The following is a 113,761-nucleotide window of genomic DNA, read 5'->3' as shown; positions in this document are numbered from 1 at the left end:
AAAGCCACTCGTGTGACCCCTGATGCAACCTCTCACTACAACTGGTCAGATCTTCATGTAGTAGAGGCCATCGAAAGTATATAGATCTGATTGGGTATCAACATACTGCTGAATTAATGAATTGGGAGCTTTTCCATTTGAGAGAGAGAGAAATGGGGTTTAACGTCCACTCGACATAAACTAGGTCATTCGGGACTAACATATGGTTCAATTTTATTTCCATAATTCACTTGCGCGTAGGGGTCTTTAGCAGTGGGAGGAAACCGGAGGACCCGGAATAAACCCACGAGGTTGGACAGACGACCCTACCCTTTGTCACGTACAACCGGGGAATCGAAACCACGCCAGTTGACTCAATGACAGACTTTATGATACAGCGCGCACATGCTAACCATTCAGCCATCCAACCTCCCTTTCCATTTGAGACACCTGATAGTGTTAGAGTCCTTAATAGGACACCGGAAAAGCTTCGTAATTGTTTTAAATAATGCAGGTAATTATGTCAAAATATCATTTCCATAAGTATGACATGATCCTGAATGTCACTGTTACCTGCCAAAGGTAAATTTCAACATTAGAGATTTCTGTCGTTCTAGTAGTCGTAATTTTCCGCCGAGAAACAAGCTTTGACGTAATTTTAGTCCGTCTGCTCATAGACTAGAATATGAGCAGTAGGACTAAAATTACGTCACGGCTGGTTACTGGCAGATACACCACCATGCAGGCCAAATTTCCCTCACAGCATACTGTATGGCAGGCCCTCAGTTTATATACTGTAACCCCGGTATCATTTAATCTTGTGTATTTAGCACTAATTTCTTTCACATTTATTCGATATGAAATCTTTGTCTAAAAATTCGTAAAAATCGTTTAAAATCACCAAAAATCATTTAATTTAGTTTAATGCTGACCATTCAATTTTGATAATGAGTGTCCAATTTACAAGTGTTTAATTTCTCGATCACTGTTAAGAAATAAACAACCCAATTGATTATTGATGTATAATGAAATTAAATACTTTTAAATTAATCAGTCAGCTTTAAATTGGACATAAGTACAAATTAGATGATTTTGGGTGATTTTTACGAATTTTTAAACAAAGATTTGATATTAAATGAATGTGAAAAAAATTAGTTAAAAACACAAGATTAAATGATACCCGGGTTTCAGTGAAAGCAGTAGGACATAGAACAGCATTTCCTACAATTTTTCCAGCTGCACATATTGTACAGATAATATTGTGCTAAGACTAAAGCTCGTTTTTGTATGGCTGATTTGAATATATTTTCGTTACAAATTATAAAATATTAAGAGTCATTCCATGAGAAAATCGTGCAGAATCGGGAAGATGGGGGGTCGGCAGATCGAGTTCATCTCCGGGGGATTTTATGGACTCCCACTGACTACTTCACAGCCAGAAGGGCCGATTTCAAAATTTCACCGTTATTGAGAAAGAGCCTCTGGGTGATTTTTGGCCAATTTTGCCATTTTTCAGGTCATTTTGGGTCAATTTTCAGCCACCTATTGTGGCGAGTCTAGGGTTTGGATGAAAATGGTGGTGATTGGTGATGTTAGTGGGGGTCTTCCTGTGCCCCAGTGTGAAGACCATGAAGTCGCATCTATTCTCTGGGAGCAATGATCAGCAAAATTGTAAGATATGGTGAATAAAACAGAAAATATACACCTGTGAAGATAAGCTTTATTTTCTATGATGCGGGGGTAGGTCAAAATATCGAAATGGTTTTGTGCACAGCTCGACTCCCTCTATCGATATAAGAAATAAAATCTCTGCCACCTCTCTTCAATCAATGCGAAATAATCAGTCGAAGTTGGTGAATTTTCAAGCTGCTACCAGTGCTCGCGGGCGAATGATTTGGTGAAGAAACGGAGAGAGCTGGCTTACCCTGAATGAAAGTAGTTGGCCATTTCACAGAGAATGAGAGATTACAATTGGGAAAATTCACCAACTTCGACTGATTATTTCGCATTGATTGAAGAGAGGTGACAGAGATTTTATTTTTTATATCGATAGAGTGTGTCGAGCTGTGCATAAAACCATTTCGATATTTTGACCTACCCCCGCATCATAGAAAATAGAGCTAATTCTCGCAGGTGTATATTTTTGGTTTCAGTCGCCATATGTTACAATTTTGCTGATCATTACTCCCAGATAATAGATGCGACTTCATGGTCTTCACAATGGGGCACAGGAAGAGTCCCACTAACATCACCAATCACCACCATTTCCATCCAACCCTAGACTCGCTACAATATGTGGCTGAAAATTGACCAAAAATGACCTGAAAAATGGCAAAATTGGCCAAAAATCACCCAGAGGCTCTTTCTCAATATCGGTGAAATTTTGAGATCGGCCCTCCTGGCTGTGAAGTAGTCTTGATGAGTCCATAAAATCCCCCCCGAGATGAACTCGATCTGCCGACCCCCACCTTCCCACCTTCTGCATGGTTTTCTCGTGGAATGACTCTTAATAGTTGTCTGACAGAATGAATGCAAGAGTTATTTCCCTTTAAGCATATTGACACTTCTTGTGCATAATATTAACCGTGCGAGAGAAGAATGGGGTTTATCATCCACTCAATGCTAGCTAGTTCATTGTGGAACTAACATAATTATGATACAACATGTTTATTTCAATAATTAGCAGTGGTACTTAACAGGAGAACAGCCACGAGAGAGAGAGAAATGGAGTTTAACGTCCACTTGACACAGACTAGGTCATTTCGGGACTAACATGTGGTTTTTAAGTTCATTTCATGTGGTTTTTAATTTGCTTGCCCGTAGGGGTCTTTAACAGTGGGAGGACCCGGAGAAAACCCACAAGGTTGGACAGGCGACTCTACTCCTTGTCACGTCCAACCGGGGAATCGAAACCCCGCCAGTTGACTCAATGACAGGCCATGTGACACAGTGTGCACATGCTAACGATTCGGCCATCCAACCCCCCACACTTGGATCAAACTGCCAGAACTCCTTTTAAGAGATCGAATGGCCACAGTGGTTCCTAAGGAATAGAGACATAAATGGGTTGTAATTATATTTTTACAATATTATTTTGGGTTGAAATATTTCACTGCAAATAACGCTCAGAAACTAAATATGGAGCAGGGAAACCTCAAGCAGCAGATATGCACGCAACCCCATGCCCATTCCTCATTATAAAGGGGCATAACTCTTGACTATAATTATCAGAAATCATTGAAAATCAACAGGATCCTTTGCTCCATGCACGTAATCAATTTCACATTAATCGAAAACGGGCAACAACAACATAAGGCCACATTTTAATGTGAGTATAAAAAAACAACATATTCCTGAAGTAATGGCCCGAAAAATCCCTCTCTGGCCATTGCTGGATTTGACTTCTGATACTTGAGCTTTTGAGGGGAGTGGGTCTATTCTTCCCTTCAATCAAATCTATCCCAAGTACAGCAACATGACAGCCCTTGTTTAATCTGGGGTCTTAAAAACTGCAAAATTGTGGTTCGTCTCCAAGCAGTATTGTTTACATTGTAGCCTCGTTTGTCACGGAATTAGTTTTTCTGCAATATTCTGCTATGCACTGGTTAATTGAGTGTAATAAATTTCATGAGTCATGACATAACGTTATGTAAACATATCTGGGCCTCTGTTTAAACCCGAATGATACTGTTAAGTAGTTAGGTATTGGTTGTTAATCAGACTATTGACCAGTCATAATTTGGAACAGAAATATGCTTTTGTTACAGCAGTGTTTGAGTGGGATTATGTCTAATCAACAAAACTCTGCAAGGGGTATGAAAAAAAAGCGACAGCGATAATTTAGAGATTAAATCAGATGTTTTATTACAAGATAACTACCAGATATAATATACACACAAACATATATAACAACAATTCTCATTGGCTCACATTAAGGCATTCAACAGAAATATAGCACAAATAACTAAAAAATCTGGACTACTGTATAATATATAATACATACATGTAGATAGGATAATCCAGACCCAAAAAAAACAGAACTTAATTCCAGATTTACCTGGTTTTCTAAAAACAATGAAATTCAGATTTTGACTAAGGAAATTTCATGCCAGTTTCCAGAAAATTCTTAACTTTCTGAATATCCTTGACACATAAGCAGATGGCTGCAAAATTCAAAATCTGCTTTCGTTTTCAGTGAAAATCATAAATGCGTCTAAAACTGAAAAATTACATGTGGACTAAAGTTTTAAAAGGGAGATAAAGTGACTGATAAACCTAACCAACACACTATTAATAAATCCTCTGCGATTCGAAGAAAATTGTTAGGATATAAATAAAAGACGTCCTAGTGTATATACAGGCCAGTTGTGGAGGTCAGACATTCCCACTCACTGATTTAGATACCACAAGTGGTTATGTAAATTAATTCCAGAATTCCCAATGACCCCTCAAAACTGACCTAAAAATACATAATATGAGCAGTAGAAGACGACAACTCTGGTAAAGTAGGTCTGAAATGGCTGGAGACTAGTAGCCAGAGGACATCTAAACTGGGATCTCAGCGATACACTGGGTTGTCTTTCTTCATTAAAGCTTAATGAAGAAGGACAACCCAGTCCAAAACGTCTACCAATAAATTTGTTTAACACTACCTAGGAGTCGTTATAGGGGTTGCTTGTCTACTTAAAATACATAATAGTTAGGATTTTTCTGGCAACAGGTCAACAATCAACAAGTTGCATTTTTTTTGTTATACATAAATTAAAGTTAAACATTCTATTTAGTTGTTTATTTTACAATGCATATATATACAATACAAAATGTCAATATCATAAACCCCTCGTAAACAAAGGTGTGGTCATTAATATACAGGAAGGGGTTACTTAGGGGTCAGATACAAAATACTTTTAAATCGGCTTCCAAGATTTTTAACAAACTTTTTGTATTTTTTTTTTATATCAAATCTTCACATTGTAATTGATTACAAAATTACGATCAGAAAAGTTATCGCCCCTAAATTGACCCTTTTTTTTTTCAGGGATAACAGATGGAAAATAAATAAATATCAAATGAATTATTACTTCTATAATTGCAAATTTTTACAAAATGACAAATCGCGTCATATATTCAATAAATTTCATGATTTTTCCATGTTTGAGTTCAAGCACAGTTTTTTACACTTGTAAAAGCTGTTTTTGCCCACCAGTACTCTGATATTGACTTAATTTTTTTACAAGATGGTCACTACTACTTAAAGGACAACGTTGAGGTTCACTGATTTTTACAAATGTAATAGAAATGGTTAAAGAGACACCAATTCCAAAATATTCTGGAAATTGGTTTCCGACTGAATAAAGAACCGTAACCAATGTGTCCAATCACATATGTAACAATATACGACCACATTTCAATGTGGGCGTATAAAAATCAGTGGACCAACCAACATTGTCCTTTAAGTTGAACATAGCAAACAGAATTAAAATAAGATTTTTTTTTATCTTAATAATAAAATTAAAAGCATCAAAAATAATTAAAACTATTTATAAGCTTATTATCCTTATTAAGCATCAATATGTCGTCGTTTTGGAGATAAAATTAAGTATTGAAACACCTCAAACAGCACTTTTTTATCCAGTAGCTCATCGTTAGAGGCAAAAAATGCTCTCCATATAACTGATGTATGGTACCTCCTAAACGCCTTATTAGAGGCAAAAATTGCTCTCCATATAGTTGATGTATGGTTCCAATAAAAAAAAATTCACCTCCAAAACGCCTGATTAATTGTCTCTACATTTACTAAGCATTAAAAACATCAGGTCCCGACTTCACAAAGCATTCTCAGACTTAAGTTAAGAATTTACTCAAAATTGTTCGCCTTATATTAACTAAAATATAGCCCTTTATAAAACTTTTGCTGTTTTAATGTATCAAAAACATCAATAAGAAACTATGTGCAAAGTTTTGTGTTTCTGGATCAAAGATATTTCACATAAACAGTGATTGAAAGTTGAGTACATTCTTAACTTAGTCTGAGAATGTTTTGTGAACTCGGGCCTGTTCCCCCAAAATGAAAATAAATGCGAGGGACAGATGCGAAAATCAGTGGATTTCTAACAGTTTGCCTACACGTACTACTACAATATTAACAAAAAGCGCTTTTCAAAATATCCAACACCCCAAGTAGACGATTATGAAGTTTATGATGAATATGGCCGCCTTTTTAAATGGTGAAACATGAGGAATATGATTGTTTTATTTGACTAGTGACTAGTAGTCCAATGAAAATAATAAGGGGATTGGAGAATCGAGAATGACAATGACGGGGGGAAAGGAAATAGATCGACACATTTTACAGGGGGAATACTATAAAATTAATGCGATACGAACAAGGTCAACATAAATGTACATTGTAATTAAACATACATTATGCAAGAGTTAAATCTGCTTATTGTAGGTCCATCTTTAAGCCTTAAATGTTATATAAATTATTAATCAACTCTCGATGCCTTTTATGTGTTCGATTTTCACTGGATTTGAATCCGATCTGCTGCTCAACACAAATTGATGATTAAATGCAAAAATACCGACTTTAGTAATGATGATCGAGGCTAGGCCTAAATTTCAATCATTCATATCTCGGTTCAGAGTGGAGCAATTTGACTGAAATTTTCAGCATATTCCCTTTACATTATCTAGTTCATCCCTTTCTACCCCTATAAAGACCTACATGTTCTAGTCTATGATCAACTACCATGAGAGATATAAGACGGTGGATATATATATATATACGGACAAAGATATAATTAAAATAATAATAATAATTATAGTTAAATATATACAATTAATCATACTCTGCACCATATGTAAACTATACGCACAAAATTTTTTTTTTACAATTACTTAAAATGGCTACCACCTCTTGATTCAGGTCCAAAAAAAATTGTTTATTTCATTGGATTTTAGATATTGCTTTGTTTTTTACGTTTCTAGGTAAAGGCATTGATTTTGTCGATAAAGCCAAAAAGCACCCTAATCGTTTGAAAGATAAATTTAATTGAATGGAGCTTGCCCCAATATTTAACAACACATCACTCTTATCTTGAGCCCAATTCAATAGCAATCTGATTAGAACACAGATCCTATTTCGTTTCGTTTTTTTATAGTTCAAAATTTTGTTTTGCTTGTCTTCACTACACTGGGATCTGGAAGAGTTATGTAACCCGCTTTCTGGTTGATGTGAGGGATCAGCCAATGAAACGGCAAGTTTTTGGCGTGAGTTGCACGGAACTGTGGGTAACCCACTCGAAACATCAATGCTGATTGTTTAATCAAATGTCTAACGTCATAGGGTCAAAAGCCACTCGTATGACGTCTGACTCGACCTCCCACTACAACTGGTCACATCTCCATGTAGTGTAGGCTATCGAAAGTATAAAACACAAAACGAAATATAGATCTGTATTTTAATCAGACTGGGCACATTAATTTTATTTGAACCTAAATCAAAAAGGTCTAGCTCCTTTTAAAGAAATTTCAAAACTCATAAAAATTAGAGTTTTAAATATTTTGACAATTCCTTGAATGGCCGATCAATTTCAAACAACTCCAGCATCCAATAGAAACAGACAACACATTCTGTCAACCAATCATAACATTCCTTCTATAAATAATATCTCAGGTGGCTTATGAAAGGTAAGATGTTAGTCTCAACAATATCTTGTGAACAGAAAGAACAAGTGTTATAAAGTGTTACGTGTAAAATATATTAACAAGTTTAGATTATAAAAATAGACTGGGATATACAGAAAATGTAATGGTATTTAAATTAGGGAATTCTACTCTAAATGATTTTTACATAAACAAAGTGAAACATTTATATTAAAATTGAAATCTGGAGTAATCTCCCCTTTTACAATTTCTTTACTTCGAACTCAAGCACAATAATGCCACATGCTTTGTTTTAGTCCTAAGCAAAATCCTTTTTCATATTACTTCATCCTCTCTTCTTTTTCTTTTTTTTTTATACTTATTGGAGTTATCTCCCCTATATAAAATCTTACACATTTGAGATAAACTCGAACAATGCCCACACCTTCAGTACCTGTTTTTACTTCTCCTTGGCAATCACGTTCCTTTAACCAAATAGTCTCTAAAAGTTAAATTATTTGTAAAGTTTTTCTTTTTCCTAAATGATTTCCTGCAACACTCTCATTGGCTGAGTATTATGCAAGTCACCTGAGTTCATCCAATCAAATAGAAGCTAATATCGTAATTTTTCATCAATGCTGTACCGTATACGTTAAATATATCACAATGTAAAATCCAAAACACAATGATTTTAAAATATGGATTCCTTGTCGAAACTGAAAGTAGATACTGTCACGCGACCCACAAGGTTAGAAAAGAAACTTTCACATGACTACCAAATAAGGCAATTTACATGCATTAATAACTTATGATGAATAGATTGTGTTCTTTGCAGACACGGCGATGACAAAAAAAGAAGAAAAGCGTTTCGCATATCGCCACAGTATGAAAAACACCTTTGCATAGTTTCATAAAAGGTCAACAGTTCAATTTATTTTAATGCACTATTTACTGCGGTGAGGTGGAGGACATCTTACGGGGGAACGTAGGTAGTGGGTTTGTAAGATGGCTGCACGTATGGGCGTGGCTGTCGATTGCCACCGGAGGATTGGACTGGGGGTGGAGGTTGATAAAGAGGCGATAGAACTTCCATGTTATATTGATCGTCAGCCATAACATTACGATGATTGGCAGGTGGCGTTGATGCTTCACTAGACCCGGCACGATATTCAGGGGAGGTAATTGGTGGTTTCTCTTCTGGCATTATTAAGGGTTTACAGGATTCACTCTGTTTTTCGTTTTCTTCCAATTCATCAGGTAATATAACTGGAACTCCTTTATTGACAAATGTGTGTTTGTCCTCCAGGGACATCTTACCCTTTCGTTTCTTTCTGTAGAGGATACAAGCAACAAGGAGCGCAATTAACAAAATGGCGACAATAACAACAGCAGGTACGACAGTGGTGATCCAGATATCGTCCCCTGTTTTGGCACTTCCTGTAAGAACATTTTCAGAGCTTGTATCGTCAGCTGGTTTGGTTGTATCTTCAGCATCACCACCAGTAGGTTTAGGAGCATCAGTTTGATCTGGAGCTGGTTCTCCAATAGGCGATGACCTTCTAGGGAATGCATCCACTCTTTCACACGCTCCTTGAGGGGCTAATCCTGCTTGGGTTAGTTTGTAAGGTCTCAGAGCACGGGCTGCCTCCTCTTTTATAGTGCCATCTTCGTTCATCAATTTATCTGCCATGGCTTTCAGGTCATCTACAGGACAATCTGAACCACTCATCGACGTGTTGGTCCAACTGATGACAACAGAACCGCGTTCTAGTTTCGTTAATTGTATGGAATCAGCATTCTTATCACCAAACAATTTGGATAACTTATTAACAAATTCGATCCTATTGTCAACATTTGACATGAATTCATCATAGTCCATATCTAAAGTAATGCTCATTTCATGATTAATTTTTTCGAGTTCTTTAGCTTTACCTCCCGTAACTTTGATCTTGAAGGAATGGGTCACAAGAAGACTTCCTGATCCTTTTCTAGCCAAAAGGGTGAATTTATGAACGCCTTGGTCGCTAAGTGATGGGAAGGCTTTAATCACCTGCTTCTTCCTTTCAAATGAAAGCCAATAACCACTGGGTATTTGAACTGTATGGTTGATCAGCATGTCCAATTTCAAGTCGCGTGTGTTTCCAACTTCACAATCATAAAAGGTATCGGCAGGGATTTTAAACTTGGTAAATTCTCCAGCTTTAAATTCAAGACGTCCGAGAGGTGAGCTGACCTCTGGTGGTTGGTCAGTAATGCATCCAGGAACTGCTGGTCGATCCGTGGGTTTTCCATGTGTATCAGTCTTCGTTGGATGGATGTGGATAGTTTCCTCGGGAAGAGGAACCGTCTTGTCCATGTCAGTTGGTTCTGGAACTGGTATGGATGGCTGGAGACCTTCTGTTGGTTTGACAGGAATTGGTTTTGTTGGTTTACCATCTGGAGAAGTTGTTTTCATCATGGGGGTGGTCTCTGTTGGTTGGATGCTGAAAGTAGGTGAAGCCATACTTAATACTGGTCGTGTCATGTCATCACCAGGTTTCGTCATGATGATGGTTTCTTTTGGTGGTGGTACAGGGATGGTTGGTTGGACTCCTACGGTTGCAAGAGGTGTAGCTCTGATGGCTCTCTTGCGTCGTTTGTGTTCCTGGAAACGACTGTTAGTTACATGCCATCCAACAATCGGGTGTTTTAGAGCTTCAGCTAGCTTTCCACTTTGAGCTTCAGTTTCAATTTGTTGAAGAATGGGCATGTGATCAGCTTCAACCTTTCCGCAGCCAACTCTCCATGACACAAAAGCACCAGGTTCCTTGGGATCATTTGTGTTTCCTGGACCGGCAACAAGAGCAGAAGCATCATTAAGAGATTTCCCTGCGACAGGAACCATTTTTAACATTTCTTCTGCCAAATTTAAGTAACCAGAAAATCGGTTCATTACATTTAATCTTTCGTGAGCAGATAATTTATCCAAATTTGAATCCAACATAATGGTTACTACTGTTTCCGACTGTTCTCGCTTACATCGTACTGTTTGCGGGCCTTCTCGTTGAAAGGTCAAGGTTGTAGATGGCTGGCTCATTCGTTCACCTTGTACCTCAATGGAGAAAATATCTTTAGCTTGTGCGTTATTTTTATCGGTAGCAACCACCTCGATGTAGTGTTGTCCAATTTCAGACGGCAAGGGTACACCCTGTAATAATTGTTTCTTTGGGTCAAAGGTTAACCATGAAGGAAGAACATCTTTACCAGCCTCTGTTATCTGAAAAATACAAAAGAAAAAACGAATTTAATTAGGTAAATATGGGTTGAGTGTTTTATTTCGTGCAGAGATAAAAAAAAAAAAGATTTCAAATGTATGTCAGCTATGTAAGGAGTCCACATTGTTTTCATCAAGCCTTGTTTACACAGTAGATATTTTTGAGTGAGAGAGCGAGAGAGAGAGATAGAGAGAGATGGGGGTTGACGTCCAAGCAACACAAACTAGGTCATTTCGGGACTAACTAATGTTCAATTTTATTTCAATAATTTGCTTGCGCGTCGTGGGAGGAAACCAGAGGACCCGTAGACAACCCACGAGGTTGGACAGGTGATTCTACTTCTTGTCCCATACAACCAGTGAATCGAAACCACGACAGTTGACTCAATGACAGACCTTATGATAGAACATGCACTCTTTGACCATTCAACCCGCCAAGCCCCCAATATTTTTTAGACTAACAACAATAAAAGGGTCTTTAGCTGGTGAAGGACCCAGAAAAAACCCTTGAGGTTGGGCCGACGTCACTTCTTATTGTCATGTGCAAGCTTGGGGTCGAAACGCAATCCATTTGACCATGCATTTTTTATAATCTATTGTATATATTATTTTATATCTGTTTGGCTGATATTTTAATTATTTATATACATGTACATAATACCATCTGAAGACAATGAATTAAGGGTCGATGGCTAGCTGATAATTTGATATATATCAGAATGAAGAAGGTGGTTGATTCTTATTTTTACTGTCGAACCGTCTGACTTGTTTCCGCTAGACTTTCCCCATTGAAACTGGGATTATATTAAAACACTTTAAGTTGTTCACAGCTGGGGAATAAAATTACCCTCACATATACAGCTCAGGTTTATATTTATATTGCCTCATTCTATTATTTAAAGAACCATGTCAGAGCAAAATATCACTCGGTATGAAAAGAGAGAGAGAGAGAAATGAGGTTTAACGTTCACTCGACACAAACTAGGTCATTTCGGGACTAACATATGGTTCAATTAAAATTTCACTAATTAAACTAGGTCATTTTGGGACTAACACATGGTTCAATTTTATTTCACTAATTCGCTTGCGCATAGGGGTCTTTAGCAGTAGGAGGACCTGGAGAAAACCCACTAGGTTGGACAGGCGACCCTACTCCTTGTCACATACAACCCGGGAATCGAAACCCCGCCAGTTGACTCAGAGACAGACCGTATGTATGAAGAGAGAGAAACCGGGTTAAACATCCACTTGACGCAAATTAGGTTATTTCGGGGTTCAATTTTATTTCAATAATTCACTTGCGTGTAGCAGTCTAACCCTAACCCTGGCAGTGGGAGGAACAGGAAAAAACCCACAAAGTTGGACAGGTGACCAGGGAATCGAAACCACGCCAATTGACTCAATGACAGAGCTTGTGATCTAACGTGCTGAAATGAAATTTAATGTCCAAATTTTCTGCTCCCACTGGGCTAATGAAGACATACGCCATACTGTGGGTTACGAGGGGAATTTTGCCCGGACAGCTGTGCTACTGTTATGTCGAACTCAAACTGCCAAGGCATCTTCTACGTGCACGCCAATGTGTACATAGGACCTCAGTTTTTCATGCCATTCGAACGACTATACATTGTCCCTTGCCAGGCCCTCAATCTTGCACCACTGACACAGAGAATCCATGCTGGAAAATCCCAATGATCTTTCTTGGCCAACTCAGGGATGGAACATGGGACCTCCAGGTTAGTGAGCAAACATCTTACTCATTGAGCCACCATGTCTCCCCAACACATTAACCCATTCGACCATCCAACCCCCCCACTGTATGGAGTAAACCGATTTTCATTACTTCGATTGCAGCAGACATGAAGGGCATTAAACCCCATTTCATTTCATTTCATTTCTTGTTAAAAAATTCTACAGAAACCCATTTTAAATCAGTAATTCGTATTTTAAATTTCTTGCTAAAAAATTCTACAGAAACCCACTTTAAATTTAGTAATTCGTATTTTAAATTTGCTAGGAGTCAAATTTCGCTGACATGCATTTAAAACTAAATTGGGTGGAACCATGACACCATGTCACGGCAGATAGTTTGTTTATTCTTCTCGTTGTTTTAAAGAAATGAGTGGAATTACACATCCATTATATCACGCCCATTTGCCATGATTTTATCCAAATCATTTTAATAACTTTCATAACATTCCTGTTATTAGCCGATGTCTGGCATTCTGTGTGCAAGCAGATGTTTATCTGATTTGGGATGAAATATCACGGTCACATGGCCATGGTGAACCTCCACATGCCTACATGTTTTTTATTCATTTAAAATTTTAATTCAACTATTAGTTGAGTACAGGGGTCTAGAGATAAACTCAAGTTCTGCCAAAAATTCAGAGAGAAATGGGGTTTAACGTCCACTCAACACAAACTAGGTCATTTCGGGACTAACATATGGTTTAATTTTATTTCAATAATTCGCTTGCGTGTCGGGGTCTTTAGCAGAGGGAAGAAATCAGAGGACCCTTAAGAAAACCCACGAGGTTGGGCAGGCGACTCGACTCCCTGTCATGTACAACCAGGGAATAGAAACAAGGCCAGTTGACTTAATGACAAACCTTATGATGCAGCGTTCACACACTAACAATTCGGCCAACCAATCCCCCGGGCTGTAGAGGCAAGTATCGTTTGGCTAGGAGGGAGCTACATATCTACCAATTATGGAATCCCTCATTTCTAGATGTAAAACAGAGATGAAATTGCCTGGCAACCTACCTTATATTGTAGAGATTGGCCTTTAAATGCATCACTGGGTATGGTATAGTTAAAAAAGTGTCCAACATATGCTGTTGCATCAGGTATTCCCCACATTAACGAAACATCGCCTGTTAATTTCCCAGAATTCACAGCTACATCCACTATTTTGAGTAAATTATCGTTGCCAAGCGAATATCCTGGACAAACGAATAACAACACTAAAAATCCTATAATTGGTTTAAATAAATTGCACAAACGACACTTTTCCTGAGTGGCGACCATTTTGTCTTTTTTTTGGCGGGGTTACCAAGGCGTCTGTTTTGTAGAAACCTGGTATGATGCTCGATGGAATGAATGAAATAATTCACTGGAATGTTAGTCCATTACTTGTTGACTACTCCTGTTTAAACACTGCTTGTATACATCCTAAATTCTATAAGCCGAATTCTGAAATGAAAAAAAATAAATAAAAAAAATCAATAAACGATTGTTACTAATAGGTAAATCATGAACAAGAAGACATTTTGACGTCGGAATCAATCGATGGTTGAATAAAAAGACATTAGCAACAAATTACTTGTAGACAGTACGCTTCACTAAATGCTGATCCACTCATACTGCCTAATCTACTTTCGGTCCAAAGATCAGGTTGGTTTATTGCAACATTCCTCTCCATCCCAAAAAACTTTCAGACATTTCGCAACTTCTTACCCACTCCATTATTGATTAATTCAATTGAATACCAAAAGTTCGAAATGAACAAAGTTTCCATTTAGTTTTTGTAACGGAATCGATTAGTGCCCAATATAGTGCCATAATTATGATTTTTTCGTCTTCACAGGTTCACACTACCATCTATAATTCTCTTCTACGCTATTCACAGCTTTTATTACACAAAACAGGAGAACGGAATAACAAAACCGAGACATAACAATACACAAAGAATTGTCACTAAAACCATAATTAAAATCCAAAATGAAATGAAATGGGGTTTAACGTCCTACTGTTCTGCTCCTAACCTGGGCTAATGAAGACGGGCATACGCCATACAGTGTGCTATGAGGGAAATTTTGCCCAGGCAGCGGCATTATCGCCTACTCTTATATCGAATTCCAACTGCCAAGGGATCTTTTACGTGCATTCCAATGTATACACAGGAACTCAGTTTTTCGTCTCATTCGAAGGACTAGACAGCTGTCCTTGTCAGGCCTAATTAAAATCCAAGTCAATTTGCACTTTTGAAATCATGCGAGGTAGCGACCATTCCAGAGGATAGTTTTATGAAATAGACTTAAACATTCACAGGCTATAGTGAAGAGGGGCATATTATGTTCTTAGTGCATTTCTTTCTTTTTGGACAGCAGTCTTCCCAAGTACTTGTGGAATTCCAACTGCCAAGGAATCTTTTTTACTGCAGAAGATGTATAGGATATAGTAAACAGCGCCACCTAGGATTTTCGCTAAAATCTTTTTATGAGCCACTATATAATCCCATTGATTCTTCTGTTGACATTTTGAACTTGTTATCTTAATTAAATACCAAATAAGCAATTTGTGTATATAGTAAGCTTTGAGAAATGCATAGTTTAAGACATAAAAAATTCATCACTAATATTTGGGAGCTAGAAATTGACACAAAATGGGTCGCAACGTATATAATAATGTAATATGAATGTATATAAACTGATTTACATTCAATCGTTTCCGTTTTTACTCCAATTTCAAATCAGTTATGTTCGGCGAAATACACCAGAAATCTGAATAGAATGGCAATCTCTAGCGTCTGTTTATTCCAGCCAATTGTATTTACTGCACATGCTCTGCAGATAAGAATATGGCGTCACCATTTGACATGACTTGTGGAATATGTCTAGACTCGTTCTTTAAGTCCCTTGTTACAAATGGCGCTGAAACACATTATGGTACACAATTCGTATACCAATAGTAAAATGTTTATTTTGTCTTAAATATTAGATATCAGAAGTCCATATTTTCCCGGTAAGATCACAACATCAATGTTGATTTAAATAGACAAATAATTTGTGTTTTCAATGTGAAAGACTTTAGATGATATTGAGTTAGAAACTTAGCTACTTTAAAGCCTGTTGGAGTAGGCCTTAAGCATCATCAAACTTACCAACTATTTCATTTCTATATTAAATGTTTAAAACTAAATTCTTCATTATGATCTGTTTAATCAAACTGAGGAAGTTTAAAATAAATCTGGTTTTAAAAGGTTAATGTGAGTACGTGTTGACAAGCAGGTAAAGGTTGGCTTACATCATCTTAATTACAGGTGTGAAATCTTTCTAACGAGCATTTCTCACTCATTATATAACACTGTTCAAACACACCTTGATAGAATCAGTTAACAAGCACCACTCACTCATTCCATACATAAATTCTGTTAATAACAAGCAGCACTAGACAACAACGTTCATAGATCCTACAGGTAATTATTTTAACAGGGATAATTTCCTCATAACAGTGTTCAGAGATCCAACAGGTAATTTTTATAACAAGCATTTACATAACAAAGATTCATAGTGATACCTGTTGCCCACAAATAAAATATGTTAACGAGCACCACTCCCTTTTAACAGATCCTTAACAGACAAGTATGGCTCAAGTACAATAGTTCACCTCTTATATAATCCAATTAAAAGAAATAAATCAATAAGCTCATTATGCACTAACTCCTTCAAATATAAATCAACCGGTCCATAATATCATAACCATGTAATATACAACTTGTCAACCTGTCCATAATATCATAACCATTTAATATTCAACTTGTCAAACTGGAATTAATATTTTTAACTGTACCAAGTCCTTCTTCACGTTTATTAAAGTGCACTTTTGCTCCGGCTCCTCTCTGCTTTTTTTCACAGGAGTCATTAAAGACTCTTGCAAATTAGCTGAATCGCTCTCCTAAATATTGAGATTAATAAACTACTTTCAGTTTTTGTTTATTTTAAAACTACATGCATGTAAGGCAGTATCATCCATAAGAGAATATTAAACAAGACTAAAGCATAATTACAATTTGGCTCTTGCAATATAATGATAAGAGTTTATAACAGGAGCTTTTTGCTCCCGCACGATTTCATAAACGCAAAGGACTGTTGTACCTATCAGTTTTAACTTTGTGTTGAACACTTATCTCTTTACAATAGAAACACAGAAAAAAAGATAAATCTGTTCCTTCCAAATTGACAGTCATTCGGATGAAATTATGCAGTGCCTGACAAATCCCGAGTTTGTTCCTGAAGATGTCTGTGACTAGTGCCTTACTTCCACGCTACGTTATAAGAGATGTTATGAGTATAAGTGGTATGAAATTTTCCAAAAGAGATAAAAAGAACACCCTACCTAATAAAACACAATGTTCGTTCACCTATTACAAATCATACTTTTCTGCTTTCAAAAACTTCCGTCAATTCAATCACACTAGACACAAAAAACTTATAATTTGTAAAAATTCTTTAAACTCTTTCATAACCATAAGCTTAATCCATTACACGCTTGGATTTCTCCAGAATTACTAAAACACATACCTTGTTTCAAATCCATCAAATGACTCATCACATTGCATAAACATATTTTCAAATAAAAAAAAATATCGAGAGTCTAGTCAAACTGCGCCTGTAGGCATCTTCACTATACTTGCTGATATATATATTAACGTCATTATCTTTAAATTAGACGGTCTGTTTTATTTCATATCACATCTAATAATATAAACGCAATAATCGTCGCAATAATCGACGTTTGTATTTTTTCAAATATTATCTAAATTTTTTTACAGCTTAAAGATGCATTATGTAAGAGCTAAATTTGCCATTTGCAAAGTTTTTATTTGGGTTTCTAATCGTATGAACTATTATTTAGACATTTATTCACATGAGAAGCCCATAATCAACTCTCTAGACCATTGGATGGCAGGGATTTAAATCAATTAGGTTTAATTATTCAACAATAAAACAAATAATTAAGACTAATTGTTAATGTTGCCGATGACCCTCCATTAAAGTGCTACACTTAGTAATGTTGCCGATGCTCTTATTACATGACCCTCCATTAAAGTGCTACACTTGGTAATCAATCAGATTAAAAAGAGACCCATCAACAGGACATCCTGAGGTCTCATAAAACAGGGTTTCCCCCAAGACATCCTGAGGTCCCTAAACAGGGTTTCCCCAAGACACACTGAGGTCTCATAAAACAGGGTTTCCTCAAGAAACATAACGGTCTCACAAAACAGTATTTCCTTGAGAAACACTGAGGTCTCACAAAAACAGGGTTCCCTCGAAAAACACTGGTCCCACAAAACAGTATTTCCTTGAGAAACACTGAGGTCTCACAAAAACAGGGTTCCCTCGAGATACCCTGAAGTCTCACAAAACAGGGTTTCCTCGAAAAACACTGGTCCCACAAAACAGGGTTTCCTCAAGAAACACTGAGGTCTCATAAACCAGGGTTTCTCCACGATACCCTGAGGTCTCATAAAACAGGGTTTCACCCTCAGGTAATGTGACTTTATATCAAAGATTGTGTTCCAGTGATCAATCAACGCAGGTGTCAAATATACCCAGATACAATCAATCTACACTAACAAATTTCCATGAGTAGCTTCAAATCTTTTAACAGTTATAATCAATCTACTACACCCAAAGACAGATCCTGGAGGATATGGTTGTAGTGCTCCACTGTGACAATTATCCTCTTCTCACAAGACAGGTATAATCAATCAACTACACCCAACATAATCAATTTTTAACATTTCCTCATGTGACAAAGAACAGATAAGTTAAATGAAATGGGTTTTAACATCATACTTTTCTGCCTGCACGAATGAACCGTGATAATGAAGACAGGCCGATAAGTTAAACCCATCATAGATCTTACTGAAGTTCAAAAATCACCATACTAGCTAGTTTAATGCAAATACATCAAATGGATAATTTGGAGAGAGAGAGAGAGAGAGAGAGAGAGTCTAACGCAAATACATCAAATGGATAATTTGGAGAAAGAGAGAGAGAGAGAGAGAGTCTAACGCAAATACATCAAATTGATAATTTGGAGGGAGGGAGAGAGAGAGATTAAGGTCCACTTCACACAAACTAGGTCATTTCGGGACGAATGGATAATTTGGAAGCTCAATTCTGATCATAATTGAATGTTGTTAGCATGGCAGACGACTTTTGATAGATGTTACCTCCACACACCTGACAGACTTGAGTGATCAATCGGGCGTCATCAATAAACTTTAAAATAAAATATGCAATTTACAATATATTCCCTGTAACGACTTTACCTGCCCTAAAGATACAAGTAGACCTAGAAGATCAACTTTTAACACTTTTTTATCTTTTCATTTCTTTAACGCTATTTTTTTTTTATCTTTTTAAGTCAGAGATGTATAAATGTTTCACCCATTCATATTTAATTTTAAATATTTAATTTCAATTGATTGATTTGTAGAACTCAAAACTAACAATGATAAATTTTCTTACTGTTTCTTTTTATTAAAAAAAAGTCGAATTCTGAAAAATATTTGGAACGTAACTTTGGTAGAGTTAATGTCTAGCGCATTTTGCAAAGAGAACTTTCTACTTCGAGACTATATCTCTGCTCTAAATGGCTGCCATATCCATGAATTAGTACACTGTTTTGTAATGCGGTCTTACTCCGGTTCATATCTGTTATACACAAAAAGACTAATCAAACCTTTTCAATTTTATTAAATGAAAGCAGAGTGTTTTCGACTAAAAAATCGTTGATTTAGGACTTAAACTGTCAGTCAACTAGCTAAGTGTCTGTTCTCAAGTTGAACTAATTGTAGACGACAGCGTACGTTTAGTATGTGTGTTGCGCAGATGAGAAGTGGTCTACTACTCATGTGTAATATTGTAGTTAATCAGTAGCAATTATTGTAAGTTGTGAACCATTCCTATAATCATGTATAATCATGTTGGATACAACTTTATATTAATGATATCTGGGAACCAGACTTAGGCAGATTCAATGTGTGTAGTGCTATCAATATAAATTATGCCAAGAGTAAGTTATATAGTATTCATCCTAATACTAATTCAATGTTAATGATATGTAAATGATATGTAAATTAGGAGTGTATATGCAGTGATAATTATAGATGACTATAAGTATATGAACTTTACAATACAGTTCTATGTCTATATTGGGTTGACGAATGGTTAGCATGTGCATGCTGTATCATAAGGTCTGTCAATGAGTCAACTGGTGTGGTTTCGATTCCCTGGTTGTACGTGACAAGGAGTAGAGTCCTTCGGTTTCCTCCCACTACTAAAAAACCCTAAGCGCAAGTGAATTATTGAAATAAAATAGAACCATACGGTAGTCCCGAAATGACCAAGTTTGTGTCGAGTGGACGTTAAACCCCATTTCTCTCTCTATATATATTATCCATACTTTTATTTTAGTTTTGGTTTATGTTTTTATTTAATATTATGGTAAGGACTATATCTCTTGCACAGTGAACCATTTACCGTCTAGATCTGGTCGAAATTATGTCATTGGTGGAATTTATATCATTGTTGTTGCAATAGTTCTAATATCGAAGAAACTTGTAAAAATCATATTGTCATGTTTCATGCTAATATATTTATCGTAAATGTATCCAACATTTATAGGCCTCAAATGAAAATCAAATTATTAAATGACTGAACTATTAAAATCTTGAGCATCCAATGGCATCTAGAGTTGATCATGGTCTTGTCATATTAATAAATGTTTAATTAATAATTTAGATAACATTTCAGGTCTAAAGAAAGACCTGCAATAGGCAGATTTAGCTCTTGAATAATGTCTCTTTAATACATACATATATCTGTACTGGTATATATATAGCAGGTTTAAGTAAGATGAAATCAATAATACACAGCGGCATGGAATCTGACAGCACATGTAATACAGCAGTCTTATTTTACTGATAACACACTCACTCAACATAACTAGAATATTCCTCTATCTATATATACAGGTCTAAAAATACTTTTACTACACAATATTAACCAGTACAATATATATACCATACTTTCTGGATATATGTACAATCTACTACAGCATTCAAATGAAAAGGGGGTTTAACGTCCTACTGTTATGCTCCAACTGGGTTAATGAAGACGGCATATGTCATAGGGAGAGAGAGAGAGAAATGGGGTTTAACGTCCACTCGACACAAACTAGGTCATTTCGGGACTAACATATGGTTTAATTTTTTATTTCAATAATTCTCTTGCAAGTAGAAGTCTTTAGCAGTGGGCGGAAACCGGAGGACCCGGAGAAAACCCACGAGGTTGGACAGGCATAGGTCATAGGGGCTTAACGTTCTAATGTTCTTCTCCAATTGGGCTAATAAAGACGGGCATACGCCATACAGTGTAAATTTTGCCTGGACAGCAGCGCTATGGCCTACTCTTATATGTAATTCCACCTGCCAAGGGATCTTTTATGTGCACGCCAATGTGTACACAGGACCTCAGTTTTTTGTCCCATCTGAACGACTAGGCAGCTGTTCTTCTCAGGCCCTCCTACTACAGTATTGAAATAAAGACTGGAAATAATGCACAGTTCCTCTGGTGTCTTGTCAATTCGTTAGCACCTGGTAATAATGCACAAATTCAGGCTGTCAGACACAGTTACTTAGCATATTCGAAAAGTAATATGGGTATTCGATGTAAATACTAATAAAACCTGTATCTTGAACTGTGTAATTACACTCAACAATGGTCCATTCCAATGATTCCTGATACAACTAATCAACTTTTACAAATACCAGTACATCTTTTATTCACTGTCTCTCTAAGCATCAACGCTACTAAAGAACTGTAGATTTGTATTTTCAGGAAGATGATTTTAATCCGTCATGAAGCTCAATATGTCTTAATTCCCTACTTACACAGTACTCAGTGTATGAACTGAAAATGAAACCCTGTCCGCTACATCAATGATTTCAGGAAGATGATTTTAATCCATCATGAAGCTCAGTTAGTCTTAATTTCTTACTTACTCATGAATACTCACTGTATGAACTGAAAATAAAACCCCATGCTCTACACATACACAGAGAGCTTGGCTTAAAAAGCAACAAATCCTGGTAGAATTACGGTACCGATACTTTAAATTCCTGCAAATCTGTGATAAAACATGAAAGCCTACTTAAATCACATGGAACATAATGTTTTCTGGTTTTCTTCTCTACAAGATTTGTGAGTACAAATACATGTTTGGCGCAGATTTTTACCTTAGATAATAAAACAATCATTACTCCCCTGATTCACATCTCTATAATGATTACTCTAGAAACTCTCTAACCTTTAGAAACAATAAACAGTCTACAATAGAGGGTGGAACAATTTTGGCATCTTAAGCGTTTCTCACATCCAACGCGTATCAGGCATGACGTCCGTTAGCAGTTGTTTTACCAGCAATAAAAAGAAAAGAGAACGATTTGTCATGGTAACCTGCGCAGGGAATTATGGGTTAAATGCCTGCCATTCTATAGAATCTGATTAGTGGTGAACAGATGAAAGGGATGAAGTCAGACTGATTCTATAAAATCATTTTGCCCATAGGCCAATACATATATAATGTATGTGGTTTCTACTTGCTGACAGCCATAGGCAAATTGCAGTAAAAATAAATTTTTGTTAGTTCCATTTAAGTTTCTGATCAATGTTAACATCCCCAAAACTACAATTTCGTTAAGCTTGTTGTTAGAAATCTTTTGGGTTTCTGCTTGCTTATAGCCATAGGCAAGTCGCATAAAAAAACACAATTTTTGGTTAGTTTCATTTAAGTTTCTGATCCCCAAAACTACTATAATGGAAACAAAATATGCTGAAAATTTCAGTCAAATTGCTTTACATTATACAATCCATTCAATTTTAGGCTAGTCTCAGTCGTCATTGACATATTATTATGATAACAAAAAAAGTCTCAATTATCCATTTTTACGTTAAATTATCCATCACAAAATGTATTCAAATCCACTAAATATTGCAGGCTAACTATGGCATCAGCAGTTGATTATAGTCTGGATAAGTTAATTAATGACAAATTAATAATTTAGATAACAATTCAGGCAGCTTTGACCCTTGCCTGTTTAAAGATGTCCAAAAGCACGCAAATATCCAATTTTAGTTTAGTCGTAGTTTGAAGGACCATTAAGCCAATATGAGAAATATTGTTTAAGGGTTGTTTTTGTCTGGTTGAAAGATGAAAGGGAAATCGTGAGGAGATAGTACTATGAAATAACCCAACCAACCTACAACCAAATATCACATCCAGATGTTTTTTACTCTGATTATTTGGTTTAGTGGGAGGTGTAACAAGATACATGTAATGAGAATATTTCTATTTATAAACCGTAAGATATGAAAATATGACTTAGATGATCTGGTATTTCATATGCCCCCCCCCCCCACCACCCCCATCCCAACAAGTAAGCTGAGAAATAGTGAGGGGAGAGAAAGAGAAATGTGTTTTAAAATCCACTTGACATAAACTAGGTCATTTCGGGACTAACACATGGTTCAATTTTATTTCAATAATTAGCTTGCCCGTAGGGCTCTATAGTAGTGGGAATCGAAACCATGCCAGGTGACTAACCATGCGGCCATCCAACCCCTCTGAAAAATGGTGAGGAGTCTTTTAAAAGGTCATCTCTGGTAGTCAATTATCCTCTAAAAAGTAGAGGGGAGTGATATAATGCGTGCCCTTTACACAAGTGACGTAGTTTCAACCCAAAGCTTGTGGGGTTGCCTGCCTAACTCTGTGCCTTTTCTCTGGGTGCTTCAGTTTACTCCCACTGCTAAAGACCCCTACGCACCAATGATTTTTTGAAATAAAATTATATGTTAGTTCTGAAATAATGATCTAGTTTTTGTCGCCCCTTTCTAAAAAAAAACACAGCACATCTGGAATGATCTTCCATGACACAGCTGTGTAAATGGAAGGTTCACTGGTTTTTAATAGAAGGTTCACAGGTTTTTAAAACATTGAAAACCCATCTTTCCACCAAATATTTGTGCTAAAACAAGATAAACATTTTTTAACGCACTTAAAAATTACTTCTGGTAAGTTTATACCATAGAGTGTTAGAACAAACTGGTAACCGATCCTAAAATCTTTTCCAAAAATTTGTTGAAATCAGTCACAATTCCAATATGAGTTCTTGACATTTGAAGTTTATGTTAGTTTCTATGCGGCCATATTTATGCATAAAAGTTCATAAGAATAAGAAATCGGATTACAAGCAAGTCACAATTCAGTTTAACAGTTATTTTTCTCGATTAGAGGAGAGAGATAGAGAGAGAAATGGGATGCGCTTAGAAACACTTCACGTGTAATGAAGCGCTATATAAATCGAACAATAATAATAATAATTTAACATCCACTCGACACAAACTAGGTCATTTTGGCACTAACACATAGACCTGGTTCACTTTTATTTCAATAATTCACTTGCGCATAGGGGTCTTTAGCAGTGGGTGGAATCCAGAGGACCCGGAGAAAACCCACGAGGTTGACTCAATGACAGACCTTATGATACAGCGTGCATATGCTAACCATTCGGCTATCCAACACCCTCTTTTCCTGACTAGAATGTAATAAGAAACTTATGCACTGTTTTTCTGGGGTCCTATCACTGTAACCCAGGTATTATTTAATCTTGTATATCTAGCACTAAATTCTTTCACATTCGTTTAATATCAAATCTTTGTTTAAAAATTTTGCCCGGGCAGCGGCGCTACGGCCTACTCTTATATCGAATTCCAACTGCCAAGGGATCTTTTACGTGCACGTCAATGTGTACACGGGACCTCGGTTTTTCGTCCCATCCGAACAACTAGACAGCTGTCCTTGTCAGGCCCTCCGTCCTGCATCACTGACAAGGGGAAACCACGCCGGAAAATCGTGATGAACTTTCTCGGCCAATGAGGGATCGAACACCCGACCTCCAGGCTAGCGAGCCAGCGTCTTACCCACTTAGCCACGTGATCCCCGGCCAATGAACAAGCTACATCCTTAAAATAATACTGTTTAACTTTTCTCGTATAAGGCCGCTAGTTTAAAGTGGTAGCCCTTTAAACATGTGATCTACTTCTAGGGTTAATTATGGTTTATTTCTTTATGTATGTTTTCAAATTTAATTAAAATTCTGTTTCATGCCATTAAAATTTAATTTGCTATAGATGTTGTGTAACTATGTTGTCATGGAAACAATGAAACTAGTGTGATATCGTTCAGCGTTTCCATGGCTAAGTGAAAATTAATAATAAGCCATTTGTATTTAAAGGATAAGAAATCACAAGAACTTATTTCACATTTCCCATAAGATGATAATGTGAAGAACAATAAGTTGTTTGTTTCAATAGACTGTTAGAAAATGGGACAAAATATCGTTCAGTTTAAAACAATCAAAAACGTATTAAAATGCTTGTTAATGGCAACCATAAAATATGCATTAACTTAGAGCTAAATCTGTCTACTGCAGGTCTGTCTTTTGGCTTCAAATGTTACATAAATTATTATTTAGACATATTTTATATTCACATGCCTACGAGTGTATAGGACCTTGGTCAATCTGATTAAAACACAGATCCTATTTCGTTTGGTTTTTTATAGTTCAAAATTTCGTTTTACTTGTATTTACTACACTAGGATCTGGAAGAGTTGTTATATAACCATATAACCCACTAGAAACATCAACGCTGATTGGTTCATCAAATGTCTTATGTCACAAGGTCAAAAGCCGTTCGTATGACCCCTGACGCAACCTCCCACTAAAACCAGTCAGATCTTCACGTAGTAGACGCCATCGAATTATAAAAATAAGAAACGAAATATAGATCTGTATTTTAATCAGACTGGACCTTGGTTTTTATCCCATTTAAACAACTAGACCCAATTTCTTGTCAGACACACCGGTTCAGCAGCCTTGACAAGGGAAAACCATGATAAAATATCCTGAGCTTCAGCTAACACTGAGATCAAACCCAGAACCTCCTAGTTAGCGTGCCAGCCCCATACTCCCTGTGCCACAAGACAGGACTAACATATGGTTCAATTTTATTTTAATAATTAACTTGCACGTATTGGTCTTTATCAGTGGGAGGAAACTGGAGGACCCGGAGAAATCCCATGAAGTTGAACGGGCGATCCTACTCCTTGTCACATACAAGCGGGGAATCGAAACCGCACCCGTTGACCCAATGACATAATACAACACAAACTAACCATCAAGCCATCCAACCCACCATAGAGCCGGATAAAGGCATTGGTATCACATATTGCAGTCTAGCAGCATGGATCAGCCGAACACCCTCCACCCCACACCCATATAGGTAATGAGGATACAGGGATACATTCAAGTGTATATACGGAAGATACGAATAAAATGATTTTGTTAAAGATTTTTATGTGTATTAAAATCAGGAAGCACCAAGTAATTATAACTTTAGTTTGGGTGGATCATGGTTGTAATTCTCTTTTTATTTCTCTAAACAATTATAATCTAAAGTATAATTATAATCTATTTTCAAGTGTTCTATTATTTTGAGTTTTTTTAAATGCAGATGTTTTAGTGGATGATAAGTACTACGATGGGTATAGGATAAGGGCGGATATATTCATTAATACAAAGTTAGATTCTTCATACAAAGTATAGGTTCTTTATTGTTTTTTTTAAATACGGAAGATGTTTTAGTGGATGATAAGTACTACGATGGATATGGGGTGAGAGGGCGGATATATTCATTTATACAAAGTTAGGTAATTAAAGAGATCTTCCTGTGTGATTTGATGATATATTTGTACTAAAAACATATTCAAATTAATTAATCTATAAAAAATTTGCTTCAAATCCCTCTCAAAATCCCAAGATATAAAAAAATCAATTTTTTGATGGAGGGAGGACATATTTTCAGAATATATTTGTTGTTACTTACTATGTCCATTTGCCATACATATTGAAGGGTCTTTTGTACATTTAAAACCCTCAATGTTCCCCATCTAACCATTTGATCAAGTTAAGCTGGCGGACAATAAGCTGTTGGGTTGCCAGTTAGTGATACCGTGATATTTTTGCCCAGTGCTTTCCTCATGGATGTTTTTCTAGTAAGATTGGGCGTCTCTACTCTCCATTTATACCAAATTTGCCATTCTTTTATTGGAAATAACCACCCGATAAATACTTTCATAAGAATGTATCTTTAATACAATGAAATGAAATGAAATGGGGTTTAACGTCCTACTGTTCTGCTCCTATACTGGGCTAAAGAAGACGGGCATACACCATACAGTGTGATATGAGGGAAATTTTGCCCGGGCAGCGGCACTATCGCCTACACTTATATCGAATTCCAACTGCCAGGGGATCTTTTACATGCATTCCAATATATAAACGGGACCTCGGTTTTTCGTATCAACCGAAGAACTAGACAGCTGTCCTTGTCAGTTATCTTTAATACAAAGTTAGATCATTAAAAAAAAGATTTTGCAATTTTTGACACGTTGGTTGATTTTGCACATATTGTTAAATAAATTTAATATAATCCATTTGCATATCATGAATTTCATACAAATATTTCATTGATCCGGTTCGTAATAGATTTGTTTAAATGATGCAAGTTTTAAAATGGTGGGTGTCTTGTCCATTGTCAGATTCAAACTTTTATATACAACATGGACCCCCTCCCCCCCCTCCCAAACCCCACCCCCCAAAAAAACATGAACTTATCAAGCTAAAGATATCTAAACTAAACTATATGCACAATAAGATTAATTTTAAAAATCACAAATCCTTCTGCAATCCTTAACGACCTATTTGAGGATTTACGTCAATAATTTTAAGGTAATCTAAATTGAGAAAAGTTGCAGACCTTTTGAAATAAAGCTTGTATCATTAAAATCCACCCCGACTTCTTTTATCCTAAGACACAAGAACAACTACAGATTGGATTTGTCAGTAAAACTGGAGATCGAGTTAAAAAGCCAGCTCACACTTCGTCCAATAATAATATAGTGATCAAGTCTGCAGCTGTTACCGTGGCGCTGCGTCTAACATTATTTCTAATACATCATATAAACTGATGATGACTCACTTTGTACTTTTCATTCAAACATCCAAATTACTGGCATAACACAAGTTGTGATTACCGTATGGCTCGGCAGGAGCTGATGTGTCGTCGTAATACTCTATTCCATTTTGTTTAATATTACTTTGGAAACACAGTGAGAATAAAAGAACTCAACAATACGCCATCAGGAATTAGTTCTCAGTGGATCCTACTCCCTTGTCGTCGGGGACCACAGTGGATCCTGCTCTATTGTCGACAGGGGCCACAGTGGAATCTACTATATTGTCGACAGGGGCCACAGTGGATCCTACTCCATTGTCAGCGGGGGCCACAGTGGATCCTACTCCATTGTCGACGGGAGTCACAGTGGCTAAGGGAATAAGGCGCTGGATAGCTAATCAGACAGACTTGTGTTCGCGCCCAGTGTTGGCTCAAGAAAGTTGTACTTACAGTGTTCGCCTTGTCTGTGGTGCAGGACCTAGGCAATATGTCCCTCACAGCACACTGTATGGCGTAAGCCAATCTTCATTAGCCCAGTCGTTGCAGAAAAGTAGTATATTAAACACCATTTCATTTCATTTTCTATTGTTTGTTCTGTCTGGTTAATAGTGTGCAGTTATCCGACAGTGGCTATTAACTAACCAATAACATTTTCTTTACATTACAAGATCACTTACAAATTTGTTCTCTTGTTTGTTAAAATTCTGACTTGACCTCGACTTGTACAAACTATTCGTACCCGTTTCTATAAATATATACCGTCTTCATGCTTCAATGATTTTATATATTATATAGGTATTAATAGTATTGAGTAGATATTATAGCTGTATATGTATATATAATAGTTTTATTATTAACTGTAAAGGTTTTAAATACATCAGATATCTATCAAATATATACTGATGTGGCACATACATCTGAGAGAGAGAAATGGGGTTTAACGTCCACTCGACACAAACTAGGTAATTTTATTTCAATAATTCGCTGGCAAGTAGGGGTCTTTAGCAGTGGGAGGAGACTGGAGGACCCGGAGAAAACCCACGAGGTTGGACAGGCGACCCTACTCCTTGTCATGTACAACCGAGGAATCGAACCACGCCAGTTGACTCAATGACAGGCCTTATGATACAGCGCGCACCTGCTAACCATTTGGCCATCCAACCCCCCAAGAGAGAGAGAGAGGAGAGAGAGAGAGATTTAACCTTCACTCACACAAACTAGGTCATTTCAGGACTAACATATTTTTCAATCTTATTTAAAAGTAGTGTGGTAAACTTCTATTTCATTACACTTTCATATCTAATAACTATGTGACACAGGATCTGTTTTGTCTACACTAATAGTAAGTGAAGGAGGACTGCACCACACACAATTACACAAAACAAAACTACGGACAAGACACAGTACGCAGAAATCACAAACAAAGATACATATCAGATTAAGTGAATGGATCCGGGGACTATAAGCGTCCACTGCGTTGTACCGGGCCTGTAGTGATACAGACTTCACTCAAATTTGAAAACGATCAGGAAATAAAACCCAGAGAAACCATTGTGTAATGCCAGCATGAGTCATGATCTGCTATATGTTACAAGAAATATGAATGTAAGCATACTGAAGTAACAAATTACCTAACAAGTTACCATATCGGTATGGTCTATGTTATAGTGAGAAACATTTTAAAGATACGTATGGGAGATTCGATAAAGAGTTGGCAGTTCTCACTACTAGATAATGCAAAGGCAATTTCTTTCAAATTGACCCACTATGAACCGAGAACTAAAGTCAGTTCAATAAACAGCATAGTCTCGATTATCCATTTAATCGTTAAATCGTGAAGGAATGTTATGCAGTAAATCGGCTCATAATCCAGTAAAGATCGCAGGCTAGCGATGCCATCAAGAGTTGATTATGGTCTGGATAGGTTAATTAATGTCTAATTAATAATTTAGATAACATTTCAGGCCTAAAGAAAGGCCTGCAATAGACGGATTTAGCTCTTGCATAATGAATGTTTAAAACATTATTGTATAAAAATGACTTGTTCTAATGAGAGCTCTTACATCAGGATGATTATGTACTAAAACCTACGAGGAAAGAAGATAAACTAGTAATACGTGTGATGTAGAAGGTTAAATAAAGTCTAACATAGGTTTAATATATTCTGTAGACGGATAAAAACAAGTTGTCAACAAATAAACAAACAAAACAACTAACCATTACACTGTTGTATCATCTAGACTAGTCTTAGGTTGTATGTCTACACTGTCACTCAATACATACATATACTCATTGAGAGAAGAGAAGAGAGAGAGAGAGAGAGAGAGAGAGAGAGAGAGTTTAACCTCAACTAGACACAAGCTAGGTCATTTTGGGACTAACATATGATTTAATTTTATTTCAATAATTCGCTTGCACTAGATCATTTTGTGACTAACATATATGAAGGAGAGGTATTAATTCCAACTAGATCATTTTGTGACTAACATATGAGGGAGAGGTATTAATTCCAACTAGGTCATTTTGTGACTAACATATGAGGGAAAGGTATTAATACCAATTAGGTCATATTGGGACTAACATATGGTGTTTTATTGTGGGTGAACACAAGAAGATCAAGAGAAAACCCATGAGATTAGACAGCCACATATAACAAGCTTACGATCTACAGTGTCCTAATTGGTGTAATACTAGTCAGTGTATTAACAATCAGGCATAGATATATTTTATTTCCACTGATTACCTTCAGTGCTTTGATGTTGATAATAAAACTGTTTTGTAACTAAGCCCTTCGATTTATTGTTATCTGGTCCAATGATTAGATATAATTTAGATAAATCGGCCACAATACTAAGAATCAATTTATCTTTTATACATGAAAGGGAGTTTAACGGCCTACTATTCTATTCCAACTGGGTTAATGAAGACGGGCAAACGCCATACAGTGTGCTATGAGGGAAATTTGACTACAGCCTACTCTTATAATCAAATTTTGGTGGGTGATTGGATGTCTGAATGGTTAGCATGTGCGTTTTGTATCATAAGGCCTGTCATTGAGTCAACTGGCATGGTTTCGATTCCCTGGTTGTACGTGACAAGGAGAAGGGTCGCCTGTCCAACCTCGTGGATTTTATCTGGGTCCTACAACTGCTAAAGACCCCTGAGGTCCTGTGTACACATTGATGTTTCTGTAAAACAACCCTTGGTGTTTGGAATTAGAAAACGAATAGGCGTAAATGAGGCTGAACAGGCATTCCACACTGCATGGCTGGCATATACCTGTATTCATTAGCCCAGTTGATACACAAACGTAGGACATTAAACCTTCATGTTATTTCCGTCATAAGTATGGAAGACATCTGTACCAAGATAAAATAGGTTATAAAACACTCAACCTTCAAAAACAACAAAGTAAGAGAAATTATTTCTAGAGAGGAAATAAAACTATGAATTAAATCAACAGTGGACAACATGTGATATCTAGCATGTAGGATTTTATACCCGCATGTGCTTGACATGTCTACAATAACAACCTCCATACTGGTTAAATAACATATACCACATCTACAGATGCTGTGCATTCAATGGATTATTCCAACCAGAATCTTTACTAGACAAAACTGATACGAAATGAAATGGGGTTCAACATCCTATTGTTCTCCTGGAAGCCATGGTGGCTAAGAGGGTAGGACGCTGGCTCGCTAGCCTGGAGGTCGCAGGTTTGCTCGCGGTGATGGTCGGAATTTTTTGATGTGGCTTCCCATTCTAGTCATTTGGATGGGACAAAAAACCAAAGTCCTGTGTACTTATTGGTGTGCACCTAAAAGATCCATTGGCAGTTGGAATTCGATATAAGAGTAGGTCTTAGCGCTGTGGTCAGGTCAAAATTTCCCTTATAGCACACTGTATGGCTTAATGATAGACCTTGTGATTAAACGCGCATGCGTTTACCATTCGGTCACCCAACCCCCACAAGAAATCTCACCACCATAACAGAAATAGTACCGTATGTATTCAACCAGAGAATATGAACGTGCATGTGTGCTTGCTATAAACATATATAAACACATGAGTATATAAACACATGAGTATACTACCAGTACCTATATAAACACATGAGTATACTACCAGTACCTATATGTGTTTTATGTTAAATCTCTAGAATTAGTCTACCATAAGAAATTTCATCAATGTTTCATTGCTAGACAAACAATATTTGACCCTGGAATGAACGTGCATGTGTGCTTTAAATATAAACATATATAAACACATGAGTATAGTACCGGTACCGTTACATGGTTTGTGTTAAATCTCAGGGATTAGTCTACCATAAGAGAGAGAGAGAGAAATGGGGTTTAACGTCCACTCGACACAAACTAGGTCATTTCGGGACTAACACATGGTTATAATTTTATTTCAATAATTTGCTTGCGCGTAGGGGTCTTTAGCAGTGGGAGGAAACCGGAGGACCCGGAGAAAACCCACGAGGTTGGATAGGCGACCCTACTCCTTGTCACATACAACCGGGGATTCGAAACCACGCCAATTGACTCAATGACAGGCCTTATGATACAGCACGTGCGTGCTAACCATTCGGCCATCCAACCCCCCTCTACCATAAGAAATCTCACCAATGTTTTATATATTATTAGACAGACCGTGGAATGAACGTGCATATGTGCTTTCAATAAACATACCTACCTTTATCATGCTATATATACCTGTTAAACAACTCCAGGTTGTACTATAGACAGTAATCTGGGATCAATATCAAGGTGATGTACCTAATGAACTGATGTACTAACAGATCTACTATAGACAAGAGATAGACCCAGCAGGATATAACATGTTTTACCAACTGACCATAACACTCATCTACTATATCAACAACACATTCACTACCTTAACATCTTTAAATAAACAAAGAGGGGGGAGTAACGTCCACTCGACACAATCTAGTTAATTTTGGGACTAACATATGGTTCAATTTTATTTTAGTAATTCGCGTGCAGTGGAAGGAAACTGGAGGACCCGGAGAAAACCCACGAGGTTGGACAGGCTGTATCACCTTTTTAACAAATAAATATAACCAACAAGGTTTAATGGATTCTTGGTCTCAATACTTCCATTATTCCGAGACTTTCATCTAGGAATATTTTTGAAGCATACACTCTATGATGTTATAACAATGAAACTTTGTAAGAACATTTCAGGACTAATATTATTTTCATTAACCGCTTGCGCATATTGATTTTTAGCAGTGGGAGGAAACCGGAGGACACAGAGAAAACCCACTACGTTGGACAGGCGACCCTACTCCTTGTCATGAATCGAAACCACGCCAGTTGACTCAATGACGGACGTACAAGCAGGGAATCGAAACCACTCAATGACGCCTTCATGATGCAACGCCATTTGGCCACCCAACCCCGCCTTCGAGCAGTAAGTTACTGGACTTTCAGTCTAACCCATTCCAGGACCTGTATTGAACGATTTATATTAAACCATCCCATAGGTCACATACACTTGGTGAAGAGACACCCTGTGATGTGATTAGAACCATCAATAAACATCATTAACGTCAATTAAAGTAAAACAATGGCTAAACACAAACAAGAGAAAGTTAAACACTTCCTATCTGGCACCACCAGGAGGGACTGTGATTAAAGACACCGGTATAACCTGTATTTACAGACCACCAGGATAGACAAGATTAAAAGTGATAATAATAGAGACCGGATCAACCAGACTATAGTTATCTATAATGACTAGAGATATAATGCTGATAATGACACCCAGATCTTTTTCTGTACTCTGTTATTGTTGGACATATTATTATCATTTACTCCTCTCTATCTCTCACCCTCATATATCCAGGGGGGATTGGATGGCTGAATGGTTAGCGTGTGGGCGGGTTGTAGCATAAGGTCTGTCATTAAGTCAACTGGCATGGTTTCGATTCCCCGGTTGTATAGGGTCAATTTCCAAACGGTTTTCTCCTGGTCCTCTGGTTTCCTTCCACTGATAAAGACCCCTACGCGCAAGCGAATTATTGAAATAAAATTGAACCATATGTTAGTCACGAAATGACCTAGTTTGTGTGTCTCTCTCCCATGTACCCAGTCATTCTGCACATAGAGACCTATCTACCCTACTTCGAGAATAGATCTCTGCCCTAAATGGCCACCATATCCTCCAATTAGTATACTGTTTTGTAATGTGGTTCTGCTCCAGTTCACATTTGTAATGTGGTTCTGCTCCGGTTCACATTTGTAATGTGGTCCCACTCCGGTTCACATTTGTAATGTGGTTCTGCTCCGGTTCACATTTGTAATGTGGTTCTGCTCCGGTTCACATTTGTAATGTGGTTCTGCTCCGGTTCACATTTGTAATGTGGTTCTGCTCCGGTTCACATTTGTAATGTTGTTCTGCTCCGGTTCACATTTGTAATGTGGTTCTGCTCCGGTTCACATTTGTAATGTGGTCCCTGCTCCGGTTCACATTTGTAATGTGGTTCTGCTCCGGTTCACATTTGTAATGTGGTTCTGCTCCGGTTCAAATTTGTAATGTGGTTCTGCTCCGGTTCACATTTGTAATGTGGTTCTGCTCCGGTTCACATTTGTAATGTGGTTCTGCTCCGGTTCACATTTGTAATGTGGTTCTGCTCCGGTTCACATTTGTAATGTGGTCCCACTCCGGTTCACATTTGTAATGTGGTTCTGCTCCGGTTCACATTTGTAATGTGGTTCTGCTCCGGTTCACATTTGTAATGTGGTTCTGCTCCAGTTCACATTTGTAATGTGGTTCTGCTCCAGTTCACATCTAACCTCCCAATTTTATTAAATGAAAGCAGAATATATACTTCTCAAAATACTCAAAATATACTTGGGTTTTTCCACTAAAATCATTGCTTTAGGACTTATAAAAATGTCAGTCAACTAACTTAGTGTCTGTTCTCAAGCTGAGCTAATGTTAGACAGACAGTTAAAGTTTAGTATGGTACCCAGTCTCAAACCTTTCTTATAACCACATATCCATTCACCTGGCCCCGAGTTCACAAAGCATTCTCAGACTTAAGTTGAGAATTTACTCAAACTTGTTCACCTTATTTTAACTAAAATATAGCCCTTTCTAAAACTTTTGTTGTTTTAAGGTATCAAATACATCGATATGAAACTATGTGCAAAGTTTTGTGTTTCTGCATCAAAGATCTTTATCATAAACAGTGATTGAAAGTTGAGCAAATTCTCAACTTAAGTCTGAGAATGCTTTGTGAACTCGGGGCTTGATTTGATATCTGTTTATTTTTTACAATGTCTATATTCTGTCTTGTCCACAGGTTTATCTTTTAGATTTTTGTCTTGTGTGTAGTGTGGTCCTCCTGCGCTTATTATATAAGTTACATTATACACTGTTTTATTGTGTCCAATTAATGTCAAGCAGTCTATCGGTATTTTGATTCCCTGTTATTTATTGAATATTAAATAAATAATTTGAGTAAATTTTATTGTTGATTAAAATCGTGAAAAATTAGACATTAGATCTAATATTGCCTTTTCCTCATTTCCTGTCTTCTAAACAACATTTCCTTAACCACCATCCTTCCTGTTTTCTGAACAACCTTCCCTTAACAATCATCCATCCTGTTTTCTAAACAACCTTCCCTTAACAATCATCCTTTCTATCTTCTAAACAACATTCCCTTAACAATTAACCAACTGAATACCAACATGAATTCCAGTCCCATTGCCAGGTATTAAAACCTACTTTCTCTCTCACAGATGATTTAAACAAAATACCTTCAACCACTAAATCATGATAATAAATAAACCGTTATCCTGATTCCAACTACCACCATGGGTCCTTTACTTTACCAGAAATAAATAAAATATTGGATTGGTCTGGGCTACCTGGGGATTCCAACACGATTTAAATAGTTTTTATCTTAGAATAATAGACATTAGGAATGTCTAATGGTCTGTTCGGTCCAGGCGTTAGACCAAGTGTGGTATTGAAGTTTGTTTGTATGTGTATATAATCCCAAGTTCTCTGGCTAAAATGTCGGAACTATTAAAATGCTTACGAGCTTTTGTATATAATTGATTTATGTTTTTGTATATATATAAATCACTCCTGTATTTGCAACTATATCTGTTTGATTGTTACAAAATGAGCCTACCATATATATATGTAGCCAGATCCTTGGTATCTCCAGTGATATCGTTCCATTCTACTCCCCTAACCACTGGGTCCATTCAAGGAGGTGACATGTACCGGTAGTCAAATGTGGTCTATAGAGTGTTCACAAGAAAGTGTGCATGAAGAACACACAGACGACGGCAATATACGACCACATTTCCATGTGGGGGTATGATAAAATGCATCACAGCCGAGTCTCTTCCATCACCTTGTGGGACATTAGTTTTAAAAATCCTGGATCAAGCTATTTTATCAAATTTTCTATATATTCCAATAAAATACTTAAAAAACTTCTTTATTAAAATGTTCTGCATTTTCCAATAAATTCATAGAAAAAACTTTATATCCAATTTTTGATATTTTCAAATAAAATTTTTCAAAAAACATATCTAATTTTCGATATTTTCAAATAAAATCTTTGAAAAAAAACTTCTACATTTCAAACCATTTAAATATTGACTGAGGCCAAGAGAAGGAAAGTAAAAGTTTAAGTCCGAGACCTTGAATTAAAGATACTTTCAACCGTCCATCAAGTAAACATCTCCTGATACAATTAATGTTGACAGACCAAATAAATTGACCATGGATATAAAAGTGTTAATAACATTAAACTAATGGTCAGTTTCGACTGACCAGGACCCTGTAGTGACCACCTGGGGAGTAAATGGTATGGTTATCTTATTGGGAGAGGAGGTAATTTGTCAGGAGTGATTAAAATCAGATAAAATATTTTCGTATCTAATCTGATAAATGTTTGGATTATTTAAACAAGTAAATGATAATATTAGGAGATGTTTTATCATCCTGGGGTTTTACGGGATATAAATAACATAAATAATTCCTTATTATTTTGAGGGGTTGGATGGTCGAATGGTTAGTGTGTGAGCGCTGTATCATAAGGTCTGTCATTGAGTCAACTGGTGTGGTTTTGATTCCCCGGTTGTACGTGACAAGGAGTAGGGTCACCTGTCTAACCTCGTGGGTTTTCTCCAGGTCCTCCGGTTTCCTCCCACTGCTTGAAATAAAATTGAACCACATGTTAGTCCCGAATTGACCTAGTTTGTGTCAGGTGGATGTTAAACCCCATTTCTCTCTCTCTTTTTCCCTTATTATTTTATGTAATACAAGAGAGAAGGAGAGATAGTAGGGAAGGGAGGGGATGAATGCAGAAGGGAGAGCCAGAGGAGGAGAGAGGAAACAAAATGCTAACCCATCTCCTCAAGAGTACCAGCTATGTGCATCCCTAATAATAGATACCATGTGTTCTAAAAAACAGTAATGAATTCTCTGCCATAAACACAACTCCTGTCACCAATAATAGCTAAATAAGTCAATAAACAAGAAATGATATTCACAAAATTCTATCATTTAATATATGACAAAATTAATTTATGGCCTGGTATTTCATATCCTTCAAGCAATAATCTTTAATCACCTGATGGAACAAGAAATGATATTCACAAAATTCTATTATTTAATACATGATAAAATTAATATATGGTCTGGTATTTCATATTCATACAAGTCGTAATCTACAAACTCTTGATGAAACAATAGAAAAACATGAAACCATGTAAATATACCACATTCTTTACTTAATTCAATTATAATCCTCACCTTCTAATTCAACATCCTCGTATTATTATCATAAACTTAATCTTTATATCCCAAAGAACTAAATAAATATTTATAGCGCTCAATTTACACAAACTTCAACTAAAAATCAACACAAAAACTTTTAACATCTTTTCTTTTTTATTATTTGTATGAATGATTCATCTGTTGTGTTTTTCACACTGAAAACTGATCGTTACCACTTCAAAAGTTATAAAATAACGACATCAAGTGTCTCGCCCTGTTCAAATAAAACAGCTGACCTAACAAGAATTTAAGCAAGAAGGCTAGAATTACCTTTTACACCCTCATTCATAGTCAATTCCTCCAGTGGTTATCATTGAAACACAAAACCACTGAAGAATGTTCACAAATATTTCAACCTCTATTCACGGGAGGATGCCACAAGATGTTGAAATTTATTCATGTTTCTTGAAAAGGTCAAGTGAACGTATGAATTATATGCTGCTAGCCTAGAAAGATGAATCTATGGCATACCACAGAATTAGGGGTTTTTTTTCAACAGACAGGACGGGAAAAGATTTGAACATCAAAAATGACTTGACTTTAACATCGTCAGTAATCCGTGATGCTAATGCTTCACATTGCAACATGATCAGACCTTGTTATAAAATTAACACTGGTCACATTTATAACCCGCTCAGATGCTTAAAAACCCTGGGGATCGTTAAACATTTTTAACTTTATCGTATGAACCGTATGATCTAAAGTGTAGTCATTAGACGACTCAACCACCTAATTCCCTGATTAATTTGTCAAATGAAGGTGTAAATCTTGCTGAAAGCAATAAGACCTTCGCACGATAAACAAAACAAAACTCATTCCTATTAAATACCAAAGTTGATGAATTTATTGCTTGTGTGGCCAAAATTCTTGTTGTTTGCTTTTAAATTCAGGAAAATATCTGCCCCAAGAGAGAGAGAGGGAAAGAGAGAGAGGGAATATTCCTGTCTTTACTAACCAGGTTGGTGAAGACAACTAGGACATTAAACCCCATTTATTTCATTTAAAATCTTAATCCCCTTGTCACTCTTTGTGATAAGCAAGAGTATAAGAGAGAGAGAGAGAAATGGGGTTTAACGTCCACTCAACACAAACTAGGTCATTTCGGGACTAACATATGGTTTAATTTTATTTCAATAATTCGCTTGCGCGTAGGGGTCTTTAGCAGAGGAAGGAAACGATGGACGGACAGACGGAAAGGGGCAACGACAATATACAACCACATTTCATTGTGGGCGTACAACAAAATTCATTCCTATTAAATATCTGTCCCAAACATCCAATTGGTATCACATTCTTATCTAGAACAACAACTCGCCCTTCTGGCTTTTCTTGACCTAACTATTTTCTCTCTGCATTGAAAGCTGTCCTACTCGACAATTTGTACGGAGATTGAATGAAATGACAAGTTCTTTTAATTCTTTTGTATGACCTAATTTAATTCTTAATAATAATGGTCATTTTGATAACTAATTTTGATCTGCTTTTATAATTTTTCTATGGTCAGCATGACTCCATAGCAACAGGTCAAACTAACTGTTATTTGTATTTGGGTTCCTATTCAGTTAGAACAACAGTGGTCTTCATCCAAGGGTGAAATAACTGAGATTACTAAATTCAATCATCCTTACAAGATAATCAGCATGTTGCCACTTGTCACAAACTTGGTCAAATAAACAGCATTGTTAAAATATTTTATTCAAATTAGAAATGCCTATAATTTTACAATTAAGACTACTTATGGGGTTTCAGACATTTTTTTCTTTACATGTTGACATTTTAAATGGTCATACAGTCTTGTAACTTTCTCCACTAAATGTCAAGCCCCTGATATAAAACTACAATGAATAGGAGCGAGGGGGGGTTGAATGGTTAGCACGTGCGCTGTATCATAAGGTCTGTTATTGGTTTCGATTCCCCAGTTGTACGTGACAAGGAGAACGGTTGCTTGTCCAACTTCATGGGTTTTCTCCGGGTCCTCCGGTTTCCTCCCACTGCTAAAGACCCCTACGCGCAAGCAAATTATTGAAATAAAATTGAACCATGTTAGTCCCGAAATGATCTAGTTTGTGTTGAGTGAATATTAAACCCCATATCTCTCTCTCATCATAAATCTGACTGACAAACCATTTCAAGATTACTCAAATACCTGATAATAAACAGCCGAGATTAAAACATCAAATGAGCTATTTTGAAAGAGTCAGCTTGACTTCTGCTTAATAATACCTTACCACATGTAGGCTAAACAAACAGAAACTTATCGGCTTTCATTTTTTTTCTATAAGACCTAATAACTAGGGCATACTGGACCTTTATTTAGGTTAATTATATGCTTGGTCTACTAATCTCTTATCTATATACTTATTTAACAGTTCATGACTTTTCTATGGAATTTTACAAAAAATATTTTAAGAATTTGTCAACAAATTATGTGAAACATAATAATGAAAAAAACTAATATGGAATGCTATATTTTTTGAGTGAAAGCAGACATTGAAAACACATACCAGACATTTCATTGATTGTAAGGGCCATAATTCGGTACAAAATTTATGAAATTCTATGGAACTTGATTTGTGTTAATGCTAGCACGGTATATCGTTGAATCCGTGCAACAAGATTGGCGTATTCACGTGACGCTGAACCGATGTATCACGATTCTTTTTTAATATATTTATTTTTTGCTTCAATAAGTAACCTTTCACTCTTAATTATCCATGTCACACATTATCCATCTGTACACTGACACTCTTAAATTGTTTGCTCCTTATCGTGTTATAAGACAGTTTTATTTCTTTAACATTGGCAGGACTAAAAATATCAATTATTCATTTATCCTTTTGTTTTCTTTCCTGAATATTGACCTGGTTATGAATTGCAATACAAATCGCCACGTAGCACCAGGGGGGTGGTTTCACAAAATTTTAACTCAGATAAAATCCAAATTTTAGTAAATTTGATTGGATAATATTAGATTGATTTTAGTGCTTAGCCAATCAAAATTTGGATTTTATCTTTAGCCAAGATTTCGAGAAACTGGGTCCTGAATCGCAATACGTATTGTATCGTGCCTGTAGTGGCAATATCCAGCACCAATTTGTGGCCATGCTATTATACACAGCAGTGTCACTTATTTCAATTGAATATCTGAAAGTTTAATTGAAAAAAAACTTCGGCAAACACAATAGACTGACAGAAGGATGGCCAGCAAGCAAACTTCTAATCCTCTCTGATTTCACTAAAAAGACTAGGAATGCTATGATTTTTTGGTCTGTGACCTTAAATAGAAACGAGTCGGTCTGTCACGATTTTCTTGTCTATAATCTTCACTACTATGGACTGGAAGCAACTCATCAATCAGTCATGATTTTTTAGTTTAAAATTCAGACCAGTTGTCAATAAATTTTCCGGGTCTCTTCAGCTAACATTTCAAAAAGAATTCAAAATCAACTAAGTGGAAAACCTGAAATGCTCATCAATTTCAGATTGCGCTTATGGAATATGTATCATACAATCTGACAAATGATCTGTCTAAAAGTCTGCCAAGGATCCTTCAGGGAAATTAAAGTTCTTCCATTTTAATCAGATCATATCTTCTAGACATATTAATATCATCAAACATAATCTTAATATTTACTGTATTTACCAATAAACCACTGTCATTCCATATAAATGAAATGGGGTTTAACATCTTATGTACTATGAGGGAAATTTTCCTGGACTATGACCTACTGTCAAGGGTTTTGTATGTGCATACCAATCGGTGCAGGGGATCAAAACCATGCAACTTGACTTAATGACAGATATTATGAGAGAGAGAGAGAGAGAGAGAGAGAGAGAGAAAGAGAGAGAGAGATGGGGTTTAACATCCACTCGGCACAAACTAGGTCATTTCGGGACTAACATATGGTTCAATTTTATTTCCATAATTCGCTTGCACGTAGGGGTTTTTAGCAGTGGGAGGAAACCGGAGGACCCGGAGTAAATCCACGAGGCTGGATAGGCGACCCTATTCTTTGTCACCTACAACCGGTCATTCGAAACCACGCCAGTCGATTCAATTACAGACTTGATGATACAGCACACGCAAGCTAATCATTCAGCCATCCAAACCCCCAGAGAGAGAGATGGGGTTTAAGGTCCACACAACACAAACTATAGGTCATTTCGGTCTTACATATGCTTCAATTTTATTTTTAATAATTCGTAGGGGTCTTTAGCAGTGGGAGGAAACTTAATTTAAACCGAATTTAATGAATTTTATTTACAGAGCCAAATTCCAACAGAATTCAACAAATTTTATTAAAGCAGGAAAAGTGAAATAACTGTATGTCATATCATATTGTTAATGTCTGTCTTCCATTGATGTTTTTGTCTGACCTTCTGGAGGTTATTATTCATGATTGACAGCTGGTGCCAGAATGATTGACACATTGACCAAATTCTCATTATATTGTATAAATAATATAATTATTCATCTATGATCTCTGTCTTATTCTACTCAAAATATCAGCCATTTTATTTGATTATATAACCTGTGTATTTAAACTTTTGGTCTGGTTCATTTATAGTCAAATTATGAAATGATATTAAAGGAAATGGGGTTTAACGTCCTACTGTTCTGCTCCGACTGAGCTAATAAAGACGGGCATACGCCATACAATGTGTTATGAAGGAACTTTTGCCAGGGCAAGGGACCTTTTACGTGCATATGTGCATGCCAATGTATACACGGGACCTTGTTTTTTTTGTCCCATCCGAATGACTAGACAGCTGTCCTTGTCCTTAAAACCTATATATCTCTCTCTCTAGTAACTGGTAAGTTATGGTTCCTCTAGAAACGATACTTGTCAAGCTAAATTGATTTCTTGTAAGATCTAGGTACAACTCATGTAACGATATGTTACAGGTATGGCAGACGGAATATTAAAATACAGGTATTAATTACACCTGGCAGACAGAATATTAATGTGGTTTAAAATCACTAACTATATTCATGAAAACTCAAAACTAAAATAATTAAAGGTTGAGGGGTCAAATTTCTACAGCTGGTACAAATTTTAGATATAAGTCAATTAAAATGCTGCATACTTAAAATATTTGTTTTAAGTTTTTGTGAATAAGTCATCTGAATATGGATCAAATTTCAGAATATTGGAAGACGTCAACATTTTCTGGTCTGTAATTTGATAATACGATAAGTTTTTTTTTATGTAATTTCCTTACCTGTGATGGTATTCTGAGATTATCTTTAGCACGTAGAATAGTTTAAAACTGGTGATGAATTACAAAATAAATCCACTCAAATCTCAAAATATTAATATTGAAGTCGGCAGAGACTGATGTTGACTGACTGACCTTTTTAAGGTTGTTTAATCCATTCTGTTCCTGACCCCTATTTCTTACCCCAAATATAGCCAATAGGGGATTAATGACAAGCTCTTAATCCATTAATTTAATTACCTTCGACTCAGTTGGAGACAATAATGACAGTATTTCTAGTCAGGTATAGGAATCACACCCAGTTTCTTTATAAGTACCTGACTCAGGTATAAAACTTTAATTAGGTCTACCTTAATCCATTATCAATCTCCAATCATGTCTACTTTCTTACAATAACATTATTTAATTATTATTATAACACCGACAGCCCACTTGTATGGAGTAAATCAAAATAATAGACACCCATCTAATAAAAACACAGAATCCTAGTCAGCTTGTACTCTAATCAATGTAATTATTGGTGCCTGTGTCATCATTGAAATAATGAATTAAGCTGAGGTTAAAATTAACTTATTGGGGGAGTGATCCTTATTTGAATGATCTTATGGTACCTTTGCAAACTTGCGTCTGCTGTATCTTTACTGTGGAAGGAGATGCTAAACCAGCTCTTACCAGCTACTATTTACAAACTACCATACAGTGAAAGTTGAACTAGATCTAAAAAGACTTTCAGGGGTCGCAGTAGCTAAGTAAGACGCTGGCTCACTAGCCTGGAGGTCGGGTGTTCGATCCCTGCATTGGCCGAGAAAGTTCATCCAGATTTTCCGGCGTGGTTCCCTCTTGTCAGCTGTCTAGTCATTTGGATGGGACGAAAAACCGAGGCCCCAGTGTGCACGTAAAAGATCCCTTGACAGTTGGAATTTGATATAAGAGTAGGCCGTAGTGCAGCTGTCTGGGCAAAATTTCCCTCATAGCACACTGTATGGCGTATGCCCGTCTTCATTAGCCCAACTTGGACCAAAACAGTAGGACGTTAAACCCCATTTCATTTCATTTCATTTTCTAAAAGGACTTTCAGTCAAAATATGTTTTAATTCCTTTCAGTATCAACAGGGGCTGGTTTTTGACACATTTGACCTATTTCCCCAAATTGGGCCCCGCGCTAGAAAGGGGCCTACGCAGCTCATGTATTAATCAATTACTAATAGTGAAGTAAACCATAGTTGACCTTAAAGGTCACCGGAAAAGCATCAATTTTTTTTTTAAATAATGCAAGTAATTATGTCAACATATCCTTTCCATAAATATAACCCGAGCCCGAATGTCAAAATTACCTGCAACAGTTAAATTTCAACATTAGTAATTTCCGCCGTTCTCCGTCGGTAGTCGGAACTTTCCGTCAATAAGCAATCCGTGACGTCATTTTAGTCCTTCTGCACATAGAAATATAGACTAGAATATGAGCAGAGGGACTAAAATGACGTCACATTTACAGAAAGTTACGACTACCCACGGAGAATGGCGGAAATTGCTAACGTTGAAATTTACCTGTTGCAGGTAATATTGACGTTTGGGTTCGTGTTATACCTATGGAAAGGATATGTTGACATAATTACTTGCATTATTTAAAAAATTTATTAACCTTTTCCGGTGACCTTTAAATATAAATGAATATAGGTCTAGTTAAAGTTATTCATATCCTACAATGTATAGAAAACCTGTAACTTCGGGCCTCCCAAATTGGGCCCTGCATCTTCTACAACCGACCCTAGACATAGATATGATGGATGGAAAATTTATCAACATACAGCATCCTTGTTAAACGGTTTCAAAATCTCTGAAAAGCCATTAAGTGACTTTAACCAGACAAGTGACATGCATGACGAGCATGATATTTATTTATTTGAGAGACGGATGCGTAATTGAACACAAATATCTGACAAATAAAAAAAAATAAAATCGTTTCAAAATAGAAAGGAGTCATTAAGTTCAATATAACTGGTTAATCTTATCTAAAACTAATTATAGTCTTGATCAATAATTAACGGGTACCAAGTTACCCAGTTTTCCATTAATCAATGCATAAACAACACATCAATAGCGCTCGTGTGACAAAAACAACCGTCCACACGCAAACGTTCAAACAACACACTCCTGTGTAGAAGGACGGAAATAAATAGTCAATAATAACATCAATAATCGATAGTGAAGCGGGAAAGGAAATGAAATGGGGGTTTAATGTCCAACTTTTCTGCACAGAAACGACTAATGAAGATGGGCACACGCTATACGGGATGTTTTGTGCAAGCAGCGCTATTATGGCCTAGAAAGGAGAATTTTTATACCATTCCCCCACCCCTTTGCCTAATTGCTACTTGGTGACTGTATCAAAGAAAATCTGAATATGTTAAAGGTCTAAGACCAAGTGTTGCAATAGCAAGGACAGTCTTATTACATTAACCCGCGCAATGATCTTTATGACACACCACTCCAGTAACATTCCCACCCTGGAAGTAGGAATACACTGAAAATATCAAGGTCCAACTGATATTCAGACAAAACCGAGCCAAAAGGTATCAATCCTGAATTACGATGTTCACCTGTGATGATTGCTCTGCTGACAATGATTGACATGTAAAACAATTATTCCGTATTTTACTCTCTAAAGCTGACTCAATCTGATAAACTGTGATGGAATAAAACAACCCAGCCAGACAGATCAGTCCTATTATCAACTAGCAGATGGGGATCAATGGTATTAATTACAGAGTACTCGCCCCCTCCTCCTCGCACCCACGCGATGCTTTAAAATTAGGTTTAACCAGGGGTAATGAAGATGGGCATAATCCATGCAGTGTGCCATGAGAGACATTTTGTCCAGGCAGCAACTTTTCTGTCAAATTCCAACTGACAAACACAGAGAGAGAGAGAGAGAGAGAAAGAGAGAGAGAGAGAGAGAAATGGGGTTTAATGTCCATTTGACACAAACTAGGTCATTTCGGGAATAACATATGTTTCAGCTTTATTTCAATAATTCGATTGCACGTAGGGGTCTTTAGCAGTGGGAGGAAACCAGAGGACCCAGAGAAAACCTGTGAGGTTGGACAGGCAACCCAACTCCTTGTCACGTACAACCGGGGAATCAAAACCACGCCAGTCGACTCAATGACAGACTTTATGATACAATGTGCACGCACTAACCATTCGGCCATCCAACCCCCCTAATTTTTTTCAGTCTCAACTCATTGACTAGGTACTTTTTTCATTGCAGGGGAAATCAGGCTAACATTTTTTAATTCTTAAATTCTAAAACAGCATATATCCCAATCAAACAACCTTGTAAAGTTTTATTTTGAAACTGCAGAAATCTAGCCCTCTAAAAGAAAAATATGAAATTTACTCGAAATAGTTGAATCCAACAGCCTATAGATTTTTAAATTCTAAATTGACAATATATTCTGACCACCTAGGAATATGAAATGTATGTTACATAGTCAAATCCAATGGATAGCCATTTTTTAATTGGCACAAATCTAGTCTTTAAAATATGAAATTTACCATAAAATTATATAACGTCCTGTGGAAGTATTGTTATTAAATTGAAGTTAAATATGGCAGATATCCAGGCCTTGCGTCTAGCTATCACACTTGCTCCAGGTAAAAAAATAAAATATATTAGAGTACACCAGTAACACGTGTCTAGTAGGATTTAGAGAGAAGTAGTCCCAATGTCTAGCATTAGTTGTGGTATATCATACTTGTTCTAATGTCAATGGTATTTATTGATCACATCATGACTAACCTAAATTGATAAACCATGGAACATAAAACATATACTCTACACACAGTCATCGTACAGGCCTTAAGTAAAATATATTAATATAATACCATCAGATAAAGGGTGGGCGGGGTCTGATTGAACAAGTACACTGTTCAGCTACATGTACATCAGGCAGGCAATGGGGGATGGCGGGTGGAGAGATGGAGGGGGAGGGGATGGAAGAGTACACTGTTCAGCTATATGTACATCAGGCAGACATGGGGGGTGGAAAGATGAAGGGGGGTGGGGGTGGAGAGATGAAAGGGGGGGGGAAGAGATGAAGGGGGAGGGGATGGAAGAGTACACTGTTCAGCTACATGTACATCAGTCAGGCAATGGGGGATTGGGAGAGATGAAGGGGTGGGGGGAAGAGATGAAGGGGGAGGGGATGGAAAAGTACACTGTTCAGCTACATGTACATCAGGCAGGCAATGGGGGATTGGGAGAGATGAAGGGGGGGAGGGGGAGATGAAGGGGGAGACAATGGACAAGTACACTGTTCAGCTACATGTACTATGGTACAAATATATCTATATGTATAAAACACAACAGACATGAGATGGGGGAGGGGATTTTAATAAGAAAACCAAATCAATATATTTACAGTGGGAAATCTGAACCCAGAGGCCCATCAAGAGAGAGAGAGAGAGAGAGAGAGAGAGTGAGAGAGGGAGAGAGAGTGAGAGATGGGGTTTAACACCCACTCGACACAAACAAGGTCATTTCGGGACTAACATATGGTTCAATTTTATTTCAATAATTTGCTTGCGAGTAGGGGTCATTAGATTTGGGAGAAAACCTACGAGATTGGACAGGCGACCTTACTCCTTGTCATGTACAACCTGGGAATGGAAACCACGCCAGTTGACTCAATGACAGACTTAATGATACAACGTGCACACGCTAACCATTCAGCCATCCACCCCCCCCTCCCCTCTCATCAAACGATCTACAGAGGATGAGAATATCCCAGGACAATTTTCAATTCATCATATCGGACATATAGTTATAACAGAATTGAACATTTATGACCTGATATTCCTTTAAGAAATTCAACAATATTGTAATTTGCAAAGAATTCAAAATCATTCCAACTGCAATCAGTGTGCAATCAGTTTTTTTTTTACATGTATGGCATGTTTATCAAAACTAAAAATAATGTAAACCGGTACTGGAATTTAAAATACTTTAAATTGCTACTAGAATTTAAGGAGTTAAGAGTTCAGGTAAACAACACAGGTAAATGTTAATTACAGGTAACAGGTTATAAACAATGTCGTGTCAGTATCTGCATCCTCAAGGCCAGTCATCAATCTTAATATACTGACCGAGACTGTCCACTGTATGCTACAGGTTCATATCATATTCTAATAATACAATGACCAAGACTGTCCGCTGTATGCTACGGGTTCATATCATATTCTAATAATACAATGACCAAGACTGTCTGCTGTATGCTACAGGTTCATATCATATTCTAATAATACAATGACCAAGACTGTCCGCTGTATGCTACAGGTTCATATCATATTCTAATAATACAATGACCAAGACTGTCCGCTGTATGCTACAGGTTTATATCATATTCTAATAATACAATGACCAAGACTGTCCGCTGTATGCTACAGGTTTATATCATATTCTAATAATATACCCCCAAAACTGATTGAAATGAAACAGGGTTTAACTTTTCACTTTTTCGTCACAAACTTGACTAATTGAGACTCTCCACGATGTGTTACAGGTAATAGCAGGTTTCCACCGTCGTGCGATGCGTTACGATAGGATTGTCCCGATTGAATCCACGATCTGCTACGTGCAGAAACGGTCGGATGCGGGCTTAAAGCCGGGCATACGCCATACAGTGTAATACACATTGAGCCAACCCGGCTCCCAGAGGGGTAAAGCAAGTAGATGTAAAAGCCAGATAAATGGCCATCAGTCAGTCAATGAGTGTAAGCAGTATATAAGTACAACTGACAGTAACAGATACCCTCTACTTAAACTCACTGGCATAGCAACTATTCTACCCCGTTGTTATTACAACAAATTATATTCAAACAAAGAATGTCAATTTGTCTTAAAATAACTGACACACCAGAGTTGAAGAGAAATTTATTGTCTGTATTATGTGAATACAATATGTCACAGTATTTTTCTTAATCAGTTTACCTGATGAGAGAAAATCGTCTTAATTAAAAATCTACTGAAAACTTATCATCATTAACTCGGGTCTCTTTTCGAAATGAAATAAAATAAGGTTTAACGTTCTACTTCTCTGCATCAAGTAAGAGAAAGAAATGGGTCTTTAGCAATAGGAAGAAATCGTTGGGCTGGAAGAAAATAAAATGAAATGGGATTTAACATCCTACTATTCTGCTCCGACTGGGCTAAAGAAGACGGGGACCGGAAGAAAACCCACGAGGTTGGGCAGGCGACCCTACTCCTTGTCACGTACAACCGGGGAATCGAAACCACACCAGTTGACTCAATGACAGACCGTATGACACAGCATGCACACGTTAACCATTCGACCATCTACCCCACCCTACCCTACCCCAGTGGCCTTAAGCAAATTTTTTATGGTAGTAAATTCAATAAACTGTTCATTCGTTTCTTGCGGTTTAATGTCCACTTCCATCTTGGGAGATATCACAGACAATAGTAAACTGACATTGATAACAATGAAAAATACAAGCAATCCTTTTCCTCTAGAAGTGTAAAATAATGAAAGATTGTTTAGTGAATTTTTCTTTTTTTTTGTCGAAAATTCAGTAAACTGTGACCAATAAGAAGTAAATACAACCGGACATTTTCCTACAATAACAAAAGTGTAAAATAACGAAAGATTTGTTCACAAAGAATTTTTCGCAGGTTTGAAACATTAAGGTGGGTGGGGTGCGGGAGAATGGGTACATAATGACCACAAAGGCTTGCATTTACATCCCATAAGAGAAAAATGGGGCTTAACGTCCACTCAACACAAACTAGGTCATAATTCACTAGCGCCTAGGGGTCTTCACGTATAACAGGGGAATCGAAACCACGCCAGTTGACTCGATGACAGACCTCATGATACAATGTGTACACGCTAACCATTCAGCTCACAGATTTGAAACATTAATGTTTACTTGATCTATAGAGAGAGAGACAGAGAAATGGGGTTTAACGTCCACTCAACACAAACTAGGTCATTTCGGGACTAACATATGGTTTAATCTTATTTACATAATTTGTTTGCGCGTAGGGGTCTTTAGCAGTGAAACCGGAGGACCCGGAGAAAACCCATGAGGTTGGACAGGCGACCCTACTCCTTGTCACGTACAACCGGGGATTCGAAACCACGCCAGTCGACTCAATGACAGACTTTATGATACAGCGCGCGCACGCACGCTAATCATTCAGCCATCCACCCCCCCTGATCTATAGAGAATATAAAAGAAGAATTTTATCAGCTAGTCATTAATGGACATCAAGAGGTACATTAGGTGGCATGGAGTTGAAGTGTTGGACTATACTCCTACTTATCATCTGTCACATTCATAAACACGTTTCTTTAACACTTCAAGGTTTCCTCCTGAATACATTAACAGTTCTATGGTGTCTCTGATAACACAAAGAGGTGACTGGAATCACGTTTAACATAGTAGTATTGGACTAATGACAACGGGCATATGCCATACAGTGTACTATGAAGGAAATTTTGCCCAGGCAGCGGCACTATGGCTAAGGATCTTTTACATGCACGCCAATGTATATACGGAACCTTGGTTTTTCATCCAATCCAAACTACTAGACAGCTGTCCTTGTCAGCCCCTCCTTTCTGCACCACTGACAAGGGGAAACCATGCCTGCCAGAAAATCCAAATGAACTTTCTCCACCAATGATAACACAAAGAGGTGAGTGGAATGAGGTTTAAGATAGTACTGGGCTAATGATGAAATTTTGCCTGAACAGTGGAGAGAGAGAAAGAGAGAAATGGGGTTAACATCCACTCGATACAAACTAGGTCATTTCGGGACTAACATATGGTTTGCCTGTAGGGATCTTTAGCAGTAGGAGAAAACCAAAGGACCCAGTGAAAACCCATGAGGCTGAACTGGCGACCCTACTCCTTGTCACCTACAACCAGGGAATCAAAACCACGCCAGTTTAATTGACTCATTGACAGACCTTCTGATACAGTGCCATCCAAACCCCCTCTTTTTAAGGGAAACTGCATAACAAAATAAAGACAAAAAGCATAAAAATCCTCTAAATTAGAGGGACAACAAAACTTAGTAGTTTAAGTGAACTTACCGCAAGAGATCTGCTGAATATTTATTTTATAAATCTTTCGCAACAATGTAATAATCTTTTAAACAACGAATGATCTTCTTTTTCCTCTCTTAGTCTTAACATTTAATTTTCACTGACCTCACAAATCCTATAACACAACTGAACAAATCTTGTTTTTTTTTTAAAAATCAAGTCCATGTACTTCGACAGTCTCAAACAGAACAAGTTTACAAATCCTTCACTCGAGACCCATAAAAAACCAGAATCTCTATTTTCCATCAATAAAAATTCACATCAAGTTGTATTCTTTTATTCTTTTCCGTTCACAACAATAGCTATCAGAATCTCATTGATCAAATAATACATGTGTATGTAGTCTGTTATTATCGGAATATAAAAATACCAAACATATCAAATATCGAGTCCGTTTTATACACCCTGTTCACAATTACCTCAACCACGACTTCATATCACCCCCACACACACTCAGAGATATAATATCATTTAGAAATCTCCAACCAGGCAGCGAAAGCCATTCATAGTTCACAGGAAACTTCACAAAGGTGTCCAGCAGAGTTGAAACTGAGAGGCCACTGACCAACTGGACAATGGAAAAGAAATGCCCAACGACCAATCAAACAATGGCCTAATCCCCACAGATTTAAGAGTGGACTGATCAACCCCTTGTTGTAAAGCCGATGAGTAAGACTGCCGAGTTTTTCCGCTGGCGACTGGACGACCGTCTGCTGTTGTTGGTCAATGTTTACCATGTGTGTAGAGATATACGGGACCATGTGTTCGATAATTTTACCATGTGTTACTATATTTAAACATTTCCCTTGACCCTCGTATATTAATATGCTATGATTTATTTCATATCGTACCCGTGTCACATGCTAATTTAAACATTTCCCATGACCCTAATTGTTAATTATGCTATGATTTAATTAAATTCATACTCGTGTCACAATGTGTCACATGCAGATTAACAGATTCTCTTTTTTAAAATTTTTTATGAATATCACATGTTAATAACTGATTTTACACACAACTTTAAAAGAAATCTAAAAAAACTTGCAATAATTTTCTTTTATAACATTTTTAATTTGGATTTGATTTACATATCATGCAATATTTGTATTTTTACGAAAAAAGTTAATCACTATATCAGAAATGAGAGAGAGAGAGAGAGAGAGAGAGAGAGAGATGGGGTTTAACCTCCACTTGACACAAATTAGGTCATTTTGGGACTAACATATGGTTTAACAGGGGTCTGTAGCCGTGGGAGGAAACCGGAGGACCCGAAGAAAACCCACGCGGTTGGACACGCGACCCTACTCCTTGTCACGTACAACCGGGGATTCGAAACCACACTAGTTGACTCAATGACAGACTTTATGATACAGCACGCACATGCTAATCATTCAGCCGTCCCCCACCCCTTTTATGAAAAAAGTTTATCACTAAATAAGAAGTGATATCAGGTACTCTTGTTAAAAAGAGTAAAAATATGTTCCACCTTATGCATAACATCCTTTAACGATAAGAGAGGTTTTGGGGAAAGAGGGGGTCAAGGTGGCTAAGTGGGTAAGACACTGACTGGCTAGCCTGGAGGTCGGGTGTTTGATCCCTGCATTGGCCGAGAAAGTTCACCCAGATTTTTCGCCGCGGTTCCCCTGTGTCAGTAATACAGGACAGCTGTCTAGTCATTTGGATGAGACGAAAAACCGAGGTCATGTGTACACATTGGCGTGCACGTAAAAGATCCCTTGACAGTTGGAATTTGATATAAGAGTAAGCCGTAGTGCCGCTGTCCGGACAAAATTTCCCTCATAGAACACTGTATGGCGTAGGCCCATCTTTTCATTAGCCCAGTTTGGAGCAAAACAATAGGACGCTAAACCCCATTTCATTTTATTTCATTTTGGGGAAAGTGTAAAAACTTTAGATCATAAGGTCTGTTAAGGTATGATTTCAATCCCAGCCTTGTACATAACAAGAGTCGCTTGTCTAAACTCATTGATTTTCTCCGGGTCCCGCGGTCCACCCCACTATCAATGCTAATGACGTCTACACAAAAGCAAGTTTTCGAATGAAAATTTTCCACTTTACTTTGTATGAGGAAGAGAGGTATGGGGTTTAACGTCAACTTGACACAAACTAGGTCATTTCGGGACTAATCATTTTATACCACTTGACTCATTCCCACTAAAGAGAGAGAGATGGGGTTTAACATCCACTTGACACAAACTAGACTGACTCATCCCCACTAGAGAGAGAGAGGGGGGGGGGAGAGAGAAATAGATGGGGTTTAACATCCACTTGACACAAACCAGATCATTTCAGGACTACACATGTTACCACCAAAGTGAGCGAAATGGGGTTTAACTAAGGTAAGCTATAAGGAATAAGCTCCATCAGTAACCTATTCACTAGGTTTCAAGTCTGTTGAGTCAATGCTTGTAGTAGAAAATGGTCAAGTGTGTATAATTGATTGTCTTTTAATACAGTAGAAAATTGTTCAATGTCCAGTTGGCTGGAGCTGTCGGTCAATATATGTCCAGTTATGACTTGCCGGGGATCAATATTTACTCTCTCAACTCTGGGTCAGGCCAAAACATATCACATTCCTACTTCAGTCATATCTCCGCTTACTATTATAGGAAGTGATAGAGGGGTGGAAGGAGTGGAGGGGGTGGAGGGGCACCATAACTACACTGGAGTAGAGATCTTTAGAAGTGGAAGGAAGCCAGAGAAATAAAATGAGGTTTAACATCCTACTTTTCTGCTAGTGTTACTCCACTATCCTCCCTCCCTCCCTCTTAAGCTGAACGAGAAGAGTCCTATTGAGGGGGTGGATGGCCGAATGGTTAGCGCATGCACAGCAGTTGCACTATAAGTTATAGGTGTGTGTGTGCTGTATCATAAGGTCTGTCATTGAGTCAACTGGTGTGGTTTCGATTCCCTGGTTGTACGTCACAAGCAGTACAGTAGCCTGTTCAACCTCATGGGTTTCTTTTCTCGGTTTCTTTTCCCCCCCCCTCTCCCTCTCTGACATGAAGTGCATATAGTACACTGCATAGGGAATATTCCTGCCTTTACTAGCCAGGTTGGTGAAGACAAGTAGGACATTAAACCCCATTTTATTTCATTTAAGATCTTAACCCCCTTGTCACTCTTTGTGATAAGCAAGGGTAAAAAGGTCCTGACAAATGACCTCACTAACAATGCTTACTCAAGCACCACTCTCCAATAGGGGAGAGGTGAAATCTCAAAATGACCTTATCTAGACCTCTTTTTGACTTTCGCCTTTCTATTACACATTGTCTTTTATATGACTGACTGACCATGCATGCTAATAACATTAAACGATACCTTAACATGACACACAATCTATCATCAATCGGCCAGTCCGAGCAGAACAGTAGGACATTAAACCCAATTTCATTTCATTTCCATCATCAACCAAATAAATTTACATTGGCCTCAACATTCATTGACTAATTATGGTTTAATGCATGCTGAGTAATAACGGTTAACAATACCCTAATTTGACACTCAATCCATCATCAACTGAATAAATTTACACTGGCCTTAACATTTATTGACTAATGGCCTAGTGCCCATTACATGTATATATAATAGTAGATGCTTGAGGCAGTGTTTGTTTAAATAATTGATTCATCAAAAGGGCGTATAAGAGACAGATGGGATGCTGGAGAACTGCCTCCTTGATGTTCCCACCCATCTCAGTTTACTAGTCCTATCACAAAACATTTCAACTGGTGATATCATGTTTAATTAATTATCCAACATCGTTAACGAGATTCGTCTTAATTAACAGATTAGAACCTAAACTCTGAGTCGTCTTCAATGACATCATCTCTTCCTCGACATCTGTTTATAGCGCATCAACAAGTTGAGTCATGCGTATATGACAAACAGGAGAGTATTTATAGTGCTGCCTTGGCTAAAATGTGGAATTTTGGGTCGTTTCTGTTTAGTCACAATGAACCGTTGTTGCCAGAAGTGTTTAACATCCACTACCAGAAAGAGAGAGAGAGAGAGAGAGAGAGAGAGAGGGTTTAACATCCACTAGACACAAACTAGGTCATTTCGGGACTAACACATGGTTCAATTTTATTTCAATAATTCACTTGCACGTAGGGGTCTTTAACAGTGGGAGGAAACCAGAGGACCCGGAGCAAACCCATGAGATTGGACAGACCTTATGATACAGCACGCACGTGCTAACCATTCGGCCATCTAACTTACCATCTAAAACAGAGGGTGATATTGCAGACAAGTTTATCGCAATCTTATTTCAGTGTATCCAGTGTATGCACAAGGGATTATTCTTGTGGCAGAAAACCCCTTTCAAATCTATTTTTTTTGTAAACAATATTTTATTTCATTTGAAAATGGATTGGAGAACAGGCGGGGCCTATGTTGACTCCTCTCCAGTTTTTGTATTTGATTTGATATAAATGTTTCGAAAAGTTACACATTTTTGTGTAGGTCTACTTTCCATTTCCCCAGTGACTCAGCAACATGTCAGCATTAATCTAAAATTCACAATAGGTGACTAATTATCTGCTGATCTATGTTTCAAATCATCTGTTTCAGACCACATCATTGAGAAAACAAATACTTTACACCCTATAATCAAATCCATTCTCTATTATTAGACCAATGAAATCACATCTGTCAGTACTCAGCAGTAAATGATAATAATACTCTCTAATTGGTGCAAATTACACATCTTGATTAAGGCTGTCTTGCCTCGCCCCCAAGGATGTTGCTTTTGTCTCCCCTGTGTGAAAGATTTTGTTCATTTCTATGTCTGTACATCTGGCTAATCTGTTGCATATCAAAACATGTCTGCATCATTTCACTTAGAGCATCCGTGTACCCAATGGCCATTTACAATTTTCTTTTTACATTTAATAAAAATAAGGATTAGAAAACTATTCATGAGCGAAAGAGAGAGAGGAATGGGGTTTAACGTTCACTCAACCAGTTCATTTCGGGACTAACATATGGTTCAATTGTGTTTCAATAATTGGGTAATGTTGCCACAGACTCTTTTCCCACACCCTCCATCCTGACAAGCTGAAACCAAATAGGATGAGGAGCCACGGTGGCTCAGTAAGATGTTGGCTCGCTATCCTAGAGGTCCTGGTATATAGTATGTATGGAATGAATATTATCAATCTGAATAAAACACAGCTCCTATTTCGTTTTGTTTTTATTGTTCAAAATTTCGTTTTACTTGTCTTTACTACACTAGGATCTGGAAAAGTTGTTATCATTGACGTGTTCTGATTAGTGTGAGGTATTAGCCATTGAAACGGTCTGTTACGGCGAGCTTTAGGCATGTTTTGCACGGAACTTCTAGGTAATCCACTAGTAACATCAATGCTGATTGATTAATCAAATGTCTGATGTCATAAGGTCAAAAGCTGTTCGTATGACCTCTGACGTGACCTATCGCAACAACCAGTCAGATCTTCATGTAGTGTAGGCCATCGAAAGTTTAAAAAAACGCAACGAAATATAGATCTGTATGACAATCAGATTGGAATATTATCTTTGGCGGTAGGGCTTATCAATTATTTGATAACTGCATTATATTTTCTAAGTTTTAAATTTCAGCATGGACCACTCTACATCAATTATTTACCCTTCAGTGGATTTTTGAAAAGTAGAGATTTTACCATATCCTTGGATCTCATATCAAGTGTAGGAGCAAATAAATTATATACAGTGGTCTGATCACGTCAATCTGTCGTTATACATAACCAAACAAAATGGCATTGAATGGGCAGGTCGTTATACATAACCTAACAACATGGCAATGAATGGGCAGCTCTGTATAATTTGGTCACTAGAGTCCCCCCCAGGCCACAGATATATTGAATGATGCCTAGTATAATTATTTTGAGAGAGAGAGAGAGAGAGAGAGAGAGAGAGAGAGAGTAAATTATCATGGTGTTAGTTTGTTGTTACCCTAATCATTTGTCATCCCTGTATAATTTGGTCATGGAGGTCCCCCCAGGCTAGAGATCTATTGATTGCTGCCTAATATAATTATATTGTTTAAAGTCTATCATGTGCTTGTCCATTCCTAAGTTCCTGCAGGGAGATTCATACATTGTCTGTACTTGCATGTGATATGGCAGTCTGTCCCCTTGGGGCTACCGCTGACAAATAATAGAACTAATTAAGAAGAAATCCCTGAAGAATGTAGATAAACACAGAAATATTACCGCAATAGGCCCCTATACCTGGCATTAATTCTAGGAGATCCCTGAAGGCTGTAGATAAATATTATCGTAATGTACTTGACATTAATTCTACTGTGAATATCTCATTAAGTCTCATCAAAATATTGTATATTGTATAATACAACATATTTCTATGCCAAAATCTGTGAGAAAACCTGGCTCACTGGGGGAGGGGGGAGGAGGAGAGAGAGAGAGAGAGATTTATCATCCACTTGACACAAACCAGATCATTTCAGGACTAACACATGGTATCATTTTAGACTACTCGACTAGAGATTTATCATCCACTTGACACAAACCAGATCATTTCAGGACTAACACATGGTATCATTTTAGACTACTCGACTAGAGATTTATCATCCACTTGACACAAACCAGATCATTTCAGGACTAACACATGGTATCATTTTAGACTACTCGACTAGAGATTTATCATCCACTTGACACAAACCAGATCATTTCAGGACTAACACATGGTATCATTTTAGACTACACGACTAGAGAGAGAGGTAGAGAGAGAGAGATGGGGTTTAACATCAGCTGGACACAAACTAGATCATTTCGGGACTAACATATGGTTCAATTTTATATCAATAATTGGCTTGCCCATGGGGGTCTTTAGCAGTAGAAGGAAGCCGGAGGACCCAGAGAAAACCCTTGAGATTGGACAGGCGATCCTACTCCTTGTCTCGTACAACAAGGCAATCGAAACCACGCCAGTTGACTCAAATGGAGAGAGAGAGAGAGAGAGATGGGGTTTAATGGCCCCCTTTTCTGCACCTACTGGACTAATAAAGAAACTGGCTAAAATGAAGACTGGAGGGAGAGAGAGACAAAGATGAGTTATGACCCACGCTCAAATCAGCTAATTGTCTTACCACAGCCCTATTGTAAATATTATAAGTGAAATACCAAGATGGCTGGAGGCCCACGACACAGGAAGAAGCCACTTATTGTAATAATTTAATCTATTGAACATTTCAAGAGGCCAGACCTCATTCAGGATTTGTCCACTTCACTCCCTTGGATGTCTCTTCAATTTACAGATTGAATATTTTTACCATGTGTTTCAATCTCAGTCTTTGTTTCTTTAATTGTGTTGGTTTCATCCTCCTACCAATATTTATTTGGTTGATGGTTTGATCTGCTTCAAGTTATTACCTAATATTAATGGCGGATTTGTCTGTCCTGTGTACACAGATTTTGAAACTTGACTTTTCGGACTCATACTTTGTAACAATATGGGGGGGGGGGGGGGGGGGATAGCCAAATGGTTAGCACATGTACGCTATATCATAAGGTATGTCACTGAGTCAACTGGCATGGTTTCAAATCCCCGGTTGTACGCGACAAGGAGTAGGGTCGCCTGTCCAACCTCGTGGGTTTTCTCCCACTGCTAAAGACCTCTACGCGCAAGCAAATTATTGAAATAAAATTGAGAGAGAGAGAGTAAATTATCATGGTGTCAGTTTGTTGCGACCCTAATAATTTGTCATCCCTGTATAATTTGGTCATGGAGGTCCCCCCAGGCAAGCAAATTATTAAAATAAAATTGAACCATGTTAGCCCCGAAATGACCTAGTTAGTGTCGAGTGGATGTTAAACTCTGTCTCTCTCTCTCCCTCTCGAAACAATAAGTACACTGTAGTAGATAATATATTATGGTCTATTAGAAGTTCGATTCATTTTACGTTATTACCTAATATATAAATGTCTGATTTTCTGACTCTGAGGACGTCCTTGTCTTGTGTAGACACTGTATTACACAGATTAGTTTTAAAACTTGATTTGACACCTTAGGACCCTTTCCTGGAAGGATATTGAGTATCTGTCTGGTAGCGTTTGCTTCGTTTCAATTCATTACCTAATACTAATGGCGGATTCTCTGTTTTAAAGGACGACCCAGTCCTGCGTACACAGATTAGTTTATAAACTTGTGTCTGCAGATTTCACATTTTTCGAAAGGTTTGATTGGTTTCAGTTATTACCAAATACTAATGGCGGATTCTCTGTTTCAAAGGACGACCCAGTCCTGCGTACACAGACTAGTTTATGAAGCTTGATTCGACATATTTCACATTTTCCTGAAGGAGGTTGGGTGGACGTCTGATGGATTTGGAATATGGTACACTGATTGCCTGTTAGAGGTTTGATTGGTTTCACTTATTACCTAATATAAATGGTGGATTTTATGTCTCAAAGGATGTTCTTGTCGTGTCTACATAGATTAGGAAACTTTTATAATCTTTCCTTGAAGAAAGTGGGCGTGTGACTGTGTTTTGTGATAGGTACACTGTAGATCATAAGGTCTGTTATCTGTGCATGGGATCATGGATTAGATCCAAGGTTTGTACATAACACGAAGTAGGGGTTGCCTCTCTCTCTCTCTCTCTCTCTCATTTCTTTCCTCTTTCTTTATATGCAGGGGGGTTGGATGGCCGAATTGGTTAGCGTGTCTATCATTGAGCCAATTAGCGTGGTTTCAATTCCTCTGTATTACGTACGTGACAAGGAGTAGGGTCGCCTGTCCAACCTTCTTGTTTCCTCCCACTGCTAAAGACCCATACATGCATGCAAATTATTGAAATAGAATTGAACCATATGTTAGTTCCGAAATGACCTAGTTTATGTTGAGTGGATGTTAAACCTCATTCTCTCTCTCTTTACATGCAAAGAGCCAGTGGCAAGAGACAACATATTTGAGATTTAGAACAATTGAGGAGTCAATAGTGATTTCGTGGTGCATATCTGAACCAGAATAAAACATTCAATATCATTATAATAGCCAGTCGTTTTATTTCTTTGTACAACTGCACGAACACAACCAAGTGTCAATACAAGTTGAAGCCTACAGTGTTTCGATTGCTGTTCCTTTCTATAATTATTCAAGTTGAGTTATTTATGTAATTGATTAGCACTTGACCGAAGACAATACCCTGCGTGATGACAGACAACAATAGCTCATAATGCCTAAAAACAGTTAAATACCAGAGTTTAAACAAGATAGTCTGCATGTAAAACGAACAGCAGATGGCTTAACAAGCAATATTTAAAAAAATAATCTGAAACCCAACGGAAAATAATTTTGTTATGCCTTGTCGGTGTGTTGATTTTAGTTTTGAAGAGATACAATAGTTAATAATGTCTAAATCTAAGTTAAATGCCAGAGTTTATGCAGACAGTCTGCATTTAAAACGAACAGCAGATGGCCTAACATACAATCTTTAAATCTGCGACCTTCATTCGTGCTTACGACTTTATCAGATATAACTAAAACCATTATTTCCTGGCTTCGTGGTCTAAAAGTACTGTGTTGATGAGACACGACAAATTTCATTCATATACAATTTCTAGAAACTTTGATTTACTTTTTATAAGATTAGTTGGTCAGAAAATGATATTTTTATCCCTGTTCAAACACTGAACCAGACATCAAATATTTAAATTCAACTTACCGATATTGTCGATACTGGTAGATAAATTTCCAATTACTTCAAACCTGAAAGAAATAAACAGGAATCGTTAAAAGATGTTCGACAATAAACAGACTTCATTTTTTGGACAATATCTAACTTTCACAGCTTAATCCACGCTAAATTATAATCAAATCTAATATTGGGTTGCAGTCAATCGTCTGAAGTGGATGTGGAATGTCGACAAATATTCAATTCATTACTTATCTTTGTAAATAATGTGGGGTTGGATAAGGAGTAGGGTCGTCTGAACAACCTCGTGGGTTTTCTCCAGGTCCTCCGGTTTCCTCCCACTGCTATAGATTCCTACGCGCAAGTAAATTATTGAAATAAAATTGAATCATATGTTAGTCCCAAAATGACCTAGTTTGTGTCGAATGGTCGTTAAACCCCAACACCCATCTCTCTCTCTCTCCTTCGAAATCCCTCGAATGACAATCAGTGTACAAGATTGTATCTTTTAGAAACACAGAAACACATTGAAACACACAGCTATACTCAAATAAAAGAAGCCTTCCTATGTCATCAATAAAATACATGTATCTAAAACAGACTGATACATGTACCTCCAATAACCTCAACAATTTAAAAATTCTAAAAAATATATTCAAAAGTCACTAACATAATACGTACGATAACCTCGACACATGAAGAGTAAATTAATTTTAAAATTCAAAATAATGACAAGAGAGGAAACAGACAGGAAATGTGATCATTCATGCACCCTCCTCACAATGACCAGATTAAACAACTTTGTCTTGTTTTATGACAATTGGTGGAAATAAAGTCGGGAAAGTGAAAGTATATATTGAAATAGATTAAAAGCCCACCCATTAATATTACTCACAAAATTATGCAATCTCATATTAGTTATTGCATGATATATGCACATTCGAGATCAGCTGATATTAATGATGAAAATAATCAACAAGTCAACAATGAGGCTGTTGTTTGTTTCTTGTCTCAAACCCAAAAGAAATAGATGACTCTCATTAATTACTTGTACATTGATTTTTTTCACAAAGCCTCTTGGAGACATTGCTCATTATCAAACTTCATCAGCAGAGTCCAACCTTGTGGGTTTTCACTGGGTCCTCTGGTTTCCTCCCACTGCTAAAGACCCCTACGCGCAAGCGAATTATTGAAATAAAATTAAACCATATGTTAGTCCCGAATTGACCTAGTTTGTGTCGAGTGGACGTTAAACCCCATTTCTCTCCCTCTCATCAGCAGAGTTATCACCTCCCAAATTGTTCATTTAAAAGCACAGTTATTGAGTTCCAAAAAGTGTAACACTGACAGACAGACAAACCCATTTAATATTCCCAGTTTTCTTTGAAAGGCGGGGTACAAAAAAAAGAAGAAATTTCAAACAAAAAGTTGATAAATCTAATTTTACAAATTTGGACACATTAAATCTCAACCAATGAGTGATAGAATAAATTTGATTATCTTTCTGATTCTTATCAATTTCAAAACATGACACATCTTCCTGTAGGGTGTCCCCGGAAACCACAAAACATGTTTTATATCCAATTTCATCGCCTCTTATAACAATGAATCATCAGTTAAATAATTGAAGCATTTTCCACATATGGTTTTCAATTTACGATCAGAGATCAAACTTGGGTCATTTCTAGAAGCAATTTAATTTATAGTTCTTCAAGGCCTGAATAAATAAATAGTGAAAAGTGTTTTGTTTAAAATCTGAAAACTTAAAAATTTTAATATTTGCTCCAGAAGAAAAAAAATTTGAATTTGGTGTAAAACATGAAAAAACAGACAAAACTCTATTCACATCAGCTAACTGGACCAAAATTGCTTAGTAACTTTGATATATACCATACTGTTTATGTTGTGCTCCTGCAGCATTTGAATGAAATGTCTGTGTTTTCTTGTGCAGTTATTCTGCATTAACTATTATAACAAAACATCTCTGTTAGTCTGTTTGCTATCACATGAGTCTCAATAACTTGATGTGTGTGTGTGTGGTATATTTCTAAAGTCACAAGTGGGTGAGAAATATGCCAAAATTATCATCCTCAAAATTCCCTGTTTATATCATCTAATTTCTATTAGTTAAACTTCTAAGAGAATTTAAAAACCCCGGGGATCGTTAAACCAGTTTAATTTAAGCGTCTGAACGCATATGTGGGGCAAATAAACCAGTTTAAAAACCCCAGCTCGCGACCTGTCTTCGAGAAGGCTTTTTATTTTAAACTGGTTCATCTTAGCCGTCTGAACAGGTTGGTTTAAAAACCCCGGCTCCAGCTTGCTTTGAGCATGCGCAGTACGCAGTAAGTTACATTCCTGTGAAAATATCGGGGTCAGACAGTGCCAATGTTATCGAAAGCGTGCGAGAACCGAATAAAGAATATGAAGCTACCCATGCGTAGTTAACTCTAACCTCCGACCGAAGAGGTCAGAATAGTTAAACTGGTTTGGCTTATAGTACGTGTGAACGCAACACGATGCTGTCTTAAAAACCCCAGCGATTATGAACTGGTTTAAAAATAAGCGTCTGAACAGGCTATTAGTTCCCACTCACTTCAAATTGAAATAGGCATATACAAAAATTTCCCCGAAGATCTAAGAATATGCCGACAATGCTCTATGTACAAATTTAAAGATGAAGCCCATGGTATACTAGAATGTCCTCTGTATCAAGAATTACATGCCGTTCATATATACCCAACATTTACAGATAATTATCTACTCAATTCTCTAGAAAATCTATTTAACACACCCAAACAGTCGCAAATTCAGTTAGTAATTTTGTTATTCCTGCTATGAACCTAAATGTATAAATTGTGTAGAGCTATCTCTACTTTTCTGTTCCAAAATTATTATCAAGATTTCCAATAATTTCCATGTATCAATACATCTCATTACTTATATACCTGATTTATATAATGCTTCTGGCATTCCTATATGTTTATATAATATTTCCATGTAAATATCTATACTATGTATTCGTATTATTTATAATATTTATACTCATGCATTATACAGGTATGTATATAACTACTCGCTTGATTTATTTATTTATAATATTTATACTCGTGCATTATATGTATATAACTATTCGCATGATTTATTTATTTATAATATTTATACTCATGCATTATATGTATATAACTATTCGCATGATTTATTTATTTATAATATTTATACTCATGCATTATATGTATATAAGTATTCACGTTATTTATTTATTTATAATATTTATACTCATGCATTATATGTACATAAGTATTTGCGTTTGATGTTTTGGTACAAAAAAAATCTTATCATATCCTATTTTATCATTGTATGAAATTAAAACTAACTATTAGGAAGCCTGGGGATAAAAAGGCAGCTGTCATAATGTGCCTTTCCTCTTGTCTGGCACCGATTTATAGCTTTATCTGTGATATCATTGATATCGGTAATACATATTCAGCACAAAGTTTTAAATATCAGGTACCAAGCCCAGTATCAAAGACATAAATTGGGCAAGGGGGTATGTTAATGTCCATTCAAAAATGAATGTGGTAACGTCACTTTAGCCAATTAAAGTGAGTGGGAACTAAGTCGGAGTGCAGTTATGTTTTGAGAGTGTGGGGAATGCCCTAATCCAAGTAAATTTGTACCTTTGGTTATTCAGAACAGAATTTCCTTTAGTGAATTCCAGTATTCTTAAAATATTCTACACTAGTTGAAAGTTTTCAGGAGAAGGGGGAAAGATCTTTAGATAGTTTCTAAGAGTATTACATGAAAAATTAACTCAATTTGAACCAATAAAATATATATGCAATATCCTTTTAGTGTAAGTAATGCATGTAACAAATACTACACAGACGGACCCACTATTTCAAGCATTTAATGAAGAAAAAAATGTTTACGCGTCATCGTCAACAGATTATAATCTCACTTTACAACTTAAGCCTACATATTATGCAATACTCGATGAAACTCATTTTGGAAATATTCCAAGAATTAAGTCAGCACGAAAAACAAGTAAATGGATTTGACATTACAAGTGTTTGGATGATGGTGATGGGAGTCAGACCACTATTGCTGAATCACATCTGACTAGACTAGTATATTGTTGTCTTGTGATGTTACATAAACAATTTATTTTTACTTCTGATGAAACACAACTTTTAATTTACATTTCAAGAGTTTAAATCAAGAGGAAACTTTTAATTATATGGTTTAACATCCTACTTTTCTGCACCAGCCAGTAATGCTGGGTCACACTACAATATGTACCAGCACTACTAACCAGGATAATGAAGACATTCCATATTCTTTTTCACTAGGGTAAGAATTACAACACACCCACCCATACCCAAATGACATTAGGACAGACAGTATCTAGGGTAAGAATTACAACACACTCATCCATACGCAAATGACATTAGGACAGACAGTATCTAGGGTAAGAATTACAACACACTCATCCATACGCAAATGACATTAGGACAGACAGTATCTAGGGTAAGAATTACAACACACCCATCCATACCCAAATGACATTAGGAGAGCCAGTATCTAGGGCTAGAATTACACAATACACACCCATCCATACCCAAATGACATTAGGAGAGCCAGTATTTAGGGCTAGAATTACACAATACACACCCATCCATACCCAAATGACATTAGGAGAGCCAGTATCTAGGGCTAGAATTACACAATACACACCCATCCATACCCAAATGACATTAGGAGAGCCAGTATCTAGGGCTAGAATTACACAATACACACCCAAATGACATTAGGACAGACAGTTTCTAGGGTATGAATTACAACACACCCACCCATACCCAAATGACATTAGCAGAGACAGTATCTAGGGCTAGAATTACACAATACACACCCAAATGACATTAGCAGAGACAGTATCTAGGGTAAGAATTACAATTACAATACACACACACACCCAAATGACAATGGCAGAGTGAGTTCCACAGGACTTTCAAGTGCAGGATGACAGCCTGGCAAAAGAAAGTATGTTGCCTTATAGACTGCACTACAAAACAAGAGAGAGAGAGAGAGAGAGAGAGAGAGAAAGAGAGAGCACGCAGGTGTTTAATAATAACCTGTTAAAATGATGAATCTGACATGAAACAGGATACCTCTTCCTACAGGTAAGTGACCAGGGTAATAACACAAAACACTGGCCACATGAAGAAACAATAAATGTCAAACATTATATGTTACAATAAATAAATCTACAAGAATAAATCTTCAGTATTTCTACACTTGGTCAGTAACATTACAGGTGGACTATACGCTTTTAACACAATCCAGAATTTGACAAAATCCAGGTCGATAGGCACCATCTTTTGTTAACTGTCAACAACTATCAAAAATGATAATTAGAAACAACTGTCATCAACAGTTATTAATAATTACTAGAAAATGTTGTTCTGTTATTAATGATTACTAGCAACAACTGTTATTACTAGAAACAACTGTCATCAACTGTTATTAATGATAACTAGAAACAACTGTCATCAACGGTCATTAATAATTACTAGAAACTGGCATCAACTGCTATCAATTATCACTAGAAATAACTGTCATCAACAGTTATTAATAATAACTAGAAACAACTGTCATCAACTGTTATTAATGATAACTAGAAACAACTGTCATCAACGGTCATTAATAATTACTAGAAACTGGCATCAACTGCTATCAATTATCACTAGAAATAACTGTCATCAACATTTATTAATAATAACTAGAAACAACTGTCATCAACTGCTATTAATGACCACTAGAAACAACTGTCATCAACATTTATTAATAATAACTAGAAACAACTGTCATCAACTGCTATTAATGACAATTAAAAAGACCTTTTATTACTAGAAACCACCATTTAACTTCCATATTTGATACCATTCCACCCACTTATATTTACACAAACTTCTAAGTTCAACTTTGTGACCTTACCAAAGAACATCGTGATTTTGATAAAGAAAAGATATTTGACCATGTTTTAAATAATAATATATACAATACAGGGACATGGTTGGGTTGTCAGGAGTAGAGACGTCTAAAACCCACCTGACGTAACTTGTTCTATGACACTTCGGCACCCACCGAGCTATGTTGTGCCAACTTGTGCGTAGGAGTGTGTAAGATATATCCAGTATTGTAATTATCACAGAGGAGTGGAGGTGTAAGCATTTCATATTTCAGGGCACATTGCCAAAAAAAATTTAATTTTAGGTTTACAAACAAATCATCAAATAGATACCTTTCTGTGACCCGCTTAACATGATGTCTGACATTTTCTGATATTTTAGTATAAAAATTCCTAAATGTTTTTCCTTTTAGTCCATCCTTTATCAGATTTCACATTCCACCCTCTCTATGATTTCATTTCAGTCAATGTAATTCTATGAAATGAAATGGGGTTTAACGTCCTACTGTTCTGCTCCTATGCTGGGCTAATGAAGACGGGCCTACGCCATACAGTGTGCTATGAGGGAAATTTTGCCCGGGCAGCGGCACTATCGTCTACTCTTATATCGAATTCCAACTGCCAAGGGATCTTTTACGTGCATTCCAATGTATACACGGGACCTCGGTTTTTCATATCATCAGGCCCTCCGTTCTGCACCACTGACAAGGGGAAACCACGTCGGAAAATCCAGATGAACTTTCTCGGCCAATGCAGGGATCGAACACCCGACCTCCAGGCTAGCAAGCCAGCGTCTTAACCACCTAGCCACAGTGGCTCTGTGATTCTATGGAATCCTAGAAATCAGGCACCTGTCACAGACAATGTAAGGCACAGATTTAGGCTTTGTCAGGCACAAACCTCAGGTGCCTGTCATTATGTCCGGCACTGATTTGTCTTGTTAATTGATATTACGATGAAAATGTCAGGTACTATTTCATTAGTGCCTGACATTTTGTCAGGTACATCATCTAAAACCGTTATTTCCAGGTCTGCTTAAATGTTATATAAATTATTAATTAGACATTTGTCAACGTGACAAGACCATAATCAAATCTTGATGCCATCAGATTGCTACGGTTTTAAGTAGATTAGAACGGTTCAGTCATACAACGATTAATTTAAAAATGGATAATCAAGACTTTGTTTATTATCTTAACAACGGTAACAATGACAATCGAGGTTACATTGTTCTTCTATCGCTGATAACTCGGCTCAGAATAAAAAGTAATTTGACTGACATTTTCAATTTTTAACATATTCCCTATTCATTATCTATTTCTGAACTATCATAGCGTGAACTGTCAGCTCTTTGGTATAGATAACAAGAATTCATTAAGATATGATAAAAATCTATTTATAGTTTGATGTGATACACTTTCTATTTTGTATATCTATTTAATAGGGGTCATCCTAGAGATTTAATAAAAGGTGAGATATTTTGTTAATGGCTGGTGTAATATCAGGCCCCAAAGGGGTTTAATGACTCATGACTAACTGATAAAAATACCATCTTATACAATATTATCTCTCTAGCATCTCTCGCCTTTCTAAAACTTATAACATCTGTATTGATCAAACTGACTTTAATATTTAACAGGTCACATGAACCACCCATATCACAAGCACCTGTTTCAATCTACACCCTTCATCAAATTTCAACTGCCAAGGGTTCTATTACATGCACATCAATGTGTGAATAGGTATTCCATCCAAACAACCAAACATTACCCCTGACAAATAGGAATTTGGCTTAAAAAATAACATGGTTCTTCTCTACCCATGTAAGGATTTGATCGCTGTGTCCCACTTCCCTTACAGAGGAGGGGGTTTGGATGGCCGAATGGTTAGCGTGTGCGTGTTGTATGATAAGGTCTGTCATTGAGTCAAATGGCATGGTTTCGATTCCGTGGTTATATGTGACAAGGAGTAGGGTCGCCTGTCCAACCTTGTATGTTTTCTCCGGGTCCTGCGGTTACATCCCACTGCTAAATACCCCTAATGCGCAAGCAAATTATTGAAATAAAATTGAACAATATGGGCGTTAAACCCCATTTCTCTCTCTCTCTCTCTCTCTCTCCCTTAAAAAGGAATAGAAAACTTTTTGCTTGCCTATCGTCTGTTTGCCAAACTGCCCCCATGCCTCAGACAGCAGTGCCACATTGACAATATTTCCAACACAGATCCCAAGCCTCTCTTTGAGTCATATAAGTAATGGAATACAAGTCAACAACACTTAAGACTAGGTAATCTAATCAAACCGTAGCCCAGATCAATATTGATTTTTGTGATAAAAGGCTTGTGAGGGTTACAACTGTAGCTAATAACCATAACTTCTAGCTCGGCCTGTTGCCAGGTTATTCATGCTAGAGGGATAAAAATCAGCGAATCCACCTTCCTTCACAATGTATACCATACCATCACATGTTATCATAGTTTACGATAATCCCGCTCAGCTTCCAGACTCATATAGCCAATAAAATTGATTTTCATTTCATACTTCGTTAACTTACGCGGCTATAATAAATAAACCCGAACATAAACGCAGCCAATAAAATCATCCCAAATCCGGTCAATACATCATATCTATTGTTTGTTTTCACTGGTCAGTATCAGAAAGTCAATATGGTCAGAGATGAAACAAAAGAACGCTCAACGAATAACGGAAGCCATAAACTATGGAACATAATCTGGAATCATCTAAAAAAATCTATTCTACAAACTTATCGATTCATACAAATGAACAGATGAATTAATGATTTTTTTGAGGGGTGCAGACATATCAGATCCAAGCGTTCTTCATGTAACCATCCACATTGATAACTCGACGTCTAACGCTGAAAATTATGAAAGGAGAAGCCAGCAATATCTAACTGGAGACTATTGGTATAAGCCTGAACTTTATTCATGACGCTATTTACATAGAATATTGTAAAATATCGACACAGATATTGTGATTATTGTGATTGTTTCTTCAATCCTTGTTTCTAACTGAAGAGTCCAGGGGAAGAACGATCTAAGTCACTTTTTCCACGAACCCCAGTTAATGGCGCCATCTGGTAGCAAATTGTATAAGCTTTCTGTGGAACAATCAATTTCAGGTAAAAACGATCGGAGCCACATCGAACCAAGGCCCTTCTGAAATGGCTTCCCGGACAAATACAAGTCCATCATACCCTTTATTTAACCTTAATTTGCCTGAAAAGTTGAGTCAGTTGTACTGGTAATTATGATTCGTAATAAACATCATTTTGAAGTTGTAATTAAACCCACTCGTTATTCGCGTCAAACATTCTCATCCAAAAGTCTGGTTTGCGTTTTACGCGAAAAAAAAACAAAAATGTAACTTAGATCTTCTCCCCCTGGACTCTTCAACTGTAAGATAGGGCGTTCGGTGGTCTGTAAGATTGGGGGTTGGGTGGCCGAAATATTTAACGTGTGTGCTTTAGATCAGTAGGTCTGTCATTTAGTTGCCTGCTCAACCTTATGGGTTTTCTCCCGTTTTTTTCCTCTCTCACAGATAAAGACCCCCACGCACAAGTGAATAACTGAAATAAAATTGTACCATGTTAGTCCCGAAATGATCTGGTTTATCTTAAGTGAATGCTAAACCCCATCTCTCTCTGTCTAATTGTAAGGAGTACCTGACAAGGACAGCTGTCTAGTCGTTCATATGGGACAAAAAACTGAGGTCCCGTGTTGGCAGTTGGAATTCGATATATAAGTAGGCCATAGTGCCGCTGCTCAGTCAAAATTTCCCTCATAGCACACTGTATGGCGTATGCCCGTCTTCATTTGCCCAGTATAGGAGCAGAACAAGAGAACGTTAAACCCCATTTCATTTCTCTTATTGTAAGATATCTATTGTGTATTTTAGAGTAATATTAACCACCATGACCACACCTATCTCTATTTGTTTATACAGCTAGTCAGATAAATCATGTTTAGAAAAACAAATCATTAATAGTAGAATTTATTTATTAAAGATACTTATGTTCTGTTTGTCATTTTATTCTCTATTTTTGAAATATAATCTTCACTCAGACACTGACTGACACTGATCAGCAGTGAATATTTGCTAAGCAGCTACAATCACTGATAGGGATAACATCGGTGCTGGTTAATTAGCTCAAAATATTAACTTTTTTCCTTCTGCAAATTAAATTCTAAAACATTTTTAAGCATTAGAAAAATAAACAAGCCAACAGTGAGGCTGATGTCCCCCGCCGAAATAGGAAAATAATTAGAGGACACATATAAATTTATCACAAATTATCTTTTACAAAGTATTGAACAATCAAACAGTATATCTTTACTTATAGTCTAAGCATACAATGTTTTTGATGGAATAATTATAGCATATTAAGGGGAAAACATGCTCTATGCCTACAGATCTAGAGTTTGGTTGTATCAACGGGTCTATTTTCCATCTTGCTGCAAGTTGTGCAAAGTTCACTGTTTTCTTTCTGTCATTAAATGTCAATTCATTATTGCATACTACATATTTAATTAATTTATAATAGTTTCTTTTTCAATTTGTTTTTTCTGCTTACCATAAGCGGAACGGACAGACAGACAAACAGACAGACGGACGAACCCATTTTAATAGTTCCCTGCTTTCTTCGAAAGGCGGGGGACAATCAAAGTAGGAGAGTTATTGTTTTCCAAAGTCTCGACCAATCAAATTGCGTATCGCTCTGCTTACCCTGAGCAGAAAATGCTCATTATCAAACTTAGTCAAGGTATTACTGTAATGAAACTATACACCAAGTTTCATCAATCTCACTTAATTAGAACTAAAGTTATCGTGTCCCAAAGCATCAACCAATCAAATTGCTTATCTCTGCTTACCCTAAGCGGAAAATGCTCATCTTCAAACTCCATCAAGACATTGACCTAATCAACACATAAACCAAGTTTGAACATTCTAGCTCAATTAGGAAGAGAGTTATCGTGCCCCAAAGTATCAACCAATCAAATTGCTTATCTCTGCTTACCCTAAGCGGAAAATGCTCATCTTCGAACTCCATCAAGGCATTGACCTAATCAACACATACACCAAGTTTGAACATTCTAGCTCAATTAGGAAGAGAGTTATCGTGCCCCAAAGTATCAACCAATCAAATTGCTTATCTCTGCTTACCCTAAGCGGAAAATGCTCATCTTCGAACTCCATCAAGGCATTGACCTAATAAACACATACACCAAGTTTGAACATTCTAGCTCAATTAGGAAGAAAGTTATTGTGTCCCAAAAAGTGTGACGGACAGACAGACGGACAGACAGACGGACAGACAGAAGGACAGACAGACAGACAGACAGACGGACGAACCCATTCTAATAGTCCCCTGCTTTCTTCGAAAGGCGGGGGACAATAAAGGTGTCTGAAGTATATGTAGGAAAAATATATTTCCTATTTAGGGTAAATGGGTATGTAAATTGAGTAAAAGGCATCATTCTGCCCGAACCACAAATGCATGTGCCATTGAGCCAATGATTGACGCTGCTTGATGTGACGTCACGTGTTGAAAGCAGTTATCTTTTACTGAGATATTAGAAGACTTTCTTCTGCTGGATCTTCTGGGAATGACGTTCTTCATAAAACAAGTCTCAATGCAGTATTATTCACATGAAACTTGGTCATTTTGAAACTAACATCTGGTACTTATTTTCATATGTATGCAACACAAGGGTGAATATTGCCTGAGCAGCAGCATTTCTGTCTACTATTCTTGAAATTACAACTGCCAAAGGATGTTTTGTGTGCAATACCAAAATGTAAAAGGGTCCTAGACACACCTACCCTCAATGTTTACAACTATATGTATCATAAATGAATATATTTATAGCTGAATTAACGCTGACCTCTGACCTTTACAATGACCTAACCTTAATTTAACCTCAAACATATCAATTTTCACCCTGACATCATCTATTGTATTCTAGACATGGTAATTTACAACTCACCAATCCCAGTCCTAGTATTAACAAACTAAGTACAAATGAAATGAAATGGGTTTTAACATCCTACTGTTCTGCTCCTATACTGGGCGAATGAAGACGGGCATATGCCATACAGTGTGCTATGAGGGAAATTTTGCCCGGGTAGCAGCACTATCGCCTACTCTTATATCGAATTCCAACTGCCAAGTGATCTTTTACGTGCATTCCATTGTATACACGGGACCTCGGTTTTTCGTATCATCCGAAGGACTAGACAGCTGTCCTTGTCAGGCCCTCCGTCCTGCATCACTGACAAGGAGGAACCACGCCGGAAAATCTGGATGAACTTTCTCGGCCAATGCAGGGATCGAATACCCGACCTCCAGGCTAGCGAGCCAGCGTCTTACCAAACTAAGTACAACAAAAATCTGTTTGCTATGTGAAAGTGGTAACAGGTGTTCTAGAATGTGTATGTTTGTCCTGTCTCCAGCACACCTAACATCACTACATATTGGTTTGGACCTGTACTTTTAAAGTGATATCAGGTGTTCTAGTTTCCTCCCACTGGTAACATAGTATTCGGTGTTCTAGTTCCCTCCCACTGGTAACATAGTATTGGGTGTTCTAGTTCCCTCCCACTGCTGAAAAATACAGCGTGCAAGCACATGCAATTTCCTACACATTCTATATCCATTCCAAAATGATCAACATGTTTAGAGGACATTATTGGTGTCAGTCATTATGTGATAGAACTAATTAAACATGTTCCAAATATAATTTTAACACAGAGATCATTGCTACGATAGCTGAGTAATACAGGTTTCCTGAATCGGAAGTGACGAACGCCAAAGGAAAACACGAGTCATACCTCTATAACCATATATCCTGTATTACTCAGCTATCGTAGGAATGATCTGTGTGTTAAAATTATATTTGGAATGTGTTTAACCAGCTTTATCACATATGTGATAATGACTGGCACCAATATTGTCCTTTAATTTAGAGCTGCACTAAACAGATAAACCTGGTCTGATTGCAAAGGTGAAAATAGTACAACGTTTTTCCTCAAGCTCTAACCAACCCGAATATAAAGAAAAATGATCAAATATCAATAAGTAGATAGACTTGTAAACTTAAAGTAGTTACAAGTGTTTAAGTTCCTCTATTAAGTACTGGTACTTTAATTCAATTGAATATATCAAACCTCTGAACTTTTAAGCATCATGTATAATTCAGCCAGACAAATTGAGATCAAAAAAATTCTGAATTTCGACAGGGTTCCTTCTTAGTCCCAATGGACAATCAGTGAAAAACTTGAAAACAATCCATCATGAACTCTGACCTGTAGAGTGTTATCAATGGACAATCAGTGAAAATTTGAAAACAATCCATCAAGAGAGAGAGAGAGAGGGAGAGAGAGAGAGAGAGGGTTTAATGTCCACTGTGGTTGAGGTTGTGTCCGTAAATTGTACTTTGTGTTAATACTGTTGTTCAATTACTCAATGCCTACCAAAGAAATGAAGTTATGTTAATATATTTAATTACTCACAATGCCTATCAATGAAATTATTACCAAAAAATCTAAGTTATTACCAAAAGAAGTTATTACCCCAAAAAACCTAAGTTATTACCAAAACAACCTAAGTTATTACCAAAAGAAGTTATTACCAAAAAAAACTAAGTTATTACCAAAAAACCTCAATTATTACCAAAAAACCTAAAATATATCATACAATCTATAAAAAGTATTTAAGTAACAATAAAATCAAAATATAGTATACAAACCGTGTGGACTGTATATATATATATCCACGTAGTAGGTAATATAGTATACAAAACTCTGTATACATGTATATCCACGTAGTATATAAGTAAAAACTAGGTAAGTACCGGTGTATGTATACTATAAGGTTAACAGATCGAAGGAAATGACTAACAGCAACAGCAACCCACTCTATTGTTTATAAAACAAACACAATGTAACTATTTCCTATTATTTAAATATTAACTATACCACACTTATTTACTTTTTCCTTACAATGGGTAAAATTGTTGACCTATCTACGTCAAGCCCTTAGATATAGTCAGTTAAGTCAACTCAATTAACATATTAATTCATCTATGATTAAAGAAGAATTAATCCAGGGAATTAGTGATATATCATTATTCCAGTGGGTATTGTAGGCAGCAGCTTTACTAGAAACGAAACAAATTGCCTATCCCAGTCAACTTACGAACTCAACGGTCTGGTCAGCGTCTAGTCATTAAAGTTACAATTTCATATTTTCTAAGAAAGTCAAAACATAATTATTTCTATGTCTTTTGCTCAATAGGTTGTCAACTCACTATTATACGATCATAGGTTATCTTTCTCACACTTACAAATCTTCACACCGGAAATAATAACACAATTACCTCCCTTGTTTTCCTATTCCCCACCATGGAATAGCTATCATCAAACGTTTGAATTTGAAGATGAAAATGATATTTTTGCCAATTTCTCAACTGGCAATAGTGAATTATAGGATTATTCTTTAACAAAGTAGGACTGTTTATAGATACCATCTATTTTAGGGGTTTATTTTAATACATTTTAAAAATATAACTTAAAAATATGAAATTATAACTTTAATAAGAGGTCCATCGAACGATTTTACGACACAAACTAGATCATTTTTAAGGACTAAAATATGGTTCTATTTTATTTCAATAATTCTCTTGCACGTACGGGTCTTTAACAGTGGGAAGATACCGGAAGACCCGGAGAAAACCCACGAGGTTGGACAGGCGACCCTACTCCTTGTCACGTACAACCGGGGGGTTTATCAAAACCAAGCCAGTTGACTCAATGACAGACCTTATGATACAACGTGCATTCTCCCATAACGAGAAGAACATTACAACATGATACATAAAGAAAAAGGAACTTACTTCAGATCCCACCCCCAATGAGAAGAACATTACAACATGATACAGAAAGAAAAAGGAACAGATCAGATATAACACAAGATAATTTAGCAGGTATGAACCAATTCTCAACTGATATTCCTTTCACAATCTTAACTTTAGAGATTCAAATTTCTAAATATTGTAGTTCGACGAATTCAAAATCCTACGTAAATGATGTTAAGCTTTTAGCAGCTAAATATATTCAGACTAGAATAACATGCATGATTCATAAAGAAAATGGAACTTACTCCAGACATACGAGAAGACAATTTAGCAGCTATGTAGAAATAGATATAAATCCAACTAACTCTCACTGCCAGCTCACTAGAAATAAGCAGAATTCTTTGTTTGTGTTACTCAACACCTGGTGCCTGCTGTAGAACCCGGTTTTAGAGTTATCTTTTGTTACCCCGGGATACACAAAGACACATCAAAGCACGTGATTTAAAGGTACACTACCTCTCGCAAATATTGATTATATTAAATCTTTTTGTTCACTTATATAATTTTCATGAATAAACTTAAAGATCACAAAAAAACTCCATTTTCGTTCTTACTCTATTTATAGACAATTGAATTCCTAAAATATTTTAATTGAAGTTTTTGTTGTGAAAATAACTTGAAAAATGTATAAATGTATTAATTTGCATGAATAACTTTAAAACATCTAAGGACTATTTCATAAAAAAAATAATTTAAAATATATACAGCATTGTCATTGAAGAGAAAAAAATCTGAGATCAAATTACAGTTCTTGCCCTATTAGAAGTCTACATTCCTAAGATTTTAGTTGAAGATCTGTGTACAGAGATAGAGAGAGAGAGAGAGAGAGAGAGAGAGATAGAGAGAGAGAGATAGAGAGAGAGAGACTAACATATCATATGGTACAATTTTATTTCAAATTACTTGTGTGCAGGGATCTTTAGCAGTGGATAGAAACCGGAGAAAACTCACAAAATGTTGATTAAAAAATCTTTTTTTCAAAATGACAGTAAACAATCTATTTCCATTTAAATGTTAGCCAACTCCTTCAAATGCTAAGCAAGTCCCTTTAAATAGTATAAAAAATAAAACGATTTATTTCCATTTAAATGTTAGGCAACTCCTTTAAATGCAGAGCATGTCTCTTTAAATAGTATAAAAAAAGATAAGATTTAATAAAAGCCATTTTACTGTACGGATCAATACACTACTTAACATTACACCAACTAATAGCCAGCACGCCCTTGTCTAAATATAACCGAACAAAGACAAACGTTTATTTCAATAATTGTGTATTACAACAACCTATAATCATAGACTACATCCCTTCTACAATCGACATTTTTTTTTTTAGTGCAAACTATCAAAAGTTGTATTTTTTTATTTGTTTTGTGTACATGTAAACGATCAAACGTTATACTTTTTGTTTGTTTTATGTAAACGATCGAAGTTCTACTTTTGTTTTGTGAAAACGATCAAAGTTCTACTTTTGTTTTGTGTAAACTATCAAAGTCTATTTCAATAACAAGTATGTACATGTAGATACTTTTACAATTTGGTTTTTTTTTTTCTTTTTTTGCGAAAACTATCAAAGATATATGTTTTTATACACAGGTGACAATTCAAGGGAATACCATGGGGTTTTTCCGGGTCCTCTCCATTTCCTCCCACTGCTAAAGACCCCCTATGCGCAAGAAAATTATTGAAATAAAATTGAACCATATGTTAGTCCCAAAATGACCTAGTTTGTGTCGAGTGGACCTCTCTCTCTCTCTCTCTTCTCTCTCTACACAACTAAAATCTTAGGAATGTAGACTTCTAACAGGGCAAGAACTGTAATTTGGTCTCAGATTTTTTTCTCTTCAATGACAATGATGTATACAGTTTAAATTAATTTTTTGGTGAAATAGTCCTTAGATGTTTTAAAGTACTCTCACTCTCTCTCTCTCTCTCTCTCTCTCTCTCAATTACTGTTTATTAATGAGTAACTTTCGACCAGGAGTCGTTATTTGACGAAAACTAGAGAAGCCTTGTTGAAATGTCACTCGACAGTAATTGTATTCCCTTGAATTGTAATTATTTATTTCCAGTTCAATTACTAAATGTCATTGAAATAATTAATAATTATCAAAGGAATAGACTAAGGGGCGAGAGGGTGGGGTCTGCCTTCCTTTTTATGGTTCATTGTGCATGGTGCTGGCTCACTATCCAAGAGATCCATGGTGTAGGTTATACCTTGAAAATTGAAATATTGTCCCATAAATGATGCACAGAGATTTTAAGAAATGACACATTCAGCAATTATCTGAACTGTATTTATTTTATAATTAGCTTATAAATATGGTACTAAAATCTGACAATAGTAGTTTAATTTAGTAAACCTTTGACTAAAGAGCGAACAACTATAATTATAACAGCATTGACAAACTTAAAGAGATATAGCTACAACTGTAACAGCATTGACTAATTTAAAGGCATACAGCTACAATTGAAGAGCCCCCGGGAAGAACAATCCAAGTCGCTTTTACAACGAACCCCAGCTAATGGCGCCATCTGGTAGCAAATCGTATAAGTTTTCTGTGGAACAATCAATTTCAGGTAAAAATGATCGGAGTCACATCGAACCAAGGTTCTTCTGAAATGGCCTCCCGGACAAAAACAAGTCCATCGTACCCTTTAGTTAACCTTAATATGGCTGAAAAGTGGAAGTAAGTTGTTGTACTGGTAACAAGCCAACAGTGAGGCTGATGTCCCCCGCCGAAATAGGAAAATAATTAGAGGACACATATAAATTTATCACAAATTATCTTTTACAAAGTATTGAACAATCAAACAGTATATCTTTACTTATAGTCTAACAATCAAAGTAGGAGAGTTATTGTTTTCCAAAGTCTCGACCAATCAAATTGCGTATCGCTCTGCTTACCCTGAGCAGAAAATGCTCATTATCAAACTTAGTCAAGGTATTACTGTAATGAAACTATACACCAAGTTTCATCAATCTCACTTAATTAGAACTAAAGTTATCGTGTCCCAAAGCATCAACCAATCAAATTGCTTATCTCTGCTTACCCTAAGCGGAAAATGCTCATCTTCGAACTCCATCAAGGCATTGACCTAATCAACACATACACCAAGTTTGAACATTCTAGCTCAATTAGGAAGAGAGTTATCGTGCCCCAAAGTATCAACCAATCAAATTGCTTATCTCTGCTTACCCTAAGCGGAAAATGCTCATCTTCGAACTCCATCAAGGCATTGACCTAATAAACACATACACCGAGTTTGAACATTCTAGCTCAATTAAAAGTTATCGTGTCCCAAAGCATCAACCAATCAAATTGCTTATCTCTGCTTACCCTAAGCGGAAAATGCTCATCTTCGAACTCCATCAAGGCATTGACCTAATCAACACATACACCAAGTTTGAACATTCTAGCCCAATTAGGAAGAGAGTTATCGTGTCCCAAAGCATCAACCAATCAAATTGCTTATCTCTGCTTACCCTAAGCGGAAAATGCTCATCTTCGAACTCCATCAAGGCATTGACCTAATAAACACATACACCAAGTTTGAACATTCTAGCTCAATTAGGAAGAGAGTTATTGTGTCCCAAAAAGTGTGACGGACAGACAGACGGACAGACAGACGGACGAACCCATTTTAATAGTCCCCTGCTTTCTTCGAAAGGCGGGGGACAATTATGATTCGTATTAAACATCAGTTTGAGGTTGTAATTAACCCCACTCGTTGTTCTGTTCGCGTCAAGCATTCTCGTCCAAAAGTGGGTTTTGCCTTTTATTCAGAATTGACGAACTCAAAAAAGAATACAGCTATAATTTAACTGCATTGACTAATTTAAAGGGAATACAGCTATCATTATAACAGCATTGACTAACTTAAAGAGATTACGTTGTCTGTTTGGACAGTACAATCGGATGTAACAAAGTACCGTATTGTATTTGTCACCAAGTGACGCTCCTCTCAATCCCAACAAAGACAAGAGGGGGATGAAGCAGCATTTTCCTTCCATTCATCAAATTCACGACACAAAAAGTTCTTCGACAATTTCCCCTTTCTTCTTGTGAACAAAGAGCTGATGTCAGTACAATAGGTCACTTTAACCTGATGGTGTCACGTTTTGTCATGCTGACAGGGCGGGGACTCCATCAGATTAAAATAAAATAGAAATAAAATGATAGATTTGTATATCATTAATAATTCAATTCTTTGTCCAGGAATCAATTAAATGCCATCTTTTAAAATCGTATAAACACAGCTGCACAAAGTGATAATGACTCACGACCACAACTCATAAATTTATACTTTAATATTACTTTTATATATATATATTAATCCATAATATTTCCCAGGACAGAGAGACGTCCACGGTCCAATAAACAAAAACTAGATCTAATCAGAACTAACACATGGTTGGTATTTCAATAATTCACTTCTGCGTATCTCTTGAGCAGTGGAAGGAAACCAGAGGACCCAGAAGAAACCCATGAGGTTAGGCAGCACACCTCTGAAATCAGAGTCAAGATATTCTTGATTTGTGCTTGAAAACAATAAAAGAGAAAGAGAAATGGGGTTTAACATCCACTCGACACAAACTAGGTCATTTCGGGACTAACATATGGTTCAACTTTATTTCAATAATTCACTTGCATGTAGGGGTCTTTAGTAGTGGGAGGAAAACAGAGGATCCGGAGAAAACCCACGATATTGGACAGGCGACCCTACTCCTTGTCACGTACAACCGGGAAAATGATAAGAGAATACTTGTCAAAATGTCGTGCTATATGTGTATAACCCAGTGATTGTTTTTCATATAAACTGAGTTGTGTTTTTTTTTATGTGCTCAATCGCTAAATGTCACTCAAGGATTAAACAATATTCTAGTTGTTTGTCCCGTTCTCTGTCGCCATGTTGCCTACCGCAGCCATATTTTACGGAAAATCTGCCAAAGAAATTCTCAGAAAAGTTTATTACGATAAAGTTAATATTTCATATCTTTGACTTTTCAATTGCATGTCGAGATCTGATCCTAAAAAAAATTACCATTTTGGCAGACTTCCTGAATCCTGTAAATATCAATGAATTAATTAGCTGCGTCTTCTTTACCTTGCAAACTGATTCCGATTTTAATAAACCTCCAGAGATTGGCTCCAACAGACGAATCTGTCATTAAATACTTCCTCCAGACCGTGGGTCATGTGACCTTTCAGATTTTACCTCCTAACATGAAAGAGCTGTAGAAATAATTGAAGTAAAAGCTAATAATTGAAAGCGAAGTAAATTAGCAGATAGCAGGCTACATCATCATAATGGCACCATCCTGGTTATCAAGACTTCTAACAAGAGGTTGATAATTTCGCCTCCTGGCACACAACCCACGATAATTCATACATACAGTCACAAGATGAATATTCACCATGGTGAAATGATGGAGTCTACCGAGACATGTAGTCTCTTACATAAAGTATCAATTGTTGTGTAAATCAGCTTTACATATAGAGAAAGAGAAATGTGTTTTAACGTCCACTCGACACAAACTAGGTCATTTCGGGACTAAAATATGGTTTAATTTTATTTTAATAATTCGCTTGCGCGTAGGGGTCTTTAGCAGTGGGAGGAAACCGGAGGGCCCGGAGAAAACCCATGCGGTTGGACAGGCTCCTTGTCGCGTACAACCGGGGATTTGAAACCTCGCCAGTTGACTCAATGACAGCCCTTATGATACAGCACGCACGTGCTAACCATTCGGCCATTCAACCCTCCGTTACATATAGAAACCTTGACAATAAATGAAATATGGTTTAACGTCCTACTGTTCTGTTCGGACTAGGCTAATGAAGACCGACATATATGCCATACAGTGTTGTATTAGGGGCATTTTGCCCGGACAGTGGCACAGCAGTCTTTTCTTATTTCGAATTCAGACTTACCTCAGTTTTTTGTCCCATCCGAACGGCTATACGTTGTTCCTTGCCAGGTCCTTTATCCCGTGCCACAGACAAGGGGGAACTGTGCCGAAAAATCACAATGAATTCGATCCCTTCGTTGACTGAGAAAATTCATCGGGATTTTTCGGCAAGGTTCCCCCATGTCAGAGGTGCATTATGGAGGGCCTAGCAAGGGACAATCTATGATCAACCTTTCGTATGGGACGAAAAACTGAGGTCCCTAACACACTGGCTTGCACATGAAAGAACACTTGACAGTTGGAATTTGATATAAGAATAGGTCGTAGCGCCGCTGTTTGGGCAAAATTTCACTCATAGCCCCCTGTATGACTTATACCCGTCTACAAAATCAGCCCAGGACAATAGGACTTTAAACCCCATTTCATTTCATTTCACAGATTGATATAAGCCTTTCTCCTGTTTTTATAATTTATTTGTGTCCATTACTAATCTTGTTGACAGTTATTAAATGTACTTGGGACCAACAGAATTAATTCTTACAACCAGTTATAAATCTGGCTGTCGGCCAATGATAAATCACCTCTTAAATGGCTTTAGGTTATGTACATTACCATGGTGATTTATAGCTTTTTGTGTAAAATCATGCTTGGGCTTGGGTGACATATTACAACAAAATAATGTTTTGCCAATAATTGGACATTTATTTTATTTCTATGTTTAAATGTCTTTTTTTAATAGAAATGATTAAATGATAAACCATATAACAAAAAAAATATTATGTTGGAAAGAGATTTGATTAATTAATCAAACAAATTAATTTGAAATGTCAAGAATTTCAAAAATGTGTGGAAATAATCAAATAATGCTACTACTACATCTAATACTTTAGATGCTTGGGCTTTTTTTCTATGTTAAAGAAAGAAATGTGTTCGAAGATGACCCGATGACCTAGTTGCCGAAACATATTTTTAAAGAGACAATTCAAAGAAAACATTAACTGAAAAAGTATTGTGAATAGAAATGAAATGAAATGAGGTTTAACGTTCTACTGTTCTGCTCCGACTAGGCTAATAAAGACAGGCATATGATATACAGTGGGCTACGAGGGAAATTTTGACCAGGCAACAGCACTATGGCCCTCTCTGATATCGAATTCTAACTGCCAAGGGATCTTTTACGTGCATGCCAATGTATACACAGGACCTTGGTTTTCCGGACGATCCAAATGACTAGACAGCTGTCCTTGTCTGGCCCTCCGTCCTGCAACACTGACAAGGGGAAACCTTGTCCAAAAATCCCAATGAACTTACTCGGCCAATGCAGAGATCGTGCCAGGTAGACAGACTTTAATTTTCTGTCCCATTCAAAGAACTAGATGTTAACCCTCTCCCTCCATAAGGAATCATATACTACATCATACAAAATAAGTCTCATAAAATTTATCCGGACTTTGGTTCAGAAACTTAAAAGTTTTCCATATTTATTTTTCATATTTCTCTTCATTTATTGTGACTTTGATTCAGAAACATAAAGTTCTAAATATTTATTTTCAATATTTTACTTTAAGGGACATTCCTAGATTTCATAAGACATCTTTAATAGAAGTGCATTGAATACAGCCTATCTATATTCAAATCAAAATATTGAAATTTGGGGGCCGAATGGTTAGCACGTTCAAGCTGTATCATAAGGCCTGTCATTGAGTCAAATGGCGTGGTTTTGAATCCCTAGTTGTACATGACAAGGAGTAGGGTCGCCTGTCCAACCTCGTGGGTTTTCTCCGGGTCCTCCGTTTTTCTCCAACTGCTAAAGACCCCTACGCGCAAGCGAATTATTGAAATAAAATTAAACCATATGTTAGTCCCAAAATGACCTAGTTTAAACCCCATTGCTCTCTCTCTCTTGAAATTTAGGAATGAGTTCAGGTAATATTCTTTTTTTTAAGCTTAATGTCTCTTTAAGTTGGATCAGTTCTTTGTTTATTATGAGTACTTTACCATCTGTTGGCAATCATTGTTAAACTTGCCGGCTTTAAATATAAAAAAATATCAAAGAAACGCTACTCATTCAAGATACGATTTATATTTTAATTATTAGGTTTCTGGTTTATGATAAAATGGCCCTTAAAATGGAACTATTATAGGGTCCATTATTATAGCCACTAATGAATTCACTAACTGTAAACTTGATGCTTAACAATCTTTTGAAATCTAAAATACGTTTTTATTTTAATTACTAGGTTTTTGGTTTATTATACTAATTAATAAATTTAATAACTTTAAAATAACTGCCTTAAAATCCTTCAAAATATACATTTTTATTTTAATTGTTAGCTTCATGGTTTATTGTATTTATTAATAGAAATGAAATGAGGTTTAACGTCCTACAGTTCTGCTCCGAACTGGGCTAATAAAGATGAGCATACGCCATACAGTTTGCTATATGGGAAATTTTGCCTGGACAGCGCACTACGGCAGACTCTTATATCGAATTCCAACTGTCAAGGGATCTTTTACTTGCACACCAATGTGTACACGGGACCTCGGTTTCTCATCCCATCCGAACGACTAGACAGTTGTCTTTGTCAGGCCTTCCATCCTGCATCACTGACAAGGGGGAACTACGCCGGAAAATCTGGATGAACTTTCTCGACCAATGCAGGGATCGAACACCAGACCTCAAGGCTAGTGAGTCAGTGTCTTACCCACCATGACCCCCCTACTCATTAATAAATTCACCAATTGTAAACTTGCTGGCTGAAAATTCTTTGAAAAATAAAATACAGTTTTCTTTATTTTAATCATAAGCCTTGTGGCTTCTGATATAATTTCTAATAATTACTTATAAAATCACCAAAACTGATTAAATTATATAATGTTCCTCGTATAACAAAAGTCCACGAGAGAGAGAGAGAAATGGGGTTTAACGTCCACTTGACACAAACTAGGTCATTTTGGGACTAACACATGGTTCAATTTTATTTCAATAATTCGCTTGCGCATAGGGGTCTTTAGCAGTGGGAGGAAACCGGAGGACCCGGAGAAAACCCATGAGGTTGGACAGGCGACCGACCATACTCCTTGTCACGTACAACCGGGGAATCGAAACCCCGCAAGTTGACTCAATGACAATCCGTATGATATAGCGTGGCGCGCATGTGCTAACCATTTGGCCATCCAACCCCCCTAACAGTCCACGAGCACAATATGTTACAATGCACTGATGAGTACCCGAAGCGGCTCTTCAATTATAAATTAATTTTAATCGGCATGAATTCAATTTATAGGTTAATTAATGGTTTCTAGTCATTTCATTTTCAGGTATAATAGGAGAAGAGCCATTTCAGTTCACAGTCTCTCCATCATAGCAAGCACCTGTTGATTTTGATTACATAGTAATTATCGGCTAAAACTATTTGTTAAGGTTAGCTCAATTTTCGCCATGGTTGCTGTGATGTAAAAGGCCAGCTCAGTTTTCGCCATGGTTGCTGTGATGTAAAAGGCCAGCTCAGTTTTCGCCATGGTTGCTGAGATGTAAATAAGGTTAGGGCACGCAATTGTTGGCAAGATTGTAAGTTAGGGTTTTAGGGTAAGCAATAGGCCTTGGTTCAGGGTTAGGGTTAAGGTTGGGATTAGCACTAGCTCTGTTTATATTTTGTGACTAAACTTGAAGTTGGCCTTATCAAATCGTATACCTGAAGCAATGGCCCCGAGAAACCCCTCTCTAGCCATTGCTGGATTGACTTCTGGATTGAAACTTTATGTCCCCCCCCCCACTAGTTACACCTGACAGAGAGAGAGAGAGAGAAAGAGAGAGAGACTAATTTAATGGTTTAATTCTATTGTTGGGTTCAGTACCTTTGTTCTGATTAATTTTGACATGTGGTCTATGTGTTCTAGGGGATCTGGTTGGCTGAGTTCTCCACAGCATGTGTCACAGATCATGGCAGTCAAGGGTGTGTGACCAGAAGAAGGGTTGCTGGCTTAATTTTGTGGGTTTTCTCGACATAGAGAGTAGGGCAAAATTCTCCTCATAGCACACTGTATGGCTTATGCCCGTCTTCATTAGCCCAGTCCCAGCAGAACAGTAGGACGTTAAACTCCATTTGTTTTCTTTTGTTCATCGAGTGTATTGTTTATGTATCAACATATCATGTAGGTAACAAAATACACCCGGTCATGGTCCACTGAACTTGTAGGTATTCAATTAAACTTGAAAGTAGATTTTCCTGTTCTATTTCTGTCGTTATCCATAGATCTTAAGAGAAATAAATTTAACACAGGAAGCTTCTGTCTGATGTACAATCATCATTTCTAGTAGGTTTCTTTCAATAAACAGCTCTCAATCTCATTCCTTTTTTTAGAATTTATAGATTTTTGGTTCCAGGTGTATTATACGAAAGGAGCAGAACAGTAGGACGTTAAACCCCATTTCATTTCATTTCATGTATTATACGAAAGCACTGGGATCCATTACGTGCACTACCAGTTGGTTGGATGGCCGAATAGTAAGTGCGTGCACATTATATCATAAGGTCTGTCATTGAGTCCACTGGTGGTGTTTCGATTCCCCGGTTGTACTTGACAAGGAGTAGAGTTGTCTGTCCAAACTTGTGGGTTTTCTCTGGGACCTCCGGTTTCCTCCCACTGCCAAAGACCCCTATGCATAAGCGAGTTATTAAAATGACCTAGTATTAATCATAGCTATATTCATTCTGGAAAATGACAGGTCAGCATGTATAGTTAGATTTTTTATTTTAAAGTTGTAGAAAGAAAACAATGTTATATTTAATAGTTTTAACTAGGCTTCGTTTTTATCCACCGAGCAAAATTCTAAATGCCAAATTCGATATCTATTCAAATTCACTATGTCTATTTTTTTTTTATATGAATCAACATTCTTTCTTAATTCAATTGTCGAGAAGTAGAACACGTGAATGCAAAGAACGTTAATAATCATTCTTCTTTCATTTTTTTTTTCTTTAATTTAATTCGTGATTTTTGTATCTAACTGGGAATCCAACGAAGCAAAAAGTTAAATTGTTGATATATTTCTTTTAGAAGAATGATAATTACGCGTCACATGTAATAACGACTCTCTGTGTTCAATTGAATTAACCAACCAGAAAAAAGCAAACAAAAATGTTGATCATTTTTATTTTTATCATCCCATCCTTTTTCTTAGATATGATTATGAATAGGATGGGTTGAAATATTTCAAAAACTTTGAATTTTCATTTACATACACTTAAACATCTAGATAAACAAAAAACATTTTTTTTTTTTTGTGAAATTATGAAATTTCTAATGAACAGGTAAAATTATGTCAATCAAACAAGTTCATTATTACACACTGTCAACCACTGTTTGGTCATTATTTGGGAGACATACCGGCGCCCCGGGGAGCCACAGTGGCTAAGTGGGTAAGATGCTGGTTCTCTGGCCTGGAGGTCAGGTGTTTGACCCCTGCATTGGCTAAGAAAGTTCCTTGGGATTTTCAGACGTAGTTCCCCCTTGTCAGTGGTGCAGGACGAAGGGCCTGACAAGGACAGATGTCTAGTCATTCAGATGGTATGAAAAAACCAAGGTCCTGTGTATACATTGGTGTACACATAAAAGATCCCTTGGCAGTTGGAATTCGATATGAGTAGGCGATAGTGCCACTGTCCAGGTAAAAATTTCCCTCATTGCACAGAACAGAACAATAGGACGTTAAATGGTATGAAAAAAATGAAATCCCGTGTATACATTGGTGTACACATAAAAGATCCCTTGGCAGTTGGAATTCGATATAAGAGTAGGCGATAGTACCACTGTCCAGGTAAAAATTTCCCACATTGCACAGAACAGAACAGTAGGACGTTAAACCCCATTTCATTTCATTTCATTTTATTACTTGAGAGACATATTATTCATATAGTATTTATTATTACACACTGTCAACCACTGTTTGGTCACTACTAGAAACCCACATCATTGATAACTGAAGCTACATCAATATTTGTATTATTAACAAGTGCTTGGCTTGAAATATCTTGTCAGATTTAATACTGTTTTTACAAAATATATTTTTTAGTAGTTGGTTGCCTGTAGGATATGTCATGTCTACTGGGTTGGAAACTGATGGAAAACTTTGTCAAAACTTTGTACATCTCAAAACACAATATCATATCAGCTTGAACCGACAAGAGAATAATTGTTGAAACTCAATAAACTATTTATTGTATAATTTTATAGAAGACATTGCTACCTTTTAAGGGGGATTGGATGGTCGAATGGTTAGCACGTGCGTGCTGTATCATAAGGTCTGTCATTGAGTCAACTGGCGTGGTTTTGAATGCCCGGTTGCGCGTGGCAAGGAGTAGGGTCTCCTGTCCAACCTCATGAGTTTTCTCCGGGTCCTCCCACTGCTATTGACCCCTATGCCCAAGCAAATTATTCAAATAAAATTGAACCATGTGTTATTCCTGAAATGACACCTCCCTCTCTCTATATATTTTGATGTACACTGTAAAATAATGTTTTACCAGCTCTGAAATATGATTATCTGATCAGTATATTAAATGACTCCCAAATATATATATATATATATCACCAGAAACAACAAAATCAAGAAAATAACATTATCGAGTAGGCCTAAAATAACTATGGACAAATAAACTCTAACATGACATTAAGTGTTAAACACACACCGGGTCTCGTAGGCAATGTATATAAATATATAGGTTGATTCTACCCGGGGTCAGCCCCCTTCATAAAACAATTACCTACAGTATAAAAGAAGTGTGTAACCTATAAGAAAGGCCAAGTCAACAAAAAAAGCGTGTACTCATTGTGAAATTTTTAATATTGGTTCCCATGACAATTGAAATAGACTTACTTTTATTGACTTTTAATCTGTGAAGCAGAAGAATTAATCCTTAATCTCATCAGTTATAATCCCATGTGTTCAGTAGAGCAGGTAAAACCTCTACTGGCTACTAAAGTAACAATATCAACTTCATGTTACAAGTCCAAGGGAGTGAATAGAACAGCCTACACGATAGGATCAGCTGGCAATATTCACATACAATGCAACACATGCCGTAACCCATTTAGATAATCTTAAGACAACAAATTTTGAAAAATATATATTTGAACAACAATTTAAATTTATCTTATCTGATCAAATATTGGTTTTTGCGGTTAGATTAATTTGAAGTGTTTGTGTCGAGGGAGGAGATGGTAAAAGCCTGTGTATGGTTGAGGACAGCGAGACAGAGATATTATATGGTCAGTAGAGCGAGAGAAGAGTTAGTATATCAGGTGTCATGTACACTAAGATTATCAACTACACCTTTGCTTCACACACACACCTTTAACACATCTGTACTCAAATACCCTAATTATCACTAAATTACAGATATTAAAATCATTAAAATCGCAATAAATTAAAACTTTCCAGGGTAACGCTTGTAATTTGCGGAAATTTTCTGGGGTGTAGAATAGGATTATATTGTTTTATGGTGCGTAATTAAACAGGAACAGGGCGAGATATGTTGAGAGTTGTGGTAGAGGTATTCATGGAATCTCAGCAAAGGAAGATTTATAACAATAACCAGTTAAAGTAACAACAATAGAATATGTATCAGATTAAGTTATAGTATATTACTTGAGTAGACATAGATTATATCCAGCAGTTATTTTAACCTCCCCCCCTTAATCCTTTACACCAGATTGTGGACTACAAAATAAACAAATTAATTTAATAGGGTCATATATGTACTCCACTTTCTTTTCTATTCATACAAAAACAAATTGTTGGGTTTTTTTTGCTGCTTAAATGTAATTGGTTATTTTTTTTGTAAATAATGGTGTGGAGGTTTTTTTTTATGATTGATGGATCAAAAACTCAGCTGGGGTAAATTTACTAGATAAGAGATATCATAAAAACTGTTCTTCTTTTCAAAATATTATCAGACAAAGAAGACAAAGAAAGTTTATACAGGTTTCTTGTGATATATTGCTGTACTGTGCCCTGGCCTTCCAGTAAATAAAACAATCTTGAATACCATCTAGTGTACCTGTCTGGTATGAGAGAGTGAGAGAGAGAGAGAGAGAGAGAGAGAGATGAGGTTTAACATCCACTCAACACAAACTAGGAAATTTCAGGACTAACATATGGTTAAATTTTATTTCCATAATTTGTTTGCGCGTAGGGGTCTTTAACAGTGGGAGAAAACCAGAGGACCTGGAGTAAACCCTCGAGGTTGGACACGCGACCCTACTCCTTGTCACCTAAAACCGGAAATTGAAACCACACCAGTTGACTCAATGACACAAACTAGGTCGTTTCGAGACTAACATATTGTTCAATTTTATTTCCATAATTCGTTTGCATGTAGCGGTCTTTAACAGTGGGAGAAAACTTAAGGACCCTGAGAAAACCCACGAGGTTGGAAAGGCGACCGTACTCTGAGTCACGTACAACCTACCTCTTATACACTCTGCGGCATTAATACAAGCTCTTCTCTCTCTCTCTCTCTCTCTCTCTCTCTGGTAAAATAAATCATGTGTATTAAAATCTCTAATCAACTTTTCAGGAATGAAGGTATTAAAGTCCCTGAAAGTCATTTGGGGGATAGAGTAATCCCTTGCTAACTACAATATTGTGAAAGTTAAATCTCTAAAAGGGGATATCAGTCCAAAAATACTTCAATTTCGTCCAGTATTTACAAAGATATGCTGAATTGAAAGACGAATCTCTAAAAGGGGACATCAGTCCAAAAATAGTTCAATTCCTTTCAGTATTTACCACGATATGCTGAATTGAAAGATCAATCTCTAAAAGGGGATATCAGTCCAAAAATACTTTAATTCCATACAGTATTTACGAAGATATGATGAAATGAACATTTGTCAACATGTAGTATCCACTATATAGACGATACATTCTCTGAAATGTTTAAATGGTCTCTTGCTTAATCAGATTGATTCAAAGACCAGAGATATTCTACAATTGATATTTTGATATTATTTTCTTAATTAAATGTTAAACATGCATTATGCAAGAGCTAACTCTGCCTATTTCAGGTCTTTCTTTGGGCCTGAAATGTTATCTAAATTATTAATTAGACATTAATTAACTTATCCAGACCGTAATCTCCATGATTTAATCATGATATGGATAATCGAGACTATGTTTTTTTATCGTACCAACTTTAGTAATGATGATCGAGGCTAGGACAAAAATTCAATCACTAAATTCTCGGTTCAAAGTGGATCAATTTGACTGAAATTTTCAGCAAATTCCCTTTACATTATCTAGTTTTTAACTATTATCTTTAATTAATGTATCTTTATTTAAAGCTACATTATGGGAGATTCAGTAACGAGCTGGCAGTTCTCATTATAATAGTTAAAAACTAGATAATGTAAAGGCAATTTGGTGAAAATTTCATTCAAATTGAACCACTATGAACCGAGAACTAAGCGACTGAAATTCCCATAAGCCTCGGTCATCATTACTAAAGTCAGTACGATAAACAGCATAGTCTCGATTATCCATTTAATCGTTTAATAGAGAAGGAAAGTTATGCAGTAAATCGGCTTACAATCCACTAAAGATCGCAGGCTAGCGCTGTCATCTAATAATTTAGATAACATTTCAGGCCTGAAGAAAGACCTGAAATAGACAGATTTAGCTCTTGCATAATGTATGTTTAACTAACCAATTTGCGTAAATTTTAACTTTTATTCGTCCATGTTGGGTCTTTAATGAAGTAAGATATCATTGAAGGAAAGTTCCATTAGCAGAGAATTTCTACCTTCTACTAGATGACATTATTCGTCCATGTTGGGTCTTTAATGAAGTAAGATTTCATTGAAGGAAAGTTTCATTAGCAGAGATTATCTACTTTCTACTAGATGACATTCATGTTGTAAGTTATTCTACACCTGTAAATGTTTACATATATAAAGTTACCTGAATGACCTATGCATAGATTTACCTGTAAATATGTAAATTATTTATACACTTGAATGACACTTAAAGTGTACTTGATTTAATGGATGGCTATCTGTGACCTAGTTATATGAGAAGAGATTAAGATTAACCTATAAATAGTTGGCTATTTACAGGCTGGTATGGGAGGAGATTGGGTTCACTGGGAGACTTGGTGGGAGGCTGGTATGTGAGGAGATCAGGTTCACTGGGAGACTGGGTGGGAAGCTAGGTTCAGGGGAGGAGATCAGGTTTATTGTGAGGCTGGGTGGGAGGCTGGGCCCTTATTCACGAAAACTTAAACTAAGATACAATCGAAATTTTAAGAAATACTGCAATTCGATTGGCTGACCAGTAAAATCAATTTGCATATATCCAATTTGCATATTGGTCAGCCAATCGAATTGCAGTATTTCTTAAAATTTCGATTGTATCTTAGTTTAAGTTTTCATCAATAAGGGCCCTGGTCTCAGGGAAGAAGATCATGTTTATTGAGAGGCTCATTGGGAGACTCGGTGGGAGGCTGGTTTTAGGAGAGGAGGCTCGATGGGAGACTGGGTGGGAGGCTGGTATGTGAGGAGATTGGGTTCATTGGGAGACTGGGTGGGAGGCTGGTATGTGAGGAGATCAGGTTTATTGGGAGGCTCATTAGGAGGCTCATTGACAGTCTGGGTGGCGGCTGGTTTGAGAGGAGATCAGGTTCATTGGGAGGCTGGTTTCAGGGGAAGGCTCGTTGACAGACTGGGTGGGGGCTGGTTTGGGAAGAGATCAAGCTTGTTTATGAAGAGATCAGTCTGGTTTGAGGGAGGAGGAGGAAAAGGAAATCAGATTGGTTAAGAGTCTGGTTTGGGAGGAGATCTGGTCGGTTGGGGAAGACTAGATTTGAAGCTGGTTTGTGTTGGAGATCAGCTCTTTTTTCCTTCCACCTATGGCAGCACCCATTTAGCTCGCATGTAGTAGTCCTCTACACTCTATGACCAAGCTATTGCACTACCTGGTTTCTATCCCTTGTGGTAGGCTAAAAATTGTCGACCTCCCTACCCAGTTTGAAAATACGACTTCACCAATAGATATAGCTGGGAGATGATTTATCATGATTATATCTCACCCAACCATCTACATTCATCAACTTGTTACAATTCTTATCACCTTACAATAAATACTACACAATACTCAACAACGAGGTCAGTCCAAACTCCAATATTTTATACAACTTTTCTTTAATGGTTCAACATCCACCAAAAGTAAGTCATTATGGGTATAACATTATAACGAGGTCTAGGAGTGGAATAATGATTTTATTCTAACCTGGGTGGTCGAATGGTTTAACACTGCATCATTAGATCATAGAGAGAGAGAAAGAGAGAGAGAGATGGGGTTTAATGTCCACTCGACACAAACTAGGTCATTTTGGGACTAACATATGGTTTAATTTTATTTCAATAATTCGCTTGCGTGTAGGGGTCTTTATCATTGGGAGGAAACTGGAGGACCCAGAGAAAACCCTTGAGGTGGGACAGGCGACCCTACTTCATGTCACGTACAACCAGGGAATCGAAACCATGCCAGTTGACTCAATGACAGACTTTACGATACAACGTGCAAATCATTCGGCCATTCAACACACCCACCCCTCCCTCCCCCCCTCAGATCATAATTCTGGTTATTGTGTCAAGTGGTGTGGTTTCGATCCAACGTGTGTATGTGACAAGAAATAGGGTCGCATGCCTAACTTTGTGGGTTTTCGTCGCTTCCCCCAAGTTCCTCACACTGCTAAAGACCCCTACACTGAATTATTGAAATAAAATGGGACCGTTTGTCAGCCAATGAAATGCCTAACTTTGTGGGTTTTCGTCGCATCCCCCAAGTTCCTCACACTGCTAAAGACCCCAACACTGAATTATTGAAATAAAATGGGACCGTTTGTCAGCCAATGAAATGCCTAACTTTGTGGGTTTTCGTCGCTTCCCCCAAGTTCCTCACACTGCTAAAGATCCCTACACTGAATTATTGAAATAAAATGGGACCGTTTGTCAGCCAATGAAATGCCTAACTTTGTGGGTTTTCGTCGCATCCCCCAAGTTCCTCACACTGCTAAAGACTCCTACACTGAATTATTGAAATAAAATGGGACTGTTTGTCAGCCAATGAAATGCCTAACTTTGTGGGTTTTCGTCGCATCCCCCAAGTTCCTCACACTGCTAAAGACCCCAACACTGAATTATTGAAATAAAATGGGACCGTTTGTCAGCCAATGAAATGCCTAACTTTGTGGGTTTTCGTCGCATCCCCCAAGTTCCTCACACTGCTAAAGACCCCTACACTGAATTATTGAAATAAAATGGGACTGTTTGTCAGCCAATGAAATGCCTAACTTTGTGGGTTTTCGTCGCTTCCCCCAAGTTCCTCACACTGCTAAAGACTCCTACACTGAATTATTGAAATAAAATGAGACCGTTTGTCAGCCAATGAAATGCCTAACTTTGTGGGTTTTCGTCGCATCCCCCAAGTTCCTCACACTGCTAAAGACCCCTACACTGAATTATTGAAATAAAATGGGACCATTTGTCAGCCAATGAAATGCCTAACTTTGTGGGTTTTCGTCGCATCCCCCAAGTTCCTCACACTGCTAAAGACCCCAACACTGAATTATTGAAATAAAATGGGACCGTTTGTCAGCCAATGAAATGCCTAACTTTGTGGGTTTTCGTCGCATCCCCCAAGTTCCTCACACTGCTAAAGATCCCAACACTGAATTATTGAAATAAAATGGGAACGTTTGTCAGCCAATGAAATGCCTAACTTTGTGGGTTTTCGTCGCATCCCCCAAGTTCCTCACACTGCTAAAGACCCCAACACTGAATTATTGAAATAAAATGGGACCGTTTGTCAGCCAATGAAATGCCTAACTTTGTGGGTTTTCGTCGCATCCCCCAAGTTCCTCACACTGCTAAAGACCCCAACACTGAATTATTGAAATAAAATGGGACTGTTTGTCAGCCAATGAAATGCCTAACTTTGTGGGTTTTCGTCGCATCCCCCAAGTTCCTCACACTGCTAAAGACCCCAACACTGAATTATTGAAATAAAATGGGACCGTTTGTCAGCCAATGAAATGCCTAACTTTGTGGGTTTTCGTCGCATCCCCCAAGTTCCTCACACTGCTAAAGACCCCTACACTGAATTATTGAAATAAAATGGGACCGTTTGTCAGCCAATGAAATGCCTAACTTTGTGGGTTTTCGTCGCATCCCCCAAGTTCCTCACACTGCTAAAGACCCCAACACTGAATTATTGAAATAAAATGAGACCATTTTGTTAGTCATGAAATTAAACCCCATCTTTCTCACACCTGGGCAACATGTCAGATGAAATGGCAGCAGACATTTATTCTATTCAAACATCGAACAAAATCCATGTTAAAAATATTCAAACCAATATTAATTATATTGGGCTCAAATTACTTCTAAAAACTAACCCTGTCAACAAAAATGACAAGTCTCAAAAAAAAAAGGATGTGCACATATTGTAAAGAGACAAAAAGTTTTGAGAATAGACACATCACATGGACAATGTGAATAGTCGTTTTACTCTCGACTGAATAAAAAAATAAACAAATTGATGAACTTTTTACCTGTAAATTACAGATGTTGTGTTTTTTTTACCTGTTGACCAGTGACCACGGACTACCTGGTGTATAAAGGTTTGACATGATATCATATATCAGGTACATCCATCTTGTCTACATGTCATACAATATGCCTTCAAGGTCTATTTTCGGGGGGTTGGATGGCTGAATGGTTAGCGTGCGTGCGCTGTATTATAAAGTCTGTCATTGAGTCGACTGGCATGGTTACGAATCCCTGGTTGTACATGACAAGGAGTAGGGTCGCCTGTCCAACCTTGTGGGTTTTCTCCGGGTCCTCCAGTTTCCTCCCACTGCTAAATACCTCTATGCGCAAGCAAATTATTGAAATAAAATTAAACCATATGTTAGTCTCGAAATGACCTAGTTTGTGTCGAGTGGACGTTAAACCCCATTTATCTATCTCTCTCAAGGTCTATTTTCACTTCAGTTAAAGGACAATATTGGTGCCAGTCATTATCACATATGTGATAGAACTGGTTAAACACTTCCAAATATTATTTTATCACAGAGATCATTGCTACGATAGATGAATAATTAATGTTTCAACAATAGGAAGTGACGAACGCAAAAGGAAAACACGAGTTATCCCTCTATATAACTGGCTGAAGTGACAGGTGATAACAGATACATGGGCGAATTTCTGCTCACTAAAAATTCCTTTCGAAGACCAACAGTTGTTATATGAGACTGTAAGAGTATATCTAACAATTCAAAAAAGTAATTGCATGTCATTAGAAAAGAGAACACGAGAAAAATAGAAACAGTCCGTACATTCATGGGTGTTTATTCATTCTATACTTATAAAAACATGGTAATGCAATGCACATACTTTTTCTATTTTTCTTTCATGTTCTCTTATCTAGCGAGAGTCAATTTTGTTTATGAATTGTCAAATATCCTTTCACAATCCCATACAACAACTTTTGGTTTCCTGGGTTTGATCCCATTGTTGGCAGAGAGAGAAAGTTCCTCAGCCTTTTCCTAGAAATAGGAAACAAAATTCTAATTAACATTCTCAAAACAAAGTATTTTCCCAGGTATTTTTTTAAATACTATACAGGTATTTAGTAACTTGAATAGAGCAGTAAACATATTTATGGAAAACAGCTTCTAATTTATTTTGGAGACGTTTCAATGGGTATTCTCATAACAGTATCAGAAAAATGTTGCAGTATATTCCAAAACATTCAAATTGGTTTGGTCCACGAATAAAATCAAAAGCTGAAACCGAAAATTTGTTTGAACAATCAACAGACCTAGGTATAAATACACTGATCAGCTGGAGGTGTACATCTTTAATATTGTACCTGTCTCAGCTCGTTATTTCACCTGTGCTCTCCATCTATACTGACATTTATACTGGAATTCACCTGGCACGACATTACAATAGTCCAATCTAATTTACCTCAAACTGACACAAGAAACCAATTAACACACAATATACCTTATCACAGGTAATCCCCTTAACGGACTGGACAATCATAATATAGACAGGTAATTCACACCTGGAATAAACCATTCACACCTGTACAATAAAATACCTGTATATATAACAGTAGTCTACATTAACAATAGGGGCTATATTTAAACTAGGGGTCAAGCAGGGACAGCCTTTTCTTTTATTCTATCGAGTATGGTATCTATAAGCAAAATACGCTTACAAAGCATAATAATGAAATTGAATTGAAATGGATTATTTTTCAATATTGAAAATAAACTTCTTTCGAAACAAACAACTCAGTGAGAGTAGTGTGAGAAAAACATACCCAAAATAAATTAAACAGCAAGGTGCGAGAGAAATTTTTGTGTCCTGTAGTGAAGACTAAATGATAGCAGTGACAACAATATACAACAACAATATACAACAACAATATACAACAACATTTCAATGACTTTACTTGTTCTTCTAATTTCATGTCTGTTAAACTGTTTCAATGGCATTTAGTAATTGAGCTAGAGTATACAGGTGACAATTCTATGGAATACAAACACTGCTTATTACTGAGCGACGTTTCGACTAGGCTTCTCTAGTCATTATCAGAAGCCTAGTCGAAACGTCGCTCAGTAATAAGCAGGAATTGTATTCCATAGAATTGTGTCTGTTGTGTTTTCTGAGGAAGTATGTTGTTATAATTGCAAAATGTTAGAAACTAAAAAAGATGGTTTTGTGATACCCAGTACATTGTTTTAAACCACAATCACATTTTCATGTGGCCATACAGAAATGAACGATATTTGAATACAGAACCCCTTCGTTATTTGGGAGAGAGAGAAATGTGGTTTAACATCCATTCGACACAAACTAGGTCATTTTGGGATTAACATATGGTTCAATTTTATTTCAATAATTCGTTTGTATGTAGGGGTAAACCGGAAACTCTTCGTCACATACTAGCTGAAAATCTAAACCAATGACAGACGTCATGATCTAAAGCGCATGCATTGAAACCATTCAGCCCCCCACCCCACTCCCAAAACATTAAAAGCAATTTATTGGATTTTATCTTTAAAATCGATTTTTGATTGCAATGCACAGCCTTATCCATAATTCTTGTTGAGTTTCTGTGTTAACAAATGATCTTAATCATCTGTTACACTGTTTGTCGTGTATTTTGTACACGTAAACAGTCCATTTGCTGATTACACTATTTTGCCTATACTGTTTTTTTTTTAGGACTTCGAATTTTGTCTAATGGTTTGGATTGTTCGTACTTTGTTTTATTTTATAAAAAAGGCGGAGATCAAATCGGCTAAAGATATTAGGATTTACAAATCTGCGGTGTTAAAAAGATTTGTACGCTAAGAAGGTTGAGAGAAGTAGAAGATTAAAGTCTATATAAGGGTTATCATTATATATTCAGTGTTTAATCTTGGAGTGAAACGTGAGATAAGTCCCAGCACGTAAACTTGTCAGATACATTTGATATCAATTTACACATTGACATACATGTAGATCTTTATTCATTAGATGGTATCAGTTTATTGTGTACAGTTCTACGTGTACGTCCTTCCAGGTCAACAGGCATGGGTGTACCACATACCTAAAGATAATTCATGTGCAAGACACGAAATGAGTTCTCGATGTTCCACTTCTCTGCAACACCATGTGTTTCTAACACAGGTTTATGCCATGCAGTGTGCTATGAGGGAGACACTTTCACCTGAACAGTGGTGCTACAGCAGCTCTTTATATTTCAAATTTTCAGGGGAACTTTTCTGTGTTGCCACCTTGGGTTAAACACCTTGGGTTTTCATCTCATCTAGCAGTGGACAAATGTTATCAGGCAACATAAATATCTAAAACTAGTCAGGGATGATCCTGCCACATACCAGGACACAGCTTAGCCAGACAGGAAAGTCCTAGAAAACGACTCATCACCAAGATCTCAGAAAGTGAGCAATGAAAGCTATGAGAGAGAGAGAGAGAGAGAGAGAGAGAGAGAGGGAGGGTTCAACATCCACTCAAATTAGGTCATTTTGGGACTAACATATGGTTCAATTTAATTTCAATAATCGCTTGCGCATAGGGGTCTTTAGCCGTGAGGGGAAACCGGAGGACATAGAGAAAACCCACGAAATTTGACAGGCGACCCTACTCCTTGTCATGTACAACCGGGGGATCAAAACCACGCCAGTTGATGAAATGACAGACCTTATGATACAGCGCACACACACTAACGATTCAGTCATCCAAACACCCTCTGAAAGCCATGATGCTGCCTTGCCAAACATAACCAATTTCAATACCACTAACAAAAGCAACTGCAGGATGTTGGACACTGGTTACTGACTTGCCAGCTACACTTGGGCATTTGTGAAATATCTTTATTTAATTTATACTTCCACAACAAATGGGTAAATGGCTCATCACCAAGAAATCCAAAAGGGAGCAATGTAAGCTATAATGCTGCCTTGTCAAAATAAACTAACTGACAACTGACAAAAGTAACTGCTAGAGACAAGCAGTTAAGAACTGACAGGACTTGCTTGCCAATTACTCTGCATGAAACATCTTGCACTTTCAATTCAGCTATAGTGACTGAAGCTAATAATGAACACACTATTCCTGCTAACCAATCAGGATCATTAATTATCTCTAATGAATGCTAATTAACCAATGATACGAGAGTAAATACCCCGTGATCTATTAGCGATATTACCTAATAAAATAAACAGGTTTTATTAATACAACTAATACAGGTTATATAATAAGTCGGGGAGAGACTCCGAGGTTGAGGATTACCTAATATTACCCTACTCTATAAATTACTTATAAATAAACAGCTTTCACACAACTAATAAATAATGTTTAACAGTTAATTAACCCTTTAGACCATTAACTGGTGTATTAAACTGACCAGTCACACTATCAGCTAATCACTATTAATCAGTTTACAGGTCCTAACAGCACCATGTGGGTTTAAAGGGTTAAATAAAGCACATGCTCCATACATCACAAGTTTTATGGCACACACACAAATTCAGATTTTGTCCAGCACAATTTCTCAGGTACAGGTTTTAACAGCACCATGTGGGTTTAAAGAGTTACATAAAGTACATGCTCCATACATCACAAGTTTTATGACACACACACACACACAAATTCAGATTTTGTTCGGCACAATTCCTCAGGTGTCTATCTTTTATCAGTGTTTTTAGTTAAAGATATTTATAATAAATGTCAGACACAAGTTGAAAATGCCAGGTACTAGTTCAGAAGTGCCAGACATTTTTGTCAGGTAAAAATTAAACCAAGCGGGTGTGCATTATATCATAAGGTCTGCCATTGAGTCAACTGGCGTGGTTTCGATTCCCCGGTTGTAAGTGACAAGGAGTAGGGTCGCATGTCCAACCTCGTTGGATTTCTCCGGGTCCTCCGGTTTCCTCCCACTGCTACAGACCCCTACGCGTAAGCGAAATATTGAAATAAAATTGAACCATATGTTAGTCCCAAAATTACCTAGTTTGTGTTGAGTGGATGTTAAATCCCTTTTTCTCACTCTCTGTCTCGATTGCTGTGTTGGTCGAGAAAGTTCCTCTCGTTTGTCAGTGATGCAGGATGGAGAGCCCGACAAGGAACAGTATTTAGTCATTAGAACATGATAGACCACTTGGCCATCCCGATGTTGCTGTGCATGTAAAAGAACCTATGACAGTGTAAACTAAAGTCTTTTGAGCAAAATTTCCCTTTATCCACGTTGGTGCAGAAAAGTAGGACGCTAAACCCCTTTTAATCCATTTAATGAGATCATTTCAGGACTAATATATGGTTCAATTTTATTTCAATAATTCTCTTGCACAGCGTATGGATCTTTAGCAATGGGAGGAAACCGGAGGATCCAGGGAACATTAACAAGGTTGGACTGGCAACACTACTCCTTGTCAAGTACAAGCCGGGAATCGAAACCACACCACTTAACACAATGACAGACCTTGCACAACTCATTTGACCACCTACCCCCTTTATTTATGGAATGTGTGTGCGTGTGTGTGGCTATATCGAGAAAATGTGGAAAATGTCGAGCTGAACCAGACAGACAGACAGATATATAAGGGTATATTTATAAACACATATACAGCAAGCAGTCTTTAAACATCAACAGGAGGCATTAGCTAATACCACAGACTGGGCTATATACTACACTCAATGATAGATGGTGGCTATACTTTAAATTATTTACAATTTGCCGGAGAGATTTAACTGCTTCTTGTCTCTCATCAGTCTACTTCTAGCCAATTATCCTCCTCCTCAGGTGATGTAATATATCTACTTATTTAATATAGGTAGTTGTTGTGTTGTCAGGAAATACTTGACTAACAGATTGTTCCCGGATCAAACAAATCCACGCGTGGGATGAAAATCACACAAATCTTAATTATGTGTCTAATTTAGGCAATGGTTGTGTCAGGAAAAGCTGGACTAACAGATTGTTCTGGGTGGAAATCCCTGCATTGGCTGAAACAAATCTCATGTATCTAGGCAGTGGTTGTGGGGGTCAGGAAAAGCTGGACTAACAGATTGTTATGGGTGGAAATCCCTGCATTGATCGAAACAAATCATATGTATCTAATCTAGGTAGTGGTTGTGGGGTCAGGAAAGTGGGACTAATAGATTGTTCCGAATGTAAATGTAAATCCCTTCATCAGCCAAAACAAATCTTACATGTATGCAGCTAATTTGGTTGTGAGGTTAGAAAGCTGGACTCAAGAGACTGCCCTGAATTCGAATCTCTAAACATGGGTTGAAAAGAATCCATTTTATCTAATTTATGCAGTGGTTGTGTGGTCAGGAAAACTGGAGCCACAATTTGAATCAGATTGTCAGTTGATCGCAACCCCACTTAGGCCATAAAGAATCTAGGCATTTTAACAAGCTCCGCTACAACAAGACTCAGGATCGAAACCCTACATTCCATAGTTCAGCTTCCATACAGTCTGAATTAGGTTTTAAATTATTTTTTTTCTGGTTAAAATTCTTGTCAGTCTTAGTATGTTTTAAAATCATTATGTGGTAATTATTATTTGCACAAGTTTTCCCTTACCTTTAGTCGAATTCCAACTGTCATTGGATCTTTTACATGTCTCAAGCATTACTAATTCCTACAGTTTATAGTCCCATCGGGAGGGTGGGGTAGGTGGGGGGGGGGGGGTATTGGTCTAGTGGTTTAACACATGCTCATGAAACCGTAGAGTTTGTCACTGAGTCAAGTGGCATGGTTTCGATTCCCCGCTTGTACATGACAAGGAGTAGGATCGACTGTCTAACCTTGTGGGGTTTGTCTGGGTCCTCTAGTTTCCTCCCACTACTAAAGAACCCTATGTGCAACGAATTATTGAAATAAAATTGAACCATATGTTAGTCCCAAAATGACCCAGTTTGTGTCGAGTGGACATTAAACCCCATCTCTCTCTCTCTTTCTATATCAACCCCACGGGCATTAGGCATACCAAGTGGAAACATAGTTAGAAAAATGTCAACCGTCTGTCTCAATCCGATCAACTTACAGTCATTCAAGTTCCCTAATCTCCACTTCACATGATGTAATATCCCTCCTTACTTAATTTAATCCCTGGACCTGTCAATCACCGACTCCTTCAACGACATGTCAATTCTTGTCAATCACATCAGTCAAATTTACCAGATGAAACAATGACAGGTGACAAAATATGAACTGTAGGACAAATTCATTCTATAAGGCATAAATACTTTGTTTACCTTGTGCTGGATTACGACAAGAGCAAGCCTTGAAATAAGGCACCTGTCACAGACAATGTCAGGCACAGATTCAGGCTTTGTCAGGCACAAAACCTATGGTGCCTGTCATTTTGTCCGGCACTGATTTGTCTTTTTTATTGATATTATTAATACATGTCCGTCACTAAGTTGAAAATGTCAGGTACTATTTCATTTAGTGCCTGACATTTTGTCAGGTACATCTAAAACCGTTATTTCCTGGCCAAGACAAGCTAGAAATATCAGATATCGAAATGAAATGAAATGAAATGAAATGGGGTTTAACGTCCTACTGTTTTGCTCCGAACTGGGCTAATGAAGACGGGCATACGCCATACAGTGTGCTATGAGGGAAATTTTGCCCGGACAGCGGCACTACGGCCTACTCTTATATCGAATTCCAACTGTCAAGGGATCTTTTACGTGCACGCCAATGTGTACACGGGACCTCGGTTTTTCGTCCCATCCAAACGACTAGACAGCTGTCCTTGTCAGCCCCTCCGTCCTGCATCTCTGACAAGGGAGAACCACGCCGGAAAATCTGGATGAACTTTCTCGGACAATGCAGGGATCGAACACCCGACCTCCAGGCTAGCGAGCCAGCGCCTTACCCGCTTAGCCACCGTGATCCCCCATATCAGATATCACTACTGCATTTTGTCATGTACATGTACAACTAACAATGTTATTTTTAGGCCTTCAATTCGTTGAGTGGTATTCCCCCTCAAGGCCTCTCAAGACGTCTCAATATTAAAATAACTCCCATATCATGTGTACCCCTGGAGCCAATCAAACTGACCAGAAGTAATCAAATTATTTACGGCAGATCACAGCTTAAAGTGACAGATTAAGAAAACAACATGTAAGACTGGGTGTTCCATATTCATAGACTATAGTCTTTTCTAACCAGATATAAGGTGACAGAATAAGAAAACTTTCTTATCAGTCATAAGAAAAACCCCTGGATGTTTTATATTCATAGACTATAGTCTCTTCTAACCAGACTTAAGGAGACAGAATAAGAAAACTTTCTTATCAAAGTCACAAACATGTAGGACTGGATGTTTTATATTCATTGACTAAAGTCTATTCTAACCAGACTTAAGGTGACAGAATAAGAAAACTTTCTTATCAAAGTCACAAACATGTAAGACTGGATGTTTTGTATTCATAGACTCTAGTCCATTATTACCAGACTTAAGGGGACAGATTAAGAAAATGGCCTCATCAAAGTGATTGCCCACTAGATGTTTTATATTCATAGTTTATAGTCTCTTATAATTTAACCAGACTGAAGAGGTTGTACATACTAACTAGCAAGGTTTTTTTTTCTAACAACATGGTTGCTTTGTTGTATAGATCGAGATCTGAACAATGACTGAAATGTCCACTTATTTTGGGACATTTTCTAATCATCAAATTCCTCCTGATTGTTTAATGTGGTAAAAAAGCCGGAGGTTTGGGAAAACGTTGAGGACTAGTTGTTTGGATTGGACGAAAAACCGAGCGTCTTTGTACACAGGGGAAGGACGGTTGGAACTTGATGAAGAAATAGGTTCAAACACCACTGCCCAGGCACAATTTCCCCCATAGCCTTGGAGCAAAAAAGTAGCGCATAAACCCCATGTTATTCATTCATATCTGTCAATGTGATTAAGGTTTTATTTCTAAGTATCTGATTAGGTGGGCAAATACACTTTAGATCTGTCAATGAGTCAAGTGACAAGAAGTAGTCTGCCCAACCTCATGTGTTTTCAACGGGTCATCTAGTTCCCTCCCACTACTAAACACCCTTATTGTCTGTCAATGAGTCAGGTGACAAGAAGTAGTCTGCCCAACCTCGTGGGTTTTCAACGGGTCATCTTGTTCCCTCCCACTACTAAACACCCTTATTGAAATAAAACTGAACTATCTGTTAGCCCCAAAATGATTCCACCTTGTCAGTGATGCAGGACGGAGGGCATAACACGGACAGCTGTCTAGTCGTTCGGATGGTACGATAAAAACCAATGTGTACACATTGGCGTGCACGTAAAAGATCCCTTGATAGTCGGAATTCGATATAAGAGTAGGCCATAGTGCCGCTGTCCGGGCAAAATTTCCCCTCTTCATTAGCCCAGTCTTCATTAGGACCTTAAACTCCATTCCATTTCATTTCATTTCACATCTCTCTCTCTCTCTTTCTCTCTCAAAGTGTTTGTTGGTGTAAGGGCCTGATTAAACAGAGATATGGTTTATTACAGTAGTGACCCCTTTGGGAGGCTTGAGGCAGTGTATGATGTAATAATGATGTCATAATGATGTCACAATGATGTAATACATCCCCCATCTTGTCACTTTATATTTTATACATGGTAATTAGGCAGATTGACTGGGTTTTATCAGAGTTTGACAGGAATAAACTGGACATGATAATAGAATGATTCTAAGATTACCTCCACAGTATCCTTCATCCAGGGCTGTCACTTTAACTTATAATCCTTTAGAGAGAGAGAGAGAGGGAGAGAGACAGAGGGAGGGAGAGAGAGACAGACAGAGAGAGGGAGAGAGAGACAGACAGAGAGAAAGACAGAGAGAGAGAGAGAGAAAGAGAGAGAGAGAAAGAGAGAGAGACAGACAGAGAGAGAGAGAGACAGAGAGAAAGACAGAGAGAGAGAGAGAAAGACAGAGAGAAAGAGAGAGAAAGAGAGAGAGAGAAAGAGAGAGAGACAGACAGAGAGAGAGAGAGACAGAGAGAAAGACAGAGAGAGAGAGAGAAAGACAGAAAGAGAGAGAAAGACAGAAAGAGAGAGAGGGAGAGAAAGACAGAGAGAGAAAGACAGAGAGAGAGAGACAGAGGGAGGGAGAGAGAGACAGACACAGAGAGAGAGAGAGACAGAGAGAAAGAGAGAGAGAGAGAAAGACAGAGAGAAAGAGAGAGAGAGAAAGAGAGAGAGAGAAAGACAGAGAGAGAGAGAGAGAGACAGAGAGAGAGAGAAAGACAGAGAGAGAGAGAGAGACAGAGAGAGAGAGAGACAGAGAGAAAGACAGAGAGAGAGACAGAGAGAGAGAGCGAGGGTTTAACTTCCACTCGCCACAAACTAAGTCCATTTCTGGACTAACTCATGGTTAAATTTTATTTCAAAAATTCACTTACACGTAGGCCTCTTTAACAATGGGAGGAAACTGGAGGACCCAGAGAAAACCCACGAGGTTAGACAGGTGACCCTACTCCTTGTCACGTACAACCGGGAAATTGAAACCACACCAGTTGACTCAATGACAGACCTAATGATACAGCGCGCACATGCTAACAATTCGGCTATCCAACAACCCTGGAAGATGTATAGCAATTGACTTAAATTAAATAAAATCCTAGAATATTTGGTAAGGATATAATCTAAGAGACTTAGAGTTATCCTTATGGCAAATTGATTACATTTACTCTAACCTTTAACTGACAAGGTAAAGGTAGGATGTTGAACCAAATTCCATTTTATTTCAACTGACAAGGTCAAAATAGTTAAACTGTCTTGGCTTACAGTACATACCTTGGCTAAAAAAATCACGGCATTTTTAAATATAAGTTGTCTACCCAGGCTATTATAAATATGGAAATGTTTCAGCAAGATTTCACAAGTCAGTTTCAAGTGAAAAAGCCTGAATTGATAAGGCTTACATGAGAAGACCTTCAGGCCGTTCTATTAATTCTCTAGAAACCGTAACGGTATGAATGGAATCATTCTAACAATATCATCAAATTATCTAGCAGGAATTATACCGCCATATTACCATGTTGACTTCCCTGGCATTTAACCAATGAATGGGTCTAATGTAAACCATTATATAAAACATAGGCATTGAATGACTGTAATGGTAAACATACGTTCACTGGCTCTCATCCTATCCTACTCAATAGCCTGATCTACATAAGAATTAACTTCCACAGATCCTATCCCACTCAACAAACAACCTACCTATTCTATTTAAGAATTGGGGCTTGAAACAATGATTTTAGGTACCGATATAGCAAAATAAATTTCGTGCCCTACTGAACTAGTTTCTGACATTTTTAACTTTATGATGGACATGTATTAATAAATTCATTAAAAAAACCCTCAAAAACAGACAATTCGGTGCCAGTCAAAATGAACTGTGTCTGACAAGGTCTGTGACATGTGCTTAATTTCCAGGCTTAATAATAAGAATGAACTTCCAGACATGTGACTGGGATATGATTTAACCTTATTCCATCAGCTGTCTGCAACACTGGTTTGATAAAAATGAACTTCCAGACATGTGACTGTGATATGATTTAAGCCTATTCCATCATCTTTTGTGTTAGACAAAAGGACAGGCAAATGAGAGACTGTGCCTAAAAACGGACCCAATTTGCGTCTGCAACGCTGGTTTGATAAGAAGGAACTTCCAGACATGTGACTGTGATATGATTCAAGCTTGTTGTTTTATATGATATCCTGTTGTTGTCCCTGGAGACCTGAAATATTATCTAGATTCTAGAATCTTCATTCCAACATGTACCAGTACATATAGGATATCTCCATGACATTGAGTCAGAACTATAAGATAATGTAATTTAAAGGTGCAGTCCCACAGGGTATCCATCCATTTATACGAGTGAGTTTAAATCAAGACACCCTTGTCACAGATATTGTCAGACACAAATTGAATTTTGTCTTTTCTTTTAGTGTTTTTATTTTATAAATTAAAGGATCCCCACATAACACTTGCACAACAGACTAGGTAGATATAACGTTTCGGGTAGAGATACCCTTTATAAAGTTTTTATTTTAATGATACTTTTTACACAATCTTAAATTTCATTTTCTAGTTCATTAGAGTCCAACATCTTGTCAGCCAAGACTTTAATCATTTTCAGGCCTGGTAGAGAAAAAAAATGGGGTTTACCGTTTAACGTCCATTCACTTGCATGTAGGGGTCTTTAGCAGTGGGAGGAAACCAGAAGACCTTTGGACAGGCAACCCTCCTCCTTGTCACGTACAGCCAGGGAATCTAACCCACGCCCAGTTGACTCAATGACAGACCTAATGATACAGCACCCAACCCCCTTTTTTTTATTTCATTCAATCATTAGTCTGCTTTATTTGGTGTTTTTTTCACAAAATTCTCCTGTTATTATTCCCTACAGTATATCTGGGACATTATCTTTAAGAATAGGTCTATTACAGAATGTAAGACGATAGAGAAGGTTAGGGTTGGGTATCAATGAATCAGAGAGAAAGTTAGAGTTGGGTATCACTGAGTCAGGAATAGATGAGAGTAAACTGATATCAGTACAATCAGATAGAGTGTATAAAAGATAGAACAAACCATCTCAACAATGTTCTAACAATAAATCTCCTCCGTCTTCTTTACCAACGGAAAAACAACAATAAACGATATCTAAACTTGTACAAGTAATAAAAAAACGTTATCTAAACCATCACAAGTAATTCCTAGATTTACAGAGAGAGAGAGAGAGAAATGGGGTTTAACATCCACTCAACACAAACTAGGTCATTTCGGGAATAACAAACGGTTCAATTTTATTTCAATAATTCGCTTGTGCGTAGGGCTCTTTAGCAGGGGGAGGAAACCGGAGGACCCGGAGAAAACCCGAAAACCCACGAGTTTGGACAGGCGTCCCTACTCCTTGTTACGTACAACCGGAGAAGCAAAACCACGCTAGTTGACTCAATGACAGACCTTATGATACAGCGCGCAGGTGCTAACCATTCGGCCACCCCACCCCACGATTTACAGATGAAAATATAACAAAAAAAACGACACATAAACTTTCATAAGTAATTCCTAGATTTATGTGTGAAAAAAATTTTAAAAAAAGACATGTAAACTTGTACAATTAATTGCTAGATTTACTGGCTGCAATACAGGTAAAGATGGTTGTCTAAATGATTTACTGGCTACAATACAGGTAACGATAATACAGGTAAAGATAATACAGGTAAAGATAGTTGTCTAAATGAATAATAAACATGGATGGGAGTTGAATCTCTGGTCAGATTTCTGTGAATACTGTATAATACACAATAACTCACAGTGAATACACATAACCCATGATGTATAATCCACAATAACTCACAGTGAATAAAGGTATAACATAATAGTCCAAGAGCCAGTGACCAAAAAAACTGCCTCATAAGTAATCCAATGCTGTATATTACACAAAAACTCCCACTGCAAAAACATCTAACCCAGTTTCAAGCTGTGTAATACACAAAACCTTAGAGTGAATATACATTTAACTTGTGTTGTATAATACACAATAACTTAAATAAACAACCCATGCTGTGTAATACACAATAACTCAGTGAATATACATATAACCCATGATTTATAATACATAACCTTTTGAGGACATAATGTTTTCCATCATTTTCAAAACAATAATAAAATGATTAAATATATTTTGGGTCAAATTGCCCCAGACAATATTAAAGTGAGATATAATATCTACATGTTGTTTAGTTCCAGTTCGAGTCAGGTGTTAATGAGTGATGAAATATTTTAAAATATTTCTATTCACGGGGCAAAAAAATGATAATACATTAGGGATGGGATGGGATGGAATGGAATGGAGTGCAATAATGTTTAACATCTTGCAAAAACACACAATAATTTCATCATTTTGAGACTGAAGTGGTAGGATCAAAATGGCTTCTTAGTCTTAGACATTAGGTAAGAGGAGATAAATGCTGACAGTTCTCGCTATAATGGTTAAAAAAAAAATAGATAATGAAAAGAGAATATTTTGAAAATTTCACTCAATTACTTCACTTGAGACTTCATTTTGAGACTGAAGTGGTAGGATCAAAATGGCTTCTTAGTCTTAGACATTATGTAAGATTAGATAGAGAGCTGACAGTTCTCACTATAACAGTTAAAAAATAGATAATGAAAATTGAATATTTTAAAAATTTCAGTCAAATTTCTTCACTCTGAGCCATGGTATCGGCGATTTACTTATAGGCTAGCCTCGATTGTCATTACTACCATTGTTACCATAATAAACAAAATCTTGATTATCTCTTTTCGCTGTAACCACATTCACCACAAAACGTATTTGAATCCACTAAATATCGCAGGCTAGCAGTGACATCAAGAGTTGATTATGGTCTTGGTAAGTTAATTAATGTCTAATCAATAATTTAGATAACATTTCAGGCCTAAAGAAAGATCTGCAATAGGCAGATTTAGCTCTTGCATAATGTATGTTTAGGAATGGAATGCCCTAATGTCTAACATCTCGTCAACACAGCACTTTGGTCATTTTGAGACTGACATTGTATTTGCCATTATGGTCGTAGATGACATTTTCGTTGTAAGCCCAGCAGACACAAGTGAGAACCAGGCATATAACTCCTGAATGTCCAGCCACAGTGACTAAGTGAGTAAGATGCTGTCTTATTGGACTGGAAGTCCCGGGTTCGATCCCAATGTTGGCCAAGAAAGTTTGTGATTTTCCGGTGTGGTTTCCCGATATAAGAGTAGGCTGTATGCCTGTCTTCATTAGCCCAGTCGGAGAAGAGAGAGACAGCCCTATAGTCAACCAAGACAGCCCTAACAATATCAAAATTGAACACATTTACAAATGTATAAACAATGTCGGGCACAGATTCTAGCTTTGTCAAGTACAAAACCTATGGTGCCCATCATTTTGTCCGGCACTGATTTGTTTTTTTTATTGATTAATACATGTCCGGCACTAAGTTGAAAATGTCAGGTACTATTTCATTAGTGCCTGACATTTTGTCAGGTACATCTAAAACCGTTATTTCCAGGCCTTGTACAAGAGGATACTTGTTGAAACATTGTACTATTTAAGCTGCTAGTGATTGTTATCCATAAAGTTGTGTTTTTTCAATGTTAGTCCTATCACTAAATGCCTTATAAACAAAATATTCAGAAGAAAAAATAATTATCCTAAATCCATTAGTAAGTTTGTTTTGTCCACAGGTTTGTCTTGCCAGTTTTGTTTTGCGTTTAATGCGGTCCTCCTGCACTTACTATTAGTAAATTATTTGCAATAAAATATGTTTAAAGCATAAATAATTACCTGGTACGGTTATTTTTTTTTTAAAGTAAATGTCAAAAGCATAATTAGGTTGGGTTTTTTTATCAATCAGTCATAGCATGTACTCCTTTTTCAAGATTTGAAAAATGGCAGGTTATTTTTTTTACAGTTAGTTTATTGCAGCAGTTTAAAGTCTAATGATGCAATCATGTTATGCCCTGTTGAAAGTTTCTAACGTTCTGCAGAAATAGAGATAATATATAGACTGGCTTGAAATACCTGCTGTAAAAGGAATTTTACATACAGAGCACATACTCAAACTTTAGTCAATTAACATACCTTTACAAACGTTATCTCATTACCTGGTAATTCTACTCTTGACATTATTTCATCTACTATCTAGTTTAACTTTACGATTTTAAATCTTTATACGGACTATCTTACACGACACTGGTAAAAAGCTTTAACCGATTTAAACATACATTATGCAAGAGCTAAATCTGCCTATTGCAGGTCTTTCTTTAGGACTGAAATGCTTTCTAAATTATTAATTAGACATTAATTAACTTATCCAGACCATAATCAACTATTGATGGCATCGCTTGCCTGCGATATTTACTGGATTATGATCCCATTTGCTGCTCGACTTCCGTTCATAATTTAAACATGAAATGGATGATCGGGACTATGTTTTTTATCGTACAGACTTTAGTAATGATGATCAAGGCTAGGCCGAAATTTCAATCCCTTAATTCTTATGATACAACGCTAATCATTCGGCCATCCAACCCTGTCTTCTGATTTAACACTGATCCTATTAAGGAACTAAATATCAGCAATATCTGGGGTATATCTATCATCAGAACACCCAATACCACTTGTCACTGGGTTGGGGAGGGGCTGGCTCACCAACTAGGTTCAGTACTTCAGATAGGATGAAAAAACAAGTCCATAGACAGTCCCCTTGCACATGTCCACATTGAAAAGAACCCTAGACAGTTAGAATTCGATGAAGAGTATGGTACCGGTAGGTTGTAATAGCGCTGTTCAGAGACAAAACTTTCTTTTTATCAAAAAGGACATTGCAAAAAAAGTAGGACATTAAACCCCATTTCATGGTATACAGACAACTCATCCAAAAGATAACTCATCCCAAGACAACTCATCCCAATGCATCCATAATGGCAGTGCTATATGTAGGTATTTGGCTACCCTCCCGTACCGGTAAATACTTTAAAGGAGCTAAATCGCTAACATTTGGGACCTAGAAATTGACACAAGTGGGTCGCAAGTCGCAACTCATATAATACTGTAATATGAATGTATATAAACTGATTTACATTCAATGGTTTCCGTTTTTACTCTAATTTCAAATCAGTTATGTTCGGTGAAATAAGCCAGCAGTCTCATTCGAATGCAAATTCCTAGCGTCTGGTTATTCCAGTCTACATACGCCGTTTGGTTTGGTGCAATATGTCTAGCCTCGTTCCTCGAGTCTCTTGCTAGTACTGGGGCTGAAACGCATTATGGTACACGATTCGTGTACCAATGATAAAATATTTATTGTGTCTTAAATATTGGATATCAGAAGCCCATCTTTTTCCGGTAAGATCACAGCATCAATGTTGTTTTAAATTGACAAATAATTCGTGTTTTCAATGTTGAAGATTTTGGATGATATTGAGTTAGAGACTTAGCTACTACTTGAATGTTTTGTTCCGCATTTTTTCAGTTTTCTCTATGATTTTATTTTTAAAACTATAAATGACATTTTATGTTGGTTTTTATTTATACATTGATCATGTCTGATAAATTCAAATTGATGTTATAAATTGTACAGACACCAGGCATTGCCAAATCTGTCCCGGTGAAAATACTGAAAATAATAACATTAACATCCAAACAGTCCCCGACACACGTGATCCTGTTCTTTGTATTATTTAGGCCTACTGCTATAAAAATATGACATCAAAAATAGAAAATCTATTTTTTTCACTGCAATTTCCAACACATTTTCTTTACGGTAATGTACACACAATGTCGTCCACTCCCCATGCTGTTTGCACACTCCGAACATTTTCATGTATTGTACGTGTGGTTAATGGTTCACCATTATGTTGGCTATATTATTAGAGTCACAACAGAACTACCCAACGTGTACGAATGAATGAATGGGTTGATTTATCGTCAAACTTACCTTGCACTTGCAGAATATATCCACGTTAAAAACACTTCAAAATAGATCTGCACATCCACGGACAAGACACCCAAAAAACAATAGGTCAGTAGACGAAAACCGATAAAAATGTAAGTCCTCTAGCTAAGACTAGGCCGGTTGCTTGATAAATTCACCAGATGTGTTCAGCAGCAAAAGCTAAACTGTTTCGTTGAGTAGGCTTCAGTGGGAGGCCGAACCATTATCGTAATAGCCAACAGCTCTCTGAAGGGGAAAACCAATAATAAGGCCGATAACGTTTGTTATAAATGATTCGCGTGCATTACGGTACCGTTATGAAATGGGGATAAACGTCCTACTTTTTTGCACCTATCGGCCCAACGACGTCGGTCATTACTGACACGTTACGTCTTAGTGTGCCATGGGTTTGGGGAAATTTTGCCCGGACCGGACATCAGCGTTTAACATGACAAGGCCATAATCAAATTAACTCTCGATGCCATCGTTAGCCTAGGATATTTAGTGGATTTGAATACTTTTTGTGATTGTTTGATTTAACGCAATAATGGATAATAGTATCTCGGTTCAGAGTGAAGCAATTTGAATGAAAATTTCAGCATATTATGTTTTCATTATCTATGTTTTAACTATTATAGCGTGAACTGTCACTTCTATATCTTATCTTAGCTAATGCCCCTTTAATATTTCAAATTCTAAGTACACTGGTCGCATGTTCGTGTGTAGCCTCCTTGCTGTCATGAACGGCTCCATGCAGCCACTAGTATAAACCATTTATCATCGCCATAATGACTGCCATCCGTTAATACCTCTTAATTAATTAACGACATCGTCATTAAATTATCGCTTAACTTGTTTATATGAACGAGATTATATCAGAAAGAAAGAAGATATAAATTAATGGTCTCGTCAATTAATAAAACCATTAATCACAGCGTTCTCTATTAACAAATCATTTAGATGGCGGCGACATAACATGGTTATTGTAATAGAAACTCGCACCATCATGGCGCTCGAGAATTTTCCAGAATTTAAGGCTGCGTAAAAGCGCTCGAGAATTTTCCAGAATTTAAGGCTGCGTAAAAGCGGACGTTACAACATGTCTAGTGCTTTATAGGGTATTTGATTGATCGGTGTTGAATCTGAATTCCTTTATCTATATTCAAAATTTGATCTTTGTTCGGATAGAGTTTAACTGCACCGTACAACTTCTCTGCGCCAACCGGG

At 37.1% G+C, this 113,761-nt stretch overlaps 1 protein-coding gene across 8 annotated transcripts; it reads right to left on the bottom strand.

Moving 5' to 3' along the window:
* Positions 1-3,818: 3,818 nt before the first annotated feature.
* On the bottom strand, positions 3,819-112,742 carry LOC126827520 (dystroglycan 1). 8 transcript variants are annotated; one of them, XM_050556947.2, is made up of 4 exons: positions 112,538-112,742; positions 60,658-60,701; positions 13,649-14,077; positions 3,819-10,882 (listed from the first exon to the last, which is right to left on the bottom strand). In XM_050556947.2, the coding sequence occupies exons 3-4, from the start codon at positions 13,910-13,912 to the stop codon at positions 8,600-8,602; spliced, it is 2,547 nt and encodes an 848-aa protein (XP_050412904.1). In that variant the 5' UTR covers positions 13,913-14,077; positions 60,658-60,701; positions 112,538-112,742; the 3' UTR covers positions 3,819-8,599. The 8 variants fall into 8 exon arrangements, with proteins under 8 accessions (XP_050412904.1, XP_050412907.1, XP_050412906.1 ...); XM_050556950.2 differs by lacking the exon at positions 112,538-112,742 and adding an exon at positions 88,321-88,383; XM_050556949.2 differs by lacking the exon at positions 112,538-112,742 and adding an exon at positions 75,778-75,835.
* Positions 112,743-113,761: the final 1,019 nt, after the last annotated feature.

This window comes from Patella vulgata, chromosome 7 (assembly GCF_932274485.2).
Source record: "Patella vulgata chromosome 7, xgPatVulg1.2, whole genome shotgun sequence".
NCBI classification, from domain to species: domain Eukaryota; kingdom Metazoa; phylum Mollusca; class Gastropoda; family Patellidae; genus Patella; species Patella vulgata.
The sequence above is the reverse complement of the archived record's forward strand: the minus strand, read 5'-3'. Positions and strand labels throughout refer to the sequence as shown.

What these genes read in the sequence shown, in the direction of transcription:
- LOC126827520 (XM_050556947.2), bottom strand. Translation starts at nt 13,912, where the DNA reads ATGGTCGCCACTCAGGAAAAGTGTCGTTTGTGCAATTTATTTAAACCA. An exon ending in GCCAATCTCTACAATATAAG is followed by an intron (nt 10,883 to 13,648) that starts GTAGGTTGCCAG and finishes TGTATTTTTCAG; the next exon opens with ATAACAGAGGCTGGTAAAGA.